Source organism: Lagenorhynchus albirostris, chromosome 11 (assembly GCF_949774975.1).
Source record: "Lagenorhynchus albirostris chromosome 11, mLagAlb1.1, whole genome shotgun sequence".
Lineage (NCBI taxonomy): Eukaryota > Metazoa > Chordata > Mammalia > Artiodactyla > Delphinidae > Lagenorhynchus > Lagenorhynchus albirostris.
In genome coordinates, this window is record NC_083105.1 from 59,501,902 (window position 1) to 59,625,743 (window position 123,842).

The 123,842-nt window shown below is 47.8% G+C and overlaps 3 protein-coding genes, 1 long non-coding RNA gene and 1 pseudogene across 14 annotated transcripts; 3 read left to right on the forward strand and 2 right to left on the reverse strand.

Moving 5' to 3' along the window:
• Window positions 1-22,017: 22,017 nt before the first annotated feature.
• On the forward strand, window positions 22,018-29,631 carry PPP1R1A (protein phosphatase 1 regulatory inhibitor subunit 1A). 2 transcript variants are annotated; one of them, XM_060165968.1, is made up of 7 exons: window positions 22,018-22,176; window positions 25,703-25,763; window positions 26,771-26,808; window positions 27,142-27,205; window positions 27,798-27,953; window positions 28,846-28,952; window positions 29,500-29,631. In XM_060165968.1, exons 1-7 carry the CDS (start codon window positions 22,093-22,095, stop codon window positions 29,503-29,505), a joined length of 516 nt encoding a protein of 171 aa, XP_060021951.1. In that variant the 5' UTR covers window positions 22,018-22,092; the 3' UTR covers window positions 29,506-29,631. The 2 variants fall into 2 exon arrangements, with proteins under 2 accessions (XP_060021951.1, XP_060021952.1); XM_060165969.1 differs by having other exon boundaries at window positions 27,172-27,205.
• A 965-nt stretch (window positions 29,632-30,596) lies between these two features.
• PDE1B (phosphodiesterase 1B) lies at window positions 30,597-58,012 on the reverse strand. 10 transcript variants are annotated; one of them, XM_060165978.1, is made up of 16 exons: window positions 57,864-58,012; window positions 57,653-57,775; window positions 40,973-41,086; window positions 39,899-40,081; window positions 39,646-39,712; window positions 39,181-39,297; window positions 36,792-36,932; window positions 36,279-36,379; window positions 36,072-36,197; window positions 35,853-35,954; window positions 34,457-34,577; window positions 34,066-34,147; window positions 33,638-33,746; window positions 33,085-33,215; window positions 32,445-32,564; window positions 30,597-31,978 (listed from the first exon to the last, which is right to left on the reverse strand). In XM_060165978.1, the coding sequence occupies exons 2-15, from the start codon at window positions 57,760-57,762 to the stop codon at window positions 32,461-32,463; spliced, it is 1,608 nt and encodes a 535-aa protein (XP_060021961.1). In that variant the 5' UTR covers window positions 57,763-57,775; window positions 57,864-58,012; the 3' UTR covers window positions 30,597-31,978; window positions 32,445-32,460. The 10 variants fall into 10 exon arrangements, with proteins under 10 accessions (XP_060021961.1, XP_060021953.1, XP_060021959.1 ...); XM_060165970.1 differs by lacking the exons at window positions 57,653-57,775; window positions 57,864-58,012 and adding exons at window positions 44,539-44,613; window positions 46,004-46,943; XM_060165972.1 differs by lacking the exons at window positions 30,597-31,978; window positions 57,653-57,775; window positions 57,864-58,012 and adding exons at window positions 31,986-32,306; window positions 44,539-44,613; window positions 46,004-46,947.
• Window positions 58,013-60,955: 2,943 nt separating this feature from the next.
• Window positions 60,956-64,746, forward strand: LOC132529467 (uncharacterized). Its single transcript, XR_009543474.1, has 3 exons — window positions 60,956-61,016; window positions 63,041-63,149; window positions 64,160-64,746. It is a non-coding gene; the product is annotated as an uncharacterized LOC132529467 (long non-coding RNA).
• On the reverse strand, window positions 63,432-106,252 carry NCKAP1L (NCK associated protein 1 like). Its single transcript, XM_060165980.1, has 31 exons — window positions 106,134-106,252; window positions 104,940-105,050; window positions 103,900-103,992; window positions 99,495-99,551; window positions 98,630-98,772; window positions 97,713-97,803; window positions 97,485-97,622; window positions 96,624-96,672; window positions 96,372-96,528; window positions 92,285-92,341; window positions 91,897-91,993; window positions 91,369-91,478; window positions 91,065-91,197; window positions 90,584-90,665; window positions 90,345-90,403; window positions 89,983-90,128; window positions 87,581-87,713; window positions 87,172-87,291; window positions 84,822-84,967; window positions 84,362-84,493; window positions 80,856-81,074; window positions 79,207-79,337; window positions 76,653-76,750; window positions 76,427-76,520; window positions 76,193-76,275; window positions 75,817-75,897; window positions 72,344-72,437; window positions 71,319-71,435; window positions 70,877-70,986; window positions 68,753-68,842; window positions 63,432-64,865 (listed from the first exon to the last, which is right to left on the reverse strand). Exons 1-31 carry the CDS (start codon window positions 106,233-106,235, stop codon window positions 64,734-64,736), a joined length of 3,405 nt encoding a protein of 1,134 aa, XP_060021963.1. The 5' UTR covers window positions 106,236-106,252; the 3' UTR covers window positions 63,432-64,733.
• Window positions 106,253-111,437: 5,185 nt separating this feature from the next.
• LOC132529953 (gametocyte-specific factor 1-like) lies at window positions 111,438-112,590 on the forward strand (annotated as a pseudogene).
• Window positions 112,591-123,842: the final 11,252 nt, after the last annotated feature.

Consider the following 123,842-nt stretch of genomic DNA (forward strand, 5'->3'; position numbering starts at 1 on the left):
CTCTCCTTGCTGAGGAGGAAAATGGGGCCCAGAGAGGGGGAATGGCTGGCCAAGAGCCACACAGTGAAGTAATGGCAGATTGACCCTTGGACATAAGTGTCCCAACTAAAAGCTAATTTTTAAAAAAACAAAATAGGCTTTTTCAAGTTTATAAGACTCACTCAGGTTATGTCAAGTGACATTGGGAGGAAGGACGACCAGGAAAGCATCTCAGGAGGCCTAGTGGAGTGCTGTGCAGGGTACAACTGGGTCTGGGCCGTGCGCCCCTCCGGCTGCTCTGGTGACAGTCATCTTGCCCTAAATATCAGCCCAGGACAAGTACTGCACACATAATGACCTCTCTCTGTCTCGCTGGCATCTCTCTGCCTCTCCTCTCCTCCTCTGCATCTACTGCTTTTACATCCCGTTGAGTTTTCGTTCTCTCCGTCTCACATTCCGAATCACTGAGAGGGATCTCGTTGACTTGGTTAGGGACCATCCAGTAGGGAGCACCAGAAGTGGACACATCTCTCACCCTGGCCTCCTCAGAAGCCACTGGTCTTCCCTATGTCCAGCCTGGTGGTGGCTGCCTCTGGATAAGACCCAGACTTCCTCACCAAATAGGAGTGGCCAGAAGAACAGGGACATCTGACACAAAGTTGGGAACTTGTGTGTAAAGAACGACTGTGACCTCTTTTCTCAGAAGAGAGCTACAGGCCTGGCAACCGGGCTCCACTCCTGTCCATCTTCTTCCTACCCTTGAACCCTTAAGTACAAAGGACAAGTTTCCGTCTTGAAGGAATAGATGGTGGAGGGTGGAGGCTGGTCTGGAGCCTTGGGGTAGGACTGCCAAACTTGGCCAGCAAAATACAGAACACCCAGTTAAATGTGAATTTCAGAAAAACAATAAACAACTTTTTAGTTTAAGTATGTCCCATGCATATTTGAGACATACTTATACTAAAAAAAATTATTCACTGCTTACCTGAAATTCACACTTAACTGAGTGACTTGCATTTTATCTGACAATCCTACCTGGGAGAGCGGGGATCCAGTCTGTTTTGCTCAGTGTTAAATCTCAGGTACCCATAACATGCCTGGTATATAGCAGACACTCATACAATTCTTGTTGAAATATTCAATTATTGAAACAGGCCTCTCAGAGGTCCCTCCCTCCCCATTAACGGTAAACTTATCCCCCAGGGGCCCGCCTTGAACAGACAAATTGACTCGTTCAGTTTACCAGACTGGAGCACTTAGCAAGTGTCAGGATCTGTGCTAACTAAATTGAGATTCAGAGATAAACCATGGCTCTTGTCCTCAAAATGGTAATTGACCAGTAGGAGCAATCGATCTAAACAGAGAACTACAATCGAGTGTGATAAATGCTAGACAACAAAGGCCATCAGGCCAGGGCCAGGAAATTTTGCTCACCACCATATCTCCAAAACTTGCAACATGGCAGGCACTCAATAAATAGTAGTGGGATGGAATCACAAAAAGGCGAAGATATGAACCACGTATCATGGGACCACAGAGGCGCGGCGATTAACCAAGAGACTGGTCATGGTGAGAAGGTGGGGTTCACTCCAGGGAGGAGGTATTATTTGAAGTGGATTATGAGGTAGGAACACAGCTGGCAGATGGAGAAGAAAGAGCACTCCTGAGAGAAGAACAGCTTGAACAGGAATAACACTTCAGTGAGCAGGGAATAGCAAAGGGCCAAGAGATGAAGTCCGAAAGGTGGAGAGCCTCAAACACATGGCCAAGGAGTGTGGACTTTATCCAATGGATAATGATGGTCATTAGAGACTTTTGAGCAGGGAAGTGGCCTGAACTTCAGGGATTCCTCCAGCATCAGCACAGAAGATGGACTAGAGTGGAGACAGACTTCAAGCCAGAAGGGCAGTGAGAAACAGTGAGAAATAGCCTAGACTGGAAACGGTGGAGGTCCAAAATTGCGGGGTATTAGGAAATAAGCCTATAGGGCTGCAGCCGTGTTCTCGAGGATGCTGTGAATGCCCTCCCCTGTCCATGCCCTGTTCCTAAGTGCCCCGGGCTGCGAGAGGCGAGGTGGCCAGTCAGTGGGGGAAACCGGGGAGGAAGGGGAGGCAGGAGGCAGCCCAAGACAAGCTTCCTTCACTTCACAGCCTCGCCTAAGGAGAGAGAAGCAACTGAGCCATCACAGGGTTACAGCCAACCCCCGGGCTCTTCCCTCTTGCTTCCAGAGGGAGGAGAATGCCCCAGCTTGGCTGGCAGAGCCCAGAGCTCTCTGTGGTCTACAGGTGGGACTTTACCCTCTGTGGGAACCCCACATGCCCAGCAAGTCGTGCTCCCTGCTGAGGACAGGAGATTCCATCACGGGGCGGGTAGCAGCCCTCACCTTCCAGGAGATGATCCAAAAAACAGGTTCCAGAGAGGTCTTCGAAACCTCCAGCCAGAGGAGGGCACTGGAAGTCAACTAGTTCAGTCCTAGGCCCAGAACCAGGCCTAGGATGTTTGAACATAAACCCCCTCCTAATTTCAAAAGTAACAAAGAACAAAATTTAAATACACTTTCTTTTAAAGTAAAATATAAGGAAATGAAAGTCCAAAATTCTTCTCTTTCTAATTTCTTATTCTGCTCCAGGAGGTCTCACTCCAAAGGAATCTGGTTTTGTCCATTTGCCTAGACATCCCTGTTCCTAAGGACTATCCATTTCCAGGCTTCCCTGGTGGTGCAGTGGTTAAGAAGCCACCTGTCAATGCAGGGGACACGGGCTCGAGCCCTAATCCAGGAAGATCCCACATGCCGCGGAGCAAATAAGCCCGTGCACAACTACTGAGCCCGCGAGCCACAACTACTGAGCCCGCGAGCCACAACTACTTAGCCCGCAAGCCACAACTACTGAAGCCTGCGTGCCTAGAGCCCGTACTCTGCAACAAGAGAAGCCATTACATTGAGAAGCCCGTGCACCGCAATGAAGAGTAGCCCCCACTCGCCACAACCAGAGAAAAGCCAGCACACAGCAACGAAGACCCAACTCAGCCAAAAATAAATAATAAATTTATTAAAAAAAAAAAAAAAAAAGAAGACTATCCATTTCCCACAAGGTCACTTCTCTGTTTCCCCCAACCGGCTGCCAGGGCTCTGGCTGGGCCTCCCCACCTGAGAAAACTCTGACCTCTTGGGATGGGCTGGAGAGAGTGTTCTTTCTGCTGCTCCAGCTGTCTGGTGGAATAAGGTCTGATGTGAAGGGAAAGGTTGGGTACACATGCTCTCCCTATAACGTTAGCTTCCCAAAGTGTGGGGAGGGGTTAGGGACCTGTGTCTCCATCCTCTCCCTGGCCTGTGGGGGGAGCCGGATCTCCAGACCTCTAAGGTGTGACAGTAGGAGGGAGGGTGGTGGGACTGCAAACCTCCTGAGGATGAGGAGAGCGGACAGCCAGGAGCATGGGGAGCGTCCCCTTGGGGTCAGGAAAAAGGCTATTATGCCTAGATGCAGGGGGCCGGCTGCATCCTGGTCTTTCCCGCCCATGAACTGTGAGCAGCTCCTCCAGCACCTCCAACGCTGACTTAGTCCACCCCCAAGTAGCTCCTGGGTTCTGCTTTTTCCAAGCCAGCGTAACTGGGACACAGAATACTATGGGACCAGCTCCACATCACAAAACTTAGAAGCACAAGCATATTCTCAGGCTCCAGGGCAATGATGTGCCCAGGACCTAGTGCATGGCTTTTTCTGGGCTTCTTTTGCCGGGGGAGGATGGGGGCCAAGAAACGCTTAATGGGGGCTCAAGGTGCAAGAGAAAGCTGTTGTGGAGATGCATCCTGAGTGCATACTTCACGGAGGGTCTCCACTGCTGCTTCGGCTGCTGCTTGGGGAAGAGCCTGTCTCATCCATGATCCCCTTGAATGAGATCTTCAGTGGGCAGCTCATGGCAGCACAGGGGCTGGAAGGTGGCTCACTCAGCCAGGGCAGAATGCAGTTGAAACACAAGAGGTGATGGCCAGGCATCTCCATGACAGTCTCCTCCTGACATGGGGGGCACTGAACTCAGCCAATCAAGTTGCCAATGCCAGCACTGTGCCATAGCGGAAACTCAGTGGTACCCGAGAGAAGAGCACCTCGCCAGGGTGCTCTCAGTCAGTGCCAGCTTTTTCCCACCATGTGAACTTAAACCTCAACTGGGAGAAACCACCCATGGAGAGGTTGATTTGGGCATTGTTTACCATGGGGTGAGGGCCGGGGCATGCCTACTATCTCTTCTCTCAAAGAGGGGCCTTTAAGACACTTCTGGGGCTTCCCTGGTGGCGCAGTGGTTAAGAATCCGCCTGCCAATGCAGGGGACACGGGTTTGAGCCCTGGTGCGGGAATATCCCACATGCTGCGGAGCAGCTAAGCCCATACGCCACAACTACTGAGCCTGCACTCTACAGCCTGTGAGCCACAACTACTGAGCCCACGTGCCACAACTAATGAAGCCCGCGCGCCTAGAGCCCGTGCTCCGCAACAAGAGAAGCCACTGCAATGAGAGGCCCACGCACCGCAAGGAAGAGTAGCCCCCACTTGCTGCAACTAGAGAAAGCCCGCGTGCAGCAACAAAGACCCAACGCAGCCAAAACTTAATTAATTAATTAAAAAAAAGACACTTCTGTCATCTTGCGATATGTAGAACTTTAAAATAATGCTGCCAATAGTACTAATTTAACTCAGGTGGGACTAGAGATATTTCTTTCCTGTATGAATTCCCCTTAGTGTGCATTTCATCTTCTCAGTAACTATATGGAGGGTCAGTCCTGACTCTACAAATTCCTGGGCTTGGCCCCTCAGGACGTGAGCAATACACACACGCACACACACACACACACACACACACACCCAGATAACTGTGACCCTTTGAAACTTATATAACAACACTCGCAATGCTCCAACTGGTCCTTTCTTCCCTCCTGCTGGGCAAGCAACTGTCTACACTAGTTTCCTGGGTCCACACTCCCTCTAGCGGCCTCTCTCCTCTTTGCATCGTTGTTAAATCTGCCCATTCATCCTCCCTGATCTTGAAATAAATAAATACTTTGCTCTTTTCTAGTTCTGTCCTTAAAAGCATTTAGGTGTGGAAACTTCCTTTTTCTCTTCAAACATCTCAAGCACGCCCTCTAAAAACTCAAAATATTTCCCAAGAAAATCTTATCTTTTCCCCCAGCTTGAACAACAGAACTTCCTTCTTTTTCTCTTTCCTTTTCTTGCTGACTTTTCTCACCACAAGTCCAAGACTTGTATCTCTCTTGGACCCCATGCCTCCTTGATGGCCTGAGTAAGTCTACTTTCTAGACGCAGAATGTTCCAGGTACAAGACTTGTTCGTTTCTCTCTTATCTTTCAGGTTTGCAATAATTCCAAATTGAGTTTTCTCCACTTTCACGCACATTGGCATTTCCTCCATTTAAGGGGTCCTGGTCCTTTTTATTGGTATGAAGTCCACCACACCTCTGTGGTTAATCCCACAGCGGGCGTCTGAAATACACAACTTCTCAAATAGGCAGGGCTTGATTTATAAAGGTACAACCTTGAGACTGTGCAGCAGGAAATAATTCTAGGAACCTATGGACAGTCCATAAATAAAATCCCTCCATGGCTCCTTCTGTGGCCCTAAGTGAAGTTCATAACAAAGTAGACAGTCAGGATCTGGGACAGCCAACCTATAGCCTCACTTACTAAAGATTAGCACAAATAATCTGAAGCCAAAATTTAAGTCTTGTGCTCTGTACCCACGTGGAACTGGGGTAATTTCATTCGGCTTCAACTGTACCTGTAAGGCTGCAGGTCAGAGGTAACTGCAGAGGCTTTTGCCTTTTAAAATCCACTGTACTGTGTCCCCCAAGGCTAGTCCTTGATTTTATCATCAAGGCTCCAGAAGGGCCCACCCTGGTGTCATCCCTCCACACCTCTGAATCCCGCCAGTGGAGAAAGCGCCCAGAGAACAGAGCGCAAAAACGAGACAAAGTATCAGTTTTATTAAGGACGAGACCAGCTCCAGACAACCCACTGCACTCTGACCTCCCTGGCAAGCCGAGCTGGAGAATACAATTGAGACACGAGTCCAAAAGGGGCCTCCTCTCTTTCCTGCCGCTAAACAGAGAGGGAAACAGCAGACATCCCCCAGCGGAGAGGAGGGGAGGGGAAGCCTGTCCAAGTGTGTATGTTTGCATCAGGAGAGGGTAGCAGAGAAGGAGGCAGTGCTATTTGGGAACATTCCCGTTCATGCATTAACTCCACTTCCTGGTGAAACACGGTCCAAGAAATGTTCTGCCTCACCAGCTGCCACAGCATCTCGCCCAGCAGTCACCCAGAATAGGAGACACTTTCATCTTGTATTACTTTTCTTTTTTTTGTAATTGAAGTATAGTTGATTTACAGTGTTGTACTAGTTTCAGTTTCTGGCATACAGCAAACCATTATAGTTTTTCACAGGATGTTGTATATAGTTCCGTGTGCTATACAGTAGGACCTTGTTTATCTATTTTATATATAGTAGTTTGTATCTGCTAATCCCCAAATCCTAATTTATCCCTCCCCCATCCGCTTTCCGCTTTAGTAACCATAAATTTGTTTTCTATGTCTGTGAATCTGCTTCTGTTTTGTAAATAAGTCCATTTGTATCGTATTTTAGATTCCACATATAAGTGATACCATATGGTATTTGTCTTTCTCTTTCTGACTTCACTAGGTCCATCCATGTTGCTGCAAATGGCATTATTTCATTCTTTTTTATGGCTAATATTCCATTGTGTATATATATATACCACATCTTCTTTATCCCTTCATCTGGCCGTGGACATTTAGGTTGCTTCCATGTCTTGGCTATTGTAAATAGTGCTGCTATAAACAGTGGGGTGCATGTATCTTTTTGAATTAGAGTTTTCTCTGGATATACGCCCAGGAGTGGGATTGCTAGATCGTATGGTAGCTCTATTTTTAATTTTTTAAGAAATCGCCATACCATTTTCCATAGTGGCTGCACCAACTTATTGTACATTCCCACCAACAGTGTAGGAGGGCTCCCTTTTCTCCACACCCTCTCCAGCATTTGTTATTTATAGACTTTTTGATGATGGCCATTCTGAGTGGTGTAAGGTGACACTTCATTGTAGTTTTGATTCACATTTCTCTAATAATTAGTGATGTCGAACATCTTTTCATGTGCCTACTGGCCATCTGTATGTCTTCTTTGGAGAAATGTCCATTTAGGTCTTCTGCCCATTTTTGGATTGGGTTGTTAGTTTTTTTTGTTATTGAGTTGTACGAACTGTTGGTATATTTTGGAAATTAAGCCCTTGTCAGTCGCATCATTTGCAAATATTTTCTCCCATTCCATAGGTTGTCTTTTCGTTTTGTTTACAGTTCCCTTTGCTACGGAAAAGTTTATACGTTTGATTAGGTCCCATTTGGTTTGGGTTTTCTTGTTTGTTTGTTTGTATTTTGCTTTTATTTCTATGGCCTTGGGAGACTGACCTGAGAAAACATTGCTACGATTTATGTCAGAGGGTGTTTTGCCTATGTTCTCTTCTAGGAGTTTTATGGTGTCATGTCTTATATTTAAGTCTTTAAGCAATTTTGAGTTTATTTTTGTGTATGGTGTGAGGGAGTTGTATTAGTTTTCTAATTACAATTTCTAATTACAAATTACCACAAATGTACTGGCTTAAAACAACACAAATTTATTATCTTGTAGTTCTGGAGTTCAGAAGTCTAAGATGGGTCTCACTTAGGCTAAAATCAAGATGTCCGCAGGAACACACTCCTTTTTTGAAGGCTCTAGGGGAGAATCCATTTTTGTAACCTTTTCAGCTTCTAGAGGTCACCCACAGTCCTTGGCTCATGGCCCCATTCTCTCACTTTCAAACCCAGCAACATCCATCCAGGTTCTCACTTTGCTATCAATCTGTTTCTCTCTTCTGAATCCCTCTTCCATGCTTAAGGATCCTTGAGATTTCATTGGACTAAACCAGATAATCTAGGGTAATCTCCCTATTTTAAACCAGTTGATCAGCAATGTTAATTCCATCCAAATCCTTATTTCCCCTTTGCCACATAATCTAATATATTCACAGGCTCTGAGGATTAGGACATGGACATCTTTGAGGTATTTTTGTTTTTTGTTTTTCTGGGGGGTTTTTTTTGGCCTCACTGCATGGCATGTGCTACTCCCCAACTGGGAGTTGAACCCGCACCCCCTGCAGTGGAAGTCTTAACCTCTAGACCACCAGGGAAGCCCCCTGGGTTGTTTTTTGGGTTTGTTTGGGGGGTTTTTTTGACATGGACATCTTTGGGGGCCATTACTCTGCTACCACACATCTCCTGCTCCTATGGGATTGGCCACTACTCACACCCCTTAGTTCTTGGCACCACAGGAATTGGTTACTCCAACCAGAGGCCCCAACCATCCAGCTAGATACTCAGGTCTTTATCCTATCCCAAGTGCTCTTAGGGGAAGATGATCAACTGTGTCACTCTTGTCAAGCCTGTTCTGTTTTCCTCAGTCATCACCGGAACAAAACCATAGCCTCCGGGACGCTATTATCCAGACTCCCATCTCCATTTGACTCTGTCTGTCCCTAATCCAACCCAGTCCTCTGCCTCTCTCTCTCAAACCCTTTTCCTGTGCCCTCTAGAATTGCTGATCTGTGATCAGCAAACTCCTTGAGCCAATGTCTTATTTTGAATGTTCTCTCAAGTGCCTGATCTTAAGTGACATTTTAAGATTTCCTAAGAATCCCACGGCATCTACAAGACTCTCAAGTGGAAGCCGCTGTCTCCCTTACCGCCATTAACCTCAGAGCCAGAAGGTGGGAAGGGATGTCCTCCTTGCTCCCCATCTCTGCTTCTACCCCACTGCCCCTCATTGACTGACAATCTCAGCACTTGGTCTTCCTCTCCCCACCTGCTCCTCTCACCATTCCTGATGTTCAACATTCACACAGATGACCTCTCATCCACTCTGGCTTCTCAGCCCTTGACTTTTGTACCTCAGCCTACTCTTTGCTCCAGTAACCTCCTAAATCTCCAGTTCAGGAATCCCATCCTCCGTCTACAACCTCCTGACCTTTCATCTCCTTTGCTCTAGAAGTCCAGCTGTAACAACTCTTTCACCTTGTCCGGACCTCCAATCTACTGACTCTGCTATTGTTTCCATGTAACTAATGACTACATTTCCCAGGATTCCTTGCAGCTAGATGTGGCCATGTGACTAGACTGTGGCCAGTAGGATATGAGAAAATATGATAAGGGCAGTTATGTGTGAGATCCTTAATAGAAGAGGAGTGTGTCCTTCCCTTCTCTTTGCTCCCCTTCCCACTGATGGGAATGAGATGAAGAGGTGGGAGCTGTAGCAGCCATTGTAGGCCACTAAATGGAAGCCACATGTTAAAAAAAAGTTGTGGGACTTCCCTTGTGGCACAGTGGTTAAGAATCCACCTGCCAATGCAGGGGACACAGGTTTGATCCCTGGTCTGAAAGATCCCACATGCTGTGGAGCAACTAAGTCTGTGCTCCACAACTACCGAGCCCACGTGCCACAAATACTGAACTCCCATGCCTAGAGCCCATGCTCCACAACAAGAGAAGTCACCGCAATGAGAAGCCCGTGCCCCGCAACGAAGAGTAGCCCTTGCTCGCCACAACTAGAGAAAGCCAGTGAGTGGCAACGAAGACCCAATGCAGCCAAACATAAATAAACAAAAGAATTAATTAATTTTTAAAAAGTTGCAAAATAGAAAAAGCCTGAGTCTTGAATATCGTGGAGCCACCCTAGTACCCCTGTTCAACTTCTGTTAAAGCTGCAGTATTATGACCTTATTACTGCATCTGAACTAATATCTTAATATACTTGTCCACTTCATCTTGCTAGCTCACTAAATATATCCTCCATATAATCAATTATTCAAGCCAAAAACCTGAGTCAGTCTTGACTTGTGCTTTTCCCTCAATGCCCACATTAATAAGGCCTTGAACTCTACCTCCAGAATATATCCTGACTTCCTCCCTCTCTCCCGTCTCCCTAGCTCCACCACCATGATTCATCACTCAGATGTCTGCAGTGCCCTCTGCCTCTACTCCTACCCCTTCCAAACCACCCTCCATTCAGCATTTAGACAAGTGATACATATATATATATATATATTTTTTTTTTTTTTTTTTTCAGTACGTGGGCCTCTCATTGTTGTGGCCTCTCTCGTTGCGGAGCACAGGCTCCGGACGCACAGGCTCAGCGGCCATGGCTCACTGGCCCAGCCACTCCGTGGCATGTGGGATCTTCCCGGACCGGGGCACGAACCCGTGTCCCCTGCATCGGCAGGCGGACTCTCAACCACTGCACCACCAGGGAAGCCCCAAGTGATATTTTTAAGGTGTATATCATATCACGTCAGCCAGTCTGCTGCTTAAACACTTAGATGTTTTCCAGTTGCTCATCATGTGGAATCCAACCCCTTTCCCAGGGCCGACATGTTCCCGCCTATATCCCCCCAACCTCTCAGGTTCCACTCTCCTACTCAGTACCTCATGGCCACGCTGGCATCCGTCATGATCCTGGGACACACAGCATCTTTCCCAGCTCAGGGCTTTCCTCCTCAGGGCTGTTCCCTCTGCTAGAACCCCGTTCCTCTTGCTCTTTGCTTAGCTGACTCCCGCCCATCCTTCAGGTCTCAGCTCAAATGTCCCTTTTCAGAGAGAGCTTCCGTGGCCACCCCATTCAGCGCGTAGCCCCACCTCCCTTCCCATCCGTTACTTCCGTCACCTCACTCTTTTTATTCCCTCATTGCACTTAGCATAGTCTGAAATTATCTTATTTATACACTTGTTTACTTGTGTATATGCTTTCTACCTCAGAAAAATGTGAGCTCCATGAAACCTGGGAACTTGTCAATCATTAGTATTCACCATTTTCTCCCTGGTGCCTTGAACAATAATAACTGGGCAAACAGGGTTCAATGAATGAAGCCCAATTAAATTCATGAGTGAATTGAATGAAGGAATGAATGAATGGTGAAATTAGCTACTCCTTTCCTAGGAAGGAGCAAGTAAGGGACAGAGAGAAACGAGAAGGGTTCACTCAGATGCCCACCCCCTGCGGAAGAAGGGAGCAAAGTTCTCTCCTCTAATGGAAAGGGGCACAGGGAGGGGGCAGCAGAAAAGGGTCTCCCTTCGTCGGAGTGGTTGGGAAGAAAAGATCCTGGGAAGGGCTGAGAAGCCTCTCTTCCCCAGCCTCTACAGGGTTTATGCAGAGATGAGGAGACCACATTCCCAGAGAACAAGGTACAGCACCAGAGGTTCAGGCACTGCACTGCGGAAGCCTGAGGCTGTGTCTCGGAAAGGGCTTCTCAACACATGCACAGGGAGGGGGACCCCGGCATTGGGAATTTCTTTTATTGGGGTTGAGAGAAGTGTCTTTAAAAAGAATCTTCCCCACCACTCCCAGACTTCCTACACAGAATATGGAACTCCATCACGTGGAGGGAAGAGGAGGGACAGGGCAGCCTCCACAGAGCCTCCTGCTCACACTCCCTCACCCGAGGAGACCAGAAAGCTAAGGCCTCCGGTCATCTGGCCTTGGACCAGGACAGATGCTGGTTCTCTCCACTGCCGGTTCCGTCTCCCCTGTTCCAGGGGCCCTTCTCCTCCAAGGGAAATCACAGAATCTTCCATTCATAGACACTGATGCACAGTTTCAGAACAACCCAGGATCCCAGAGAATTGAGTTAGGAAGAGTCATTAAAGGTCCAGCTTTGGGCCTAATGTAAGGAGCTCCCAGACAGCCTCTGGGTACTTCAGAGACCGAGCTCTCCTTACACATAATGCAGCCTTTTCCAGGCTTGGGCAGCTCTGATTATAAGAGGTTCTTCCTCCCAGCCAGGCCAAATCTGTCTCCTTCACACCAGCATTGCTAGTTCAGTCTGGTGGACCAGCACAGATGAGCTGGTTGTGCCCATGTGAAAACCTTTAAACATATGAAGGCAAGTATTCTAATAATAAATTCTGCCATTTGATGAATGGTTACCAGGCACTGTGCTAAGCATTTTATGTATATTATCTCATTCAATCCTTGCAGCATCCCTAGCAGGTAGGAATTATTATTCCCATTCTGGGGATTAGGAAATAAACTTGAGAAGGAAAGCCATCAGCCCAGGGTCACCCAGGTATTGGAAGAATTAGGATTTGTTCCAGGACCCATCTGACTCCATCCAAAGCCCATGCCCTCACTTCTCCTGTTATGCAAGATCACCCATCCCTGACAGAGTCGTCTTTAATCCTGGCTAGACAACACCAAATCCTTCAAGCGTTTCTTCTCTGAGAAGCTCAAGGCACCCATCTCCCCATTTTCTCCGATAACTTCCAAGTTCAATAAAATCCTCGTGTCATCTAGGCTCAGACCCTCTTCCTGGAGACTGGAGAATGGAAAAGGAAGCTCTGCTTCTGGGACAGCAGAAAATGGAGTCTTTCCAAAGTTCCCCCACTGGGCCCCAGTCTCCCCTCAGTCCTCAAACGCAGCCCTGATGACCCTCCAGTTTCTGCTAACTCTCACCTCCCTTATCACCTGTCAACTTCCTTGTCCCCCAGGATTTGTCCATCTGGCTCCCCCTTAGCTCACACCTCTTCTTCCCAACTTCCCAAAGTCCTGCTCATCCTTAAACAAACCCAACTCCCCTCCCCTCCTCCACGAAGCCTTCTCCAGCTCCTGTCCCTTCCTCAGTGCTCCCAAATCCCTGACTGCTTCTTTTTTCGGCTTTATTGAGATATAACTGACATACGACATTGTATGAATTTAAGGTGTACAATGTAATGATTTGATATATGTATAGTTTGTGAAGTAATTACCACAATAAGTTTAGTTAGCATGTCCATCACCTCACATAGTTACAATTGTGTTGTGTGTGTGATAACTTCTAAGATCAACTCTCTTAGCAACTTGTAAATACACAATACAGTATAACTATAGTCACCATGCTGTATGTTACATCTCCAGAACTTATTTATCTTATAACTGGAAGTTTGCACCTTTTGACCCCCTTCACCCATTTTCCCCACCCCCACTCTCCGGCAACCATCAGCCTGCTCTCTGGTTCTAGGGGTTTGATACAAAGCCCTTTTTCCTGCCTCTGCAGCAGAAGTTGCTCTTTTGCATTCCATCACATCTGTTCACAGCACTGGTTAGGCTTCTCCAGGGCAGAAAGTGTGGCTTTATTTATTTATTTATGGCTGCGTTGGGTCTTCGTTGCTGCGCACGGGCTTTCTCTAGTTGGAGCAAGCGGGGGCCACTCTTCGTTGCGGTGCACCGTCTTCTCATTGCAGTGGCTTCTCTTGTTGTGGATCACGGGCCCTAGGCGTACGGGCCTCAGTAGCTGTGGCCCGCAGGCTCCAGAGGGCAGACTTAGCAGTTGTGGCGCACAGGCTTAGTTGCTCCGCGGCATGTGGGATCTTCCCGGACCAGGGCTCGAACCCGTGTTCCCTGCATTGGCAGGCGGGTTCTTAACCACTGCGCCACCAGGGAAGTCCAGGAAGTATGGCTTTAATGTCCAAGCCCATTACAATGTAGGTGTTTAGTAACTGGCTGTTACTGTCAAATGCAGACTGACATCTTTGATCCTTCAACTGGCAGAATGGTGGTTAGACTGCAGAAAGTCAGAAAGCAGGATCAACATTGAAGAGCCGGTTGAGATATCGGGAGAGCTCAGCCCCTCCACGTGACCCAGCACCTGGGCGCCACCTGGTCTCTGGGAATTGAATAAAACAATCCAGCTCCAGTGAGTCCAAGGAAGGAAACAGGGTTTGAAGCAGGATCTGCTGCCCTCTGGTGGCCATTCCACCTCAGGGCCGTTCACTTGACGTCCTCTTGTTCCCCACACAGAGAAGATGCTGGTATGAATTTAAAACCTGATGCCCCTCTCTCCCGGCACAATCGTAACTGTCCCAGATGCTTTTGCAACAGAATATTAAAATTAGAATTTCAACTGGGCACCAGTTGAAGATACAATAGATGGAGTTTCAAAGAGAAGCACCAAATCATCATAGGAAGAATTTCAAAAGAAGTGTTTAAGAACTAGTTTCTGACCCCCTCAGCCAGATCAAGGAGACAGAAAGGCATCATTATAGAGAGAGAAGGTGTTAGCAAGACAGTGACAAGGAAGGGATGGGGTTAAACCAGAGTATGTCATATCTTGCAGAAGTAGAGTACCAGGCAATAAGAGAAAGCATTAACACGCCCTGGACAAGCTTACGTTAAGAACCAGAGCAAACATTTCAGAACCCCTCTCTGTTCTCTTTACTGATGATTCGGAGAAAGGTGAACTATGGGCTCCTAGGTCTTCATGTGGAAAGAATCAGTCTCAATAATTAATGATTTTAAAAAGAAAAAAGAATGCAGAAACTATTATCAGAAAGTGAAGTGACCATAGCAAAGATAATAAATCAGCCTTAAAGACACCCAGTTCTCTTTCAAAGGTAAAGATCAGCCTGAAGCACATTCTTGAGCTGTTCTGTAGGATCCAAAGCCCTCAACCACTCAACCACCAGAATCACTGGAGCCCAGGGAATGACAATACTGACCTTTGCTGACCCTCGTGACTTCACTCAACGAGGTGCCTGGATTTTGTCAGCCTAGAGCGCCCTTTGCCTCACGTCAATGCTAAAATCTCCACTCCAAGGGCAGGGACTGCCACCATTTTGGAACGCACAACATATGTTTGAACGTGTCATACTGCACAAGCGCATCTGGAACTCTACCTCTACGTGGAAGATCACACTCGACCGTTCATGAATGTGCGTGCACCTGTAGCTTAAAACTTCCCTGATCCTGATGTTTTGGGAGACAAGGCTTTGAGAGCTATCTCCCTGTCTCCTTACTTGTCACAAGTAATAAATGTTTCTGTTTTAATCAAAAGTACTTGGCGTGTTCATTGGCTAAGCATCCCAAGCGATGGACCCATTGCATCCAGTAACAAAGGGAGGATTTTGCAAGGAGGAAATGCATGGAGGGAGCTGTGCTGTGAGCCCCATCCCCTCTCTCCCAAGGAAGGGAAGGGGACCTACCCCCTTGCAGCAAACCTAGTGGATGCTGGCACGGGTTACCCCAAGAGCTGAATATGTGGCCCCTAGGGTGGGGAGAAGCATGTCCTGGGGGCTGGATGCCTCCCAGAAGTTTAGAAGGAGAGACAAGCACCAGGGAACCGCGTGTAGGCAGGCTGGCTGAGCTGACGCTCTGGGACAGCCTGGGCTCCCAGAGTTTGCCTGGCAAAGGAAGAACCAACTATGGGTCCTGGAGGAGAAACAGGTGTATCCCCATGCATGCATCTTGGGTGCTGTCCAATAGGGCTTCCTCAAGGGACAAAGAGACCCCAGCAGCTGAGGAAGGGGGCTCAAGTTTCTAGGATAAGGAAACACAGGTAAACAGAGCTGATGGCAAAGCTCTGAGGAGCCAGGAGAGCACCCAGGAGAGAATGGTCACCAGAGAACATCAGAGAGGAAGGGCGAGGACACTGCCAGCTGATGGAGAAGGAGGCTGAGTGCCAAAGGGTGTAAAAACTCACCAACCCCTTCCTGTCTGCTCTGCACCACCCGCACTGGGCAGGGCTGGGTGGGGAGGGGAAATTAGCAGTATGGGATTAACAGATACACACTGCTCTACATAAAATAGATAAGCAACAAGGATGCACTGTATAGCACAGGGAATTATGTCCAGTATCTTGTAATAACCTGTAATAGAATGTAATCTGTAAAAAAAATAAAAAACTGAATCACTAGGCTGTACACCTGAAATTAATGCAATATTGTAAATCAACTAGACTTCAAAAAAAAAAAAAAGGCTAAGGATAGCAAGGCAAAAAATAAACAGTTTTAGGTTTTGGCTCATACTTTGGCCGGGTCATTCTAATCTCTGAATTGAGCCTGTCTCTTATCTAAGAGTGAGCAGAATAGTTAAGAAGCTTTCCTGGGTTTTCTCCCAGGAGCAAGAGAATAAATTCTCTCTGCCCACTGGCCCAATAAAGTATAAAGGATTGCGTCATGAAATCAAACTTATCAGGTGATCAAAATGCAACTTCATTCTTTTATTACATGAAAAGTTGTGGTTGTCATATAATATATAGTATATAATATACACAATAACATGTACAATATACAATACAGAATATGTACGATATACAATATATAATGTAATGGGCATTACACTCTCCCCTCCAATGGGACTAAATTACAGGGACCCAGGATTTTCCCTTCAAAGTCCCCTCAGCCTTCTTGACTCCAAACTAGAACAGCCCTACTCCCATCCTTTTGCCTCTGTACCACCAGTAGCCTTTCTTTCTAGGCCTCTTGAGACCCAGTCCAACCCCACCTATGGGTCCTGAGCACTTCCTCTACTTCTGGGGGAGGTGGGGGGACCCAGAGCCTTGGTCTCCTGTACCAGCCCTGGCGCAGCCTTCTAGAGTACTCACCACCTCGCCGAACTGCCGGGCAATCTCACTATCTGTAGCGGGCCGAAGAGTGTCTCCAAAAAATTCACGTCCACCCAGAACCTCAGAATGTGACCTTATTTGGAAATAGAGTCTTTGCAGATGTAATTAATTAAGGATCTTGAGATGAAATTATCCTGGATTTAGGGTGGGTGCTAAATCCGATGACTGATGTCTTTACAGGAAGAGGAGAGAGGACACAGAGAGCACACAAGAGGGAAGAAAGCCATGTGAAGACAGAGGCAGAGACTGGAGTTATGCTGCCACAAACCCAGGAACACCTGGGGCCATCGGAAGCTGAGAGAGAAGGAAGGATTGTGCCCTAGAGCCGTCCGAGGGAGCGTGGCCCTGCTGACACCTTGATTTCAGACTCCTAGCCTCCAGAGCTGTAAGAGAATAAAGCCCTATTGTTTTAAGCCACCCAGTTAGTGGTATTTTGTTACAGCAGCCCTAGGAACTAATACACCATCTCCCCCTGTCCTTCCGGCTATAGCAGTATTCAATGGCCAACCCCCAGCAAGAGGAATGCCAAGGCTTGGGCTGGGGCCCAGTGCCCTCCGCCAAGCTTGGGAGGCGTGCGGGAGGAGGATGGGCTGCGACTTTCAAATGACCCTTCTCCAACCACACTCCCCTGCTGAGTAGCCCCCGGGAGAAAACCAGGCATCTGCTCCCCAACCACCTACCATCAACAACGCACCCAGAGCCCAGGGGGCCCTTCCCTCCTACTCCCAGTAACCTACCTCAGTCCCGTCCTGTGGCTGGGGAATTTTCCATCCCACCCCCAAGTCAAAGTCAGTAGATTTAATCATTAACAGGGCGGGTGTTAATTAGCAGGGCAGGGTGGTCATCCGTGCTGATGAGGACACAGCTGGCCATCAAGAACAGCTGACCAGGCAAGGGTGGGAAGAGCAGGGTCTGGCTAAAAAGGGGCAGGGGGTGTTCTGCAGACCCCCTCCCAATTCTGAAAGTTTTGAAGCTCCCATTCCTTCATCCCTGCCTTTTCCAGAGTCAAAGGAGAAAACATTAGCTAAGATGATCTCCTCGTTACTCACGTTCCTTTCACAAGAGCTGGATGGGCGCCAGGCACTGAGCTAGGCACTCTGTGGACATCACCTCGTCCCACCCTCACTAGGATAATAGAGATACCTGTTAGTTACAGATAAAGAAACCAAGGCTCAGAGAAGTTAAACATCTTGCCCAAAGTGGCAGAGCTAAGATTTGAGCCCAGGAGACAGTTATCCAAGCAATCAGAGGTCATTGACCTTCCGCCTTCCCTGATGCACCTCATTCTTGTACTTTCACTTTGCAGTATTTGTCATTTATCATTACCTAGTTACCCTACTCCACCCGGAGCCCTGCTAGGCTGTAAGATGCCAGTGGACAGAGAATGTACTTGTTTTGTGCTCCACTGTATCCCCAGTGCTTAGCACGATGCCTGGCACATATGAATACCTGATAAAGATTGGTTGGAAGTATAAATTCAACCTGTTAGAGAACTGGGGTGGAAGGCGAGGGATTGGGTCTTCTAGACTAGTGATGATCACAGGGTTAAAATGCATTTCAAGAGGTCCTCTGGTCTATGCCCCTGCTTCAGGTTCAGCCGTTGCCTCCAAATCTGGCTTATTGGGGAAAACATTGGCATGGGTTCAAGTCCTTGGGAGAGCTGCTTCCTCTCTCTCGGCCACAGTTTCCCCTCTCTAGCTCAAGGAGGTTGGGTTGACTGATCTTTACATCTCTTCCACCTCTACCAGTTTGTGGTTCAAGAAGAGGCAAAGCATTTTGGAAATGAGCATCCCCTCGATTTGAATCACCAGCTCTGGCCCCATTCCCAACACTGCCATCTGCAAGGGGGTGTGCACCCAAGCCTGGCAGAATCGCAACAATGGGGTTTTTTGCAGGCAAACCAGCACTCATGCAGCTGGAGAAGGCTGGGCCTTCCAAGTCATCCCCTGAGAGGCCACACATCTACTCCAACGGTGCTGCTGGGGCTCACAAGAAGTTCTGGAAACTTCTCTTGCAGACATGGCTTCTAGATGGGCTTTGGAGCCCCAGGGGGCAGACAGCCTCACTGCAGGATACCCGCACCTCAGTTCTAGATCCAGTTCTGCTCCTCACCTGGTTTCCCTCCTTCTTCACAAGGCACAAACCCTAAAGACTCTCACTCGTTTCCGGAAGAGCAAAGCCACCCCAAAGGACAAAGATTCGCCCCCCAGGAAGGATTTTTCAGAGCAGATGCCACCAGTTCTGAGATGATTCCAAAGGAGTTTCCAGAAATGTTTGAGAAACTGCGGCAAATTGGTAGGAGCATATGGCTTCCCAGGGGACCACTTGGATAGGGTCATTACTCCTTTGGGTGTATAAAGTCCTCAGAGCTGAATGCGTGGAAAGTGCGCATGCATCATGTTTTCTTTTTTTTTGAATGTTATTTGACCTCATGTTTTCAACAGGCAGGAGTTTAGCCCTGCCACACTGACCAGCAGGGAGACTCAAAGATAGAGGTAAGGGCTTGGCCTCCTGGGTTCTAATCATAATTCCTGCCCTCCTTCCTGGTTGGGTGTGGGGATTAGTAAATTAACGCAGGAGAAGGTTAGTGGGGGGTGAGGATGACAGACAAATAAAAGCAGAAATGCTGAGAGCCACAAAGAGCCGCCACATTAAGCCAGAGTCCAGCTTGGAGAGTAGGGGCGGGCGGGAGCTGTGAAGCAATTGCATCACCGAGTCACATCCCTGTAACCTTAAATATTTCATGGGCCCAGAAGTACACCACGTGGAACAGCTGCTGCTCCGCCGGTGGGGCCGGGACTGCGGCAGGGATGTGAACGCTTGCACACACACAAGCACACCTTGCACAGACACGTGCAAGCCAGGGACGGGGCAGGCTCCGCTCTTACTCATTCTAGGAAGGGCTCCAAGAGCAGGCATTGCAACTCCCAGCCTCATGTGCAAGCGACCCACGTCTTCTTCCACCCACAAGCCCAACAGGCACCACAGTCACCCACCCAGCTCCGGGCATAAGAAAGGTCAAAACGACATCACAGGCCTTCACAGACAGACCCCTTCCAACTTGTGTAGCAACCCCAGGACCAGAGGCTGCAGCCAGCCACACTCCCCTCCCCGCTACCCATAAACGTTTTGCCCACCCACCCCCACGCTCCTGCCAGAAGCAGGAGCTGCCTTTCCTCCCTCCCCGCTCTCTCCCCTCCTCTGCCTCTACCCCAGCGCTGGCTGCTCCCAGGAACCCTTGTCCTACACAGCCCCCATCAGCCATCTCTCCAAAGCCTGAGCGCTCTGGGCCCTCTCCTGACCTGGAGCTTTCAGCGGAAGGGAGTCTGAGGATCTGGAGCTTGAGAAGGGAAACGGAAGTGTGGATGTGAGGCTTTGGGAGGAATTTCCATGACCAAACCCAAGTTTGAAGGGAATACGGCAAACTGGGTGACTGGGGTGGCTGTGGAGGGTCTTCTTTTGAGAACCTGGAAAGGTGACTCCCCTAACTCTGCTGTCCTGCCAGGAGATAACGTGACAATAATAACAGCAGCTATCAATGAATTGAGGGCCTTCTATGTACCAGGTGCCTTACCTCCTATGATACTGAATTTATCAGGTAGGGACAATTCTGCCCATTTTACAAATGTGGAAATCAAGCCTCAGCGAGGGGCATCTGAGTCCCCAGAGACGGGGGTGTGGGAGTCCTGGCTTCAAGTTCCAGGTTCCAGGGTCCTGGTGGAATGGTGTAGGGGAGGGACAAGTCACCTATTTAAAGGACACCTTGGACCTTGCTCTGTGTATGTGTAGTTAGGAGATGGGTGAGCGGAGGGAAAGCCAGAGAGAGCACCTGGGTCCTATTGGGCCCCCTTGTCCCCCACCCTAGCCTTATCTTCTTGGCTTCAGTGCCTTCACACACCCTCCTTCCAATGTCACCTGCGGGGAGGGGAGCAACTGGAAGGGAGGGATCTGAGGATCCAACCAGCTGTTATCCAGAACGGCCCCGCTACCTCAAAGAGAGCACAAAGGGACCATGCATGTGTAGGCTGGGTGTAGGGGGTCATTTCTGGAGTCCAAGTGACAGCAAAACAGGAGAGAATTAACAGCAGATAGAGGTCTGGCTGGCCCACTGCGTGCCTATAGCCCCAGCCTTGCCCTGAGAAAAGTGAGCCACACCTGTTTTGTGTAAAGGGATACGGTTAGGGGGAAGGGCAGGGGAGGTTATTTGGGGAGGTAAGATGGAAAGGGGCAATGTGAAATCCAGGCCAGGGAAGGGCTGCCTGGAAAAGGAGGCAACTGAGGATTTAGGCTGACCACTTAGAGGAGAGGATGATCCCAGGGTTCCCAGAGAACCAGGCATCAATCTGTACTGAACGTGCCAGTTGCTCAGTTTAAGACTAAAGAAACAGATCTCTGGCCCCGGCCTCTGCCCAGCCCCTCCCTCAGAGCTCCCTCCCCCAAAGATTCATCCAGCCCTGCCCTCCTCAGTGCCCAGCACCTCTCCTCCCTCTACCCAGTGGCCCCCAGCCCCTGGCAGAGTGCCCACCAGCTCCGGTGAATATCCTATCTCCCTCACTCAGTAGTATTGACATCTTGGTCCTACACCAAACTAGTAAGTTCTTCACATAGTCTCACCTCCATCCCTTCAGTTACAGCAGATCCTTTTCATTATTCTGCCAATAGTGGAACTGGAAACCAACCCCATCTATAAACAAGCCACCCCACCAAAGGGGTTTCCCTCTCCATCCCCGGGGAGTGTTTTCCCCAGCAGGCCTTTCACCTGCTTTACATCCCCAGAATTTAGCAAGCAAGAAGAGAAACGTATTTCACAAGCATTACTGGCTCCCCACACCCACTTCTCCTGCTGAGTCCCAGATGGTCCTGCTCCCTGAGCCCTCCACCCACTGCCATCAGCACTTCAAGACAGAGGCTCTGGATACCCTCTAAGGTCTTCGGTTCCCCCTCTCGCTGCACAGTGAACCCAGACCTGTGCCCAGACCCCACGCCTCCCCTCCAAGTTTCCACCTCCGCTCTAGCAGTCTCCTCTCAGTGGAAAGTCTCTCTCCTGGTCTAACTTTAATCCCTCCTGCTGCAAGCCTAGATCCCCTTTCTTTCTTTTCTCTATGAGGCGACCCCTTTAAGATCAGAAAGGAAATCTTCCTCTAGCGTTTGCAGCCTCCTCTCTGGCAGCGCCCCTCCACATTCCCAGCCCCTCAATTCTGCCCCAGCCTGGAGAAGTTCATCGTGGCCACTCCCCACCTCCACTCCCCGCCCAGAACTCTAAGGATCCCCGCATACCCATCCGGTTTGTGTCCACTGCGACCGGGACCCAGGTTCGCCCGCCAGCGGGGCGGTGACCCCCGCCAGCCGGCGGCGCAGCCACCACGGGGTTAAGGCTCCGGGCGTGGGGAAGGGGAGGGGGCCGGGAGGGGCGGGTGCCGAGCCAATCGGCGGCCGCGGAGTCCCCGGGGCCGCGAGCCGGGAGCGCTGAGCCGGGAGCCGAGAGCCAAGCGCGCCCGGCTGGGGCCGGGCCGGAGCGGAGCGAAGAGGGAGCGCTCCCGTCCCAGCCCCGAGTCCGCCGCCTGCCCGCCCGCCGCCGCCGCCGCCGCCGCCGCCGCCGCCGCCGGCCCAGCGGCCGCCGCCCCAACCATGGAGCAAGACCACAGCCCCCGGAAGATCCAGTTCACCGTCCCGCTGCTAGAGCCGCACCTTGACCCCGAGGCGGCGGAGCAGGTGCGGAGCGGGGCGGGGCGGCAGGGAACTCGCCCCACAGAGGACGAGGGACCCCTGGACTGTGCGATCCGAGACCCCCGCTCAGTCCTCCCTTGGCGGTGCGCCCCTGCGAGCGCCGGCGCGCTGTTTGCGGGGGGTGGGGGTCTTCTCTCCCCTCCCCCACCGTGGAAACCCCATCTCCCCATCTGTGCTTCTTCGAGACGGACTGAAGGACGAGAGCCTGCCCTCGAAGCCGGTCCCCGCGAGAGTCGCTCCCTGCTTTCCCAGCCCTGGGGGAGGGGGCTTGCCTGAGGACACGACCCCTCCCCCCTTCGCCAGTCTTTCATCCCCCACCCAGTCAACACCCTGCCAGAGTTTCTGAGCTCGGAAGGGGCGCCCAAAGGTGTCGGAGGGCCTAAGGGAGAGGGCAGGTAATGGAGGGAGTTGAAAGAGGAGAAAGAGCCCCCCCCAGCTCTTAATTGGGGGCGACCCTGCCGGACCCCAGAGGGTGAGGACAAGAAGGGCTGAGGAAAACTGCGAGGGCTGGGGCTTGGGGGAGAGGAGTGGTCGTGTCTGCAGGCTGACTCCGCGCTCTTCAGGTCTGGACACTGGGTCCTTATTCCCATCTCCTGCCCTTTGGATCGGTTATGGGGCGGGGTGGGGGGGCGGCGGGAAGGGGAGGGCATGGAGAGAATGGCCCTGGGGAGCGCGGAACGAGCGCTTTCTCGGGGCTGGGGTCCTAGCTGGGCGTGGGCAAGAGAGAAGCACTGTGCTGGGCTGGGCTCAAGGGGTGGGAGTCCAGGGCCCTGGCCCAGCCTCCGGGCCTGGCCTATTTTTAGCTCCGAGCAGCCTGGCAGAGGCGGCAGTGTATGAGACTGTGTGAGCAAGTGTGTGTATCAGGGAGAGTGAGCCTGTGCGTGGAGACGGTGACCACCCGCGGTCGCTACTACCACCCATTTGCCAAATATTTGCTCGTTTGCTCGTTGCTCCATCTCTTTTCGGGTTCTCTATCCATTTGCCTAGACATCCCTGTTCCTAAAGACTATCCATTGCCCACAAGGTCACTTCTCTGTTTCCCCCAACCGGCTGCCAGGGCTCTGGCTGGGCCTCCCCACCTGAGAAAACTCTGACCTCTTGGGATGGGCTGGAGAGAGTGTTCTTTCTGCTGCTCCAGCTGTCTGGTGGAATAAGGTCTGATGTGAAGGGAAAGGTTGGGTACACACGCTCTCCCTATAACGTTAGCTTCCCAAAGTGTGGGGAGGGGTTAGGGACCTGTGTCTCCATCCTCTCCCTGGCCTGTGGGGGGAGCCGGATCTCCAGACCTCTAAGGTGTGACAGTAGGAGGGAGGGTGGTGGGACTGCAAACCTCCTGAGGATGAGGAGGGTGGAGAGCCAGGGGCATGGGGAGCGTCCCCTTGGGGTCAGGAAAAAGGCTATTATGCCTAGAGGCAGGGGGCCGGCTAAGATAACCTCAGACCCAGGGAAAAGGGCCCAGGAGTGTGAGCTACGGGCTCAGGGGTGAGGTTCCAAGCAGAAATGCCTTCCACTGGCACAGCCAGTGCTCACTGCCTGACGCCTGCCTCTGTTTGGCGTTAGATGTGGCAGGTGTAGGTGTGTGTTGGGGGATGGCAGGCCAGCTGGCCCAGGGTTCTGGGGAGCAGGGGAGGAGAATGAGGCAGTGCTATAGAGCCAGAGGGGAAAAGAGCTGGGACTTCAGCCTGCTTTTCTCTCGTCTTCAGAAATCTGTGTCTGCTCAGCCTGAAATTCTACCTGCAGTCTAACTTCAACCCCCCTTGCCGTGTTACCCAAGTGTGTAGGCAAAAAGTTCCAGGCTTGGCAGGAACACCTAACCCAGAGTGACATGAGAGGGCGGCAGGGGTTGGAAACTCTGAGTTATGGAGCACAGAGTGGCAGGGGATGGAGGGGTGCCCGCAGCTACCAGGTCCTTGGCATAACTGGTTTGGAAAGAAATCAGAGGCAAAGGCACCAAGTGTCCTTGAGAACTAGGATTTGTGATCGGGGCATGGAAAATAGGAGACCGCCTACTCATTTGCTAGTAGTTCAGGTGCCTGGGAGGTACTTCAGGAAGTCTAACTTTACTCCCTCCTCCTGTAGGACATCAAAATCCTCAAGGACTCTGAGTGCTTAGAAATCTTGTTCAAGGCAAGGACATTGGTTAAGGGACCTGTCCAAGATCACAGAGCCCTGCTGCCCTCTCAGAGGTCCTTTCTGTCAAACTTGCAGACTCCTTCTCAGGCTCCCAACCCCCATTAATCCCCACCCCCACCGCACCCTCTCCCTCTCTCAGCTCCCCTCCCCCAGGGCAGGAAAGAAATAGAGAGGAGTCCTGTCTCAGGAGAAGGATGGCCTCACCCCACATGCACGGAGCACACTTGCCCACCTGCTGGCCCCCAGCACGTTTGCACCAGGAATAGCCAGCGACGGACTCACAGATAATGTCTATGCTGTGCGTGCTTGTATGCACACACAAACACACACACAGAACTGCCAGGGACCTTGAAATGCCACCAGAAACAGATGCTGCTGGATTCTCCTAAGAAAACAGTCCCTACCCCAACCTACCCCCATTCTATGTACCCATTTCTTCTTTGAGGTGTCCTTCTCTCAGATTAACCCTGCCCCCCGCTAGGGCTGATACCCACTTTCTGCCCTGGAGGGAGCCGCAGGGACTCCAACCCCACGGTACCCTTCACTTTCAAGCCTCCAGAGAAACGGAAAAAACTACGTGTCCCAAGAGTCCTTGGACTGACTTCAACAACAGTCAACTTTATTGGCAGCAAGACAAAAGAACAGAGGCGGGGAAAGGGGGCTCAGAGGCCCAGCAGGGAATCCGCTCTTATCTGTTACTTCCTTAGAATCGGACCCCAGAGCCCAGGATAAGATTTTTCAGTTTAGCTTTAGTCCCTGACCAGGGTCCCGCCTCACGCTTCTCCTCATATTATATTTACCATGACAAGGATTTCTCTAGGCCGTATTTCCTGACAAATCAGAAAGGCAGTGTGTACAAGGATAGGGAGGAGATGAGGGAGGGAGGGGCATGGGCCAGGTGAAGGCAAGTTCAGACCCACCTTCTCTGTGCTGTCCTCCCAGGCTGGGTGGGGATCGAGGGGCGCTCTCCGCCGGTGCTGGCCCACCACAGGTTTATGTCCATTTGGGGAGTGGTCTGGGAGACTAAGGGGAAAGTTTTGTGCCCTCTCGGGTTATTTCTGACCATTGATCCAGGATGGACGGAAGGACAGCAGGCCAGAAATCGATGCATTAGCGCAGATATAGCTGCTGAGATGGAGAGCTGGGACCAGGACCCGGGGAGATGCGGAGACAGAAAGGGGGTTGGGGAAAGCAGGGAGTGGAGGTGGTCTTCTGGGTCCCCAGGGCAGAGGGATGGGCCCGAGAACGTCCACCCGGAGAGCGTGGGTTCAGTGTAACGTGGCACTTTTGGAGGTGTGCTAAGTGGGCGGCCTGGATTATGTTACCGAGTGTGCGCGGGGCTGCGATGCTTCCACGTGTACTTGACCTCTTCCCTCAGATCCGGAGGCGCCGCCCCACCCCTGCCACCCTCGTGCTGACCAGTGACCAGTCATCCCCAGGTAACCCCAGGATGGGTCGCTGAAGGGAGTAGGGGCTGCTGAAGACAGCTGGGTCCCAGTGAGAGAAGGTGGGTGCTAGACAGGAGGGCACATCTGAGGAGCCCGCGGTCTCCTCAGTCCTGGAGGCAGGGAAGCGGTGGCTGGGTTAGCAGTGGGATTTCCTCCGCTTTGGAAAGACAGAGCAGTGCTAGGAAGCGGGGGAGACAACCTGGTTCCTAAGCCCCCCAGGAGTTGGGGTGGTCAACGGAGTGTTGGTTGCTGTGGCAACAGCCTTCCAGGTTTCTCCAGCAACTGAGAGGCTGCTGCCCCCACTGCCAGAGGCGGTGACAGCTGTGAGGGGGAGGGACCAACGCCATCAGCTATTCTCATGGCCCCCAGAGGGGAAGGGGAAGGTTAGAAACAGCTCAGGGAGCAGCTGGCATTCTGGTCACCAGTGTCTCCATCGAGGTCTGGGGAGAGAACAAGGTCTCAGAGAATGTCAGGGGCGCTGGCGAGAGAGTGGAAGAGAGGTAGTGACGCTAATAAGCCGGACTGGAATTCAGGATACCTGAGTCTCCAACTTCCTCCAACTACTAAAAAAGACTGTCCTGGGCCCTGCACACGATAAGTTTGCTGTTCTCTATCCGGTGTTCCCTCCTAGGCATGTTTCAGTTCTGGATCGGGGGTGGGGGGCTGATTGGAAGGAGACAGGGAGGAAAAGGACAAAAGGACCACAAAGCCTGCCTTCAAGAACCTCCAGGTCTGAGGCAAGGATGTAGATGCAGACTGACCACAGAGGCAAGGACAGGACTAGAAGCAGGAGGAGGTAACGCCAGCCAGCAGAGCAGGAGGGAGCTGGAGGGAAGAGGCTGGGGACAGCCACAGTCAGGGCCAGCTTCCTAGGGACAGATGTGAGGGACGGATCAGGAAGGAGGTGATGGCAGAGGCTCCTCCCCTTGGGAAGTCAGTCTGCGGGACCCCCTGGGTTTCCCATCCTCATCACTTTCTCCTTTCCCTCCTTCCCTCAGAGGTGGATGAAGACCGGGTCCCCAACCCGCATCTCAAGGTGAGCTGGCCCCTCCCGCTCAGCCCAGCACAGAGAACCCCCAGACCCATTAGAAGATTATTCCTCAACCCCCCCTCTTAGGACCTTTTGTCTCCCTCTTTCTTGTACCCCCCCAAAATGTTCTTGAGTGGATGTACACACATGGTCCTCTACGTTCTCCCATACACGGTCTCCTTGCTCACCATCATAGGGGTGGGGGCCGAGGAAGCAGGAGTTTTCTTCCCCCACTTGCTGAAGCCCACACCTACCCCCAGTCTCCAGTCCCACAGCATGGCACGGCAGGGAGGAGGGCGAGAAGGGCGGACGCCCACCTGTGCTCTGTGCCCTTCACAGTCCACTTTGTCCATGTCTCCACGGCAACAGAAGAAGGTGATGAGGACCACACCCACAATGAAAGGTTCGGAAGACTCTTCCCCGCTATGCCTGACGCTGAGCAGTGGCCAGGATGACCCGTTTGGAAGGAATCCTTGGGAAGTCATTACGTCTGCCTTTATTAAAGGAGAGTTGTTGCTGGACCGCCCGGGGCTGCATTCCAGCTCTGCCACCCACTAGCTGGGTGGCCTTGGAGAACCTGCTTAACCTACAGGGGCCCTGACTACTACCTCACTTTGGCAGTTAAATAAAGTATGTGAACTCACCCGGCATAGTGCACAGCACAGAGGAGGTACTCAAATATTTCTTGAATCTAAATTGAGTCTTTTCTCCTGACCCCAAAGGAGACCAGGTATCCCAGCAAATCAGGAGGATCTTTTGATCTTAAAGGCTCTTCCTTTCCCCTCCCTTACCTTTGAAAAAAGTACATTTTATTGTCTAACATTAGTCCCTCCTTATTGTACTGCAGATGTCCCTCCTTGTTCAATCTCAGACAGGAAAGTCAAACCACACGGGCAGTGTGTGCTGGCCCTCTAGTGGGGCTGTCACATCTGAGGGTCCATGGAGGAGGCTGGGCAGTCACGTCCAATGCTCTCTCCCTTTCTGTTTGCCCTCAGAGCTCCAGATGATGGTCGAACATCACCTGGGGCAACAGCAGGAGGGAGAGGAGCCTGAAGGAGCCGCCGAGAGCACAGGGACACAGGAGTCCTGCCCACCTGGGATCGGAGACACAGCAGCGGCGTCGTGGCTGGGCACCTCTGGGAAAGCACACAGTACGTTCAGGCTGGGGAGGGACCAACCCCGGGCGAGGCCAGCCCTCCCCGTTGTAGGGAGGGGCCTAGCAGTAGCCAGAAACCGTCTTTTGAGAGTATGGATCTTTGCATGGACGGCGTGTGTTTGCATCTCTTCATCTTTCTTTACTGAAAGACACCATCCCCTCCCAACTTGGACTTCAGAGCTCCCTATTGTATCGGGGGAGCCCGGCAGCATGGGGGCAGCCTTCACGGGCTGGAATCCTGGCTCTGCCACTTTATCAGCCCAGAGGTCTTCAGCAGCTTAACCTCAATCAGTAGAGTGATAATGATGGCGCCTATCGCATCGGGTTGTGTGTGAAACTTCAGTGAGACTGGTCCTTGGCCCAGCAGTGAACACAAAGTATGCAAGCACTGGAACCTGCCTGTCCACGAGTCCTTATCCCAGGTGTGGGCCGGAAGGCAGAATGTTTCCAGTTTTATGAAGGTGACACGGTATATACACCATATGTTCCATGACACCCCAGCAGAGCCCCCTGTAATCGAACACGTGAAGATTTCTGCAGGGAAATGCGTGGTCACACGAAGTGGGATAAACAGGCTATCAAACGCTCATCTCTGTTCAGGTCAGGTTTAGCCACACTTTGAGATCATACCCCAAATTTTAAGCTTTTTTTTAGAGGGTTTTTTTTTTTTTCGATTTCCGATTGCAGATTTTTTAAAAAATAGTGAACCTAAGTAGTCATTGTGACCAGAGAAAACCCTGTTGGTCTTGCCCCGTTGCCTTCCACTTGGTCTTGGGCTCCTCTCAGGGCTTGTTGAAGTATGGGCTAGGGTGAGTAGAAGCAGCTGCCTCTCTGCAAGGCCTCGTGAATACTACCTGTCCCTCCCACCACCTGTTCTTCCTCCTCAGAGCCTGCAGAATCCATCCCTAACACTCAGGAGAGGGGCAGTGAGAAACCCAGCACAGAGGAACCCTCAACCCATAGACCACCATTGGATTCCAAGGGAGCCAGTTCGGTAAGACCCCAGGGCTGGGCTGCCCAGTTTGCAGGAGAGCAGGCTGTGTGGGGAGGGTGAGGGCTAAGATCTGGAGTCAAGGAAAAGGGGGACAAAGGACCAGCTTCAGTCACTGAAAAGCTGTCCTCTGTGGCCAGAGGATTTGCATCTCCCCGGAAGGACAGACAAAGAGAAACGGGATAACAGTGCAGCAGGAGGCAGTGAGGTTAGACTCTGTCTGAGGATTTCTGGCTCCTGGAATGGGTGATGGAAGTAGACCATGGATTTTCTGATAAAGGGCATTTGGAACCTAAAGGGAGATCCTCACCTGTCCAGGCTGGTGAGCAGTGGTCCTGCCTGGAGTGGACACACGGATGAAATAACCCTGTGAGCTCTGATTCTACAGTCTCCCCTCCCCTTTGTAGACTGGACACGGGGCCAGGGACTGGAGTCAGACATGAGAAGTTAGATGCCTAACGGGATGGTTGGGCACACCAGCAGGGGAGGGGACAATAGGACCTCAGGCCTCTCACTCACCTTCTCTTTCTACCCGCTTCCCTTGCAACAGGTCTGAGAGTGAAGGAGGTATCTTGCAATCAAGACTGCAGTTGGGAATGCACGGACACTGGATTTGTTTCTTATTTCTTCACTTTTGGGGAAAATCTCTTGTTTTTAAAAGTGATAAATTTAGTGTTAAGTCCTTGGTATTCTCCTTCTTTCCCAACTTGGAGGATCTTTTCTCCCTCCCGTCTTGTCCTGCCCTCTCTATAGCCCCCCTCCCTCTTGCCCAGCTGCCCCCAGGAAGGAGGAAATAAGGAAGCCCGGCAGGAGCCTTGAGAAGGGAGGAGTTTTCCCCCAGCCTTGCCCTGACTCGCTGGGGGAAGAGAGCTGAGGGTCAGATAGGTAGGAGGACTGACTTCCGGGGTACCCAGAAGGAAGGATGGCCCCAGGCTCTCTTCATATTGAGGAAAAGATACAACCACCTGGCAGGGCTGCCCTGAGGCCTTGAAGCCCTAAGGCCCGTATGGCTGCGACGCTGCTGCGGGCGCCATCTGCTGAACAAAGCTGGGAACTGCACCCTGGCACTTGGCCCATGGGAAAGAGGCGGGGCGTTGCGTGGATGCCTCCCTGCCTGCCCTCCAAGCCTCGGTGATCCCCAAGCTTCAGGATGTGTTCCCTCTCCAGCTGTGCGGAGACCACCACCCAGACTCCAACCTGTTAGCCAAGCTAGATTGAGGACACAGTGGCTATTCACGAAGAGGCCCTTGCTGGGAACTGGAAAGGTCACCTCTCCCTTGTCCAAGACACCAAGGGGCCAGGGTAAACGACGAAAGCTGAGAAGTGAAGAACCTTCCTCAGACCCCACAGCCAGGCCTCTCCTGTCTACTGCTTTTGATTTTTCCAGGCAGTGGAGAGAGGAGAGGAGGGGAGGGGAGATTCACCCCTCTTTACTGAAGAAGTAGTGCGATGGAGAGAAAAAAGAACTTCAGAAGTGTAAGGTCCCCTTCTGCCACCCTTGCTGTGCACCTCAGGCAAGACCTCACCTCTCTGGGCCTCCATATATAACAGGATGAACACCGCACCAGGGTTTCATCAGCTTGAAGAGACAGTGCACGTGAAGATGCCCAGTGCACTTTCACCCGACAAACAACACACACAGCCAGGCCAGGTCTCCCTTCTTTATTGATCTCTGGCTATAGCAGGATTCTGGGAGACCAAGGGTGGGGGTGAGTCTCATGCGTCTCTGCCCCACTCAGGGTGGGGTAGGAGGGACAAGTGGCAGGTGGCAGGTCTAAGAGACCATGGATATGACTTCACAGGAACAGGGCCCACTGTACAAATGCATGGTTGGTACAAGAAAGGAGGAGGGCAGTCACCTGGACTTGGGCCCTTCCTGGGACAAAGCCGGGTGAGAGGAGCCTGAGGAGAGGAAGGGGCAGGGGCCTGGCTGGGCTCTCTCCAGAGGACATGAGAGCAGCAGTCCTGAGCCCCTGCCCGTCTGCCTTCCACCCGCCACTCCCCACTTGTCCTGGGGAGGGGCCTCTTGGGCCGGGGCTAGGAGGGGGAGGGACCCTCTCTGTCAGCAACACAGGATTACTGGGTTACACCTCACCCTCCCCATGCGCCCTTGACCCCAACCCAGCTCTCCCCTCCTGTGCCCGTAGGATGTATCCTGAAGGTGCTTTGCTGGGGAGACTTCAAAGCACTGTACAGACATTGGTCGGATGGGAGCCTCCCAGCCCCAGGGGAGAGGAAGGAGGCAAAGGGTTCAGGACTCAGCCAGGGCAGATGACAAGCCCCAGGGGCCTAGACCAGTCCCGAGTCCTTGGCCACCCCAGGAAAGGCCTCCTCTCAGCCCCTGGTGGCAATGGCTCCTCTTCCCCCAGTCACCATTGCAGAATGGGAGAGAGGGAAGATTGCAGGGTCTGGGCTGGGGATGGGACTGAAGCAGTGCAGGTCTGGGGTAAAGAGGATGCCCCCCATTCCCAGGCCCTAGAAAGGTACCATGCCCTGAAGGAGCCCACTCCCCTACCCTCACATAGGGCTCTGAAAACCCCCAGCTTCCTATCCTATTCCAGCCCTTCCCAGGGGAGGAAAAGGGGGACCCAGACCTGCCAGCTAAGGTCTGGGGTGGGGGCTGAGGAAACCCCCAAAATGTATTGCTTAGAAACTTGGAGGCAAGAAGGATGCGGGAGGACCCAGGGGGCTGGCATCTCCAACCCTCCCCCGCAGGCCCTGGGAAGCCTCCAGGAAGCTCCCCTCCAGCTGACCATCTGGCCATAGGGAGAGTCCAGAGGCGGGGGGGGGGGATGGACACAGTGACCACTGGGAGCCTGAAGTTCCCCAGTCTTGCCGCCGGCAGATTAAAGTGCGCCCCAGTGGGTGTCGGGTGGGGACAGGCCCTTTCCCCAATCCCGCAATCTCTGGCGTCTGTCCTTCGGGTGGGGTGTCTGTTCCTTGATGTCCATGCTCCCTTGGAGCAGATGGGGGAGCCAGTCCCGATGGGTGGTGCTGACGACATCGAACACTTTGGACTCGGTGAGGACCTGGGGGAAGAGGAGACACCTCGGTGCTCTGACCTCCTCCTTCATCTCCAGCCTGACTTACCTTCCTCGGGTCCCACCGGATCCCCACTCAGTCCCGCTTACAGTTGAGCAAAAAAGGCCCTGCAGAAGGAGCTCAGCCAGGGCGCGAGCGGGGCTGGATTGAAAGTCATGCCCAGCTGACCTCCCGGAGCCTTGGGCCCTGACTGCCGCCTCTCCCCAGGCCCTCACAAAGGAGCTGCTCAGCCCACTCCTCTCTTCCTGCAGGTGGGAGGACTCTGCTCTCCACTCAGGCCCCGCTCGAGTCTGTGTGCTCACTTCCTCCATATCCCTGCTGGGAAAGAGGGAAGGACCACCTTGCATCCACTGAACCCCAGAGATGACCCTTCAAAGAGGGCTGTGGCACACCCCGCTGGCCCAGCTCCCTGCAGAACCTTAAGTCCCTCCCTGTCTGCCGCGACAGGCTCACCTGGGCCAGCCCCAGGCTAGTCCAGATTCCCGTTCTGGTTGTGTTCATCTTCGGCAGGGGAGGCTGGCGCCTCTTCCTCACAGGGGGACAGCTCGTCAATGGACATCTGGTTGGTGACGCCTGCAAAGGGGCAGGAAGGAAGCTGGGACCAGACCAAGCAGTATGTTTCCCCCAAACCCAAGGAATATGTGGAGACAAGTAAGGGATTCTCACACATCCCCCTTCCTTCCAGCTGAGCTACATTCAACCCACGCCTACCTGGGGAGAGCCTCTCCAACCTTGCTAAAATGCACAGCCCTCAACTCCCACGTTAAGGAAGAGATGTCCCAGCCGGGGCCACCAGGTTACCACATCCACAGGGTACCACTGATGGGCCGCAGTGTGCATGGGGTCCCTCAGGTCGTGGCATGTGGCTGTCCCTATCCTCTCTCAAGTTCGCATTCTAGAACGGTCCAGGCCAGTCGGCCAGTCAGTCGTTCCTGTGATCTTACTGCAGCCTAGTCAGTTCCCTTTCCCAACTCAGGGAAGGAGTCAGACAAAGCGTTGCTTGAGGAAGGGCTTACGGGCTTAAGGAAAAGGGACCCGCTACTGCTGCATCAGCCACCCTCCCCGCAAGGCCTCGTCCTCCCAATGGACCCACCGCTTGCCGCCCGTTCCTTCCATTTCTGCTTGTTCTCCTGAATGTATTTGATCCAGGTAGAGCGGAAGCTGACCACGTCGGGGTTGGGATCTCCCACTTCCACATCCAGAGAAGGCTGGCGCCACTGGAAGCTAAAAGCCGGACCCCAACATTGCGAGGTCAGGCCCTGCCCACCCCAGAGCCATCTTCACAGCCCTCGGAGTGGAGGGGGTAGAAGACCAGTAGGCTCAGGCACCCTCATCCTTGTCCTCTTTCCCTCTGCTAGGTACCCGCAGTCCCCATCCCTCTCCACACCTTCCCTCCTCCTAGAAGGAAAATAAAAGCAGATTAGCAGAAAGGCAATAAAGACAGAGCTAATGGGAGAGATATAAATACGGTGGAGGGAACAGAGGTGCAGACCACACTCCCTGCCCCCCATCCTTCCGCCCCTGTGTGTGACTCGCAGTAGAGGGGCTCCCACTTTTGGAGTCGCCTGCTTCTCCACGCCCGCCTGTACCTCCTCCCTGGGAGTCAGTGCTCTCTGTGGGCCCCCGGCTGCTGCGGCCACCCTCACCTGGGCTGGGTTTTAGACTTGGAGTCTTCCTCCCCCATGGGCTGGACACTCTTCTCGGCCACATCAGTCAGCACAGAGAACGTGGGTTCCACGATGAAGTCAATGAAACCTGCAGTGCAGGGGTAACACAATGGAGCCATCTGACCTGGGGGCCCGGGCAGAGGATATGGCCGGCACAGCCGTGCCCCCGGCTGCACGTAAAACAGGGTCACCTGGGGCTGAAAAGTTCCCGGTGGGGGCAGCCTTTGCGATGATGTCTTTACGACCCCAGAGAACTCCACCCCAGGACCCCATGCTCTAGCACAGCGGGCTTGCTGCTACAGGAAGAATGGCTTTGAAGGAGGTGGACTTGGAGAGGTCCTGACCCGGCCCAGCCAGCATCCTTTAGCCTTCGCAACTCTCTCCTCCCTGCGGGAAGGGACACTCACCAATCTGGGACTGTGCCACGAGAGTGGAAGTGCGGTCACAGAGCGGAGAAAAGGGCAGGCCCAGCTCTGCCTCTTTGTCACCCTAGGGGAGCAGACAGGGCGGGGAAGCATCTCAGTCTACCAGATCAAGGTGCAGCTGGGGGTAGAAGGGGCTGCCGGGGGAGAAGAGGGACCTCTGTGCCTTTGACCTGGAAATGAGTGGCATGCAAATGCCACTGCCAGCAATTACTGTTAAGCTTTTCGGAGATGACATTATATCCCATGGGTTTGAGATCAGGTTGGCAGCTGCAGGCCACTGAATGAGGACTGGAGAAGGAACAGGGAACTTGGAGAACAAAGGGGAGAGAAGGCCCCATGGGCGGGGGCGGGGCCAGGCAAAGAGGCCTCATACCTGGCGGAAGAATTCCTCCATGAGGGCCTTGGTCCAGCGGCTGTGAACCGACCACTGCTTGGTTGGGTGGCTGATGTCAGCAGCATGCAGCAGTAGAGACAGGGCCTTGGGCTTATCAATCCTGTTGGGGCAGATGGCAAGGGGAGGGAGACTGATCTTTTAGGGGAAGGAAGCCTGGACCATTCCTAACTTCCCATCACAAGCCCTCTCTCAGATCAAACTTCAAACACCCTGTGAGGCTAGACACACACACACACACACACACACACACACACACACACACACACACACACACACACACACACACACACACACACACACACACACACACACACACACACACACACACACACATTTACATATGTATAGGAAGCAGCCCAGGCTCTCAGAATCAAAGGGCCTGGGTTCGAATCCCCACATACCTATCACACACTAGCTGTGACAAAGAGCAAGTTACTTAAAATTTACATATTTCATTCTCCTCAATCCTAAGTGGAAATAATAACAGAATCTGCCACATAGAGTTGTTCTGAGAATTAAATGACATACAGCATATAAGTATTTAGAAGAGTGTCTGGCACCTAATAAGTGCTCGGTAGATGTAATCTATAATAATAATAATTATTATTATTTCCCAACAATGACACGCTCTGACACTGCACACTCTCTCACACCCAGACACCATACAATTTTTATTTTTTTTTGTGGTACGCGGGCCTCTCACTGTTGCGGCCTCTCCCGTTGTGGAGCACAGGCTCCGGACGTGCAGGCTCAGCGGCCATGGCTCACGGGCCCAGCCACTCCGCAGCATGTGGGATCTTCCTGGACCGGGGCACGAACCCGTGTCCCCTGCATCGGCAGGCGGACTCTCAACCACTGCGCCACCAGGGAAGTCCGACACCATACAATTTTTAACACACACCTTCAGAACACGCAAACACAGTCTGTTCTCCCTTACATTTATATACTCCCACCCACTTTTAAGCAACATTAGATGTAATTATGGCATTTCTTCTGTGCTTTTTTTTTTTTTTAACCTCACATGACTCTCCCAGTAGCCCTATGAGAGTAGGAACTGGTGGCAAGCTATTGTGGAAGGAGGCATTACATTTTCACATTTCCCAGATACAGAAATGAGTCCAAAGAGTTGGAGTAAGCCTGACCTGAAGCTGCCCTGAGAACGCCCATCTCAGACCCCCAGCCCAAGCGCTCTCCAGTAGACTGGCTGCCTGGGCTGTACACATCACATACACGAGATATACTCAGATTCCTGGAGCCAGGAGAGTTTCTATATCCGGGTAAAGACTTGTCACACCCTTTACCCATGCGGATGCCCCCCCCAATTCACACACACCTCACTCTGGCCTATGCCCAGCCACACCCCACCATATCTCACCTTTCCAGCTGCTGCAAGGCCGTCTTCATGGACTTCAATTGCTGGAAATGGCAGGACATGTCTGTGGCCAACACCATCTCGATGACCAGGGCCCGCAGCTCTCTGAAAGGACAGAACCCAAGTATTGATCAGCACTGCTAGGCAGGAGTTCCGGGAAGTGGGGAAAGAGGGTTGGGGTGAGGGGGTCCCTAGGGATGCCCACTCCTGGCTTCTGCTCACACAAACTCATCCTTGGTGAGGTTGATGAAAATGTTCATCTCGTCGTCCTGCATTATTCGGAAAACAGAGCTGATGTGGTGATTCTCCAGCACTGAGCGATCATTGTACAGGATGGCGCATTCTGACCTGCAAAGCCCAAGTCACCGTGTCCGGCCCTCTGCACCTCCACTCGGCCCCTCCTGCCCCTGCCACGTCCCCACCCCTCACTTGGTCTGGATGTGGAAGCTGTTGGTAGTGCCAGTGTGCTCATAGTCGTGGATGGCTGCAGCAAAGATGATGGCCAGGACCTCGATCTCCGACAGGCAGTGCTGGGAGAAAAAGACAGATGATGAGAGGGGGCGGACCCCCTGCCGGCCGCTGCCCAAAGACCTCCACACACAGGCAGGACTGCTCAGCCCAGCCCTTCCATTCTTCGAGGCCAGCTCTTAGGCTAATGCAGCCACGTTTCTCAGCTCCCGGAATGGCCAAAGACCTTCCTCCATCCCAACCAGCAACATTCCCATCACATCCCGGCACACATCCCCAGCGCTGCCCATGAAGTTATGGTCCACCCAGGAATACTCTAGAGTGAGTAAGCCCAATCTGAATCTGTAAAGACTCTGGGATGCCAAAGGAGAGGAACCAAAGAGAGAAAAAAGGAAATGGGAGTAAAGTCTAGACTTCCCGGTTCTGCAGCCGTAAGACCCTGAGTCACAGAAGACTGATTTCCAGGGCACCTACCACCATCCCTGTGCGGAGCAAGAAGCAATGGACCGTCTGTGTAACGTCAGCTGCATGGATCTGGTTATGGTAAGGGTTCTTGTACTTCCCATAACCTGTCTCCAAGGCATCCAGGAAAGTCATCAAAAACACAGTGGGAATCTGCAATAGGACGGAGGAAATCGAGATTTGTGGCGGATGTGCGGGAATGGCAGGCGGCCGAAGACGGAGGTCAGCAAGGCCCATTCTTTGGAAGGCAACAGGGCATAGGAGAGTGCTGGCTCTGCAGTCGGGTGAACCTGGGTTCACATCCTGGCTCTACCACCTGCTGGCTGTGTGACCTTGTGCAAGTCACGTGCCTTCCTGTGCCTCAGATGCTTAACTGCAGAATGAAGATAATACCACCTACCTTGAATTTAATGAGATAAGCACAAGGCACTTAGTAAGTGTTCTCTAGAGAGTAGCTATAATTATTATTATTTCCCTGGAGATTTTTAAGAAGAGGAAGTCAAGTTTCCCTCCTACCTTCCAACCACTTTACCCCATCCCCAAGCCAATACCATGGAGAGGGGCTCAGAAGCAAACGAAAGAATAAGATGACCCGGAGAGGCCCCTCTAGCCAGATGTGGATCACCCCCTCCTTTGAGAAGCCTTTCCCCACCCTTCGACCACCACACACACACACACACCCAAGCACCAGGAACCAGAGGTCTGTCGGGCTGCGCGCGGGCTATTCAATCCTGTCTCAATCCTGTCTCGGTCTCTGCATGTGCCCTGGGGTACGTTTGCTTCCTTCAAAGGCCCAAGGTTCCCAGAGGGCGGGGCTGGTGTCTGTACCTGTCCCTAGATCTCTGAGGCTGCAAGGAGAGCGGGGTTCAGGACTTGAGGAAGCTTCTGTAGAGATGCGCAGTAGTGACGAGACAACAGAGGATGTGCCACTAGTCAGTCGGACCCTAACGTCCCCCGCCCCAACCCCTGGAGGGCTGTGCCCCAAATTCAGGGAATTTTAAAGGACTGTTTCCACGACAACCGCCCTTGCTTTTGCGTTGCCATGGTGTCCCTGGAGGAAGGGAAGGGAAGGGGAGGAGCATGGGAGGGGCTGGGTACCCAGGAAGGGAATGTGGAGCTTGAAAAGGGCGGCTCCAAGGGGGTCTCTACTACTAGAGCAAGAAGGCTCCTCTCTCTCTAACTGCCTTGGAGCAAGGTGGGCTGGGGCGAGGCCAAACCCAACGTGATGCAGTTACTCTCGGAGTTCCCCGGAACCAGTCCTTCCGGGTGAGGAAGCACCTGTGGGAGAACTTGGTGTCTGGAGTAAGCCTGAGAACCAGTCTGGAGAAACACGAGCTGGGAAAAGTCTTAGGAAAAATAAGAGCCTGCTGTTCTCCGTCCTGGAGAGGGCAGGATTGGAAAGAAGAAGAAAACGCAACTGCAGAACAGGGCTCGGGAGGCACTGAAGAAAATCTCAGCTGAGCATCTCAGGGACGTTCTGGAAACCCCTTGGGAGTTGTAAAGGGAGGAGTCAAAGGTCGAGGAAAGGCTCTCACACACCAATAGTCTGTTACAGTGAAGTGGAGGCACAGGTGGCCGGGTTACCTCCCAGAGCCCTCTGGGAGGGGCCCTCCAGCTGGACTCCTTTGACCCCCCGCCAAACCCCTCAGAACACACATGTTCTCCTCCACCCTAACGCCTCACCCAAGTGCTCGCCAAATATCCCCATGGCGACTCCTCAGCCCCCCTCACCCTCCACTTCCAAGTGTGGTTTTTCCACGTGCAAGTGATCTTTAACCGGCCCCTGTTCTCAAAAGACCCTTCCTCCTGGCACAGGATCTGAAGAGGACGTTAATCCTGTACACTTCCTGGCCAGCCAAGCTGAAGAGCAAATCGAGTTCACACCCTCCCTCCCCTCCTACAGCCCTACGTAGCCTTGCCAAGAGCTGACCCTCTCCCTAAAATTCCTTGGACAGAGACTAGAGCTGGAGGGGGAGGGGAGGGAGAGGCCCCCCCGAAACAAATGGAGAGACACTAGTCCTGCAGGGCACCAGCTGAGAGCTTCTGACCTCTAAGCCTCCAGCGTCCACGGACAGGGGCAGGAGGGCTGAAATAGGGAACTGAACTTGCAGCCAGCCTGGAGAGGACAAGTTAGGGGACAGAGCAAAGGGCGAGAGTGCAGAATCCTAGGCTGGCCAGTTTCAGGGCTAGAATCTTCCCCTAGAAAGCAATACATGAAGCCAGAGGCTGGGACTGCAGCAAGTGAAGGAAAGGCTAGACTGGGGTGTGCAGGGGGCGACTTCCCTGACAGTGAGACTGAGCCAGGGAGCCTGTGGAGTCTGCTGCTTGTTGGGACTCTTTGAGAACAGGGTGGTGGGAGTAGAGAATCCTACCCAGAGGCAGGGATAGGATGCTGCCCAACCTTAAAGCGGCTGATGAGGTTGTGCCGAGTCAGCAACTGAAAAACAATGGTCCTCAGTGCGTGGTCATCAGATGCCCGGTTCAAGGAGAAGACATCAAAGCACCAGAGATCCAGGTTCTGTGGAGAAACAAGGAACTAGGCAGGGAGACTCCCAAGGGGGACATCTCCTGCAGCAGCGAGGGCTGCAGGTAGACTTCAAGGAGGACTTCCCAATGATTACAGAGGCTTGGGAAGCAGGAAAACAAAGAAGTGGTAAATAGGCCTCTTTCTTCCCAGATATCATTCAGTAGGGGAGTGACAAGAAGTCAGGAGTGTGCGTCTCGAGTGGGGAAAAGTTGTTTTGAGGAATATGGAAACAACAGTTAAAAGGGAAGGCAAAATTCATCCCGTAAAGCGTCTGAAAGTCCCAAGGACTGTTCCACCCCCCTCCAAGCTTCTCCTCTTGCCTGAAACCCCCGGGATCACCTTGAGACAGTTGAGGACCACAGTGGAATAGGTGGGGCCCACAGAGGTGTACGTTCTCCGGAACATCCTGAGGGAGAAGAACGAAAAGGAGCCCAGGTGTGAGGTCTGGGAATGGGGTCGGATCAGGCGGGGCTGTGCGGATAGGCCGTGGGCATGTGGGGCTGGTGGTACAGTGGGGTCCTGGAAGACGAGGGTGGCTGGGAACGAGGGACACAGCTAGAGGTAGAAGCTGGCAGGGAGTGGGTGAGCTCACCGTTCCACGAAGATCCCAGCCTGCACCGCATGCACGATGCTCCGGAACTTGGGCTTCTCCTCTGCTCGGCGGCCTTTGGCCCGGGCCTGCTGGGTGAAGGTGGAGGCCAGCCAGTCCCGCACCTCCGAAGGCACCGCGTCAGACCGCAGCTCCTGCAGCTCATCCTCCGTGTCCAAGATTTGCCTGAAGCCCCAGGAGGGGAGTCACAGAGGAAAGACGGCAGGTGCTTCCACAGCCTAGAGGCCCGGGCCCAGCCACACCTTGGAAACTCTCACACCAGCTCTCTCCCTTCTCTGACCCTCCCTTTCCTTTCTTTCGCTAAGTCTTTTTACTTCTGTTTCTCTATCTGATGTCTCCAATAATGAAACAGGTCACTATGCGAGGTAGTGAGCACCCCAACTTTGGAAGTATTCAAGCAGACAGTGGAATGGATACCACCCATCGAGGATGCTACAGGCCAGCAGCAGTGTCCTCCAGAAATAAAATGCAAGCCACGTATAAGTTACTTTCAATTGTCTAGTAGCCACATTCAAAGGTTAAAAAAACAGGTGAAATCCATTTTAATGATAACGTTTCTTTAACCTAATACACGCAAAGTACTATCATTCCAATGTGGAATCAATATAAAAATATTAATGAGATAGTTGACATTCTTTCAAAATCTTTTGAAATCCAGCATGTGTTTTACATACACATACATCTCAATTCACACTTGCCATGTTTCAAGCCCCACAGCCATGTGTGACCAGTGGCTCCCATCCAGGGCGCGCAGGTCTGGAAGGCCTCCGCACTGGGAAGAAGGTTAGGACTAGATGAGCTTTAAGGTCCCTTCCAGCTCTGGAACAGTGTTCTCTTCTTGATGTCTGTGTTTGTCTCTGTCTCTGCGACTCTATGCCTGTACCTCTGCCGATATTTCTACCTATAGATCTATCTGCCCTCCCACCCCTCCTCCCTGCTCTGGCCGGGTCAGGCTCCTGTCTGACTCCCCGGCCCTCCCTGAATCACTGTGTCTGTCTGGTATCTTTCTCCTCTGTGTGTGAGTTTCTCCCCACAGCCCCATGTCACCACTCTCACCGCGTCTCATTTATGTAGACGGCCTCCAGCAGGGAAGCTGTGTACTCCAGGTTTTGCTTCAGCTCCTCAATGTTTACCTCCCCATTCTCCAACTGCTTCACCATGTAGCGCAGCCTGTAGGGGCCCGGGTATAGATAACCTGCTTAGGCGCTGGACCTTGTCAAGAGAACAGGATACCTCTAATAGGATGCATTTTACAGAAACAGCCTCAGTCTTCCATAACCCATTAATCTTTCTAATAGAATAAAAGCAGTTGGGCTTCCCTGGTGGCAGCGTGGTTAAGAATCTGCCTGCCAATGCAGGGGGCACAGGTTCGATCCCTGGTCTGGGAAGATCCCACATGCCACGGAGTAGCTAAGCCCATGTGCCACAACTACTGAGCCTGCGCTCTAGAGCCTGCAAGCCACAACTACTGAAGCCTGTGCGTCTAGAGCCTGTGCTTCCCAACAAGAGAAGCCACGACAATGAGAAGCCCGCGCACCACAACAAAGACCCAACATAGCCAAAAATAAATAAATAAATAAATAAATTTATTTTTTTTAAAAAAGCCCTGGTCCGGGAAGATCCCACATGCTGTGGAGCAACTAAGCCCATGCGCCACAACTACTGAGCCCGCGTGCCACAACTACTGAAGCCCGTGCACCTAGAGCCCACGCTCCGCAACAAGAGAAGCCACCACACCGAGAAGCCCACGCACCGCAACGAAGAGTAGCCCCCGCTCGCCGCAACTAGAGAAAACCCACGTGCAGCAACAAAGACCCAATGCAGCCAAAAATAAATGAACAAATTAATTAATTAAAAAAAAATTTAAAATATAACAGCAGCTGATGTTTTTCATCACAGGCCATTGCCACTGCCTTACTAAGTTTACCTAGCCCCCAAAGTTAAATCTCGGGCTGTTCCATGGTCCCCACCCCCTCTGACCTCTCAATGCCCCCCTTTTAGTCAGTGTTTCCTGAAAACTCTTGTTTAGAGTGCCCAGGGCCCAGCAGAATTAGGCAGGTACAAGCTCCCAGGGTGATGTTTTGGGGATGAGCTGTTTCATAGTCTGAATAACCAAGAGCTGAAACTGCTTATTTCCCCCTAAGAGAGGGCTTTGGGAGCCCCCAGCATTCTTTCATTATGTCTCTTGGTCTTGACGGGGAGGGGGTACATGTCCACAGCCCCGCTGTGTCTGGCAGGGATGGCAAAGACACAGAACAAAGACCAATCTGAATTGGTCTTTCGCCTGGCCTCACTCCATCCCGGCAGAGCTAATCGATTATGATTCCAGAATCCATCAACCAGGACAAAGCAGGGTTAACCCCTGCCTCCCCAGTGCCACGCCAGAGAGAACCTCTGGCCAAGGGGGACTGTACCCATCCCCTACCTCTGCCCCGTGGCAGCTTCCCACAGAGCCAAAGTGGGGAGAGTGGGGTTGGAGGTCTCACTTACGGGATGCTTTGCCTGAAGGAACAATATTTTGCCCTCATGAATTCCGGGGGATTAACAGGGAGGCTTCTTAAAAGTCTGGTTTGTGACTGCCTGAGTCCAGCCCAGGCAGTCACAAAGCAAACAGAGCTCTCTGACTTTAGATGGTGATTTTAAAGGAAGCTGTGAAACATTCCCCTCTGGCTCCTTCCCCCAGCCCTGCCCCACCCCATCCCACCTAAAACCAAGATGGTGTGAAATGGTGGCCAGCACAGTTCCCCACTGAGAGGGGCTTCAGAATCCCAAGGTCACCCTATGAGTCAGGGAGGAGAAGAGAATGAGTCAGGGACTGGAGGCTGAAATTAGCATCGATTCCCAGGGATGCCGGGGTGGGGGTGGGGGGGAGGGAGAACAATGGCATTCCTGAACAGAAGCAGCTCTAGAATCCCGGGGTCTCAGCAGTTTTGGAATAGGGGCGTTCAGAATAGCCAGCCCCAGGAAGCGTCACTGGCCAACTGTCACCTCAGGGACCAGCAGTCCTGGCCAAAGACAGGTCTGAATACAAATGGGGCAGAAGGGAAAGGGGAAAAATGGGTGGGGAAGGAAGCTGGAGGGTGACACTGCAGCCTCCTCGGTGGGCTATCTTCAAATATCACTTCCAGCCTTCCTGCTGCACCATCTCCATGTGGAAAGAGTAGGTGGTTCCACAAGAAAGAGTCCGGGTTCAGTAAAGCTCAGCCCCAGCTCTGGCTTCATTAGGGAGGAGGAATAGAGGCTGACAACATAAAATGCTTTCCAGGGGGCTTCCCTGCTGGTGCAGTGGTTAAGAATCCGCCTGCCGATGCAGGGGACACGGGTTTGAGCCCCGGTCCGGGAAGATCCCACATGCCGCAGAGCAACTAAGCCCGTGCGCGCCCGTGCGCCACAACTACTGAGCCTGCACTCTAGAGCCCACGAGCCACAACTACTGAAGCCTACACACCTAGGGCCCGTGCTCTGCAACAAGAGAAGCCACTGCAATGAGAAGCCCACGCACCGCAACGAAGAGTAGCACCCCACCCCCCACTCGCCGCAACTAGAGAAAGCCCGCGCGCAGCAATGAAGACCCAACGCAGCCATAAATTAATTAATTAATTAATTAATTTTTTTAGAAAAAGGCTTTCCAGCCAATGGGCTGGAAAGGAGCAACTGAGAGCTGACCAGAGATCACAGAGGAAAGAGATACGCTCTGCCATTGGGGCACACAGCTTCCCTCTCCTGCTCAGTCCCCATGGCCAGGGACCCTCAACTCTGGGGACACACAACCCAGGAAGAAAAAAAGGCCTCTGGTCCCATCTCCTCCCAATCCCAGCCCCAGTCTTCCATGTCGATCAGCCCCTTTTACAGCGGAAAACTCTGCCCACTAGGGGTCAATATGCCCACCACCAAAGTTCTCCTTTCTTGAGCCACCTAGGGAAACCCACATCCCAGCACAAGCTCCCAAGTGAACAGCCAAGCCCATGGGTGCTCATTTGCATGTATTTGCATAATCTCTGACAATGCTGCCCGCTCTACATTTTAAAAAGGGCTTTCTCCTACATTATCTCCTTTTGTCTTCAAAATGGGCCTAGAGGGAGGGAGAGAGGGAGGCGGGAAGCCAGTGCTGCCCCTGTTTCCAATGCAGAAACCCAGGCTCCCAGCACAACTCTGGGAGGCAGGACTCCTGGATGCAGACCTTTCACTTCCTGGCTCTGAGTCCCGGGCAAGTCACTAATTCTTCATCAGTGTCTATCAAAGTGTGGCCTGTAGACCACTGCATCTGAATCACCTGGGATACTTGTGAATATTTTAGATTCTGGGCCTCACTGCACACCTACTGAACCAGAATTTCTGAAGTTTGGGTCCAGGGATCTGCATTTTTAACAAACATCCCAGATAATTCTCATTCACACTAAAGTTTGAGAACCTTTATTTTCAAGCTTCAATTCCTTCATCTGTTAAATAGTGAGGATAATAGTAAACCACCTGTTAATAAGAGGAGTAAATGAAAGAATGTATGTGAAAGGCCTGGCATATAAAACGAGGCTCTTTAAACATGAGTTGAATTGGAATTAACTGACCAGCATCATGCTGGCCCAGCTCACGCCTCACTCCCTTCAAGTCCAACAAGCACCTACCTGCCTTCTTGATCCCAAGTCCAGGTGGAGAAGAGTGAGCCTAGTTTGGATGGAGGCTGGTAATTAGGAAGCCCCCTAACAGAGGAAATGAGAGGATGATAATGACCATGATCTCTCCTTTATAATTACAAACCTGACTTGAGCCTCACAATCTCCTCATGGGGGAGGTTATAAGACTCGCCCGAGGTCACACAACTTGTCAATCTCACTCAGGTCGGCAAGCTTACAACTCACTCTACTGGAGCTTAACTGTGTCCCAAACACCAAAAGCGAGGCTGGACCCCACTGCATCACAGCTCCTTCAGGGTCAGTCATCCAGGCTTCCTGGGGTGATGGTGTCTGCAGACACCACCAGACCCCCAGGAAACTGGGGGTGTCTTGATGGCACTGACAGTGACTTTTCTATCCTGGCTGCTGCGCCCAGAGCACACAGTACATGCTCACTAAATGTTCATTAAATAATAAAAGGGAAAGGGAGCAGATTAATCAGGTTGGAGGCTAACTGCCAGCACTCCCAATTGAGATCTCAGGGCTTAGGAAGCAGAGTGCGGTTGTAGGCTGGCTTTCAACACACCCCTCCCTCCAAGTTCCTCCCATCTCCACCTCTCGATGTTGTCCAGGAGCTCTTGTATAGCTCCTGTTGAAATCTGAACCCAACACGATCCAGATACCAGAAGGAGGGGGGGAGGGAGGAAAAGAAAGATTAAAGAATAAATTTGACAAATGGGGAGGCCAAGGAAGGGACCTGGACTCCGGCAACTGGAAGGATCCCTCCTGAAGTTACATAATTCTCCCCACGTGTCTCCCCACGACACTTCCCGGCCTGGCAAAGCCTGGTAGCTTCCCAACAGTCCTTCCACTCCACTCCTAGCCCTGGTTCACCACCACCACTTCTTTCTCCTTTATCTTCAGTCCTCATACCACGACGGGAAAGCCTCAGGTCCTGACTGCTGGAGGCCCCAGTCTCTCTCAGCTCTAGGCAGCCAGCTGGAAAAGGGGGCTCTGAGCAGTAATAATCCCAACGCCCCAGAAGAGTGCAGCTTCTCCAGCCCCCATAGGATGATCTGACAATTTCCGAAGGCCCCTGCCACTACTTCCAGCACCCACACTCCCTGAAAGATCACTGTAAGTAGAGGGCTTAGGACAGGGCAGCCTCAAGCTAAGAGGCTGGGAGTTGAGAGAAGAATCCTATTTCCCTCTGGAGGTTTTAAAACCAGATGAGGAGATACTGGAGGAATATGAGGTCCTAATGATGCTGGGGGTCAGGAAGGAGAGAAAGAGGGGAAACACTGCTAAGTCACCTGCCCCTGCTAACACACACACACACACACACACACACACACACACACACACAGCATATGGGGCTGTCAGGTCTTGATCCCTCCCCTCCACCAAACTACAACTGGTAGACCCACAGCAGCCTGTCCCCCTCCTCCCCTCCCCCTTCCTCATCCCTGGCGCCTACCTGAGGATGGGGCCCTGGAGGTGGCGCCTCGGCACAGGAACAGGGCTTGCCATGGGAATCAAAGTTTCCTACTTCAAAGTATCAAAATGCTGCCCCCGGGCCCCCTGGGTCCCTGAGGGGAATGGCTCCCTCTTGGGCCCCTGACTTCCTCCTCCAGGTCTCAGCAAAAGTGACTGACCAGAGAGAATTTGGAGGAGGAGAACAGGAGGAGCCTGGCTGGAGGAAGGAGTGATGAGGGAGAGACCCAGCCCACAGCAAGTGGGTGAGAGGCCGCAGGAAAAGTTTCACATCTGAATCAGACTGAAAACAAGAATCTGTTCTCAGAAGAATCCCAGAAAGGACAGAAATAGTACAGGCCAGCCCCTTGCTCTGAGGAGGTGGGGCTCCTCTTTGGGGAGAAGGAAAGGGTTAGCAGGAGGCTTAAGGGTGCAGGGACAGGGAACCATCCGGAATTTGTCCATGAGAGGAAGTCTGTAGTGAAGGGAAAGGGCCCTGCAAGAGCCCCTCAGCGAGGCTAAGGCAGATTCGGCTCCCTCCCAGGGTCTTTTTCCGGGGCCATTCTTCAAAATGAGCTTTAACCCACCTGAAAGTATGGAAGCAAGACCGGAAGAGAACTAGGAACTGCAGGAGAGGGGCTCGCTAAAGCTAGGGATCCGGGGATCCTTACCCAGAGATCCGCTCAACAGGGAGGGAAGCCCCCGCCCAAGTAGTGACTGAAAGTCAGAAGGACTTGCTCATCGAAACCGAGAGGCTGGGCAAGTTTCTTTGATACTCCCAGCCCCAGTTTCCTCATCTGTAAAACGGGGACTGGGGAATAACCGTGAATTAACTGGAGAGAGGTCAATCCAGCGCAGAGGGAGAAGGGAAGTGATGGGATAGCCTAGAAAGTGCCTGGGAACCAAGACCCCTCTTTCTCCTCCTGGCTCTGCTCTCGCTCAGGTTAGGAAGAAAAGAACCCGGCCTCTGCGGCGCGAAGTGCGCATACAGCTCAGGCCCGCCTCCGGATTGGCTGTGGGGTGACGTCACCAATACAAGTGCATTGGGGCCGCGATTGGTCAGCGGAGGGGCGAGGCGGGGCTAAGGAGGAGAGCCGGAGTGAAGCCAAACGCAGCGAGTGAAGAGAGTTCCGCTCGATTACAGTCTCTTTAATCTACGTCCTAGGGCTGGGGGTAACGTGGGGATGAGGAAAAGCGACTAGAGGGGATGAGGATGACAGGAGAAAGAGAAAAGAAAGGAAACGGGCCAAGAGCCAGAATTTTGTGACGGGAAGTCTTGCTCCACCCCCCCCCCCCGCACACACCCCGCCTCGCACCCCTCCCCACCAAAAGCAGGGAGAAATCAAAATACCTTGTCACTGTGCCATAGCCTTGAAGGCTTATAAACAAATGAAGTTTGGGAAATTACTGGGACCAGCGGAAGCGGGCTTCAGCAGCAGCAAGAAGCAGCAATGCAGGCTAAATGTCTACAAAGTTGTGTTCTAGTGAACTCCTGGTAGCCATGCAGCGCGGCCGCTGCGCTAGATAGTGTTTTTGGAGAGAAAGGACTAGACCCAGAGTCAGAGACCTAGAACTGCCACCCAGAGGATGGGGGACAAGTTATTCAGCCTGCTCTGTAGACAAGCTCGCTTGGAGAGATACAGATGGGGTGGGAGTGGGGGCAGGTGGTACACCAGCAAACACCAACCCAAGCCAGCTCCCCTCCCTCACCCGACTCCAGGCCAGGCCCCCTGAGCCAAGTAGGCACTAAACTCAACCATCCTACTGAAAGGTAGAGATTTCTTAGACTAGAAAAGCTCTAGAGAGGATGTCTTGTCCATCCCTCTGCTCTCTTTCCCAGTAGAACCAAAGATTGTTGGACAAATAACGGCTTACCACATCACCCCACGTGCATACATGCTGCATCATCCCAGCGTGCACCCCGTACATGCTCATCCCAGCCTATTATCAACTGTTCCTAATTAGAAAGGATATTGATCAACCACCATCCCTTCCTGGGAAAAAAATTTTTTCGCACGTATCCACTCACCCACACATATATACACATGCCACACTCTACCTCTGTCTGAGCTAAGGAGACTGTTCCCTGGATGGGAGGCAGGGCATAGATGTGATGATCCCAGCATGAAGTTTCCTTCAGCCCTTAAATGTAGTTTTAAAATAGCAAGGAGCCCAACTATAATGCCTCCCTCCCTGGTCCATCCGCACCATTCCCCACCTGCACTGAAGAACAGGAGCTGGAATAGGGGATGAGCAAAGCATAGGAGCCTCTGCCTGTGGTCAGAGAAGAGGGGTGTGAGGGGGAGTGGGTGGAGGGGTGTTGGGGAAGGAATTACCCGGCTGATCTAAAGGCTCCAAAATCTCAGAAATTGAAAAAAATCAAAGAAATCATCTAAATCCAATAGAAAAAGGATATGAATTAAAATCAGGAGATTTTGCCTGGACTTCAGCACTATGTGTGACCTTGGACAAGACACCCTGGGCTCCAGTTTCCTTGTCTGTAAAATGGGTAAGTACACGCTTCATAGAATTCTCACAAGGATCAAATGAGATCATATGAGAGCACCCTGGGAACTATAAAGTGATGCATAAATGCAAAAAATTACTATTTAGTTTTTATTTTAGTTAGTTCAGCAAGGTTCATTACAACTCCTCCATGAACAAAGTTCCCCGTGCCCACCCTTGTACCCAGGGCCCCTGATGTGGAAAAGCCCAGTCTCCCCGCCACCACCATTCCAGATGTCTGGGTCTCCTCCCTGGTTCCTTATTCCAGGGACCAGGGAAGCAGCAGAAGCTCCATGCATAGCATGGAGCTCCAGAGACCAGGAACAACCAGATCCCCACCTTACCCAAGTACTGCCGCTCCCCTCACTCCCCTGGCTTCCCACTGCTATACAGGCAGCCCCAGTTCTGGCAGCTGGCTGGGCACAGTGGCGGGGGTGGCTCCAGAGATAAAAATAGCCCCCCTGGTGACAGAGCTGGGGTGCCATCCCGGGAGGCGGCAGGCCTCAGGTTGACATGGCAGCGGTGGTGAGAGATCTCCAGGTACTGGACAGAGGGGCTGGATGGAGGGAGGGTCGAGGGAGAATTGAGCAGGGCTTGGGGAAAGCTGGTGGGTAGTGGGGGAAGGACAGGAGCCAGGCGAGTGGAGGGAGATGAGGGAGAGGGGCAGGAGGTATTAAGGGGGCAGGGAAGGAAAGAAAGGACACTTGAAAAGCGCTGCTGAAGAAGGTCTGGGAAACACTGAAGAAGAGGGGGAGTGGTCGGCTCACACCCCACGTGTGTCTGAAGGCACCTCCCCCCCACGCCTCCTGACCAGAAGCCCTTTCTAACAGGTGTTCCCAGCAACAGCCCAGCACAGCTCAGATCCGCTGAGGCAGGGGTAATCTAAGCAGCTGGGGCCTCAGGCCAGACTAATAAGAACCCAGATACCCCAGCTGCCTGCCCAGCACACAAATGAATCCTGCCTCCCTCAGGCTTCAGCCCTTGAAAGAGGGAGGAAATAGGAGGGGTGGGCAAGAAGGTCAGGGGAAGGGTAGCCAGAGAGGAGGCTCCCAGGATCCCACCCAGGAGGACTCCGTCTCTGGCTCGCTCGCTCACTCCTCTTCGCCATCGCTGCACTATTTAATTCTGCTCATTAACCTCCTGCGCACGGATCTCCCCACCGGCCCTCCAAACCACATCCCAACAGATGTTCCCAGCAGATTCCCTGCTTCCAGGGGACCTGACAGACATTGAAGGGCGCCTGGGTTGGGAGAGTGAGTTGGAAGCTTGGCAAGGTACTGACTGCCAGTGTGACGGGAGCAGCTCTAGATTGTGAATCAGCAGGATTTGAGTCTGGTCTCAGCCCTGCCCCCCACCTCACCAACTGTTTCTGGGCATCAGTCTCCCCCTCTGTAACACATTATGGTTCTCAGAGTCACTGCCTGGGTTGGAGGCACTAGGGAAGTAGGGTGCCTGGGTCTCGAGTCCCTGGTTGGAGTTTATCTTTCTGAGTGGCTCACTGCTTCCCCCAACTTAGCCCTAACCTGATGCTTTAAAGGAGGAGGGTGGCTTTCTTCTTTACCGTAGGAAGGTTATATTCTAACCTCCATGAAATTTCCAGGAAGTTCTCCTGCATATCTATCTTTAGTCCATCTCGCTGCAATGAAAACAACAGCATTTTCTTGGCATTTCAAAGAAGAACAGAAAGGAAGAGAATGGGCAGGACAAAGAAGTCTTTGGGGGTGAGTCTGGTGCAATTTGATTAATTACATTTCTTTCAGATTGGAATTTCTAAAGCTACTGCTTGTAGAGAGACGGTTGGAATTTAGGGAGCCCGATAATACTGTTGGCGTGTGTGCTCACTCAACCCAGGCCCCGAGAAGTTTCCAAACAAGGTGGGCGCAGAGGAGAGAACTAGGCGGATGGTGCCAAGTTAGATGATCAAGAGATCATAAACAGGGGAGCAGAGAAGCCAAGGAATAGGAAGGAAAGAAGCTTCTCTTGTCCCCAGGTCCTGCCTGCCAGAGAATCATTAAGTCCCCTGGAAGCCAAGCTCCCTTCCCAACCTAAATGGTGCCAACACCAGCTGGCAGGCTGATCCCACTGCAGCCACTGTAATTATCTGCAAGTCTGACTACCCATTGCAGCTGCGGATCCAACAGTACCACCTGAGTACCCCCTTTCTAGCTTTTCTCCCAGCCCTGAGCCCCCAGGCCTCTCCCTGGATATGCCCTTTCTCCCCCAAGCCTGCTTCTCCACCAAAACCCCATCCCAGCTCCCTCAGTGGACCTCTGCCAGGTCTGGAATGCTGAAGCATATCCTAACCTGCTGTTTTCTTCCCAGAGAGGGAGAGGATGCCACTGGAACTGAGGGGAGGGGAGCAACTGCAGGACGGGGGGCATGGGAGACAGAGGGGCAAGAACACTGGCACTAGGGACCTTCCTGCAATGAATGGATCACAACTCGCTCTTCTCCTTTTCCCTTCTCAGTAGCCCTTCTTCCCCCTCAAGTCCCATCTTTGCCCCACTCACTGTTCCCAGGATTCTCCCCCAGTTCTCGCAGACCATTAAGTCTTCCTCCCTTAGGGGACAGTCTCATTATATAACAACTGGGAGACCAGTCTCCCAGTGGTCTCACCTGCAGCCCACCTGCTGCCCTGGTTCTGTCCCCCTTTCTCTGCTGCTGTCCTGAAGAGAGTTGGAAAATAGCTACTCAACTTCCATACCTGCGAAAATCAGCCCCCTGAGATCCAAAGGCAATTACCTGGCTTCCTCCCCAGAGGAGCTGGGAGGATGAGGTCACTGAGATGGCAGAAGAAAGGCCTTGCAGAATACAGGAGTTGAGGCTGGACTCATCAGGCGGCCCCAAAGGGTGCGTGCAGCCAACTTGCCCTGAACCATCACCGCAATCACCGCAACAACACCTGAGCCGGTGGGGGATCGGGGGGTGGGGGGGTCCTGGCTCCTGACCAAGAGAGGGAGGAAGAGGGACAAGAGAGGAGAGCAGAATAGAGCCCAGCACAGAAAGAGAAACCAGAAAGAGATGGGAACAAAGGAGGGAAGGGGCAGAGGAAAGGCTGCAGGAAGAATCAAAGAAGAGGAAAGCAGAGGGAGCAGAGAAGCTGCAAACAAATCCTCGATGATCCCCGTAAAGACTCAAAACAGAGGGAAAGATCTGTTTCAAGGTTCCCGGCTCGTGCATCCCAGTCTGATGGGAATTGCCAAAAACATAAAGAGGAGAAGATGAGACACAACCCCTCACTGCATTGACTTCAGGAGCTCCCTGGACTGGGGGCGGGTGGAAAGGGTCTAGAGACAGCCAAGCTGCCTGCGTCTGTCACCTGGCCTTCCAGTCCCATAGCATCATCCCCAACCTACTTCACCCTCCTCCTGGCAAAAGTGATAAGTGGCAACCTCAAAGGTGGGATCTCCTCTGCCTTTTTTAACCGGCCTCCTGGGGCTCCCAGGCAAGCAGAGTGCTTTTGGGTTCTAAGGGACTTTAGAGATTCTCTAGAATAGGGTGTGTCATACCTGGTCATATCACCCCCAGGCCTACAGACTTAGGATAAATGCCAGAGGGGAATTCCTCCAATGCTCAGGAACTCACCAACGCAGTCCCTAGGCTGCCCACACCCACCAAAACTTAGAATTGCTCCATCCACTTCTAGTTTGACCAATCAGAAAGAGATGACCAGGAGTAAGTATCTCTCTTTTCTTTTGACCTCAGGGGCCCACACCCTTTGTGGGACAGCCCTCTTCCCATCCCACCCAGCCTTCTATTCTCTAAGCTCAGTCACCTGCCTCACCCCCTGCCTCAGTCACCTGCCTCACCCCTTCCAGACAACCACTCATCAGCAAGACTCTTCCAAATCAGGTCCCAGACACCAGGACTCGAACCTATTAAGTCACTCATATTCCTGCCTCTTGAGTCTTTATTTTCTCCCCATCCAAGCCAATGGCCACCCATTTATTCCCATTCTGCTGCCTCTTCACACAGCAAGCGCTCCCATGCTGAAAGAACTTCAGACTTTATCATTTAACAGCCACTTTCATATGGATGCTACCAAATAAAGAACAGAGACGCAGAGATTATACGACTTCAAGGTCATGCAGCTAATACTTGGCAGAGTGGAAACAAGAACTCGAGCTCAAGTCTCCCAATATTCCCTCTGCTCTTCCACTGCCACCACTCCGGTCCCCGGTCCCCTCCAGCCACCTGTTCTGACCAGAGGTTTGTGAAGTTCTCCCCTTGGTCTAAATTTGAGTTCCCGTATCTCTGCACCTCCCCTTCACCTTACTGCAGGTGTTTTCCACCCTCTACCATCGAGGGATGCCTCATTCAAGACAAAGCTGGTGGGGGCAATAGCTGCCTCATTCAAGACAATAGAGGGGGATATAAAACCCAGGGAGGAGAGATTCCCTTTGCCATGGTTGAATATAAAGGAAGAAGGGCCAATCCAGGGAGGAAGGCACTAAAAATCATTCCCGCCAAGGCCTGGGAGAAATGATGCTCCTTTTCCTCCAGAGGTCCAGGGAGCCAGTTTATCCTGCAGTCTTCATGGCAGCTCCACAGCCATATGCAGAGAAAGGACAGCAGCACAGTTTTCAAAACAGCGCCACAGAAGATCAGTCCATAGGTCATATACAAAATGAAGACAGAAGGTGGGATAAATCAGCGAGGCACCCAGTCCAGGCCCTGGGCTTCTGCCTCCTGTGCATTTGATCTCCCCAGAATTGTCCAAAATGTGGGTGTGTCACAGATACATACACCAGATCACACATACATATTATCCCATTACCTATACACACACTCACGTACATCATCTCATTCATACATAGGACAATTTCAGGTGTTCAGGTAAGCGCGTGTTTATTATCCCAACATATTTATTACCACACATGCCATTTATAAACATAAAAACAGACATCGTCATGGAGCTCACACTCCACCAAATGTCCTTGTCACTCACATCAACCTTTACCCAGATTCATATGTATACACGTCAGGCATTCAAAATTTCATCCTGATACATCTCGTTCATATATCCAGATTGTTTCTGCATCCTCTCCGTAACTCCTTCAGTTCCAGGCTCTGGTCTGAGGTCCTCAAAAGAGAGGACCAGGGCTCCCGTGGTGGCAGAGTGGTTGAGAGTCCGCCTGCCAATGCAGGGGACACGGGTTCCAGCCCTGGTCCGGGAGGATCCCACATGCCGCGGAGCAACTAAGCCCGCGTGCCACGACTACTGAGCCTGCATGCCACAACTGCTGAAGCCCACGTGCCTACAGCCTGTGCTCTGCAACAAGAGAGGCCGCCACAATGAGAAGCCCACGCGCCGCAACTAGAGAAGGCCCGCGCGCAGCAACGAAGACCCAACGCAGCCAAAAATAAATAAATAAAATAAACAAATTAAAAAAAAAAAAGAGAGGACCACACTTTTTGAACATCACCCTCTAAAAGCAACAACAAAAACAACCTCTCCCTTTCTTCCATCCCCATGCCTACTCCCCTCACCCACTACACACAGGAACACACGCAACACACAATCAGAGACAGAACTGGGCTCTGTGACATATACAGGTATATTCATTAACTCATTTGTTCATTCCTTTATTTAAGAGCAATTTTTGAGTGCCTATTATATTCTGGGTCCCACACTGACTCTGATGAAACAAAGATGGGCAAAAATAATCCCCAGCTGGGTCTTTGCTCCAGGTCCCCTGAAATGACCTTGAACCACAGCTTAGGACATTGGGTCTAGACCATGGGAGCCTGAGTGTACACCATGTGGAGAAAGGAGAATAGAAAGGGATTGTGTCTATACTATCCCAAGGAAGAGGGAAGTTCTGTCTGTGAAATTCCAGGAGGAACTGGAGCAGAGAGAAGAGAGTGATGTTGTACTATCCTGGGAGAGGGAGAGAGAGAAATCATATATGTGCTTTTCCTGTGTAGGTAACCCCCCCAAAGGAAAATATGAGGCAGATGCCAGAATGGTTGAATTTTACCACTTGGATGGGTGTGGCAAAACAAGGAGCAGGAGGCCTTCTCTACTCTCCACTCCATCTGTTGGAGTTGATCCATATTACAAGCTCCGCAGAATCAGGGACTGAGTCCATTTTGTCCACCACTATATGCCCAGCATCCAGCACATCACCTGCCCCACAGGGGGCACTCAATTAATAATTGTTAAATGAATGAATGAGCTAAGGATGGCAAACCAATCTCTGCTCATAGCTTTTCTTGTTTCACAAAAGACACCGAAAACCCTTTCAACTTCTACTGGCCCTTCCCCACACTCCTCAAGGCCCTCTGGTCTCAGAGAAGGGTGAGTAGGCAAGTCCAGTCCTCCATCTTAAGGTTAGAGATGCTGAAACTCACCTGGCCAACCCATCATCCCTGAAATGCCTGTCTCAGCCCCTCTCAAGCCTCAGCCTATAAGTCTGCTTAGGTAGGAAAATCTTCCTGCTAGGTAGAGGTGAAATCCCACACTTAGAGTCTCTCCAGCTAATATGCTCCAGATTCTGAATTTAGCTTTGGCAGAGTGCTAGTACGGGAAGCAGAATTCCTGGATGGATGCCCTTCCCAAGAAGAAATTGCCCTGGACAATTATATTCCTATGGGCTTTTTTAACCAGAGGAAAAAAACACCAGGCCCAGGTTCCCGAAAGAGAATCTTGATGTCCCAGATTAGAAATTAAAAGGGTCGTGGGGGGGGGGGAGCTAGGATATGTTGAGCATGGGAATCTATATACTCCATCTGTCTTCATTTCTGTTCAGTATCTAGTCCTGAGATAATCACATCCATCTACCTATTTCCAGACTAAATAGCCCCTTCCCACCCAGGCCTATTTGGGGACAGTGGTGACTGGGGGTGAGGGTGAGGTTCTATTTCCATTTAAAGGAAGAAATGCCCTCTTTGCTCACCTCTTCAGAAACCACTCGACCCTGAGAGTTGTTTCCCTCTCCTACCAAGCAAAAGTCCTAAATCCTTTTATTTCCCTTCATCTGATTGGCAAAGCACACACCCCTGCCCAATATTCAAACAGGGCCAAATCTAGTAAGCTATCAACTTGGGATCTAACTTGATATCAAGACTTGCCTCTGCTTTGAAAAAGTGAGACTGGGAATCTATTCCTGGTAATTAACATTGAGGAGATGGTACTTTTCTGGGTAAGTTATTACATGTAGCTAGCACTCTCAAGGACCAGATTGCTGGAGTGAGTGAAAACCGGAACAGTCTCATCAATAAGATTAGTGATTCTTGTCCACAGTGATCTCCTGTAAGGACATCTCAGCCAACACACTCTGTAGGGGCAGCTGCCTCTACTCCCTTCTTTCCCTGGGATTCAGTGCCTCCTTGTGAGGCTCCTCTTCTCTTGCCATTGACCACTTCTCACACTAAAGGAAGAAATAGCAATTTGCTTCCAGAAAAGACCTGTGGTTAGCAAGGTGTGGGAGAGAGTGAAATGGTAGAACCTGCTCATTTGCAGCGTCCCTTACCTGGAACGGAGGCGAGGGAAGTACGTGATGAGCCACTAGTGCTGTGGGGAAGCATCCTGGGACACCTTGAATTCTGCCACTTATAGACCCTGTGGGTCCTTCTTTACCTTTTGACCACTTCCCTACCTACCTTTCTTCCCAGCTTAGTTCCTGTTAACAGAGCAGTGTTTTCTGTCAAGAATCACCCAGTGTTCCTCCCAACAAAAACCAGTTCAATCCGGTTTTCCATTTCTTCATCCCAGAACCTCATTCCAAGGCTGCACTTCATGGAGCCCGCAAATTGCATTGGTCAGAGACAGCAAAGGAGGGGACCGGGAAGCGTATTTGGATTCCACTACGGCACGTTTGTTGCCCACTATGCCTCCATTCTCCCTAAGGCCTCTCTAAGCAGCTAGTGTGTAAATCAGACCCACGGACCCAATATAAAGGTGTCATCTTATCACCACAGGTGAAGGCTTTTTAAAAAACACAATCATAAACATCTATCCATATTCTACCCCCATCTCTCCCTCTGCCAGAGCCCAGAAATGAAAAGCTTCAGTGCTCACCATTGAGAATGCTGGTGAGGAACTGGGTTTGGAGGCTGTGTTTCCTGTATTTCCTCACCAAACATCTGCAGCCTCTTTCCTAGGGCCATGGAAAGTCTTAGCAGGGAGAGGAGCACTTCCCTAGCTCTGGTTAAGAATCAACAGACTGCGGAGATTACCCGATGGCAGCTGACAGGGAGATAAACATGATGTATGGCTTGTCTTTGACTCAATCCTCTCCTTCTCTGATGAGCAGGAAGAAAAGTTCCTTTCCTTCCCTGGAACTGGAGTATGGGACACCGGAGTCCTCCCCTTTCCCATTTATTCCTCCCCACATTGCCCTCTTCCTGCAACAATAAGAAAAGATGCCTAAATGTGCTTGGAGATCCTTGGGAGACCCTACAGCGACAAAAAGGCTTTGACAGTTACCTTGCCCCTGTCAACAAATCTCTCTTCACCACCACCCTGGCTCCCAGGTAGGGGCTCCACCCCCCCTCCTCCAGATCCCAGGTAGGGGTTCCACCTCTTCTCTAGATCCCAGATGGGTACCCCATTATTAATATGCAGAGAGGTGAGCAGCTCAGGTATGGGGTGCCCCGCCCCGGCCCATCCCCTCCCTCCCCCCCACCCCCGTTGGATGAAGGAGGCGGAAACCACCAATCCCAGTCGAGATACATATGACCCACAGGTTAGCACAAGTATCCCCAGGCACTAGATCTGCATCTGTGTGCAATCACTCTACACACACCTCTGTGACCCTGGGACAGTCATGCACACACATGTGATGTGTCTCACATCTGCACACGGATACGTGTGAGTCAGCCTGGCACCTCCCGAATGCTGCCCGTCCGCGGCCCTGCCACACCGCAAATATTGTGCCGCCTCTCTGCGCTGCATGTGTCACCCGGGGGGTCCGCGGGCACATCGTTAGCTCTGCAACTCCTAAACCCGCTCCAACCGGCCCGCTTGCTCCGCACATGCCTATGCCTTGCACATGTCTTCTGGCCACGCGTGTCAGGGCAGCTTATTTCCTCTCACCTGCCAACATGTGTGCCCGAGAGAATCCACCGGCCCGGCTCCGGCTATCCCCCGCCTTTCCAGGCTCCCTAAGATCCCTTCCCCCAACTCCCCTGCCCGGGGACTCACAGAGACCGAAGCTTAATCCACATCTTCTTGCTGGGGGCTGACTTCAGCTCCAGGGCCGACGGGCAATCCGACTGCAGCATCTCGGGAGGGCTGCGGGGGGACAGCTCCATGCTCAGCCTCTGTCTACGGAACAGAGGGAGGAGACAGCCCCGCGGCTCAGCCTCAGCCGCTAGCCGGGAGACCCGCGCCCTCCATCCCAGCCCCTTCCCACCTGCGGCTGGCGGGGACCAGCCAGGCCGATGTCTCTAGGCTCGGCCCAAGCTGGCAGAGCTGCAGTTCCTGAGGCTCCTCCTCTCCCGCTGCCCAGCCGAGCTCTGGCCTCCCAGTCCAAGCCCTCCGCGCCGCCGCCGCCGCCGCCGCCGTGCGCTGCCGGAGCCGCCTCCTCGCCTCTCTCCTCCTCCCCGGGCCGGCTTCCCCTCCCTTTCCCCCCTCCCTTCTCTGCCTAAGCGCTCGTCTCTCACTCCTTGCAGCCTCTCCTCCCCCTCCCAAAGGAACGCTTGGCAGCCTGGGGCACACACAGCCGGCAGCGCCCAAAGGCGAGTGCACGCACGCTGGCAGCGGGTGCGGGAGGCTGCGTGTGCCCCACGCGGGTGGATGTGAGTGCGTGTTCACGGAGCGCAGCGCAGGCGGCGGGCGGCAGGACTTCGCTCTGGGCGGTGCTGTGGGTTCCCTGGGTGTGTGTTTTGAGTTTCTGTGTGAGTGCGTGCCGTTTCAGAGCCGCCGGTGCGTCCCAGGCGTGAAGGAGGGGTCGGGGACGAGTCCACAGCTCTCTGCCTGGGGTCCTGGGCACTCGCTGAGTGAGGCCACCCACCACCAGAACCCAGCCCCAGACCAGACCCTCGCATGTGTGGTCCTGACTTTGAGGCGAGAAGTCTAGCTTGTGCTCTGAGTGGCCACGGTATCCCACACCTCTGCCCCCGTTCCCTTAGCGCGGTCTTCCTGACACGCACCCATCATGTGGCCTTCCCCCTGGTGCCTCTAACTACCCACCTGGCGGGTGGGAGTCTCTCCTAAGCTTAAAGCTTTCCAGAGAGAATTCACAAGAGCAGGCCGCACCCCATCTTCATTTGGCTATAGATAACTCCATAAGGACCAGGAAATCATTCCTATCTCATCTCAACCCCTGCTGTAGCTTTCCAGTTTATTTCCTCTTATTCTGTCTTCTGTGAAAGAAATCTAATGGCTAAGGGCGCAACACAAAAGTTTAGCTGCTTAAAGCATCTGTAGAATGTATGATCTGGAATTTGAACTCAAGACTTATAACAGGGCAAAGCCTCTTCCATCAAATTGAGTCCTACCTGGAACTCTGGCAGGAACCACCTTAGGATTCCTTAAACTCCTCCTCCTTAATGACCACCTACTTTGGCATTGGGGAAAATCCTATATAAACAGAAAGTGGAGATGTATTCTCTAACGAATCCATGATCCCAGAATGTGAGTTTTAATTTCAAGAACTCTGGAGGTTGGAAGGAGAGGTGATAAGGAAAAGATATGTACTCCATTCTAAATATCGGGTGGAAGCTCCCCTCTTCCCAAGCAATGGAGGAGAAAAGAACAGAAGTGGCAGCGTGAAGAGTCCCAACGTAAAATGATTGCCTTCTAGGCAATTAGGTTAGGTCAGGCCTTCCGACCTGACAGGACAGAGAAGTATCAGCAGAACCAGCTCCCAGGAAATACAGAAGCAGAAGGAGAGAGCAAAGTCAGAGATGCAGAAAAAAGCAGAAAGAATACTGAGACTTCAGCCTCTCTGTCCATCTAACTTCAGCATACACTGTTTCCCCTCCTGGCCAGTGGAACTGCCCCAGCCAAGACATAGATGCCTCTGAGATCCGAGTCTGACTCCTACACAATCCAGCTCTCAAAACCTGAGAGCAATCACCTTCCTTATCAACTGAAAAAGAATGGGCTGGAAACCATAATTCTTTTTCTTTCTTTTTTTTAAAATTTATTTTTGGCTGCATTAGGGGTCTTTGTTGCTGCGTGCGGGCTTTCTCTAGCTGTGGCAAGCGGGGGCTACTCTTCGTTGCGGTGCGCGGGCTTCTCATTGCGGTGGCTTCTCTTGTTGCGGAGCATGTGCTCTAGGCATGGAAAGTTGTGGCTCGTGGGCTCTAGAGCGCAGGCTCAGTGGCTGTGGCGCACGGGCTTAGTTGCTCCATGGTATGTGGGATCTTCCCGGACCTGGGCTCAAACCCATGTCCCCTGCATTGGCAGGCGGATTCTTAACCACTGCGCCACCAGGGAAGTCCTGGAAACTATAATTCAAAAGAACTGCAAAATAAGATTACAGCTAAAGAGCTTTAATTAGGAAATTGGGATTAGAGCTAAGGAGCTCTCCAAATTAGGCAGGCATTTCAAGTAGAAGAGGTGGGAAAGAGGCAGGAGATGTACTTCCCGAGGGATCGCTCAACGTTTCTTGTCAACACAATGACATATCCCATCCCTGCCCTCTCAGGCCCCCAAGTCCTAACCCAGTTTAAGAAAAGGAAAATTCACTCACACACACACACACACACACACACACAAATTATTCATGAAAGATACTTCAGAGTCCATATAGTCTCACCCCATCCATTTAACAAATGAGAAACTAAGCCCAGAAAAATTGTGTGGTCCCACAGAGTCAGTGACAAAGCCAGGGCCAAGTCTCCTAAACTGTTTCTAGTGCTTTTCTGTTCTGTGGCTCTCTTTCTCTTTCTTTATCCCCAGTCCTGGCATTTAACCTCAACCTTGTTTCAATCCAATCCCATTTCTGCCTTACCCTACCTCTAGAGAGGTAAGAACAGGGTATGTCTGCTGCATTCATAGGCTCAAAAGACCACCACCGTTCTTCTCTCCCTGTCTTTTCCCCTTGTCCTCCACCCCCAGGTTTCCCAGGCTCCTTCTGCCCAACCTTATCCCTCTCTTTTTCAGCTTCCAAACTGCCTCTGCCCCAGACCCTGCCTCCTCACTCCCCTAACCCCAGCCGACAAGCTCTGAGTTTGATAAAGACCAAAAAAAAAAAAAAAGAAAAGAAAAACGATGCTTTGGCAGCGGGTGGCGGTGACGGCTGGATGTGATCTGCCTCCTACAGGAATGCTATTTAAAGGGGCAGCCTCACAATTCTCTCCCTCCAAAGTGACAAGAGAAAAGCCTGCTCCTCAATCTCTCCAGAGCTGCAAACTCAGCTCAAGTTAACTTCTGACTTCCTCAACCTGCACCCTGGCCTGCCGCTCCTGCTTCCTATTTAGGTGGGAGGGAGAGGACTTGACAACTCATCGAGGTGTGGGGGCTGAGGGGGGATTCATCCTCGTCTCTTTTGATGACAGGTACTTAGGAGGAGCAGGAGGCCCTGGGAGGACTGGAAGAACACTCGTCCCCCAACCACGTGAGTGCATTTCCACCAGGTGCCAGCTTCTCAAAGTCAAACTTTGTTGGAGGAGAACTGATCTAGGCAAGAGGATCTAAGGTTAGGGAAGTCTTGTCCCTAGCGGGGACCTCCTTCCCTTCTGGGTCCCCGTGTGCAAACCACATTTGTTCTTTCCCTCCCAGGCAAAGTGCCAGAGGGTGAGATCCCCTCGGCCAGGCCCCGGCCCCCCTGCACATGAAGGCTGCCCTCACCCACCCACTGGACTGAACAGCATAGTGGGGGAAGCACTGTTTTTACTGCCCAAAGGAACGGGAGCTCCTCTGCGAGCATCTCGCCCCGGGTCTGGTGGGAGCGATAATTCTATCTCATTGCTGCAAACAAGTTAATGGAGATTTTAATGAAAACACTGCACTGATGAAAATGCTGAGGCTAGAACCTACTCTCTGTCTGTGAGACAAAACAATCGGGGTCAGAATTTCTCCTTGATATTCATTCTGCAGTTCCTTTTAGACCTAACTAAAGCGAGCTGGGGATCTGAGAGGAGAAAGCAGTTCATTGTTGATTGCATCCCAGACTGTAAGAGGTCAGAGACCCTCCTGGCCAAGGAAGTAAACTGCCTAAAATGCCAATGGGTTCTGTTACCTCATCTGTCCTTCACCTCTAGACAGTCACCTTTTGTTTCAGGTGGTAAAGGCCATATGTCCTCACCTTCTCCTGTTTTTGCTCATTCTAAGGTCTCTGGATTCTAACAACTAAGCCTTCCCTGATGAAGAGACAGTCGGGGAAGGTAGAAAAGGTTTAGGACTGAATGTCATATTTGGGTCCCAGTTCCAGATGTACTGCTAAACATGTGACCTTCATTAAGTCATTTAACATCTCTGAATCTGCTTACTGGCCTGAAATAGGGAAGCCTTTCCCTGGCTACCTTGCAGAATTGTCTTAAGGATGTGAGAGCACTTTGAAAAATTTTATGTGGTAGAGGAGTATGTGTGTGATTATATGTTTATAAAAAGATATTATGTCGGGCTTCCCTGGTGGCGCAGTGGTTGAGAGTCTGCCTGCCGATGCAGGGGACGCGGGTTCGTGCCCTGGTCCAGGAAGATCCCACATGCCGCGGAGTGGCTGGGCCCGTGAGCCATGGCCGCTGACCCAGCGCATCTGGAGCCTGTGCTCCGCAACGGGAGAGGCCAAAACAGTGAGGCCTGCGTACCGCAAAAAAAAAAAAAAAAAAAAAAAAAAATATATATATATATATATATATATAATGTCATTATTACAGATATTATGTCTACCCTCTATTCCCCTGCAGCAACTTGTCTTGCTGTCCTCCTTTAGAAAAGGAGGACAGATTTGTGTTGCCAGGGGTTAGGGAAGGGGAAGGGGGTTGCAGGAGGGACATAAAAGAACAATATGAGGGGTTCTTTTTTAAAATATTTATTTATTTGGCTGCATCAGGTCTTAGTTGTGGCGCGTGGGCTCTTCTTTGCAGTGTGTGGGCTTCTCTCTTGCTGTGGCACGTGGGGCTCAGTAGTTGTGGCACACAGGCTCTCTAGTTGTGGTGTGCGGGCTCTAGAGTGCATGAGCTTAGTTGCTCCGTGGCATGTGGGATCTTAGTTCCCCGAGCAGGGATTGAACCCACGTCCCCTGCATTGGAGGGCAGATTCTTAACCACTGGGCCACAAGCGAAGTCCCTGAGGGGGTTCTTGCAGTGATAAAACTGTCCTGTGTCTTGATCATGGTGGCGGATGCGTGAACCTACATGTGATAAAGCTGTACAGAGCTAAATACACACAATGAAACGAGTATTGGGACTGATAAAGTGCTGTTGGCAACTTGTGATTAAAAAAAGATGTAAACATGAAAAAAAATCCTGGTTATGATGGCACAGTATAATTTTGCAAGATGTTACCTTTGAGGAAAACTGGTAAAGGTACACAGGATCACTCTGTATTATTTCTTACAAGTGCATGTGGATTAACTATCTCAATAAATATTTTAATTTAAAAAAAAAGTGATTATGTCTACCCTCTATTCCCCTTCAGCAACTTGTCCTGCTGTCCTCTGGGAGGCTCCTCTTAGCGATTCCACATGTATATGGAAAAAGGATCTCCCAGCTCCTCAACGAGAAGATCCCAGCAGAGATATAAGAGGGTAAGGGTAGTTGCTCAGATATTTCTGAGCTCTCTCTTCCTCATCAACTTTGCCTTCAGTCTCAGTAGGCCTGACCCCAAATCACTCCTTAGAACATAATGTCCTTTCCATAGCACAGAAGGACAATTCGCTGACGCACGAAGCAGGACCCTCTGATGCTTCTATCCTAAAGAGTAGACAATTGTTGCTAAGAAAAACTTGTGTATTGATTATGGCTGCCAAGTTTAATGAGTATTGACTAAGCCTGGGTCTCAAGAAATAAAGATCGAACACACAAATATCTAAAAATAGCTAACAAATAGCTTTAATGAACTCCGATGGATTTGCTGAAAACCAAAAATCGCTTCCCTTTTATCATGGAAGTATAGACATGACCCTAATTAATCAATTAGTTAATTATATTTGCCCGTTCCAACCACTCTAGACTTGTGACATACATGATCTGTTGCTCCAGTCCTCCCTGGCACTGGGTGCACAGAAGTGCTGGATGGGTGCCACTGTTTCCTGCCACGGAGTTAACTAAACCTAGTTTAGTGCTATCTTGAATGCCCTGGGCTTTGTGACACTTGAAATTCTAATTAGTGCAGAAAAGGGCGAAGCTGAAACAGCTTGTACTCCCTCAAGTATACCTACTCTCAGGGCCCTGTAACCTAATGAGGTCTATGAAATTTAAGATCTAGAAGAGAAATTCCTGCCTGGAGCAACAGCTGTACCCAGGATGACAAGGGGATTTGGGTTAAGTTAGTCCCTCCAAACAGGGGGGAGAATACCCCCAAATGCTATGTGACGGAAACTCACATGACACTGGTCCAATTAGTTGTCCTGTGACCTACAATTAATCTAGACTGACCCTCTGCTCTGGGTTGTGGCGATGTCAAGGAAAAGCAGGAGGGTTAAAGTTCAACAGATGAGAGGACTTAACTGGTTACCTACAAGGTGTGGTAGGGCAGGTGAGGGGGGGTTTGGGGCAGTGAAAACCTCTCAAGAGCACTTCCTCGTTGCCCCTGCAGGCCGCAGAGCTGGAAGCAGAGGTAGAGACTCACGGCTCCTACAAGAGGGAAAAAGGGAAAAAGGGGCTCCTTTGCTACTACTTTGCAGTAGGGGCAGGCCGAACGCTTGCTGAACACATTTGGAAGAGGAAGAGAGGAGATAATCGTCCTAATGAATGTGCAGAAGACAAAGCAGCTCCAGTGGGAGGATTATAGGCTCATTATGGTTTAATATGATGATTGATCATCTCTGCCCGCCAGCATTGTCCTAGAATAGTGATGAAGGTCGAAGAGACCCATGCCAGTCAGAGCTCAAGCTCTAGTCCCCAGAAGATAGAAAACATACTTGTGTGTCAAGTTTTTTTCATTGTAAAACTTCATACCCGTGGCCCCAATCCCCTAAATTTTTTCCATAAAAAATCCTCCACTCCCCGCCCCAGTGGGCCCCACTTGTCTATGATATCTCAGCCCTGGGCTGTTCCCCCATATTCCTCTTCACCAACTCTGGCTGATCCTCTCTCTAGCGACCCCACCCTTTGAGAAAATAGCCACAGTTTCCACTGCAGCGCGGGCTGAGGCAGGTCCAAGGGGCCCTTCAGTGGGTACTGGCCGACACTCGGTTCAGGTGGAAGGCCCGGGATACCTCCCGATAGGCATTTCGAAGCAGGACATATGGGAAACAGGACTCCAGCATGTCCAGAGTCAGGAAGGAGGATTCCTCCACCACCTGGAAGAGAAAGGGCCAAGACAGATGAGGACCCCAGGTAGGGCGTACCTCAGTGACACCCTGTTCCTCTTCATTCAGTTCCCTGGGCCCTCTGGGGTGCTTAGAGTTACAAGTGAATGGGGTTCCCAAGGCACTGTCCCCCCGTTCCTCCCACACTTTATTCCACTCTAGGAAAGCAATGTGGCCTCTTCAGCTCCTTATAATGGCCTCTGTGCCCCTCCTCAGGGTTATATAAAGGGCTCAGAAGAAGAAAGCAGGAAAGAATCACTTCTCTAGCAACAGAAAAACTCCCATTCTCTCCCATTCTGGATGCTAAATCATACGTGGGTGGGCAGCACAGATGCAGGTAAAGATGGATAAAAGAGCTAAAGACAAAGCTCTGCAGAGAAAGAAACAATTACCACTACAGGCCAAGAAAGAGGGGTCTGGAATCCACACGGGTCCTCTTGGGCTGGGCCTCAGTCTCCTCCCTCCCTTAGTACAGTGCTTGGGGAACAGTAAGGATGCTGCATGAAGGAGCAGGCATGATTAATTAGTTTAATTAGAAGCCTGTGTGCTGCGGTAACCCCTGCAGCCCGCAGAGCCAAGCAGAATGATAGATGGAGATACGTGGGTAAGACAGAGGGAAGCAGGGCAGGGAGATATTAGCGAAGAGCAGCACAGCCTAGCGTTGGGCCAGAGGGCCCCCTTCCCTAAGGAAGGAACAGGGTGTCTTTCCTTCGGTACTCTCCTCACCCAAGAGGTTATGGGACTAAAAACACACTCTGGAGAGAAGTGTCCCATATCCTCTGGCAGTTCACACAGATGGGCCTTCCCAATATGTCTGGTGTTTCAAGTCCTGAAAATTCACTCAGGGAAGAGAATCTACCGTCTCTACTCTAACATGTGTCTCTCCCTGAAGCCCTTTCAAGTTTTAAAATTTGTAAGATACTGCAATTCTCAAACCATGCGCACACAATACACACAACAGCCTCAGAAGAGCAGACACCACGGGCTGAAGGAAAGGAAATCTGCCCGTAAAACTGTAGCTCTGATCTTGGGTTGGATGACAGAAAGAATTTCTTGCTACACACGAGACTTTCAAAACTTAAGCCAGGAGACAGATAGGATCTCTTTTCCAGGACATGACCCTTGGGTACAGGGAAATGAGTGGTGGCTTCAAGAAGACCCACTTGCCCAAGACTTCTATTCTCCGCTCTATTAAGCACAGAAAACCACAGGGCTCCTAACTGGAGGAAATTCATGGTAGCGGAAACAGCCCTAGAGTGAAGGCCAAGAAATGGGTTCTAGTCCCAAATCTGCCCATGTATTCTGGGGGAGACCTTGGATGTCATCTTTCCCTCCCTCTCACCTATGAATTGTGAGGACTGGACTAACTGCCCGCATCTGATCTGGTTCTGACATCTAGGATTCCATGATCCTATAAGAGAGTCATTCCTTCCCCCGTGACACCCAAGCCAGGAACAATCTGACAGTAGTGGGGATGGGCACTGCCCAGGCTTGACAGCCAAGACAGAAAGACCCCACAGACAGAAGTGCCTGCCCAGGATTTGGGGCTACCTGAGTAGCCTCTTAACTCAAAATACAGCCCCTTCCCCTCAGTCATTTCAAATTCTCTGTGGAACCATTTGCATTTAAATTGCTTTGCAGCAGCTAGGCCCTCTGTCTCTTCCCTCCTACAAAAAGGGCCTGGTCCTAGCTCTGTTCCAGCCACTCTGCAGGCCTGTGATGCCTTAAGGGGCAGACAGCTTCCCACACTTTGGGGCGGGGGGGAGGGTGGGACGCAAAGCAGAGGGAGGAGATGGCACGGAGCAGCAATGCAGCATCACCTCCAACCTCACAGAGGTGAAAACTGCCCAAGGGAATGAACAGGCGTGCCTAAATCATCCAGAAACTAGACTAAGCAGTGGAGACAGGGGACTAACATTTATTTAGCCTCTCTTATGTAGTAGGCACTTTTATATATACCGTCTCATGAATCCTTGCCCCTCTATCATAAGGATAATTGCCCACTTTCATGGCTGAAGAATCAGTCTCAGAAAGGTTAATTAACTTGCCCAAGGTCCCGCTGCTCTGAAGACTGTGCTCTACCTAGCACACTACACTTGCCTTCCCTCTGCCCTCCTTTGCCTCCTGTGCCTTCTCACCCCTCACCTCACCCCCGCCCCCTCAGGTCCATTCTCTTCTCTTCTCCATCATAATCCTTAATCAGCCCAGCCTAGGCCTTTTTCAAGCTGGAGAAACGGAGACACAGACACCACTCAATGCCTGTGTATTTAAAGAAGGAGACCCAGAGGGAGTCCCAGGCTTGCTTGCCCCTAATATTTGTCGGCCTGGCCAAGAGTACAAATGGAAGCCCATATACCAGATGACTAAATAAATCAGACAAACTATTCTTCCTTGTGACCTTTGCAATATGTAGTCGTCTCTCAGTATTCATGGGGTACTGGCAGGGGATTTGTTCTAGAACCAGCCCTGGAACTAATTCAGGGGATTCAGACACCAGAATGTGTAGATGCCCAAGTTACTTATATAAAATGGCATAGTATTTGCATATAACCTACAATATCTTCCCATATACTTAAATCACCTCTAGATTACTTATAATACCTAATACAATGTAAATGCTGCATAAGCCATTGTAAATACAGTGTAAATGCTTAAATAGTTGCTGGTGTGGGCAAACTGAAGTTTTGCTTTATGGAACATCCTGGAATTTTTTTTTTAATATTTTCAATCCATGGTTGGTTGAATCCATGGCTGAGAACCTGTGGATATGGAGGGCTGAGTGTACCTTTACAATTTCATGGAAGACAGGTTTGAATCAAGAATTCTTAGACCCCTCAGAGTTCTGCACCAGAATAGGGGGAAGAGAGGGAATCAGCCTCCAGCCTGGCCCCCTTCTCCTCCCACCCCCAGTCTGGGGGATCTGTATACACACATAAACTTCCTGTCTGCACATCTAAACTCCAGCCATACATTCCGTGGGCTCTAGAGCACAGTCTGCCTCAGTAGGATGGACTTGGAGAAGCTCAGCACAAGCCCTACAAGTGGGCTGGAGCTGCTTAGCAGAGAATTCTGAGGCCCTAGAAATCTTTAGTGGGGGCTTCAAGGTGGGGCACAGGCTCCAGGTGGGCATGTCCTCTTCCTGTAGGCCAGAGGGGGCCACTTAAACCCAGGGCCCCGGACAGGAGCCCCTCCTGTCCACATCTAAGTGCAGCACTAACCGAGGGAATCAAACTTTAGAGCAAAAGAGTAAACATGTTGAAGAGGGAAACAGGGTCAAAGAGGAAAAGATTTTTTTTAAGTTAACTGGGTCAGAGTTCCCAGAACTTTCTGCCAAAGTCGGGGAAAGGCCACAGCTTGGGAAGACAGAAGAGACAGCAGGAGCTGTCTGATTCATGGCCCACCTGGCTCCCTGCCTTACAGCTTTTCAGCTAAAATCCCATCCCTCCTCTGAGCCCCCATCCCCCTCCCCCAGTTCAGCTGTGTGCTACTCAGCACCTTCTTCGTGGTACTCTTAAGGACAAGAAATACAGCGGTAGGAAGTGGTCAAGTAAAACCAAACATGTACTGGACAGATAGTTAAGGATGAGGGACACAGCTGCCCCACCACATCAGACTCAAGAACACTGCAGGGAACGGGGCCCAGTTAGCTAGGGGCTGGGAAGACCCTGTTCTGCAGAGAAGTCCTCGAAGTCTCTACTACCTTGGGATTACAAGACAAGTCTAGAATGTTAGCCAGAACGTAAGGCCTAGACCTCCTCAGGCAGAATTAAGTTCTTAGTTAATGCTTTTGGGTGATAATAATGGCTGGGAGCCAAGGACCCTAAAGAGGAACCTCCTTCTGGCCCTTCCTCTAAGACCAACTTACACCAGATACATACCAAGCGCATAAGCAGAGAAATGGATTCCCGATTTCTGGTTTTAAGCTTGTCAGTCTCCTGGCCCAGCTGCAGGAGGCTGACGGAAGCTACCTGTAAGGGAAGAACTTGTAAGGAAGCAGATTTTTTTTTTCCGCGGTACGCAGGCCTCTCACTGTTGTGGCCTCTCCCGGTGCGGAGCACAGGCTCCGGACGCGCAGGCTCAGCGGCCATGGCTCACAGGCCCAGCCGCTCCGCGGCATGTGGGATCTTCCCGGACCGGTGCATGAACCCACGTCCCCTGCATCGGCAGGCGGACTCTCAACCACTGCGTCACCAGGGAAGCCCAGGAAGCAGATTTTTATGGTCAGAGTACGACAGCCTCAGACTAGGAGGTGAGTTAAGAAGTGCCGGGATGCTCCTGGAGGCTCAGGGTGGGCAAGCGGCAAATCCCCCAGGTCTCAGAGATGCACACTGCCTCTAAACTAGCCAGTGCAGACAACAGGAGGTTGCTGGAGGAGAGGCTGCAAGGGGCGAAGAAAGAACCTGCAGCAGAGGCAGGTAATACTGTATGCCAGGAGATTAATCTCTTTTCCTAGGCGGCCTCCAGACACCACTGTCATCAGACCGTTTACAGCTGACTCCCCACCCGACCAGAGACAGGGCTGGGCCTCTGATTCAGACACAGCGCTCTTGGTATTCTCCTCCTGTCAGCTCCCGAATGGCTGTCCTCTTGGTTCACCTTCAGGCCCCCAACAGATCAAAGAGGGAGAAAGATATGTCACTAACTGCATCCCAGGCCCAGGTTACCTGTACTCAGCAAACAAAGAGGGTAAAAGGGGAAAGGCGGGGGGTGATTCCCTTCTCACCCCATCTTAGAGATCTGGTGTGAATCTTCTTTCTATCCAAGATGCTCAGAGCCCATTTTGTGTGGCCTGTTGTCCCAGTTTAAATAGAGGCCCTCTCACTAAGCTTCCAAGTCCCTGACAGAAGTCCCTGACAGAGAAGTCTCAGGACAAGAGTGTGATTCCCTAGAGCATATGATCTACTGCTTCCTCCTAAAAAGAGACAGATAAGGACCTAGTTTTTAAATCAGGACCGTGCTTTGCAAAAGAATAAGCTCCCTATTGCTGAGAATGCTCCAGCAGGCAGTGGGTACTGGACCATGTTTCAGAGGTGTATGGATGGGATTCCTCCATGGAGTATTTAGAATGGGGAGCTCTGGGGCCTCTTTGAACAAAGGAAAGAGATTACTTATTCTGTGATTTTCCAGAGGCAAAACTTAGATCAATAATGATAGCTACAGGGAGTCAAACTTCGGCTAAAAACTATTTTAACAATTTTTTTCAAACAAACTGGCCATAACCTATAGTAAAATCAGCTGCTTGACTGTAAGTTCCAGTCCCTAGAAATCTAGACCAGTGATTCTCAAAGTGAGATCACAGGATGGGCAGCACCAACATTTCCCGGAACTTGTTGAAAATGCAAATTTTCCAGCCCCACCTCTAATCCACTGAATCAGAAATTCTCCAGGAGATTCTGACTTACAATGAAGTTTGAGAAGTTGAAAAAAGCTTGACTTTTTATCAGTATTAGAGTTGGAAAGGGCCTTATAGATGATAAAACTCAGTGTCTCTCCCACTTCACTGTACATCTGGTCTCCTGGAGACCTTGTTAAAAACAGAGGCCTGGACTCACCCTAGAATATTCTAATTCAGTAGGTCTGGTGTAAGGATCAGAAATCTGTATTTTAACAAATTCCTCAGGATAATGTAATGCACACCAAGGTAGTGAATCATGGATTCAGTTTAATCTTTCTAGTTAATAAATGGGAAAACTGGGGACCCAAAAGTTTGGGTCTTCAGAGATCACACAACTGCTTAGTGGCAGATCCAAAACTAGAGCTCAGATTTGCTAACTCTTAGGCCAATGCTCCTTCCAAGTATTTGGGCAGAGGCTGAAATACCAGCTGTTACAGAATCTAGAAGAAACCCCTGCCTTTCACAAAGTGGCCTCTCACTACTTAATGAATAGGATGGGAGGTTAGGCTCCAAGACCTGCTCAACAATAACTGTCTATGGATTTAAGTCAAACCAATTCCCACCAGACTTTGCAATCATCCATTCCTTATAACCTATACCCACTCACCACCAGAAATTCCTTGAGGTGAGTTTCAATGTTCTTGTTGTAGAGGGTGAAGAGGGCAGCAGACACCTGGATGATGGCTTTGGTCAAGCAGTGAATATTGTTGCTGTAACCTAGGTTATTATTGACAGAGAGGGAGAGAAAGGAAAGGAAAGTGAGCCACCCCAGGCGACCCCAGCTAGTAACTTCTCATTTTTTCAGGCTGGGCCATCCCTATTTGACACCGAAAGGACTGGAAGGCATTTGAGGATTAGGAGAAGGATATTCCTATGAAATTTCACTGGAATTGAATTTTAGGAATAGTTCATTCTCAAGTGCTTTTTGAAACAGAACTTTATATCTGAGTCAGAAGTCTCTGTTTTCCAGATAATGTCTCCGTCTCATATCCCGACCCCAGGACACTAACCTAAACTGCACTGGTTCCTCAAACCTACTCCTTACTTACCATCCTTCTCAATGCTATAGAAGGAAGCTGGGTCCATGGCAAGAAGGGGGAGGGAAACGGCAAGAAAGATCAAGAGCAGGCAGGCCACCTTATATTCTTCCTCAGGGGATGACGTATCTGGAAAGAAGGAAAAAGGAAAAGAGAGTAAGGTCAACGAACAGGAGTTTTCTTCCAGGGGGTCCTACTTCGCCGAATCACTAGGAGGATCACATGAGAAAATATCTGTGAAAATAATTTGTAGAGCACTATAGGCAAGTCATTACTGCTGCAGGGGACAGTACTAGCCCCCACTGATAGTGAGAGGCCTGAGTCCTGGAGGCTTCCCCTGGTGACTGAGCACAGCTCTTGGCAAAGGGCTCTGCTGACACGCAGTTTGAGGGCACTCTGTCAGCTACCTGATGGGGTGCAGAGGCAGGAAGGAGAGGAAAGAGTCTCACCAAAACCGAGAGAGAAGAGGGAGAGCCAGCCTGGCAATTTTAAAAGGGCTTACTACCAGCCCCCTGATTCCATCCTATTCTGAGTGTGTACAAGTATGAATGTGCTAATCCGAGGAAATGTGTAATGGAAATATAAGAGACAAGTGTGAGTCCAGGGGAGGAAGTGCATGGTGTCAAGGTGATTATAGGGGAGGAGGAGCACAAGATCATTCTGGGGAACTTGGATGCTATACCACACAACTTAGTACGAATTCACGTCTACTGTGTATTGTTCGCTCATCGTTTCATCTGCATTACTCTTATTTCCCCAACCAGATTGTAAGTTCCTTTGAGCACTTGCTGAGTACCAGACTCTCACTTAATACTTTTTAGCTGATTGACAGATCAACTGGTTAGAACCTGACTAGAAATCTAAATTGCCTGTGGAAGTATTTTCTGGGAATTAGAGACTATGCTTTAAGTCTTTCCTTAGCTCCCAGTTTATAACCTCTGAATTCACAATCCTAAATAAAGGTTTCTTTGAGACTGACATTTTTCCACCCCAAAATAGGGCCCAAGCCCTCCGTTGCCCCCTTTCCCCAATCTTACCAGTTTTTAGATTGGCAATGGCAGCCACCAGAGCTGGGTCAATGTCACAGCCCACCCCTGCAGCAGATGCTAGCTCAAAGACACTCAGGGTCACCTGGTAGAGAAGAAAACAACATTCTGGAGGGTATCCGCTGGAGAGAAGTGCTTGACAGAAGCTACAGGCAGTCAAGACTCCTGGATCACAGATTCTAAACTTTTGGTGTACTATCATCTTTGCTGGGTATTCCTTTCATAGATCTCCCTAACCTACAGGGGAAAGAGGAAAAATAAAAAAATCCAGTTCTTTAGCTTGGCATTCAGATTCTCCACAATACAAATTTATTTTTTCAACCTTATTTCCTCAAATGCTTCCTACAGTCAATGCAGCCAGGGTAATTTATTCACTGTCTCCAAGCTACAACTTACTTCTTACTTGCATGCTTCGGTTCATGTGCTTCCCTCTTCTAGAGTGTCCTTTCTTCTTGAGAGATGATAGAAAAAATATATATTGGTCCCTGCCCCTGGTCCCTGACACAGGGCTCCTAAAACCCTTGTAATTCCCTAAGTGATAAAAGCACTAGGAACATTTTTTTGGTCTTATGCGGCAGCTCTGGGTGTGCTCCCGAACAGCTCCCGGAGGGCGGCTGCTCCCCAGAAAGACCACGCTTGGTTAGAAGTTGGGAATTTCCAGCCGCACCACACCCCCACTGCTCCAGAGAGGGGAGCGGGCCTGGGTATAGGGTTAATAATTGATCATGCCTACGTGAAGAAGCCTCCATAAAACCCCAACAGTACGGAGTTCAGAGAGCCTCCAGGTTGAGGACACATCCACGGACCAGGAGGGTGATGCAGCCCAACTCCACGGGGACAGAAGCTCCGGCCCTCAGGATCCTCCCAGACCTCGCCCCACGTATCTCTCCATCTGGCTGTTTATCTTATATCCTTTATCACATCCTTTAATAAACTGGTAGATGTGTTTCCCTGAGTTCTGTGAGCCACTCTAGCAAATTAATGGAAAATAAGGAGGGGGATATTGGAACCTCTGACCTACAGCCGGTTGGTCAGAAGCACAGGTGACAACTCAGGTTTGCAACTGGCTTCTGAAGCGGGGAGTAGGTGCAGACTTGTGGGAGTGAACCCTTAACCTGTGTGATCTGACACTATCTCCAGGTAGATAGTGTCAGAATTAAGTCTCAGGACACCCAACTGGTGTCACAGAGATTTGGTGGGGGAAAAACCTCCACACATTTGGTGACCAGAAGTGTCAGAAGTGAAGTGTTCTGTGTGAGAGGAAAGAAGACTCACAGGAGAGAAACACGCAGGAAAGAACTGGGTTTTTCCCTACATAGGAAGGAAAAAAGTCTAGAGTTTTTCCTATTTACCTCTCCTCTACTTATATCTAAGTGACACCCACCCTTGAGGCCTAACTCAAATCTCATATTCTCTATGGCGCCCTCCCTGCTGACCTCAGCCCAAGCTCATCTCTCCCTCCTTAACCTGGTGCCACTTACTTCGCAGTGGTCACACACAGCACCTGGTATCATCAGTTTTCTTTTCGGATTGGAGGTGAGACGTATGGCTTATCTCATCAACTAGATTACAATTTTTTTTTAACCTCATGGCATAGAGCGGGGAGAAAAAGGCTTTGGAGTGAGAAGATCTGGGCTCAAATCCTAGCACCACCACTTACTAAATGTGTGACCTTGGCTAAAAGTTACTTAACTTCTTCAAGCCTCCATTTTCTCATCTGTAAAAGTGGGATAATGATACCTACCTCACAAAGTTGCTGTGAAGATTAAATTAGACCACATGTGTAAAGCATCTAACCTAGTGACTCACAGAGTCACTAAGACACTAATAACCGTTGTCCCTTTCGCTCTACTTCCTTTCTCTCAAAGCCAGGAACTCTGCATTTCTTTTATCCTCTCTAGGCTTTAACACAATGCTAAGCACATAGAAGGCATTCAGTTAATATTGATTGATTGATTCCTGAATCCCTCACTGTACTTAGAATCAGGTTCCCAAGATGTAGCCCCAAACACCCACCCACAAATTACTCAGACCCCTTTTGAGGTTAAAAAAAAAAAAAAGACTTGAAAATGTTCTGAGAGAACAAGGATAACTGTTTCAACAGTAGATAACTAAGTAGAGTATCTTATGCAAAGAACCCCACAGACATAACAATAAACACACTGCCTGTGGTGCTGGACACAGAAAGTTAACCTCAGCCACATTCTGCTCTGCCCTTTATTTAAATTCCCTACTAACTAAATAACCCTGCTTATGGCACCCATGACCTAGGAGATCAGGGACCTGGTCCATGACCTGTGGTTTTCTGGAGGAAGAAAGTGATCATTGAAGGAGCTTCTGTTCTCTTCTCCTAATCTTCTCACCCCTCTGAGGCAGTAACAGAATCTCTGACGGACAGGTCATCCCCCACGCCACCCGACCTGCTCATTCTCCCAGGCAGGCAGAGCCTAAAGCTCGGAGCTGCCTGGGAGATGCCAGCTAGACACACTCCTGACAGGCCAGAGAGTTCAGCCCCACCACCAACACCTGCCCGAACCCCAGGCTCACCGTGACACCAAAGACCTGCCCTGAAGGAGCAGCCAATCCAGTGAAATGTCACCCCCTCAGGGCCCGTGACCCCTTGACCCTCATCATCTGATTTCAGGCAGAGAGGAGGAAATGTTCACAACTCTTTTGACCTCAAGGTAAAGGAAGTTTTTTTCTCTAAGTTTTCTTTTTTTTTCCTGACTACTTCCTGTTAACCAGTTTCCTCTTCTCACAGACCTCCCTCCGTTAACGGAATCAATTATAAGAGAAGTGCCCTGCCCTGTGCATTTGAAGGCCCTTGTTCCCAGCCCTCAGCTGTATTTCCTGCAAAACATACTTGTTTGTTCTAGGTGATTCAAAAGGCAAGCTGACGTGAGGTGGGGGAGGGGGAATGGATGTTTAACTTGGGTGCTTACAGAGTCCCCTCCGCCTTTCCCCATCTCTAGAGGAAATGAGGCCCAAGGCAGGTGACACACACACAGAGGAACCAGAAAGTTTCAGAACTAGGAGGAAGAAAAGGCCAGAAAAAGAATGGAAAATCTGAGGGCAGACAGGGTGGGTAGGAATGGAAGAAAAAAAATTTACAAAAAGTACCCAGGCTCCTGACTAAAGAGGGGACTTGTCTGCATATAGTTGGGTATCTAATTTGGACATCTTAGGAGAAAAGCTGTAGAAACTATCCTAGAACTTACTCCTCTCCCTCCAGTAACGTTTCCCTAGCCCCCGCAGGATCTCCCCAGGGCTCCCCAGCTGTGCACCCTCTCGCCTGACCAACGCCCCTCCCTCCACAAAAATCTCCCCCAATGTGTTTCTATTCAAATTCTGGCTCTTCTCCCTGCAGTATTCTTCAGAGCCCCCCTCCCTTACTAGATCCTAGCTCCATCCATTTTCAACAACAAAAATCTCCTAATTAGATTCCACTTTGCACTCTCCCATACCTTGATATCTGTGTCTGGGGTGACAAACTCCTTCAGGCACTCAATGGGACCCATAAGAAATGGGCAGTGGGAGGAGAAAACCTGGAGGAAAGAGAGTACAAATGAGTCCAAGGGACAGTGGCCGATGCCTTCCAACAGGTGGAAACAAAGAAACAAAAAAAAGGCCTCAGCTTAGATAAGAACCTAGCCAGCTTCCCATGCCACTTCTCTCCTCATGCGTCTAGGTTTCTTCAGCTCATCTAGCCTCAAAGAACTTCCAGGACCTCTACTGAATTAAGCTCCGTTCTCCTCAATGCTCACCAACCCTTTCCACAACTTCTCACACAAGCCCTACCCAAGGCTTTATCCTGTGGCAGCCGCCTCTCCCCCAGCTCACCTCCCGAAGTCCCTCTTGGGCCATGGCCCTAAAACTGAGGATAACTCCAATGATGGTCATACGCTTCAGTACATTATCAGCCCCTGAGGAGAAAGAAGAGCGTTCAAGAAGAGAACTCAGGAGAATGGCAACGGTTTTGCTTCTTCAGACCCAGCCTAGGCCCCAGAGCCCCAAAAACCTGTCATCCACAATGCTTTTCCCACAGTTCCTTCTCCCTTTAGGAGACGTGCTCACCCATCAGCTGGGGAAGCAGAGAAGCCATCAAGTCTGCCTTGCTAAAGTTGGATCTGATCTGAACAAGCACATCCATGTTTTCCACCACCAGCTTCTGCAGCCGGGACACAGAGCCATTAAGCACGAAAAGATGAGACCCATGGTACATCTTCCCCCCAGTCTCCTACCCCTACCCTTCTTCCCCCGGGGGCTGGACCTTCTTCCCGGGGGCTTGCTTCCACAGTACCTTCAGCTCCACGATCTGAGAGGTCACATGCCACATCAGGTTTTCACTCAGGAACTTCATGCCATAGGGGCCCAGGAGTTCAGCCAAAGCCCGCAACTCTGGAATAGAGTCACAGAGGCCCCAGGTGGGACTCAGAGAACGCCAGTGCGTTTGCACAATAGCTATAGGGTAACGTGAACACCTTAAGTGTTTTCCAGCAAGGAAAGGAAGTGGGAAGTTGGAGAGCAAACGTAGCCTGAAATCCTGTATTCAGGTGAGAGGTCTGGCCTGCCTGTGGGACAATTTACCCTCTCCCCACTGGTACCCACACCAAGACGTACCACAAATGATAACTATTTACTTTTCATTCCCATAAGAATCTAGACTTTCCCAGTCCCTTTACATGGCCCTGGACTTTACTCTTGCTGGACCAGTCCCTTTACATGGCCCTGGACTTTACTCTTGCTGGACCAGTCCCTTTACATGGCCCTGGACTTTACTCTTGCTGGACTAGCTGCACTAGCTTTATCAGATGTTAAGCTCCTCTCTGAGCCTCAGTTCACTTCTCTGTAAAATGAAGAAATTAATATCCACTCTGAATACCTCCCAGAGTTGATATGATAGCATAATCAGTACACATCCCCAGACTCCCAGTTGTCTTTTCCCCTAAATTCTTCTTCCCTCAAGTCTGCCCCATTACCTTATCCCTCCCTACCCAACCTGCTTCTGGCCCTTTGTGAATTAAATAAAACCTGGCTGAGGAAATCCCATGTTAGAAACACTAGTGACAAATTCAGACAGGGAAGAGCTCCAGCTATGACCTTTGGCTATGGGCGGTCCCAGCAGAGAAAACCATAAAGACCAGAAGTAACAAGAGACCAGTAGAGGAAAGGTGAGTTTAATATAGTTAACAAGAGTTCAGAGGGAAAAGGAAATCAAGGCTCCACACTCAAGTGTTTAAAGGCAGGACCAGTTGATCTCCACCTCTACCATTGACAAAGGAAGTGGAACTGGTCACAGCAGCTGACACAGAGCCTCATGTGGAATAAATACTAAACATTTTTAGTCACCTATTTACAATAGGAACAACTGAGCTGAGAACTAGAAAAGGATTTCCAAACTGGTCAACTTAGATAATTCTAAAATGGCTGACAGAGAGGCAGAGGGGCTGAACTGCCTTCTCTGGAGAAAAGACACACTGATCTACTGATTTGGATCTGCCAACTCTCCTTACTCTGGTCCTCTCTAGGCTAGTAACCCTAGGGCATCCTTCTCTATCCATCTATCTATTTTTGCAGCAGCATTGCCCCATCACCATGGTAACCCAGGGAAATTGGGGTGGGGGTGGTAGAAGGGGGAATCAGCATTACCTCCTGCGGCTCGTCAGTTGTCAGAGAGACCTAAAGCTGATTTTAGATGCTGCCTACAGTCTGTGGGAGGAGCTGATAAGAAGGGGACATCTGAAGCCTCCAACAGGTAAAGGGTAGGGTCAGCTCACTGATGGAGTCAGTATGAGGGTAAGAAGAAGGCAGAGCTGGAAAACAGAACTGTATACTCTGACTTTCATAACGCCCCCCAAGGAAGGGGAAGAATGGAGAGGGCAGGGTCATTGAAACATCTCCTACCTGTCTCAGATACCACGCGGGGTCCATGATTTACATGGAGGTGAGAGGAAGGAGGAAGCAGTAGGATAGTTCATGAATCAGTCAGTCAGTAAAACAAATCTATTAAAAAGGATCTGCATGGCTTCAAGCCCTCTTTAAAAAGAGAATAACTTCCCAACTCATTCACGACACACTCCTCATCTGCCTGCCTTGAGACACAAAAGCGCTTCTATACACTGGGAAGCAGCGTGACATAGTGACTAAGCACCCAGGCTCTGGAATTTGACTGCCTTGAGTTGAAATCCCAGTTCTACCATCTATGAATGATGTATGACCTTAATCAAGCTCCTTAACCTCTCTGTGTCTCAGTGTCCTCATCTGTAAAATGGGGGTAATAAGAGTACCTACCTCAAGGCTGCTGTGAGGAGTAAAGGAGTTAAATACATGTGAACATTTAGAGCCAAGCCCACACTAAATGTCATCCATTAGCTCATCATCATTATTAAACATCAGCAATCCAAGCACTAGCTAAGGCTCTAAAACTTATCCCTCAGGAAGAAGATGCCATGATGTCAGACCACTGTTTAATAATTCCAAACATCAGAATGTCCTCCTTACATTTATCCTTTACCCCTCATTATATGTCCTACTCTTTACTCTTTGTGGAAATGGAAAATAACCATTTACTACCCTTCGAAGAATAAATCCTTTCAGTGACTTGAGTGCCCCTGCCTAGCTCCTAACTCCCCGCATCTTCCCTCTCCACCTTCAACCCCCAAGCCACTCCTCAGTTCTGGGTCTCACTTGAAATCTCTTTTTACTGTCCCTAAGGTAGAATCTAGCAGAGATCTAGAAGAGTACAGAATGAGCCTCTGGGAAGGTAGGAGAATTTAGATGGGATCCATAGGTTAAGATATTGTATTGAGGGGAAAGGTTCGGCTCCCTGACAGGAGACCAGGCTCTGGGCTCACCAGAGATGTCAGAGAACTCCTCTGCGCTGAAGTTCTGCTCCCCGTCTCTGGGGAGGCTGATGAAGGCCTGCATGGCTGGTGAGAGGATAATGGTCCCACTGCTCGCCTGTCTAAGCAGACTTTCTAGGTACCTACAAGGTTGGCAAGAAAGCACAGAAGATCAGTGTTCAATCCTTTCTCCCTACCACCACCACTGGGCTCAGGAAGAGAAACTCCACCAAAGGCTGGGGTGGGGAGAAGAGACTCAAAGAAGACAGTACAACACTCTAATTAACACCCCAAGCTGTTGGCTCAAGAACAACTGGCAGTAGCGTGGTTCCGCTTTGCCTCTAATCTGCAGGGCATTTGGCTGTGCTGTCAGGCGTAACGGTGTGCACGCCCTACCACCTTTACCAGCTACTGCATGCCCCTCACCCCTGGCCTTCCTCTGTCAGGTGAGACAAGTCTAAGCTGACAAGACAAAAATTCCTACTAATTGGGCTCCTCTGAAATATACTTAGCCTCAGCCTCTCCAATGAGAGTGTTGGACTAAGGGCCTAGGACCCTGGAAGCAGGTCTCAAGTCAAACCTCCTGGACAGACAGAGAGAGGCCCCGTGAACACTTGTCATCCAGTCTCCAAATATGCCCTCCTGACCTCTGGGCAAGCTGAGAAGGCCTCCAGCCAGTGTCAGGAGAGGGCGTGGCAATGCCTGCCACTCACCCAGGCACGAGCTCCGGGCCTAGGTCTTACAAAAGTCACAAGCTAACCACGGGTAGGTCAAAACCAGCACTCAAACGTGAGGTTTTTCTCTTTTAAGTTGAATCAGTTGTCAAGTTTTTGAAACTGAGAGATTTTACATTAAAATATGGATTTAGTGGGGCAACGATCAGATGGGGCTAAGTGGTGGCCGTCGTCTTTCAGAGGGGCATGCCCTCTCCAACTACTCAAAGTCCCCACCTAGCCCACAACACCCATTTACCTTACCTGCCAGGCCCCTGTTGGCATTTTATTGTAAACCTTGTCTCAGTCTTTCTCCCTCCTCAGGGGGTTCTTTGCAGCCGGGCGGGCTCCTGCCGAGCTGATACTGGATTAAGAACGCCACCCAGTGGCTTAGGGAGGTAGGAATCCAGCTCCTCTCCATCCTTAACCCTCAAAGGAAATACTGCTGACCCCTGCCTCCTCCAGTCTGGAGGAGGAGGCCCCTTTTGCTATGAAGAGCAATCTACTAGACGCGACACGGTCATGTCGGGAGGTAAGGAGGCAGTGCTCCGGAGAGATGGTGTGAGACAGAATGGTCTCCAGGGGGAGAAACTGGACAAAGAGAGAAATAAAAAAGAACTTCAGAAAGAGGAAGAGAGATCATTTGAAATGAAAACAGTAAGAATCCAGAAAAGGAAGGTTAAGAACGGCAGATTAAGAGGAAAAGGGTCAAATTGTTACAGAGTAGATCAATGGATGTTACATGGAAGCTTAGAAAGAGACCTCATGGTGGACAGAGGGGATCTGAGTTTGCCCCAGCTTACAGCTCCAGTCCTCGGGCAGAAACAGGCTTCTGTTTGGGGGTCTATGACCCTAGGAGCTAAAATGCCTGGTCCCGAGGTCCTACTGCATAAAGGAAAAAGTGCTAACAAAGAAGCAAGGCAGCGAGAGAGGATAAGCAACACTGACCAATTTGTGTACAGAGTGGTGATAGTCTGTTCCCCACACGAGTCCAGTGGCTGCGTCTGCTGCAGGAGGGCGTTGCGGATGACTCTGGACACATCTGCACCCAAAAACTGGGCCAGTGACTTTATGAAACCGATGTACGCTTTGACTCCTACCAAGAGCTCAGAAGGCCTGGCGATCTCCTGGGTTGTGGCATTGTAGCCAGCCAGCCACACAATGGCTCTAGGTGACAAAAACCATAATCACAATCATAATGACAAACATAGTAACAGTTATCACATTTATACTGTGTTCTGCGTGCTGTACTATGATCTAACTACACGCATTATCTCATGCAAATCTCACAGCAACCCAATAAGGTAGGTACAATTATTATCCCCATTTTACGGATGAAGAAACTGAGACAGACCACACAGCTGTGGTGGTCTGTGAAGACCACACAGCTAGCAAGTGGCAAAGCTGGGACCTGAATCAAATAACATTTGATTCTCAATCACCATGCTCTTCTGCCTCCTCTGGAGAAATTAAATCAGGTGGTAAAAGACCTGGGCTCCCAAATGCCATCTAACAGTACGTGCTTGCTTACAACCTCCTGCATTCTCAGGGCCAGCATTTGTCTTTTCTCCTCAGAAAGAATTAGTTCCAATGACTGTCAGAAATGGAAAACCACACCCAGAAATCCTTAGAGGTGCAGTGCAATCCCAAGTGGCCACGGGATGCCAGGTGGAGAGAGGGTACACTTGGTTGGCACACATCTATAGCCAACCTTAGAGAAGGTAGAATAACTGTTCACACTATTATTTTAGGGGCACACCAGGAACACCCCTCCTCACTGGACTCCCAGCCCCTTCCAAAATACCTTCCCCAGGAACCTGAGAATTCAGAGTTAGAGTCAGTCCTCTGCCTGAGGCTTTCTTCCTTGTTAAAATGTAAACAGTAGGGGAAAGAGGAACATTAGACTTTGCCAACACAAGCTTTTGTCAGTCATCTGCACATCAGTATGAAAGAGTCCATCAGGTTCTCCCTAAAGCCACAGATGTTTGGGCGTTTTTTGTTTGTTCTGTGTTTTTGGAAAACTTTATGGCAGGGGAGGGGAAGGGAACAGGAGGGCCTACTCCCCAGATGAAAAGGAAAAGAGAAGAGGTACCACTTGAGGAAAAATACTACGGAAGGGACAGATGGGAGGCAAGCCTAATCTATTTTAGAGTTTTCATTGAGGCCAAACCTTTAGGCCAACTTCCAGGCTTTAGGAACAATGATGCCAGTGACATGCTGCTCCAGGGCCTAGAAACCATTGCCAGCTTCTGAAGGTTTACACATGGATGATCATCAAATTGTCATCTTCTTGACATTTTACATGCACCTGAGACACTTCCTTCCATATAGCTAAAGTGTACGGAATGAAAACAAACTAATTTTACTGTCACCCAAGCAAAAAACTAATTGAAAAATTAGCCTGCATCTCCTACAGTCAAGGCACAGACTCCTAACTGTTCTTCCTACTCCTGTCCTTGGCCCCCCTAGTGCAGACAGAGTGAACCTACTGAAATGTTGAGTGAAATCATGTTCCTGCTCTGCTCAAACCATGCCTAGGCTCCCCGTCTCACTCAGGATCAAAGCCAAAATCCTTACGATGGCATAGAGCCACCTGAACCGTCAGTCTGCCACTCCTCCAGCCTCTCTGACCTCACGTCCTACCAGTCTCCCCCTGGCTCATACTGGTCTCCTTGTTCCCTGAACACACCAGGCATGTTCCCACCTCAGAGCCTTCGCACTTGCTGTTTCCTCCGCCCAGAATGTCCTTTCCCCAGATAGTCACCCACTTGGCTTCCTCAATTCCTTCAGGAGTTCACTCAAATGTCACTTTCTCAAGCAGGCCTTCCCTGGCCACCCTATGTAAAATTTCACCACCACCACCACTACACACTTCCCATCTCCTTTTCCTGCTTTAAACTTTCTGCTTAGCACTTATTTTCTAATCTACCATATATCCTACGTTCTTATTTTGCTTGTCTCTCCCGCTAGAAGGTAAGCTTTATGTGGCCAGGAGTCTTTATTTCTTTTGTATACTGCTGTATTAACAGCTTTGAGAACACTGATGACACACAATAGATGTTCAATAAATACTTGTTAAGTGAATGAGTAAATATACTACGTATTGCAAAATGAAACACAGAAGACTAGGAGATTATTCATAAAAAATTTTTCCCCTCACTCCCCTAATTTGCCTACTATAGTGCCCAATTTGAATATAAGGAATGTTCCTGCAGCTTCAGGGAGCAACAGAATGAGAGGCAAAGTGGAAGGAAGGGAATTTATTTTGTTGAGGCCTATATATGTCACTCATTATTATCTTTAATTCTCTACCAATTCTCAGTTACAGGTAATTCTCATTATAAGGTAAATATCATTATCCTTACTCTATAGGGTAGGAAATTAAGGCTCAAACAAGTTAGATAACCTGCTCTGATGTCTTAGCTAACAGCATCGACACAGATCTGCTGACTGCAAAGGCCCCAGTCACCCTACTAAACCAGTGATGACCAGTTCAGGTTGTTCAACAAAACCACCTATAGAGGGACTTCCCTGGTGGTCCAGTGGTAAAGAATCCGCCTTACAATTCAGGGGACATGGGTTCGATCCCTGTTCAGGGAACTAAGATCCCACATGTCGTGGGGCAACTAAGCCCGTGCACCACAACTACTAAGCTCGAGCGCCTCAACTAGAGAGCCTGTGTGCCACAAACTACAGAGTCCATGCGCTCTGGAACCCGTAAGCCACATCTATGGAGTCCACGTGCCCTGGAGCCCGCACACCACAACTAGAGAGAAGCTCACGTGCTGCAACGAAAGATCCCACATGTCTCAGCGAAGATCCAGCATGCTGCAACTAAGACCCGACGCAGCCAAAAATAAAATAAGTAAAAAATAAATAAATAAATAAAATAAAATAAGTAAATAAATAAATAATAAAATGAATCTTAAAAAAAAAAGAAACCTATAAAGGTTTGGGGTTCTTTTATTTGTTTGTTGTTTGTTTGTTTTTGGCTGCATTGGGTCTTTGTTACTGCGCGTGGGCTTTCTCTAGTTGCGGCGAGCAGAGGCTACTCTTCGTTGCAGTGCATGGGTTTCTCATTGTGGTGGCTTCTCTTGTTGCGGAGCATGGGTACTAGGCGCACGGGCTTCAGTAGTTGTGCACACGGGCTCAGTAGTTGTGGCTCGCAGGCTCTAGAGCACAGGCTCAGTAGTTGTGGCACACGGGCTTAGTTGCTCTGCAGCATGTGGGATCTTCCTAGACCAGGGATCAAACCCGTGTCCCCTGCATTGGCAGGCAGATTCTTAACCACTGCGCCACCAGGGAAGTCTGGGTTCTTTTATTTATTTTTAATAGAGATGCTTGGAACCTATGCCAGATTGACTGCATCAGAATGACCACCAAGATGGATCTAATGGAACCCAGCTTTGAGAACGACCATACTAAGCAAACAGAAGACAACAAAAGAGTGGTACCTGTTGAGTCTGGCCTCCAGATGGCTGCTGAGATACTCAGAAGGGAAGATGGTGTGTTCAAATACACAGAAGCTGTGTACATGATTCATTGTCAGTGCCAATTCTGTCAAGTTTAGGTGTAGCTTGTCCATGCTGAGTAAAATTGAGAAAGTAAAATGAGCCTCCATTACAGGTCTGGCACTGCCTGCTAGTATTTGGGGAGGATCTGTCAGGCCCATGACCCTCAGACCCCTTTCATCTTCTGGAAAAACTCAGCCTAGAAGAGTACACATTGATGGTGACTTCAAAGGCAAAGTAGAAAATTCATATTTAAGCGCTTTTCCATATCTGTCATTCCCCACCACCACTTCCGCACTCTTTTGCTGCATCACCTTCCCTCTTTCCTATTCTCCCTTCTTTGAGGTAGTGCCCTGCTGGTAGTGCCCTTAGGCCCTGCTGGACCTAAGGCCTAGGTCCTCACTTGGTGACAATGCTGCGGTTCTTCCGGTGACTCTCAGCTCCTGGTTTGTCCCTCTCAGGCTCTCCTTTTCTCGGAGTCTGCCTCTGCTTCATGGTTTTCTTGTTTTTGGCCTTGCTGATGGTAGTGGCACAGTGCTTAGGTAGAAGCTTTAGAAACAAACACAAGTGAATGGAGAAATGAGATTCGTTCCTAAAACTGCCGAGTAATCCATCTAACAGTTATAAATAGGTCCCTCCCTTATTGTCTGTTCTTTTCTCGTTCTGCCTTTCCCTCTCTTTCCTTCCGTACATCTCTTCATTTGGAATTACTCTTAGAGCACGATAGCAGCCATGAGAAAACTGGTTTTCTTACTTAATAGTCACACTTGTTTTTTTTAAAATCCAAGCTTCTACTGTTTCCAAAAAATCAAGTCTACCTTGATGGGCAAAGGTGTGTCAACCTTGAAACTATGCAAAGCTGTCTGTGGTAGATTCTGAAAGTAGTTCCAAAAACGCAACTCCATTAGTAAGGCAACATCACTATTTATTCAAAATGATAACTTTGGAGGGGTCAATACTCATTTGCAAAAGTTTTGGTGTGTGTGAAAATAATACATAATGTTTTAGTCAACCTTGATACAGCACTGAGCAAATATCTTTAACTGTGTCCTTTGTATGTAGTAGGTATTCAAGTTGAGCGATGAATATACCCATGATTGTACTTGTTTACATATCTTCCTTGCATTAATTATTTAAATTTATTTCAAACATGTATTTGTACACCTTTCTCCCTTAAATTGGGACATTCCCCAAGGGCAGGAATTGTGTACCTTTCCTTCTGGGACCCTATCCCAAAAACCCAGCACAGGGCTTAGTGCCCAATAAATACCCAATAATATAGCAGCTAACATCCCCAAAACCCAGCACAGGGCTTAGTGCCCAATAAATACCCAATAATATAGCAGCTAACATCGATTGAGAATCGCATACCAAATATTTAACATATGCTATTTCATTTCACCTTTATGATACTTCTTTTAAGAAACTATTTTTGGACTTCCCTGGTGGCACAGTGGTTAAGAATCCTCCTGCCAATGCAGAGGACACGGGTTCAATCCCTGGTCCAGGAGGATCCCACATGCCACAGAGCAACTAAGCCTGTGTGCCACAACTACTGAGACTGTGTGCCACAACTACTGAGCCCGTGCGCCACAACTACTGAAGTCTGCATGCCTTAGAGCCCACGTGCCACAACTACTGAAGCCTGCACACTCTAGGGCCCATGCTCTGCAACAAGAGAAGCCACCACAATGAGAAGCCCACAAACCGCAACGAAGAGTAGCCCCCGCTCACCACAACTAGAGAAAGCCCACACACAGCAACGAAGACCCAACACAGCCAAAAATTAAAAAAAATAAAAAGAAACTATTTTTATCCCCATTTTACATATAAGAAAATGGGAAGGTTAAGTAATAATATAACTGTGCATATGTACACACACACACACACGTACGCACGCACACGCACACAACCTGACTCTCCTCCTACCAAAGTTGCTACAAAGCCTGACTCAAACCCAGGAAGGGTGGGTAGCCTAGGAAACCTGAAAGAATCCAGGGCAACAGCGGAACAAGTTCTTCATTTTCAAATTTCCTATAAACTTAGGTTGAGCTAATCATGACCGGGTGCCATGAGTCAGTCAACGGAGGGGAGGGAAAAACAACAGACAAAGACACAAAAGCAAAGCAGAAATTTCCAGCTGAAAATCAGCAAACAGAATCCAGAAGCAAAGGGAAGAATAACACTATGATGGTGAAGTATGTTGAATTAGTGATTCAATATTCAAATCTATTAACATAATTCAAAATACTAATAAAATCAGGAAGGATGACTCCTCAAAAAAAAAAAAAAAGACACAAAAGCAGCCCTGGGGATAAACACAGAGGAGGTGCCTGAAAATGTTCAGATAGCTACAGATTAGGGTGCAGATGGACAGAAAGGTGAGACAAGACAGGTGATCTGGGGCCACTGTTCTAAGTATGTGTACACAGGGCAGAGAGAGGAGGGGAAGTAAATTAGAAAGTTAACTCATCTCTTGGAACACTTCAAATGAAAGCACAGATTTTGTTGCAGTGCAGCTGTTCAAATTAGAGTATTTTTAGACACCTCTATTGAGTCCCAAGGGAGTAAAGACTGCCGATGGGACTACACCAAAAAAAGAAGCCTGCCATAAACTCATGTACACAAAAGCCCTAGCCCTACCTGAAAGGGTTAGAGAACTTGATGTTTGAGAAGAAGATAAAGGTAGATAGAGGGGAAGGCACCAAGGGACTGCAGAGGGCAGACTGAAACAGAGAGAGGGCTGAGCCTACCTGCTCACTCAGGTTTCGCTGTTCAGCACAGACCTCCAGGACACAGTTGCTGGTCTGCTTGGCCAACTCTTCCAGGAAGGAGTTGCAGTGATGAAGGCCATGGTTCTTCAGGTGGGGGTACTTTGGGAAAGAGGACCCAAGGAAGAAGCTGTCATCACCAGGACAACCACTTCTTCCTCATAATACTGTTCTGAGGCCCAGCCTGAGCCACCCACTCCCACAGAAGAAGAAAATGAGACCCAGAGAGAGTACACATTCTACATAAAGCTGAGACATTTAGGGACTTGCATCAGATACCTAGGTTTGTACCCTTCCTGGGACCAAAATCAACCCTTGGAATTGTGTTTTGGGGGAATAAGAATGAGATGTGATTAAAGAGATGACAGGGTTTGGAGTTCAGAGTACTCACCTCCTCTGGGCACATCTCATGAGTGCAGTGGACAAAGTGAGCACAAATCAGGGGAAAAGCGATGGCATAACGCAACATGGCAGGTTCCTCCAGGGTCATAGCAAACATCTTCTCAAATGTACGAAGATGAAAGCTGCGGAAAAGGGGGAAGGACACTTACAACCAGGGTTTAGGAGCTGGTCCCTTTGAGATAGAGAGAATATTCATTCTTTCAACAAATATTTATTGATATTCATCCCTCCCTCCTTAATTTCCCTACCCTTAAGGTAGACGGGAACCCAAGAAACTCAACCCTTTCAGACATTTTTACTGGATCCCAGGACAGGTTAGTATTGGGTTGGCCAAAAAGTTCATCTGGTTTTTTTCCATAAGATGGCTCTAGTAGCACTTAGTTGTCTTTAACTTCATTCGAAACAACTTTTGTTAGATTGTATTGTGACAGCTGTCATATCAGCATGCCTTTAAAAAAAAACTTATCAAAATTGGTGAATTTTTGTGTAGCCATTTTAGTATGGAAGATGAGAGAAAAAAAGCAACATTTTGGGCATATTATGCTTTATTATTTCAAGAAAGGTAAAAACGCAACTGAAACGCAGAAAAAGATTTGTGCAGTATATTGAGAAGGTGCTGTGGCTGCTCAAAGTTGTCAAAAGTGATTTGCAAAGTTTCGTGCCAGAGATTTCTCGCTGGACAACACTCCATGGTCGGGTAGACCAGTTGAAGTTGACAGCGATCAAATTGAGACATTAATTGAGAACAATCAATGTTATACCACGCAGGAGATAGCTGACATACTCAAAATATCCAAATCAAGAGCTGAAAATCATTTGCACCAGCTTGGTTACATTAATCGCTTTGATGTTTGGGTTCCACATAACTCAAGCAAGAAAAAAACCTCCTTGACCATATTTCCACATGTGATTCTCTACTTAAACATAAAAAAAGTTCCATTTTTAAAACAAATTGTGAAGAGCAATGAAAAGTGGATACTGTACAATAATGTGGAACGGAAGAGATAGTGGGGCAAGCGAAGCGAACCACCACCAACCACACCAAAGGCCGGGCTTCATCGAAAGAAGGTGCATATGGTGGGACAGGAAGAGGGTCCTCTATTATGAGCTCCTTCCGGAAAACCAAATGATTAATTCCAACAAGTACTGCTCCCAGTTAGATCAACTGAAAGCAGCACTCAACGAAAAGCATCCGGAATTAGTCAACAGAAAACACATAATCTTCCATCAGGATAACGCAAGACCACGTGTTTCTTCGATGACCAGGCAAAAACTGTTATAGCTTGGCTGGGAAGTTCTGATCCACCCGCAGTATTGCACCTTCAGATTTCCATTTATTTCGGTCTTTACAAAAATTCTCTTCATGGAGAGAATTTCAATTCCCTGGAAGACTGTAAAAGGCACCTGGAACAGTTCTTTGAGCAAAAAGATAAAAAGTTTTGGGAAGATGGAATTATGAAGCTGCCTGAAAAATGGCAGAAGGTAGTGGAACAAAAGGGTTAATACATTGTTCAATAAAGTTCTTGGTGAAAATGAAAAATGTGTGTTTCATTTTTACGTTAAAAACTGAAGGAACCTTTTGGCCAACCCAATAATACCTCCTTCCCTTTTCTTATACAAAATTTGCTATTCCTCCCTCAGAACCTCTGCATGATTTGGGCCCTGATTTAGAAGTCCCTCAGTATTACTAATTCACATCTCTCTCAAAACTTGACACTCAGGCTCCAGAAAACTTTCTCTGATTAATTTCATGAGGCTGATCTTTCCTCAACCCTGTATTCTCTCAACATCATGCACATTTGCCATTATTATGTTGATGTCCTTTTCACACGTGGGTATTATACCTCCCCACTCATGCTGAATGCAGATAGCAGAGCCAACATATTGTGTTGTGTGTTTGATCCCTCAAAGGGTAGAGTTATGAACAACAGTGGTCACTTAGTAAAGGCCGAATGATACCCAAGGAAGACAAACTCATTTGCATTCTCTAAAGACCCTGTTCCCCAGCCCTCCCAATTATTTTCAGTCCTCTCCACTAAACTCCCAAGTTTTCTATGTCTCTTTTAAATCACAATGTCCCAAGAATAAAAAGAAGGAGGTTCCACATATAACCGTGAGGAAAAGATAATCAATGAATTATCCCAGAGAAGAGAATGCTGTGTAAAGTCCAAATGGCTTTCCTAAAGAAAGCCAACACAAAAGGGAATCAACTTCAAATTCCTACCACTTGATAAAAGCTGGAAAGAAGAAGCTGTGGAGTTTGAGCATCCGTCTTTAAAGAGATCTCAAAGAAAACAAGCCTTTCCTGTGTATCTGGGGGAATTAGAGTCCTCCACAGAGGCCAGGCAAGAGATCGGGTCAATTGATAAAGAGCTCTGAGTCAGGACATACCAGAAAGTAGATAAATCAGAAGTTTCCACCAGCATATTCTCTACTGAGTCCAGCATTTGAGAGTGAAAGACAATGAGGTTCATCACCTTGGCTAAGTCAGGGTTCTCGTGCAGGTGCAGGGGAGCCTTAGCCACACTGGTATACGCCTATGGTTGGAGTTCGGAAAAGGGTGGAGAAAAACAAGATAAATGAAAAAGACTCCCAGTCTTGGGACTACAGTTTGGCTGGTATTTGTCCTGTCCAATCAGCAGTTTTCAGTGTTGAATCATTCCATACAGCAGAGCTTAGGAGTTAGAAAGAGAAGGGATTGTGAGGGAGAGAAAACCTTGAGAATGGGGGACCATTAACAGAAACAGACCTACCTGTAGACGGAACCAGTCCAGCCTCAATCCAGAAAATTCAAATTTTTCTCCATTATCAACTGTAAGAAAAATAGAAGTTTAAAAGGAAATAATAAAACAGCACCTCTATCCAACTGCATGGAATGGTATAATAGGTCCTCTTCAAAGTCATCTTGGCTATTCCCTGGCTCAAGAGATCAATATTTCTAGAAAAAAAGATGTTTGCCATCACTCTTCCTCCTCCAATTCCCTCCAGTTACCTTGCTTGAGATTCAGAGAGGAGAGAGTATTGACGAATGAGGACATTATGATGGACTCCTCCTCAGGACACACAGACAGGTTCTAAAAGAGAAGGTGGAGTTACCGTCAAGAAGGTATAAGTTCCGCCAAGAGAGAAACAAGACCACAAGGCTCAGTCAGTGTATGAAGGTAGGAAGAGCTGCCAAGTGCCACAAACAGAGAGAAAGAGCCAAACAAGACATGGAGGAACCTCCCTGAGTTCCCTGCCATGCTAACACCCAACTGCCTTTTACTCTTCTCTCCTATTTCTGTGCAGCCTCACTTGGGGAAAAAAATTGCTATGGTTATTAGTCCTTTTTTTAAATTTTAACGAACGTAGAGGGGAAAATCAGGCTTTTTGACACACAATCTACAGAGCATGAGATTCAGCCAGGGTGGCCCCCAGGGGAAAATGACCAGGGATCACCCCCAAATTTCCAAAGTATCATCAATTAAACATACTTGAATGATGTCACTGAGCACAAGAGCATCAAATCTGGCCAGGTACTGAAGGTGGTATTGCTCTATCACCTTGACGTGTCTTCGGACCAGAGCCCTAATCTCCTCCAACAAGAAAAGCAGTTCTGCAATGCTCCTACAAAGTCGAGGATGAGAACAGAGAGCTGTATGAGACTGAAAACGTGACCCGAAACAAAGACAGCGACAACAGGGCAGAAACTGAGACCTCCCGAGGTCACTTGATGTCCCCCCGTCCCTTTCCCCAGTCCATCTAAGGTCAAGATTCTTAACCATGCCAAGTACTAACGAGTCAGCATAGTCCTCAGGTGTCTTCGTCTTGGTGACATTTTCTGTGTGGCGAACCAGCCAAGTGACCTCATCACGAATGAAGGACAGGGCCATGAAAGCAAAAAGGGCCTAAGGAGGGGACAGGGACTATGAGAATTTTCAACTTTATAAATGGATTTCAAAGCACAGAGAAGACTATCATGAAAATATGCATATGGAAACAACGGTGTAACCATACCAACAGTGGTATCCAATATTAAACACAGAGACTCACAAAAAACTATCTGTCTTCAATTAGTTCACAGTCAAATAGAGGATAAGGCAAGTACACAAATAGCTATAATATATGATATACTATGATAGTGCCCAAAAAAGAGATACAAGAAGTTTTAGGGTACTCTAAGAAGATTCAAGGGAATCAGCATATACATACACAAACAGAACAAAAAACTCAGAAATGCAAAAACTCATGAATGCCAAGTCATCCCCCACATAGGAGTCTTTTATCATTGAACATCGTCCCCCTCCCAACGTTTCTTTCTCTTGCCTTGGGACCCAGTAGTCCTGGTTCATCGGTTAACACAGTCTCCAGCTCCTTCACAGCCATCCGCAGAAATTGACGCCTTTGAGAGTGAAACTGGCCACTGAGGAAAGAAAGTGGAAACTAGAGAATATTGCCTCACCCACCCTTAAAAATCTTCCAAAGGCAGTGCAGAAGACAACTGCATTTAGGAAGGGGTGTCAGCTAGGAGGAAGGTCCAATGCCACAGTTAGACCTGGTAAGGAAACACAAGAATCTGTGGGGCAGCAGCAAGTTCTTGGGTTGAGACAATAAGGCTGTACAGAAACTTGGGTGAGAACAAGGAGAGGAGAGAACAATCTCAGGAGAGATTCCTATTCCATCCCCTCTGGAAGAGCTCATTGCCCGCCTTTACCTGTTTGCAATTGCATGTTCCTTGCTTTCCTTTACGTCTGCCACTCGCTTGCCGTACCTGAGGATTGACATACACACAGAAGGGTTGGCCATACCACCAGCTAAAGGCCTTTTCCCACCTTCCCAGTCCTCAGAGATTCCAAACTACAGCCTGCAGGGGCATGGGCAGCCTTCACCATCAGGATCTTTCCAAACCTTACTTTTTACCCTGACCTATTAACAAGAGATTCATAGAGTTTAGAGATTATCTAGTTCTCATCATTATTTTGCAGATAAAGAAAATAATACCTGCAGAAGAAAACTGACTTGCCCAAGGTCACATAGGGTTTTAATGGCAAAGCTGGAACTAGATTTCTTGTCCTGTGCTCCTGCCTTGACACCTTCAAGCTGAAGTACTCTTCCAGGTTTGAGGGAAATACAAAGAAGCAGTGCATAAATATGACACTGCTCTCAAGTAAAAGTAGTTACTCCAGGGCTTCCCTGGTGGCACAGTGGTTGAGAATCTGCCTGCTAATGCAGGGGACACGGGTTCAAGCCCTGGTCTGGGAGGATCCCACATGCCGCGGAGCAACTAGGCCTGTGAGCCACAACTACTGAGCCTGCGCATCTGGAGCCTGTGCTCCTCAACAAGAGAGGCCGCGACAGTGAGAGGCCCGCGTGCCGCGATGAAGAGTGGCCCCTGCTTGCCACAACTAAAGAAAGCCCTCGCACAGAGACGAAGACCCAACACAGCCAAAAATAAATAAATAAATAAATTTATTTTTAAAAAAAAAAGTAGTTACTCCAGCTCTCCCCTGGGTCCCATTCCCACCCACCTCCTCTTAGAATTTAACCTTATCAGTTACCCTTTTTTCACTTCAATCTCTCTCTCTCTCTACTGGTTTATTCTCTTCTCCCAATAAGCCTCCCTTATTCTAAAAGGACCCTCGCTTGACCCTGACAATCTACTGAACTTTGCTCATTCTCCCACACCACCAAACTCCTCCAGAGAGACACCTTTACTCTTTTTCACCTCACCTTTCACTGACCCTTGAAGCCCATATGATCTTAGACACTAAACAAACTGCTCTCTCTTAGGTCACCGTCAACTTTTGAACCACCAAATTAGATGGCCTTTTCATTGTTCTTTGTTTCTCCGTAACATTTGACTCTCCTGACCATACTTCTTTTTTTCAACTACTGACCCATGCTCAAAAGTCCCACGCTACTTTAGGCTCTGTGCTCTCTATGTCCCTTATATCTGTCTTCTCTTGAATTGCATCTGTTGCCACCACATTAGTCGAATTTATAACCTTTCGTTTCTCTTCTCCAAACCACCCCTTATTGAGCTTAGCACAGAATCAAAGAAATTTAGAGTTGGAAAGTATCTTAATCAAATCAGGATTCAACTCCACAGCTTTCCTGGTGGGTAATTATTTCATCCTCTACGTGGTATGATGGAAAGTGAGAGGATTAAGAGTCAAAAAATCTGGAATGATTTCCTAATTTCATCTCTTATTGAGTGACACTGAGACTGAGCCTCTATTTTCTCATTTATAAAAGAAGATATTGGGACTTCCCTGGCAGTCCAGTGGTTAGGACTCAGCACTTCCACTGCAGGGGGCACGGGTTTGATCCCTGGTCAGGGAACTAAGATCCCACATGCCGCGTGGTACAGCCAAAAAAAAAAAAGAAAAAAAGAATATATTAAACATATACCTGAGTATAAGTAACATGAAGATCAAATTAGATCATTTATGGCAAAGAACTCCCTAAACTATAAATCTTACATGTTAGTGTTGTTCTTAATGATGGGGAACAACACACGCTTCAGACATCCCTTCCATTCCCCAGAAGCGGTAATCATTAGAAAGTGTTTCTATATATCTGTATCTATTTACCTCCTGTAACTTCTAATTATTAATCTTAGATTTACTCTCTCTTAAGTCTGGCAATGAATTTTTTTTTTTTTTGGCAATGAATTTTTAATAATACTCAGTTGTTGAGAGTATGATGAATAAGTATTCTCATAGATGGTAGATAATACATCTGTTTGGAGGACAATTTGGGAAGAGCTATTAAAATTTGAAATATGCATATCCTTTACCCCAGCAATTCCACCTGTAAGAATTTACCCTATAGAAATGTTCACAAAGATATATGTCTAAGGATGTTCATTTCAACATTGTTTGTAAAGGTTTTTTTTTTTTTTAAAAAAAAAAAAGGAGGGAGTGAGGGAACACTTCAAATGTCCATCAATAGTGGATTGGATAAATAAATTATGTTACAACCACATAATAAAATACTGTTTGAATGTTAAAAAGAATAAGTCTCTGTAGACTGACACGCAAAGATATCCAAAATAAAGTAAAAAAAAAAAACAACTTCAGGATATAATGTAGAGGGGCTTCCCTGGTAGCACAGTGGTTAGGAATCTGCCTACCAATGCAGGGGACACGGGTTTGGGCCCTGGTCCAGGAAGATCCCACATGCTGTGGAGCAACTAAGCCCGTGTGCCACAACTACTGAGCCTGCATTCTAGAGCCTGTGAGCCACAACTACTGAGCCCACGCGCCTAGAGCCTGTGCTCTGCAATGAGAAGCCACCGCAATGAGAAGCACGTGCACCACAACAAGGAGTATTCCCCACTCGCTGCAACTAGAGAAAGCCCGTGCGCAGCAACAAAGGCCCAACGCAGCCAAAAAAAAAAAAAAAAAAAGAATATAATGTAGAATGTGGATCCATTGCTTTTTATCAATTGCTTATATAAGGTTGAAAATATATGCACACCTTTACATGTTCATTATAATCTACTAGATTATAAAAAAATTATAAAAAAAAAAGAAAAATCACTCAATGGCTCCCTATCCCTTTTTTAAAAAAAATAAATTTATTTATTTTTTTTTGGCTGTGTTGGGTCTTCGTTGCCGCGCACGAGCTTTCTCTAGTTGCGGCGAGCGGGAGCTACTCTTCGTTGTGGTGCGTGGGCTTCTCACTGCGGTGGCTTCTCTTGTTGCGGAGCACGGGCTCTAGGCGCGCAGGCTCAGTAGTTGTGGCACACGGGCTCTAGAGCACAGGTTCAGTAGTTGCTCCACAGCATGTGGGATCTTCCCAGACCCGGGATCAAACCCGTGTCCCCTGCACTGACAGGCAGATTCTTAACCGCTGTGCCACCAGGGAAGTCCCTCCCTAGCCTTTTTAGAACAGGCTCAAACCCCATGACAGGACATCCAAGGCCCCAGCTTACCTCTCCAAATCTGTCTCTTGACAACATCTTCATTTTTGTAACCTGGGCTATATGAATTTCTTAGAACTTGCCATGCTCCTTTTTGCCTCGAAATCTTGATAGTTTCTCTGCCTAAAGTATCTTTCTCTGCCTTAAGCAATTTCCCTGCCTTTCCATCCCTACCCCCACCACTCCAGCACACACACACATACACACACACACACACACACACACACACACGCTTCCCCTTTTTAATTCTTCAGGTCTATCTGTCTCCAGGTTTTCCTGGATCCTCCAGGGCCAGTTTAAGTATCCTTCTAAAGCACTTTAGGTTTATACATCATAATCCCTTATTATATCACAACAGTTTATTTTTCACTAATTTGCAAGCTCTTTGAGAGCAGAGATTCTGTCTTTTTTTATTTAATAAGCACATATATTGCACTTACAAAGTACCAGGCACTTTTCTACATGCTTTATAAATAGTTACTCTTTCATTCCTCATAACAACCCTATGAGGTAGGTCATAGGGAAGTATTATTATTATTTATAGACAAATTGAGGCATGGCATAGAGAAGCTAAGTAACTTGCCCAAGATCACATAGCCAGTAAGTGGTAGAGCTGGCATTCAAACACAGGTAATCTGGTTTCAGAATCCGTTATCTTAACCTCTATGCTATCTTACTAACTAATGTATCAAGTGAAGTACCTAGTAAATAGAATGTATTCAATAAATATTTGTTCAATAATTAGAATTATTCCTTAACACCTGTACTTGGGACACTTATGGAGACTAGAAAAGGATGTCAGGAGGGGCTAAAAATCCCTAAAAAAAAGGATGTCAGGAGGGGCTAAAAGATTAGCTGGGACCTCATATCTCACCCTTTCAAACCGCTAAACAGATCCTCGGTGACCTTGTGCACTTGTAGCACATCCTCCCGTATGAGGGTGATGTACAGGGAACCCTGCAGACACAGCTTCCACAGCTTCTGGCACTGGCTATTGGAGTTGAGGCACCCGTGACAAAGAAGAAACCCAACTGTGGGTGGGTAAAACAGTGCAGAGGAAGACTTTTAGAATTTGATCTCCATATAACATGCTATGTCTGTTCCCACCTCATCCCACAAAACTTACTGACAATCCAGCGCTCCATCACTTCCACAGACAGGTACTCACAGGCCATCTATGAGAAGAGAGGCGGAGATGGTCTAGCAGTTATTTAACTTGGTCTACGCTAAAGACTAAGGCAGTCGAGACAAGGGCAGTCAAGCTAGAGTTTGAGTATTAAAACCAACTTTTATTTTACCAGACTGGATAAGGGCACATTGATAAGCCAATATCTGGGAAAGCTGCCAGTAATGGAGGTGAGGCACTAGAAGTGGAGTGAGGAGAAAAGAATATAGTTGAGAAAAGAAAAAGGAACTTGGACTGGAAGTGAGGACAAACAAATGGTTTGACATAACTTCTCTTCAACAATTCAGGAGAGTAATACTCAAAATCTCATGATTTCCGTCTCCCTTGGATTCTTTTACCATGTAAAGTATACGTCACTTGTTTGGTGCTTCTCATACTCTTGTACCGTCAGTTGTATTTTTATGAATACACGGCATATCTTCCTACTAGATTATAAATTCTTTGAAGCAAGGACCTTGGGCCGATAGTAGTTGAATAAAAACATTTGTTGATTAATTGACATCTATGCTCAAGTTCCTGCTGGGCTGAATAGGTGCCTAATGACCCAGTTTCATCCATTCATTCATTCTATGAACATTTATTAAATTCCTTCTGTGGGCAGGCACACACTAATCCTGGTCCAAAGAAAATCTCCAACCCAACTATGATTGTTTTAGCCACAAGAGGTGATCAACTCAGAGGCATATCCTAGAAGAGGGCTAAAGCACTCTTAGGGCTGATGTTTCCTGAAAAGAAGCACCCTCTAAAGAGATGGCCTTGGAAAGAGAATACTTCCACTGACAAGAGGAAAAGGGAACTCACTGTGTCTGAATTAGCAGGGTTAATCATGGCTGCAGGGGTGCTGATGAGACTTAGAAGCTGGGCACTACGCCACTGCTCAGCCCCCTGGTTCCTTCGGACAAACAGAAAGTGCAAAGAAAGCAGGGCTCCACTCACAGCCTGTGGAGAAAAACAAATGAATCTCCAATGTCAATGATGGGGACAACATACTTCTGCCTGAGGAATTCTCCACTCTCTCAAGAAACTTGCCTTTGTGTGAGGCCCAAACTCCTCTGTCAGCTTCTTCAGAGGGTGGTCATACTCCAAGACCATCTGACCAAGACGGGCAAAACTGGGGTCACTGGAAGCATAGGAAAAAGGAGTTACAGCCCTCCCTTAAACATGATGTAAACTCTCATGTTTGCATATAGGATAACGATGTGTACATAGTCTGGTATTCTCTACCACCTCCAAAGATACTAAACTGTGAATTACATATACAGATAACCCACTCCAGGCCCAGGTATAACTAAGATAGAATCACATGATTTGGGGCTGGTCCATGAAAGTTTCTTCATTATAAGCACCTGAAATAAGGTTGGACACATGATAGGTATTCTATAAATTCATATTGATTAGTCACAAATCAAGTAATATGGCTGGACCCAAATCTGTATACAACCCAAAAGAATATATATACATTCAAAGCGAATGATAAGTCATGTGCCTAGGTATTCATGTAGGCACATGGGAATACACATCATACACAGAACAATGTTCCACGGGCCCCTCTGATCCCTCTGGTCTTTATTTTTTTCAGCCCTTAAATACTTTTATTTGCACTAATGGAAAGGCAAAGAATTGCAGATAATCCAAAATCCATTTATATTTGGCTCCAAATGTATTTTCAAACATTACTTACCTCTAATGGCTTTAACTTTACTAATATTATTCCTACCAATATTAAAAAGAATTTTCTTTGCCTTTTGCAATAACCTCAAAAGCAGAGTGGCAGCCAGCCCAGGATTAAAAACTCATTAGAGACAGGGCAATTGTTTTACTTTGCCTGGGTTATCATATAGACTATAGATTCTCACATGAGAAAGCATGCCATCTATTTCTCTTGTATCCACCTTTACCTCATAGCACCATGTATGAGATTCTTCATCTTGTATATCTCAACTCACCTATGTCCATGCAGCATCTCATGGGCACAGTTGTACACGCCAATGAGCACCCGTCGATCCTCAATCCGTGACAGAAGTAAAATAACTGAGGTATAGGTCACTATCAAGTCCAGGTAACTCCGAGTGAAGTCAAAGTTGAGATTCTACAAGGAAAATACATAGGAACCCAAGAACAGCAAGGCCTATTAACCACTATTTCCCCAACCATTCCAGACAGTGCTAAACAGACTCTGGAAAGATCTATTTAGAAGGAGAAACTGACAAGACTGCAAATTCAGAAGGAGAAAATTTTAACAAAATTCAGGAGCTAAAAGTGAGCTCAAGATATAAGGAGGCCAGGAAATAAGGTGGCATTTAGAGGTTGGAGGAGGTAGAATAAGATTTTTATGTGAATTCTGGATTAAATAAATCACATTGCTGATCTGCTTAACATGTAAATACACTTTTTTTTTTTTTTTTTTGCAGTACGCGGGCCTCTCACTGTTGTGGCCTCTCCCGTCGCGGAGCACAGGCTCCGGACGCGCAGGCTCAGTGGCCATGGCTCACGGGCCTAGCCGCTCCGCGGCATGTGGGATCTTCCCGGACCGGTGCACAAACCCGTGTCCCCTGCATCAGCAGGCGGACTCTCAACCACTGCGCCACCAGGGAAGCCCGTAAATACACTTTAACGTCAACATTTTTACAAAAGAATTATAGTCCTGGAATTAATAGCCATTCATTCATTATACAGTATATATTATATTATATACATTATATTATAGTCCTAGGGGAATAGCCATTCCTCCAGTCCCATCTCACCCCACACTGTCCCAACAGAGACAATTTCCGTGGCTCTAGGATAGAAGAGAATTGCCAAGAATCTTACAATATCAAAATGGCACTGGCAGGCATCAATCGTGTTGAGAAGTTCATATACATGATCCTGGGGGCAGAATCGGAGATGAGAATGAATAAAGAATAAAAAGAAGATGACATGTACTACCAGAATTTGAGGGGAAGGTTCTCTCCCTTGGAGGTCCTAGAGAGCCACTGAATAACATAAGGGCAGGTTGCTGAGTAGAGGGAGTTCCTCCTCCGTAAGCTGTCCGTGGGCCCCTATCAGTCTACCCTACTGGATGCCCATGTCTCCACAGGCACAAGTCACTACTACATTATGCACACTTTCCCTGATCTTATCATCCCAGTGCCCCCTTCCTCCACCAAAAAAGGTTACAAGATGCAGACCATCTGATAGGCTGTTTCTAAACTACCAAAAATCAGACCCATTTTTATTGATGAATCCCAAAATCAGTCTGTTCTTTGATTCTGTCTCTTATTCTCAGAAGTTAATCATTAACAAATGGGAAAACTACCCAACTTTCTACATGTTTCTGTTTACTGATCACCTACTATGTACTAAGTACTTACTAGGTAAGTTGCATATACTTCATTTAACCTCATTTCAGTGTGAGAGGGATTCTTTTTCTTTTCATACATAATTTTACCTAAATAAATATGCAGTTTTACTGTGGACACTTCCCTCCCCGCAACATCAGCACCCACCCTCCATCCTGTCCAACCCTCAGGTAAACCAGTTTAACAACCTGGTATGTCCTTTCTTAATTTTCATCCTATTTACATAATCCTATTAGATAGGGAGAAAAAGAGAGAGAGGGGTCTTTTTGAAAATCATTTGTGTTAAAAATTTGAGATAATATTACACTGTTCTTATTTTACTTTTCTTATTCAACCTTACCTGCTAAAAGTCCTCAAGTCATCTGGTAGAGCACTAATGTACTTCTTATTAATGGCTGCATAATAGCCCATGGTACGGCCAGTTCATTCAGCCTTTTTCCCACTGATGAGTGTTTGCTTTGTTCCAATTCCTGGCCCTATCCACTGCACATTGGTACTTTCATTTCTACAAAAGTGGAACTGCTAGATCAAAGGATATATATATTTTTATTTTTAAAATATGTTGCCAAAAGATTTGAACAGGCTCTTTACAATTAAAAATATAAAAATGACGAACAAGCACATGAAAAGACGCCCAATAATATTAGTCATCAGGGAAATGCAAATTAAAATCACAAGAAGATATCACTACACACACCCAACAGAATGACTAAAATTCGGGAGTTCCCTGGTGGTCCAGAGGTTAGGACTTGGCACTTTCACTTCAGTGGCCCAGGTTCAATCCCTGTTCAGGGAACTAAGATCCCGAAAACTGTTTGGCACGGCCAAAAAACAAAAAAAAAAGAATGACTAAAAGCAAGCGTTGATGAGAATGTGGAGCAACTGGAACACTAATATATTGCTGATGGGAAGGGAAAATGGAACCACGACTTTGGAAAAAATGTTTGGCTGTTTCTTATAAAATTAAACATATACATACCATATGATTTAGCAATTCAACTTCTAGATTATTTACCCAGGTGAAATGAAAAATGATTTGTACTCAAATGTTTATGGCAACTTGTGCATAATGGCCAGAAACTGGACACAACCCAAAAGTCCATCAACAGGTAAGTGGAGAAACAGATTGTATCCATACAATGAAATAGTGCTCAGCAAAAATAGGAAATGAATCATGAAACATAAACAAATCTTAAAAACATGCTGAGTGAAGGAAGCCAGACACAAAAGAAAACATGCTATATAGATTCTAATTATATATATGAACCCCTGAAAAAGAAAAACCTAATCTGGAAAGCAGACCAGTGGTTGCCTGGGGCCAGGAGTCAGGGAGGTAGGGATGGACTGAGGAAAAAAAGGTGCAGGGAAGCTTTGGGTTGATGGTAATTTTCTGTACTTTGTGGCGGTTGTTACACAGGTGTATACATTTGCAAACTTATTAAATGTATGGGGAAAAATGTTTCCAAGTTACCTTCCCCAAAAGGCTGTATCTAAAGTAACATATGGGGAAACTGAGGCTAAGAGCAGTTAAGAAACTCCCCAAAGATCACAAAACTAGTAAGGCAAAGTATCAGAATTAGAACCCGGAGGCCATGATCTTCTGTCTATACTACATGATCTCAAGACCTCTGTCTAGGTCAATGCTGCCTCCTTTGCTGGGAGGGCCTGTCTACAACTCCTTCCTGCAACCCAGTTCCCAAGGGATATAAGATATAACTGAAGTTTGCTTTCAGCCTCTCATACAACCAGTGTCACTATACTGTAAAGACAGAATCAGAAGGGAATGGATTTAATATCTGTTTGGCCTATTACTTTATTATATGCTAAACACTGTACTAGATGTTTTCAATGTGTTATCTCATTTAATTCTCACAAATACCCCATGTAGTAAATCTCATTTCCCCTTTTATAGATAAAGAAACTGGGAGTCAAAGAGTTTCTTGTCTAAAGCCATACAGTTTGCAAGTGATAAGGCTGAGATTTAAAACCAGGTCTGTCTGATTCAGAGCCTACCTACTTTACAATGCACAATACCTCCGTGTCTCTATTTCCCTTCCTGCCCTGAATTAGGCATACTAGATTCCTTGGGCTCAGAACTTTACCACTGCAGCAACCAGAGGTATCCTAAAATCTCCTTTGGACAAATTTTCTAGTAATAGACTTTTTATATGCTTCCAGCATTCTTCTACTACCTCCACCAGTGCCTACCTTCTTCCTAATCACTACTCTCAATTCCAAATGAATTAACCTCTGACCTGACCCTCCCTCTTCACTGCAAGATCTAATGAACAGCCTGGATTAGCTCCCTAGAGAAAATACAGGACACCCAAAGCAGGGTCCCATACTCTTGTACCACCTGAAAAAATATTATAATACCATCACAAACTTAAATGGCTCAGATGACTAAAATTTGTGTTATTTCTTGAATACATAAATAATAGGTGTTCATTGCAGAATAATTAGAAAATACAAACATAATTTCAATTTATTTTTAAAGCCACTCATAATCTCACTATGTAAAGAAGTTCCAGCCTTATTTATATGCATATTTACCTATGTAAATATACATTTTAGGGACATCTCCTGTCGTAAGCTACATTGTAATTTGCTTTTATACTGAAGAACATGTGAAGAGCATTTTTCCATGCCGATTAATATAAATATGTGTTATCCTTAACAGCTGTATAATATTCATTTATAGACATATACTCTGAACTTTTAACTAAGCCTCTATTTCTTGAATATATGATTATCAAGTTGTCACTATCATAAGTAATGCAACAGAGTACATTCTTGTACATATACCTTTGTACTTCTGATTGTTTCCTTAAGACAAATTTCTAGAATTAGAATTGTTACATTTAAAAGTATATATTTTTAAGACTTTTGAAACACCATATCGATCTGCCCTTCAAAAACATTGTACTAAATAATTTTTCACAGTTTATGTTTACAAAAATAGTACATGCTCATTGTTTAAAACTCAATTTATCATCCATGTATTATGCTACCAAACACTGTTAACAATTAGACAAATCCAAACTGAGGGAAATTCTGAAAAATAACTAGTCTGGACACTTCAAAAAGGTCAGTGTCATGAAAGACAAAATAAGGCTGAGAACTATTCTAGATTAAAGACTAAAGAGACATGACAACTAAGAGACATGACATCATAAATTCAATGTATGATCCTTGAGACAACTAGAGGAATATGAATATGGGCTATATATTAACTACAACATTGTAGCAATTTTACATTTCCTGAGTATGATAATTAAGTATTAAGGTTAGGTAAGAAAATATTCTTGCTCTTAGCAGATGTATGCTAAAGTGTTCAGGGAGGGAAATGTCACGATGCCTGCAACTAACTCAAATGGTTCAAGAAAAAAAAAAGGTAAATAAACATGGCAAAATACTAAAAATCAGGAGATCCAGGGGGAGAGTAGAACAATGTTCATTGTACCATTCTTGAAATTTTTCAGTAGATTTGTAATAAACTATTGGTTAAGAATACTTAAAATTTTAACTCAAATAATACAAAAATGTATAGTGTAATAAGTTAAAGCCAATCATCATAATCCACCCCCAAAGGCAGGTATTTTTAACAGTTTAATGTGAAATATTCCACATCTTTCCTATATATATATATATATATATATATATATATATATATATATACTAACACTATGTGTATATAAGTTTATGTATCTTTTAAAACAAAATTGTATCATAGACTATTCTGCAACTCACTTTCATTTAACAATACAACTTAGATATCCCTCCATATATCAATACATCTTATTTTTTCAAGAAACGGGAATAAGGAACACAAAAGAATGTCCAAACATTGGGGACCTGGGCTAGAGAGAGCTCACCCGAAATTCCATAACGTCCACAAATGACTGGTAGTAGTTGGTGAGGAATCTAATTATCTCAGATTTTTCCCGATGTACTGGTCCTAAATGTTGCTGAGAGAAACAAAATAAAAAACACAAATTAAGAAGACAATTGATCAAAGTAACCCAAGAAGAACAGGGGTTGTACCTAAAACATTCTTAAAGAGGGTTAAAATACACTGACAGAGGAAGCTGGAAAGTCTTCGAACTCGTAAGGTTTTTTTTTTTTTTTTTTTGCGGTACGCGGGCCTCTTACTATTGTGGCCTCTCCCGTTGCGGAGCACAGGCTCCGGACGCGCAGGCTCAGCAGCCATGGCTCACGGGCCTAGCCGTTCCGTGGCATGTGGGATCTTCCCGGGCCGGGGCACAAACCAGTGTCCCCTGCATCGGCAGGCGGAATCTCAACCACTGCGCCACCAGGGAAGCCCTCGGAAGGTTTTTAAACAGAGAATATTCTCTATCTAGGCAGGATGGTTGCATGCAATCCTGACTGCATATAGATTGTGAAATGAGAGGAAATTTCAAGGTCTCTTTCAGCTAAAGAGGTTTATTATTCATATCAAAGTCAAAAGAAGCTGAATGAGAAGATGCTATAGGTAAGATGGTAAGAAATCTAGGGCTAACATTTAATAAGGGAGAAGTAAGGGATATGACACTAGATGCATAACTCTAAGACAATAACCGAGAAAACACTGAGGGGAAAATAGGAACAACAATAAAATATATGCAACTGCTTCATCGATAGAGCCGTCTTTCTTGGAAAGAACAAAGTGTTCTTGTGAATCTTACAATGGAGAAAGGGGCAATGCTTTGCTCCAGTTTACCCTAGGAGAATCCCATCTTATCTCAGAATTCTTAAGACTACAACAACCTGAAGCCCTGTGGTTGAGCTTAGGAAAACTAAAAGAAGGCTACTCCATCCCCTGCCAAGTTCAAAGAGAGGCAGTCAAAAGAGAGTTTGAACCATCCAAGCACAGAGTTATTTCAGAGAAAGGAGAGAAGAGGGACAGCATTCTCACCGTGCTGTTTCGGACATCTATGTTGGGAAATTTCTTGTTGATGTACTTGAGAGATGATTCCATGGACTTTTCCAGTAAGAAAGGGGGCTTGGATTTGGGGTCTGAACAAGTCTGCACAAATAAATAACACTATATTTCAACCCTTTCTCCCGCTCCTTGGAAACATACCTCTTCCTGCATCATGCATTCTCACACAATCTCTCTTAGGGAAAGGGAATCTGGGAATTAATTATAAAAGCATAAGAGTAGGTCAGGAACAAGTTCCAGGACATTAAGCCAACTATCAGAAGAGCTAAATAACCTCAGCATTTCGTCTTGCTGGGTAAAGCTTAACATCTGCTCACCCGGCACAAAGAGGAAGCTCTCTCCTCACCCCTCAGCTGAAGCCGGAAGGAGTGAGAAAAGCAGCTGCTCAGGACTTAGACTCTGTGGGAGAATCAGTGTCACAATTATGTCCATTATATAAGCATCTTATGCCAAAGGGAATTTATAGGGGGCATGGAGACAGAGAAACTATGTCCCCAGTGATTTGTTTTATTATGAAATGCACCAAAGTCCCCTCCCCCCAAGTCCCCTATTTTCTCTTCCAGAAATTCCCCACTCCCACCCGTCTTTATCTCTTAACTTCACTAGGCCCAGCCCCTAGTCCACCTCTTGCCACCAGCTTCTCCCAATTCCGAAGTTCCTATCCTAAACACACATATATATATAACCACAGCAACAACTGTCTCAGAGCCTAAGTCCCTCAGAAGGTACCTACTCTTTTTTTAATCCAAATAGCATATCTATTTTTTCATTTTAGGGAAAGTACTTGCACGAAAAAGTTTTTGCCAGAGACCCAACTTTGGCTGTCTTCAGAGTGTGGGGGACCAGCACTAAACGATAAGACCCAGAATTCTAGACCCAGACTTTTATCCAGGAGACCCGGAACACAGTTATTTCCCATCCCATCTCTAACCCCAGCAGGAAGCAAACACCCTCGTTGGGCGTGAGAATCATACCAAGAAAGGCGGAAGCCCTGAAAAAAAGCCTCCGCTTCTGCCTCCCAGCACTGGCTGTCCTACATAATCCGAGTGACTGAAGGCCAGTTAAACTAGTGAGAAAAGGAGCAAGCCTAATGGCTGGACCTGCCTCAGGGTTCCCTGCCTTACGACTGCTGGAATAGTTAGTACTAGTCCACTTGCCTATGCTTACCTTCTTGATGTTATACATTCGGATGAGAACCCCCTGACCTCGGTCATTCAGGATAGTGAGCTTCTCTGCTAATTTATGCTGGTAGGCAGAAGTCAAAGACATGATGGCCACGGAGAGAGAGGAGCATCCAGACAGCAATGCCTGATCTCCCCAAACACTTTCAGCTTGGGTGGTGACACCCTCTGGGCGGAGGCACCCAGCCTGGTTGGTGCGCTGGTCTTCCCGTTGCCTCTACAATTGGCTCATGGCTGAAAGCAGTCATTACACCTCACAGGCCTCCAAATCTTCTGTGCTTCCTCTTGCACACTCAGCAGGGGAGACTTCCTCTTTCTAGCTGTGCAGCATTTTTGGTAAGACTGTAAAATGTGTGGAAGTGGGGGAGAGGGGCAGGCTTTCAAGGCTCTTCACAGTCTGCCACCAACCTTTCTGGCCTTACCCTTCCACTAGTGCCCTATATAAAGCTCCACACCAGACAAAAAGTATCAACTACCCCAGGCCCATCCACCTTTATACTTTCCCTCTTTTATATCCCCATCAAGACTGCCTATGTTATTCTCTCCTGAACCTTAAGCCTATTCACATTTTAGGGCCTAGATTAAATTCCAACTCCTCCAAACTACCCCATTCATTGTCAAACATTATATAACACTGTATTCCTTGTTATATTTTTAAGTATATGTCTTATCTTCCCAACTACATCATAAGCTCCTTAATGACAGGAATTGTATCTAACACTTCTTTATATCCCTCTAGCACAATGATTCTCAAAGTGTGGTCACATTAGCGTCACCTGGAAACTTATCAGACATGCAAATTCTCAGGTCCCACTCCAAACCTACTGAATCCAAAACTCTGGGGTAGTATCCAGCACTCTGTTTTAACAAGCCCTCCAGGTTAAATTTAATGCTCTCCCAGGTTTGAGAACCACCACTTAAGTACAATGATTCTTAAAGGTGCTTAAGAAACTGAGATCAATCCCTGTCTCCTGAGATTCAGGATTGGCAGGTCTGCAGTGGGGTCTAGAAGTGTGCATTAACAAGTACTCTAGGAGGTTTTGGAGCAAATGTTCCGTTGGACACATATTGAGAAACAATGATCTAGAACACCACCTCTTAGACACAATAGCCACTCAATAAATATGCTGATTTATTTGTTGAATTATTAAGACTAAACTGGGAAATAGGCCCCATAAAGAAGAACCAAATTAACTGAGATTAACAAGGGTAAATTAATGACAGACTTTAAATCTTAGAAGATTAGATAAATTTTAGCACTATAATATTTTGTCATTCCAAGTTAGGCCTTAACTCCCTAACTCAAGAAAATCAGCTCCCTTTCAAGTTTCTTTCAAAGCAAAAAGCAGAAAGTCCTCAGAAAATTCTAAATCAAACAGAATTGTCTTCATATCTACCTCCTTTCTAACACCTTTTCAAATAAACAAGAAGATGGAATAAAATTTCAAATATCTCTAAGGTAGACTTTGCATTTTCGGAAAACAGAATCTGCCTTCCAGCTTATTTACTGCAGTTGAGTCCCTAGGAGGCTATGGGCCTAGCATAAGGTGATAGTGGCCCCAAATATTTGAATTACCTGCTGTTACCAACGAAACTCAGGTTCTACTAAAGAGATCCATGAGGTTTCTATTGGTCTTTCACCTTGATGGAGGAGAATAAATGGCAGGCAGTAAGACACCAATATCTACAGAGCTGACCAGCAGTATAGCAGCAGCCTCCTTATGGGTTAGTATAGTTCCTATTGGATCTTTCTCACTTGCATTTCTTATCCTCATCCAAAAAATTTTGTTAAAGACACTCCATGCCAAGCCAATCTTACGCTCTGCTATCCCCTATTATGTACTCACCAGCTTAGTGGGGACCATGTTCTCAGTGTCCTATGTTCATTTTTCATTTCTGCCTTTCTCATTTATGGATGCTTTCCCTCTTGCTGACCCAAATCCCAGTCAATCTTCTGGATCCAGCACAAACAATCCCAAGTCCAGCCCTTGCTGAACTCCTATAGCACTTGATCTATAGCACATATTTCACACCTAAATTAGTTTTCACCTTTAATTGCCCATTTCATATTATACTGCCACCTCAGCTGAACTGTAAGATTGCTAGAGCCCAGAAACACTTATTTGCCTGTACTTGGCATATGGGAAAAGCCTACATTCTGGAATCAGACAGAATTCTGGGTTCAACAGTTGAGTACAGTGGACTGAGCCTTATGACTTAGAGGCTAGGATCCCAGGTTCTAGAGCCAGATAGCTTGGGTTCACATCCCAACTCTATCACTTAGCAGCTTTGATCCAGTGTCTCTGTCTGTAAAATTGAGATGATATTAATAGTTCCTACCTCTTGGGAGTACTGTGTGTGTTAAGTAAGTTACTGCATGTAAAGTGATGACCTGGTTATTTACTATGTACCAGGTACTTTAAGTGCTTGACATGTATTACATCAAAGAATAGTAATAATGATACTCAAACACTTGCTAGCTTTTTTTTTTTTCAGCGAAAACAACTGACAGTATTTATTGCCACTGATAAAATACAAACTGTCAAGCAGAAATGACAATTCTGGAAAACCTGTATCCACTACTATGAGCCTGACAGATTCCCGATACTTAAAGTCGTTCCTGGGCCTTCCCTGGTGGCAGTGGTTAAGAATCCGCCTGCCAGTGCAGGGGACATGGGTTTGTGCCCCGGTCCGGGAGGATCCCACGTGCCGCGGAGCGGGTATGCCTGTGAGCCACAACTACTGAGCCTGTGCATCTGGAGCCTGTGCTCCACAACGGAAGAGGCCGTGACAGTGAGAGCCCGTGCACCGCGATGAAGAGTGGCCCCCGCTCGCCGCAACTGGAGAAAGCCCACGCACGGAAGCGAAGACCCAACACAGCCAAAAATAAATAAATAAATAAATAAATAAATAAATTTATTTAAAAAAAAAAAAGTCGTTCCTGATGAAATCAACACTTACTAGCTTTGTAACTTTAAGCTATCTACCACCACTGAGCTGGTCTCCTAATCTATACAATGGCAGTAATCCCTCATACAACTGTGCAAGTAATTATATGACATGGTGTATGTAAATATTTGGCTCAAGACCTGGTACACTGGATTAGGAGCGCCAAATATAAATTTTTGATTTTTTTTAGCATGTAGTGAGCTTATGTTGCTTTCTGTGGAATTCTATTTGGCACCCCATCAAGAAAAAGGCCAAGTTTAAAGATGAGACTAATCTGCCAACAGGTAATCTCTAGGGAAACTTCACTGTAAACATTATGTGGCAGGTCCTGCTGGAAACGGGAGGAACCCTTCTAAGGGGAGTTCAATTACCCCAGAGCAGGGTCTAGTAACCCTGTCTACAAATCAGAATACCCTGTGGAACTCTTTTAAAGCCACAGTTAGCCAAACCCCATTCGTGAAGATTCTAATACAACAGTTCTGGAGTGGGGCCAAAGGCTCTGTCACTTTGAAACTACTCAGTGATTCTCATGCACAACCAGGCTTGAGAACCACTTCTCAGGACCTAACTATGACATCAAAAACTTCCAAACCTCTGAGAAACCACAGAACATATGATGGGAGAAGAGGCATTGAGCAGAAAGTTGCTTCACACCACTTGAACAGAAAGTTGCTTCACATCACTTGACTGAAAGGTACTGTGCTTTCCCTTCAGCTGTTTGCCTTGTTTTGCCTTACAGAAGGACTGTTCTCCTGTTCAAGTGACCCTGCCTTTCAGATTCTTGAGAGTCACTGCTTCAAGAATAAGTTCGGTCTAAAAAGCCTTCAGACTAGGTTTAAGTGTCAAGCTAGCATCAAGGTTGGAATACTGTTGCCAAGTCTAACAAATGGCATTAAACCAAACGGCCTCCATTAGAGTGTTGGCCTCTCTACATGGGATATTCAGCTAGCAATAATTAGGTGAACGGTCCCAGGGCACCAATTCTTGAGGCCTATGCCTGAAGCACTCTTTGTTTATTAAGACCAGCCTTTCAGTCCAATCAAACTTCAAATTTTTCTAGGCTGCTGGCTAAAAATGAGGGTTTGAGGTTATCTAAAGACTACACTTAGGTATTAAAGCTCTTTTTCCATTATCTTTAAGAATCTTCATTGTAAAACAACTATACCCCAATAATAATTTAAAAAAAAAAAGAAGAAGAATCTAAAGATAGCTATGCAATGTTGGATTATACTGCGCCTTTATATTCAGGGAGCCAATTCACTTCAGAGTAAGTATTCACGGCTCTAACATAACCATTAATATGCATTGTAAGCTTTAAAAAAACACCTTGGCTTGTGTTCCTGAAAGGTACCTGAGTTTAAATCCCTAGACTTAATCACCTAAATGCCCTCAGGAAAATCTGACATTTAACAGTCTAGCTCTGTGCCCTTTGTCTATGCCCTAGGCATGATGTAAAGTAGAACTGAAATGGGCTATTCTAGGCACTTCTCTATCCCTACTGCTTATGGCAGTCTGCCTTGATCTTTTTCCCCCTTATCAGACTGTGCTGTCTCTGCTTTGCAGAAATCTCAACTGTAGCTGTTGCCTGGAAACTTGGGAGTCCTTGAAGTGAATGTCTGCGATGCTAAAGACAGCTAGCCATAAGGGAGTGTAGGCCTCCTATCGGTAGTAAAGTGAGGCAGATTTGAGACTGTGTATTCTTAGTTCACTTCTAGGAGTCTTCATGTGTTAATACCTACAACTTTAGAGATTTCAGATGAGCATTCTCAGATGATTATAAAGTAGCCTGAACTTGAATATGGTAATGTTCATTCTTCCAAATCCCTCTCCCCAAAAGCGTCTATGCTGACCTATCTGACAAGTAGCATCCTTGTCTGGAAAAGAGCTTAATTTAGACAGGTTTGGCAGAGAGATGGAAGGGGGCAGTGCTGAACAGTGAAAGAACCGGCTGCCCCAGCCCTTGCTTTCTCCAGCACTCAAGCTTATGGTGTTAAACTTCACCTTACCCCAGTACTGTGAATTTTCCAAGGACTCCTACCTGTTTATTTAACACACTAATGAAGGGCAAAAAAAACTATCTAAAACAAGCTATATAATATGTACAAATACTAATTTTTGGCCTTCCGAGGCAGATAAACAGTGAATTTATCCTATTATCCTACTATCTAACTGGCTAGACTATTGTTTAGTTATCCAAAACTTTCATAGGTAAAACTTGAGACACCCACATCTTTCACACTACGCTTTCTCTGAGAACAGAAAATAGACCTATGTCAACATTACTTGATCCTAAATGTCAGTATTTTCTTTGCCAACCCATGGCTCCTGCTATTTAGGGCTCATGGAGCTAGAAGTCTTGGAAATATGTCCTTATGACCCAAACCACAGGATGTCAGTCAGCTGGTTACAGTACCACCTGGCATCATGTAGAAAGGTGAGTTTTCCTGATAACTCTTAAGTCACTGGAAGGAGAAAACTAAGCTCAGAATATAAAAGGTTAAAGACCCTTTAAAAAAAGAAAGAACAGGGGGCTTCCCTGGTGGCGCAGTGGTTAAGAATCCGCCTGCCAATGCAGTGGACATGGGTTTGAGCCCTGGTCCGGGAAGATTCCACATGCCACAGAGCAACTAAGCCCGTGTGCCACAACTACTGAGCCTGTACTCTAGAGCCTGCGAGCCACAACTACTGAGCCCACATGCCACAACTAATGAAGCCCATACGCCTAGAGCCCGTGCTCCGCAACAAGAGAAGCCACCACAATGAGAAGCCCGCACACCGCAATGAAGAGTAGCCCCCGCTCGCAGCAACCAGAGAAAGCCTGCGCGCAGCAATGAAGACCCAGCGCAGCCAAAAATAAATAAATAAATAAATAAAAGAACAGGACTTCCCTGGTGGCGCAGTGGTTAAGAATCCACCTGCCAATGCAGGGGACACAGGTTTGAGCCCTGGTCCGGGAAGATCCCACATGCCGCGGAGAAACTAGGCCCATGTGCTATAACTACTGAACCTGCACTCTAGAGCCCGCAAGCCACAACTACTGAGCCTGCGTGTCACAACTACTGAAGCCCGCATGCCTAGAGACCGTGCTCCACAGCAAGAGAAGCCACCTCAATGAGAAGCCTGTGCACCACAATGAAGAGTAGCCCCCGCTCGCCGCAACTAGAGAAAGTCCGGGCACAGCAACGAAGACCCAAGGCAGCCAAAAATCAATAAAGAAAGAAAGAAATTAAAAAAAAAAAACTTCTGAGTATACATAGTACCTGCAAGTTCTTAATGTTGGAACATTGTATGTCTTCAGCATTTCCAGAAAGGAATGGAGGGTAGAATACAGGCAAAACCTAATAGCCATTTAACAAGAACTTCTTCCTTTTAGAAAAATCCAAAGAAAACTAAAAAAGATGGCTAACTGCAAATATAATGCTTGTCTTGTGGTCTCAATCAAAAGGCTCAAAGAACATGAGGCTAACTGTGTCAATAGAACTGAACTGCTATAGATGACAGCAAGTTTTTCATTTGGGGGACAGATAAGTGGAGTCGAGTTCTATTGCCCCCCCACCCTCCATATCTCATAGCTATGGACACCTTAGCCAAATGAGGAATGACAAACAAAAAGAAGTTTCCACTCTGCTTCTATAACTTCTGGTCTGCTTTATTTCAGAGCCATTTAATCTTCCAAAGGTTACTTCTCCAAGTTTGGAACCAAGTGAAAAATTTTCTGATGCCGCCAATCAGATTCCTGACCCTGATGTCTGGAATGTAGGTAAGCAAGGGCGAGACAGTGAACACAGTCCTAAGTGAAGGCCTGGACCCTAAGTCCTCTATAGCTAGTAAGTACAGAAGCCCTGTAGTAATTAGTCTTAATACTACTCCCACAAAATCCTTCACCAAAGCAATCAAAAGAGTAAATCTCAGAATTTCATCTCTCTCTGGAGAGGCAGCCCAGTAAAAAGGAGTCTAATTAAATCTAAATTCACTTGTAACAGTTAAAAGATTCTTATCTTACCAATACCCAGTCACTTTCCATAGAAGTAATTTTTTACTTGTAATCTGAAAGATTAGGATCTATCCTATCTCAAGTGATATCCTTTCTCTAAGATGCAGCATATTATATTGGAGAATTCACTCGCTTTTCAGTCAGATCTAGGTTCAACTATCTGCTCTGGCCTCAAGTTACTTCTCAAACACATCTTCCTCATCCATAAAAGGAATAATATCCACCTCATAAGGTAGATTTACATTAAATAAAGATGTATGTATGTGTTAGAGCAATGCAAGCCCCTTTAACAGATAAAGTCCAAACTGTGTTAAATGTCATGATTTAACACAACAGAAGTTCCCTTGTATACAATCCAGTGCAAGTATTTGGTAGGAGTGGTGATTCAAGAACAGAGGCTCTTTGACTTTTGACTGTCACCTCCCACACCTGGCTTCCCAAGCTGCCACAAAAAGAGAAGGGAGAAAGTACAGCTACCTCATAACCACCTCAGCCCACAAGAGAATATTTCTACTCACATCCCATTGGCAAAAACTAGTAACAAGACCATACCTATGTCAGGGAGGCAGAAATGTAGGCCCAGGCAGAGCAGTCACTTCCCAGCAACAGCTATGGAAGGGAGACTCAAATCTCCTGCCAGCTAGCCTTCTCTGCAATAATGTAAAAATGCTTAGTACTTGGGTTACTTCATCCTGATTTCTTTCTTTCTAGATAACACACATCATTCTCCTTCATTTGTCCTTAAGACATTCGCTCCAAAAATGCTGGTTTGTGAAAGGTAAGATAAATCATCCTATAGAAGTTATTGGAATAGAGAGTGGAATACCTTTAATACCTTAGGAGAATGGCCACTAGATCACAGGCATGGCAGATGCCTAAGCTTCAATTACAAATTTTAAAAGAGCTGTATTCATGGGCTCTGAGTATTTCCATTCCTTTCCTAAGGCTCCACTTAGGACTTTAATCCATCAAGGACTTGATTACACAAGGTTCTCAATTCTGTGTAAGATTTTCAAGGAAAAAAACCCCCAATTCCTAAAGCTACAAATGGGAAAGAGCTAGTATACTATACATGGGCAGGATCCCCAACCACACAAACTTCAAGGGCACAGCCAAGAGCTAGAGGAGCCCTCAGTGGAGCTACCCACTGGATACACAGTGGGGAGGGAAGGTGCAAAGGAACTATATAAAAGAGATGCTAGCACAAAACCAGTAATTCCTACCCTGACATGTAGTAGCATCAACTATTTTTGTTAAAGTAATTTTAATCTCCTAGAACTGGTTATCTAGACTAATTCTCTAGTTCTGATTTCCAGCTAACTTTCCTCCTTTGGTCATCTTCTACAGCGATTCAAGAGACATAAAAAAAGAGACTATGGATGATAAACATCCTAACAACCATAAGTCCTGGAGAAAAGGTAGAATAACTTTTTTAACATCACAGTTTTAATATATATTAACATAGTTTTTTATATTAACATAGTTTTAACTAATATCACTAACATTGTATTCTAAATCTTTAAAGATTCTTAGACAAGATTTTCTTCTTTAAAAATAAACTTTCAAAAAATAAATAAATACATAAATAAAAACAAACGTTTTCTATTCAAAGTCCTCCTCCTCTCACAATAGAATGCAGGGAAAGTCCTGATGGCTTTAAATCAGACTGGAGAAAGAGCTGTCTAGAACTCTATTTGAAATGCTATTAACACACATCAAGCTTAGGTCTTCCATAAAAACGCTTGCTATCAAAATGGCACTGCCTCAATGTTCTCTTTCTATCCTTAGGTCAGAAGAATTGATGGGGAAGTTGTAGATTAAAGAGCCAGCAGATGGAAGATTTATTAAGTCTTTTTTTAAAACTTTGGGGAAATCTTTACTGTCAAGTTTTAGGTAACAACTCTTGTCACTGTTGGCATCTTAACATGTTTTTATTTATTTAAATGAAGAGTATTTTTCCTATGACAAGCTTCCTTTGGTTTTTTATTCTTCCTTGTTGTCATATCCTCATATTTCAACTAAAGGGCTGGAGGGCTGATTTGCCTATTTCTCTTTGTAGGGGAAATACAGTCACCATGTGGTCTATAATGCTATTCCTTAGTTAGGTTCTTTATCCCCCAACCTTTTTCTCCTACCTCCAAGTCATTTACTGTATGACCATCATATCAACCTTCTTCAATCAATTCTCCATACGAATCTTCCATGCTTAAAGGATATAGTTTTTATGACAAGCTGAGTTTGAAACATGGCTCCAGATCTACCTTCCTAACTCTGCAGAAGTCAGTTTACATCCATGTTAAATATGTTTTATTCTTTTTCACTTGGTTCGTTTTAAAATGTCACCCCTTGCCCTTCAACTATTCAAATCCCTGTTCTAGCTTTTTTTAAGTCCAATTCTTAATCGTCACCTCATTTAAACCTTCCCTGTCTCCGACCTCAACCAAACCACAAACCTTCGTGAAGGAAGGCAGAATCACATACTGCTTTATATTTGCTACCTCATTAGCCTAGTGCTGTGCATCTAGGAGATATTCAAATACTTGGTGCTTAAACTGAACCAAGACCCAATTTAAAACAGGCCAAAATTAGTTCCTCTTAACCTGCAATTTTTATTGCAGCTAGCTAATCCTTTTAAAATAATGAGTTTGGGGTTTTGCTAGTTTACTGACTAGTCCAGGTATATTTAGACTTAAAGAGTCCTATCCCTACCTAAGTATTTTCTAGATCCTTTTCAAATGATCTTTTTTTTTTCTTCCGCTAAAATAGAAGGGAGAACAGAGAACACTAGACACTTTTAGCATCTAGCACATTCCAGTATATTTGGTACAAAGTGGAGGGGGTAGGGGGCTACTGACTTTCTCACTTAGCTTTACAGAATATAAACAAGATTTACTTTTATCTCTTGACTAAGACCTTACACATATTTTGAATTTTTAAAATTATACTTTGGTATATTAACACCAGACTATATAAAAACAAAAGGTTGTTTCCCAGGAAAAATGGCCCTAAAAGATAAAAATGTCTTCCTTTATCATATTTTAGCTATATGGAATCTTCCCCTAAAAGAGCATGCAGTCTTAACTGGGGGACCATATAATTTTTCCTCCAAACCAGGATACTCTTGAGCTTGAAAGGGGGAACAATAATTATCCTGGGATAACAGCCAGACAAACCGAGTCAACTACCCTAATAAGTCATCACTTATTAGGCAGTTGTATCATTCAAAACATGGGTGCCAGATTTACTCAAATCTTGCTTTAAGAGGTTTTGAGTCCCTTGGATAAAAGCACAATAGAATCACTTTTCTTGGTTTCTAACATAACATTTGGTCAAAGCTTCAAAAAGACCAAATTAACTTATGGAAAAATACTTTGTAAAAAAAGCAAAGTTTAAAAATAATTGCCTCGAAGCTTGCCTAGACTCCCCAAAGTCCTAACTATTTCCCCAGGCTCCCATAACAGGTGGCTTATGTCTCCTTTTAACCTCCTTTCATTCTGATTTATTACTATTAAACTATAGCACGCTTTAGGAGAGGCATGATCTTACTACGTACTAGTCCTATGCCCATACAAAATCAAAGCTACTGAATGTGGAGAATCTACACTTTATACCCAAGGTGTAGTAAAAAGAGATTCAGTACTCTGGGCTAAATATTTATACTGAAAAAAAATCAACCTTTCAAAACCCTTGGTAACCAGGTTCACTCATCTTCACAGAAAAGTTCTATCGAGGTGATTTAAATTATGTTTGTGTAACAGTAATAAGACTTTCTGGCTATAAAGTTTCGTCCCTAAAATCGGGTTTTAGGGTTTCTACTCTTACATTCACAGTATGAACTATGGGGGAAAAATTGCTAAGGCGCATTACTCACGTCCTAGATACGTACCAAAACGTATCTCATTGGTTCCGCATCTTTTATCCTTTTGTTGGTCCATACTTTATGGGCCTTTTTGTTCAGGCTTTCCAAGCAGCTGTGGTATAAAAAAGAGAAAGAAAACAACCTCAAATAGTTTAGTCTCTTCCTCCCACGTATTCTCTTACAAGACAGATGATGTCTTACAGTTGCTGCAGCCCCTGACAAAATATACCTGTGCTCTCAAGTCAAATAATCAAGTATCGACTAAGTTTGGGACACTATGTTAAGAACTATAGTAGGGGCTTCTCTGGTGGCACAGTGGTTAAGAATCCACCTGCCAATGCAGGGGACACGGGTTTGAGCCCTGGTCCGGGAAGATCCCACATGCTGCAGAGCAACTAAGCCTGTGTGCCACAACTACTGAGCCTGCGAGTCACAACTACTGAGCCCACGTGCCACAACTACTGAAGCCTGCGCACCTAGAGGCTGTGCTCCGCAACAAGAGAAGCCACCACTATGAGAAGCCCCTGCTCGCCACAGCTAGAGAAAGCCTGCGTGCAACAACTAAGACCCAATGCAGCCAAAAATAAATAAAAATAAAGAAATTTATTTAAAAAAAAAGAACTAGAGTGGGCTTCATCTATTATGAGGGAACAATGTTGACAACTATAGTTAATATAAGGCAACAGTTCTCAAACTTCAGTGGGTATCAAAATCACTTGGAGGGCTTATTAAAACAAAGATTGTAGGGCATCTTACCCCTGAGTTTCTGCTTCAGTAGTAAGGCCCAAGAATCTGCATTTTTCTCATGTTCCCAAGTGACGCTGATGCTGCTTGTCTGGAGATCACACTCTGAGAACAACTGGTATGACACACAGTTTAAGTGCTGGGAGGAGAGGAGGTTATAAGAAAACATAAGAACTTAATCCTAGGCAGAGGTTAGGAGAAGGCTTCAAAAAGAAAATGACCTTTGGGTTTAAACATTTGACATTCCTTAAAATAACATCAGAAGAATAGTATTATTGGAATTTTAGAACTGTTCCATACAAGACTAGCCCTTTACACAATTTTTAGAAGGTAAAATTTCCTTAGCGTAATTCTGCCATCCTACCATCTTTTCAACAAACTTTTAAGAAGTTTCCATTTTCTTACCTATCTATTCATTAAGCCTTGCCAAAGCAATACTAACAATGGTTTGCAAACTTGGACTTACAATTTACATCTTAGATGCCAGCACCAGTAAGGGCATGAGGGGCTATTTGTTGCTGAGTCCCAGGGAAAGAAATTACCTAGAAGTCAAGGAAAAACACAGAGAACAGATTGCTCGAGTACACTGGCAACTATTACAATGTGGATTACACAGCTATATAATTTACATATTAGGACACAGAATGAATTTAAAGACAAAAATTAAAAAGTCACTACTGTTTTGTTTTTGTTTTTTTGTGTTTTTTTTTGTGTTTTTTTTTGCGGTACGCGGGCCTCTCACTGTTGTGGCCTCTCCCGTTGCGGAGCACAGGCTCCGGACGCGCAGGCTCAGAGGCCACGGCTCACGGGCCCAGCCGCTCTGCGGCAAGCGGGATCCTCCCAGACCAGGGCACGAACCCGCATCCCCTGCATCGGCAGGCGGACTCTCAACCACTGCACCACCAGGGAGGCCCCAGTACTGGTTTTTCATTTATCCTGTATCATCCTGTGTTTGTGGAGGGGGTTGCTGGCTATTCTTGGCAAACTCCCATTAATGACCCTTTTTTAAACATAAATTTATTTTCAGTGGCTCCCTGGTGGGAACACCTCTCCCTGCTACTTTGCCTGAAAAATTGTAACCAGCCCCAACTTCTCACCCTCCTCTACAGCAATACTTCCCAATCTAACCTCACCAATAAGAACATCTATTATGTTCCCCCATAGATCTCTTTTTGAAATATTTTGCAATTCATTTATTGAATAATTTTCCTATTTTAAATTATACACTTAACAACCAATCAGAAATCATAATTAGATGAGGGAACCAGGACTTAGTTGATAAAATTTAAGCCAAAAACAAAGAAATTTAATGTTTTAGTCTTCTGATGGGCAAAAGTTTAAGTTTTATCAGGCTTTCTGAAACACTGAAAATCTCTAAAGAATCTGAAAGACTACTGGGATTCCTTCAGTCCTAAAAACTGAGAAAACTCATCTTCTAACAAAGTTGGAGTTTTTTTTTCAGTCATTAGCATACAGATGTCTCTTTACTCATTAGTTCAGTCTTTATTTTTAATAACTCTAAAAATATAATTTATAATTTAGGGATAAATGCAAGTATATCCAGAGATAGAACCAGCAAAGATCAGATTCAGTTTAGGGTATTAATTCCAACTAGCTCTTAGAATGACCCTGTGTAAATGCCTTGGTCTCTCTCTCTTTTTTTTTCCTTTTCAAATACATTCAACCTGGCTGGAAAATCAGTCTGAAAGAAAGCTCAGCAGGGATATCAGATAAAGCAGGAACTTTCTGGGTTGGAAAGGAATGAACAAAGCATTTAAGAATAGAAAGAATAGATGTGTGATGCATTTTTTTTGTGTGTGTGTGTGTGATGCATTTTTATTTTAATATCTCCACCATTGAAAGACAGGTTTGGTTCTTTTGTTTGTTTGTTTGAAAGTCAGTGGGCTCATTCACTGGTGCTAAATGGAACAACTTTATCAGTTGAGGATCCTGTCACCCTGACAAGGCATTACTGAATGCACTGAAGCCTGACTTTGGATTCTGGTTTGGTACCCACTCCCCATCCTCTCAAGCTCTTAGCTCTTTCTTCCCCAGAAGTTTCAACCTTCAGGTATCTGAATGAAAAGTTCAGATGGGTCACAGAAACAGTGTCAACAATTTCACCAGATTACCTCAATTTAAAGCCCGAAAAATCGGGCTTCCCTGGTGGCACAGTGGTTAAGAATCCGCCTGCCAGTGCAGGGGACACGGGTTCGAGCCCTGGTCCAGGAAGATCCCACATGCCGTGGAGCAACTAAGCCCACGAACCACAACTACTGAGCCTGTGCCCTAGAGCCCATGAGCCATAACTACCAAAGCCCATGCACCTAGAGCCTGTGCTCCGCAACAATGAGAAGCCACTGCAATCAGAAGCCCTCGCACTGCAACAAAGAGCAGCCCACCACTCGCCGCAACTAGAGAAAGCCCGCGTGCAGCAATGAAGACCCAACACAGCCAAAAAAAATGAATAATAAATAAAGCCTGAAAAATCACATTTCATTTCAAGTCACAGTGGCCCCACTAATTCTGCATGAATAATGTTGTGATAAATCCAGAGGTTTAAGGTTTAGGATTTCGTAAAGATTACGTTAAGATACTCTGAACAATCTGAAACTGATTCGCCAAAACAGCAGCTTTTCCTAAAATGCTTTGTGCTAAGCTTGTAAGGAAGCTTTCATTCTTAGCAATCATCTTTCAAGAAGCACTTTAACAGCTTGCTCCTCCTTCACAGGAATCATCTAGGCCACCCAGGTGAAGAATAGCTTTTGTAAGTTCAAAACAGTGCCTAGGTCAGTGGTTCTCAACCCTGACTGCACATTAGATCATCTGGGTAGATTTTTAAAAATAACTATGCCCAACCCTTTAATTGGTCTGGGAGGGGAACGTGGCACAATATGTTTTAAAAGCTCCCCAGATGATTCTAATGTGCAGGCAAGATTAAGAACCAGTAGCCGGGCTTCCCTGGTGGCGCAGTGGTTAACAATCCGCCTGCCAATGCAGGGGACATGGGTTCGAGCCCTGGTCTGGGAAGATCCCACATGCCGCAGAGTAACTAAGCCTGTGCGCCACAACTACTGAGCTTGTACTCTAGAGCCCACGTGCCACAACTACTGAAACCCGCGTGCCTAGAGCCCGTGCTCCACAACAAGAGAAGCCACCGCAATGACGAAGGCCATGCACTGCAACGAAGAGTATCCCCCACTTGACGCAACTAAATCCCGCGTGCAGCAATTAAGACCCAATGCAGCCAAAAATAAATAAATAAATTTGTTAAAAAAAACAAACAAACAGTAGCCTGCAACAAGCAGGCTTGGGCTCTGCTTGCATCAACACATTTCTTTTTAGGGTCTTAATATGAACCAAAGGCTGTGAAGCACACTCTATTCAGCCCAAGGGATGATAATTAAACAAAAAACAGGACTTCCCTGGCAGTCCAGTGGTCAAGACTCCGTGTTTCCAGTGCACGGTGCTTGGGTTCCTTCCCCGGACAGGAAACTAAGATCCTGCAAGCCGCATGGTGCGGACAAAAAAAAAAAAAAAAAACCCGGTAACAATGTTTACATATTATTCATATAAAGATAAAATGTCCCACAACCCTTTTCACTGAAGCCACATTAATTTCATGCTGTCAGGATAAGTTCTCCTAAATCATATTTAGGCTCCATAAACCACTGAAATGTTCTAAAACCCCCAATATTTCAGCACCCAGACTGAGCTCCCAGACTGCCTACCTTGGGCAATACAAAAATTTGTCATATCACATCTCTTACTTCTTGGTTTTGAAAACTATTATTACCAGATCTACCTGTAGTGTCAATCTCTTCTTTTTTTCTGTCTAATCTTCAAAGGCCACATGTCCTTTTTCTCAAAGCCTTCCCCAGGTGACTCTGGGCCCCACTGATTTCCTCCTAATATGAATTTACAGTCTCAACAACTTTTTTGGCATCTGTTACACTACCATTTAACCTTTCACTTTGGGGCCTATTTTCCTAGCACCTTGGAGACAAGAACCACTGCTTGCACCTTTTTTTTTTGGGGGGGGGGTATCACACTTTCCAGAACAAAGGCTCACAATATATGTTTCCTTTTCCACTATCAAATTATAACTTTCTGGCCCTTTTTACCTCGAGCTCTCTCCTCAACTCTAAATCTCGCTTTAATCTGACTAGGGCATCCATCCCACCACGCATTCTCAGATAAACCATTATCAACTTTTGAATTTTGAAATTCTGCCTACAATGCGTGCTAAACAAAAACAACTAGATTCCTGTCCTTGGTGATTCGTTTTGGGGGGTTGGGGTGGGTGGGAGAGGGGCCTGTTGTGCCTGCTTATCTCCTTTTCAATTTTCCTCTTCCTTCCAGTCAAAATCTAAATTATCTTTCTCTCTGGACAACTTCCACAAACAAGGCTTCGTTCTCACCAGTACCCGTCGATGGACCCCTAATGAGTCCCGCCCCTCCTCGAGCGCCCATGTCTCAGCACTCGTTCTCCTTTCTAAGATGGCCACCCCAGAGCCCGGCAGGGCAGCAAGGTCACGGTCATTCCGGGGGCCAGAGGACAACGGCCCGAGGTGGGGGGCAGGGGTGGGAGAACCGAGGAGACCCTCGGCACAGCCCGCGCCTCGCTCGGTCAGAGTCCAGCCTCCAGCCTCCATCACCGGAAGTGGGGGCCCCACCCCCACCCCCTAACGTCAGGGGCCGGAAGTGAGCGTTGCTGGGCGCGGGTGTGGGGAGAAGGCGAGTGTGAGCGGGAGTGTGACTCGGCCGAGGTAGGAATGACGCGCGGGCCCCGGCTTGGGGCCTCCAAAGACCTCACCTTTAGTGGGCTGGGATACCTTCACCTTCTAGGATCTTCCCTTTTCTGCCCAGAGCTTTTGGCCTCGTGGGTTCTCAGCGCGGCTCTTTTGGCAACCTGTGGTGCCGCCGCTGCTTCGTCCCCTCGAGGTCCTCCCTAGCTCCTGTGTCTCCATTCTTTTAAGTTAACTATCTTCCCCACCTTCTCTTATTTAGTCCCATTGTTTAAATCGACTCTGTTTTGTTTAAAGGATGAAAAATGATGGTTTTACCGAGACCCCAGCTCGGTTAAGAGTGTAACCAGTTGCTTCAGGCCGCAACCAGCCCCCAAGCTTGCCTGCTAAGTGTCATTTGTCCATTACACCGCTGTCTAGTACTAGGAAAAACGTAAAAGACTCACTTGTTAGCAGTTTAATACGGAAGATACTTAGATGGACAGGGCTGAATGAGGCTATAGATTCTAGTGCCCTTTTGTGTAATTTAGTCTTTTTGCCCCCAAAGGATAGGGTGGCTCCCTACAAGTTGATGAAACTGGCACTGATTGCTCCTTTAAATGACTTAAAATCAAGGAACATAGTGCTTGATTCTTTCTTCCAATTCTCTTTTTTTGTTGTTGAAAAAGTATAAAGTAACTACGTGTAACATGTCAAAAGGAATGTCAGAATTTCTTAATCCAGACATGAAAAATATTTTTTATGACAGTTTCACCGATGATTGTCATTTACAAATGAGCTCTGCAGCAAATAACTGAATGAGTTCCAGCTGATCACTTGTATTTCCTATCATAGGTTCCAAGGCTGCTTATGTCATAGAATGGAGGGAAGGGGTGTGGAATTGTATGAGGTGGCAAAGGAGAGCTGGCTCTAGAGGCAATAGATGTAAACCTAGCCAGTTTTCAGAAGTTTCCTATGGAGATGGTTTTATATAAATTTAGTCTTTTCTATAATGATAAGTTTATTTAATCACAGAGCTCAATAGGGGGGAATCTCAGGTGGAAGAGGACTGACACTAAAAAAAAATTTGTCTTTTAATCTTCCACATTTCTGTTACAGACTTGTTCTTTTATGACTGTCAACTATAAAATGGACAGTTCTCGAGTCCTAACATTCAGAAGTTTTGCCTCAATGCATAGAGGGAATGAGTATTAACTGGAGAGATTTAAATAACCAAGTCTATCCATTTTAGCATAGGAGATTTGGGGAGGGGGGTAAAGCATCACTGGAAAAAGTACGGTACTTCCTAATCATGTTTAAGAAAAGTCATAGAAGTAGTAAACTAGAATGTCTCTGGACATATTGGATGGATTGAGTGTATAGTCTGACACAGGCTTCCAGCATCCCCAGGTCCCCGGGGGA

Coding starts and splice junctions, on each gene's coding strand:
- PPP1R1A (XM_060165968.1), top strand. CDS start 22,093: ATGGAGCAAGACCACAGCCCCCGGAAGATCCAGTTCACCGTCCCGCTG. Junction 22,177..25,702: donor ACCCCGAGGCGGCGGAGCAG/GTGCGGAGCGGG, acceptor CTCTTCCCTCAG/ATCCGGAGGCGCCGCCCCAC. Junction 27,206..27,797: donor GACCACACCCACAATGAAAG/GTTCGGAAGACT, acceptor GTTTGCCCTCAG/AGCTCCAGATGATGGTCGAA.
- PDE1B (XM_060165970.1), bottom strand. CDS start 46,056: ATGGCAAGCCCTGTTCCTGTGCCGAGGCGCCACCTCCAGGGCCCCATC. Junction 41,087..44,538: donor ACTTGGGATCAAGAAGGCAG/GTAGGTGCTTGT, acceptor GGGCCCCTACAG/GCTGCGCTACATGGTGAAGC. Junction 36,198..36,278: donor AGCTTCCACATCCAGACCAA/GTGAGGGGTGGG, acceptor TGGGCTTTGCAG/GTCAGAATGCGCCATCCTGT.
- NCKAP1L (XM_060165980.1), bottom strand. CDS start 106,235: ATGTCTTTGACTTCTGCCTACCAGCATAAATTAGCAGAGAAGCTCACT. Junction 91,198..91,368: donor CCTGAGGACTATGCTGACTC/GTTAGTACTTGG, acceptor TCGACTTTGTAG/GAGCATTGCAGAACTGCTTT. Junction 72,438..75,816: donor CCCCAGACACAGATATCAAG/GTATGGGAGAGT, acceptor CTTCTCTACCAG/GTGACCCTGAGTGTCTTTGA.